At 36.2% G+C, this 144,179-nt stretch overlaps 6 protein-coding genes and 1 long non-coding RNA gene across 14 annotated transcripts; 4 read left to right on the top strand and 3 right to left on the bottom strand.

The window, feature by feature from the left end:
• Positions 1 to 22,372: 22,372 nt before the first annotated feature.
• LOC113355566 lies at positions 22,373 to 24,971 on the top strand. Of its 7 annotated transcripts, none has more exons than XR_003362483.1 (8): positions 22,373 to 22,488; positions 22,650 to 23,080; positions 23,236 to 23,394; positions 23,485 to 23,655; positions 23,904 to 23,981; positions 24,075 to 24,147; positions 24,255 to 24,363; positions 24,459 to 24,970. XR_003362483.1 is itself a non-coding variant. In XM_026598455.1 (8 exons), exons 3-8 carry the CDS (start codon positions 23,264 to 23,266, stop codon positions 24,549 to 24,551), a joined length of 618 nt encoding a protein of 205 aa, XP_026454240.1. In that variant the 5' UTR covers positions 22,373 to 22,488; positions 22,650 to 23,080; positions 23,236 to 23,263; the 3' UTR covers positions 24,552 to 24,968. The 7 variants fall into 7 exon arrangements, 3 of the variants coding, with proteins under 3 accessions (XP_026454240.1, XP_026454242.1, XP_026454241.1); XR_003362480.1 differs by having other exon boundaries at positions 24,075 to 24,155; positions 24,459 to 24,969; XM_026598455.1 differs by having other exon boundaries at positions 23,904 to 23,936; positions 24,075 to 24,155; positions 24,459 to 24,968.
• Positions 24,972 to 27,570: 2,599 nt separating this feature from the next.
• Positions 27,571 to 30,076, top strand: LOC113355564 (pentatricopeptide repeat-containing protein At2g34400-like). Its single transcript, XM_026598453.1, has 3 exons — positions 27,571 to 28,391; positions 28,721 to 29,755; positions 29,846 to 30,076. Exons 1-2 carry the CDS (start codon positions 27,637 to 27,639, stop codon positions 29,664 to 29,666), a joined length of 1,701 nt encoding a protein of 566 aa, XP_026454238.1. The 5' UTR covers positions 27,571 to 27,636; the 3' UTR covers positions 29,667 to 29,755; positions 29,846 to 30,076.
• A 431-nt stretch (positions 30,077 to 30,507) lies between these two features.
• On the top strand, positions 30,508 to 35,911 carry LOC113355563 (U-box domain-containing protein 52-like). Its single transcript, XM_026598452.1, has 11 exons — positions 30,508 to 30,761; positions 30,888 to 31,184; positions 31,789 to 31,883; positions 32,008 to 32,129; positions 32,417 to 32,634; positions 32,748 to 32,802; positions 33,311 to 33,620; positions 33,841 to 33,942; positions 34,022 to 34,450; positions 34,553 to 35,320; positions 35,634 to 35,911. Exons 2-11 carry the CDS (start codon positions 31,010 to 31,012, stop codon positions 35,712 to 35,714), a joined length of 2,355 nt encoding a protein of 784 aa, XP_026454237.1. The 5' UTR covers positions 30,508 to 30,761; positions 30,888 to 31,009; the 3' UTR covers positions 35,715 to 35,911.
• A 199-nt stretch (positions 35,912 to 36,110) lies between these two features.
• Positions 36,111 to 40,716, bottom strand: LOC113355565 (serine/threonine-protein kinase STY13-like). Its single transcript, XM_026598454.1, has 2 exons — positions 39,224 to 40,716; positions 36,111 to 36,949 (listed from the first exon to the last, which is right to left on the bottom strand). The coding sequence occupies exons 1-2, from the start codon at positions 40,138 to 40,140 to the stop codon at positions 36,610 to 36,612; spliced, it is 1,257 nt and encodes a 418-aa protein (XP_026454239.1). The 5' UTR covers positions 40,141 to 40,716; the 3' UTR covers positions 36,111 to 36,609.
• A 47,761-nt stretch (positions 40,717 to 88,477) lies between these two features.
• On the top strand, positions 88,478 to 91,132 carry LOC113361019. Its single transcript, XR_003364912.1, has 5 exons — positions 88,478 to 88,609; positions 89,659 to 89,771; positions 89,967 to 90,029; positions 90,187 to 90,364; positions 90,754 to 91,132. It is a non-coding gene; the product is annotated as an uncharacterized LOC113361019 (long non-coding RNA).
• Positions 91,133 to 92,611: 1,479 nt separating this feature from the next.
• On the bottom strand, positions 92,612 to 95,159 carry LOC113355562 (peptidyl-prolyl cis-trans isomerase CYP95-like). 2 transcript variants are annotated; one of them, XR_003362479.1, is made up of 4 exons: positions 94,708 to 95,159; positions 94,318 to 94,450; positions 93,610 to 93,694; positions 92,612 to 93,206 (listed from the first exon to the last, which is right to left on the bottom strand). XR_003362479.1 is itself a non-coding variant. In XM_026598451.1 (4 exons), exons 2-4 carry the CDS (start codon positions 94,380 to 94,382, stop codon positions 93,037 to 93,039), a joined length of 276 nt encoding a protein of 91 aa, XP_026454236.1. In that variant the 5' UTR covers positions 94,383 to 94,450; positions 94,708 to 95,159; the 3' UTR covers positions 92,612 to 93,036. The 2 variants fall into 2 exon arrangements, 1 of the variants encoding a protein (XP_026454236.1); XM_026598451.1 differs by having other exon boundaries at positions 94,362 to 94,450.
• A 14,751-nt stretch (positions 95,160 to 109,910) lies between these two features.
• Positions 109,911 to 124,418, bottom strand: LOC113355561 (brefeldin A-inhibited guanine nucleotide-exchange protein 5-like). Its single transcript, XM_026598450.1, has 34 exons — positions 124,295 to 124,418; positions 123,934 to 124,094; positions 122,908 to 122,983; positions 122,304 to 122,535; positions 122,073 to 122,194; positions 121,932 to 121,990; positions 121,446 to 121,503; positions 121,275 to 121,359; positions 120,552 to 120,758; positions 120,363 to 120,421; positions 120,191 to 120,260; positions 120,005 to 120,073; positions 118,656 to 118,778; positions 118,513 to 118,566; positions 118,323 to 118,411; positions 118,144 to 118,240; positions 117,941 to 118,033; positions 117,646 to 117,846; positions 117,370 to 117,480; positions 117,086 to 117,270; positions 115,736 to 116,359; positions 115,214 to 115,631; positions 114,243 to 114,482; positions 113,985 to 114,108; positions 113,712 to 113,860; positions 113,112 to 113,468; positions 112,630 to 112,796; positions 112,276 to 112,556; positions 111,943 to 112,124; positions 111,640 to 111,756; positions 111,257 to 111,393; positions 110,865 to 111,153; positions 110,573 to 110,668; positions 109,911 to 110,284 (listed from the first exon to the last, which is right to left on the bottom strand). The coding sequence occupies exons 2-34, from the start codon at positions 124,040 to 124,042 to the stop codon at positions 110,222 to 110,224; spliced, it is 5,343 nt and encodes a 1,780-aa protein (XP_026454235.1). The 5' UTR covers positions 124,043 to 124,094; positions 124,295 to 124,418; the 3' UTR covers positions 109,911 to 110,221.
• Between the last annotated feature and the right edge of the window lie 19,761 nt (positions 124,419 to 144,179).

The following is a 144,179-nucleotide window of genomic DNA, read 5'->3' as shown; positions in this document are numbered from 1 at the left end:
TTCTCATTTAACCTTAGGTTTGTTCTCGAGACCCTGTAGGTTAACGACTTAAAGACTTCATTGGGATTGTGAATCCAGACCGGGCTACTTTTCTTGTAGTTGTGTGATTTGATCTTGTTGTATCTATCGTACGAGTACAATCATAAGATTGGCTTGAGATTGATATCTCCGATAGGCAAGATAGAAAAGAAGTCCCAAGCATCTTCGTCTCATCGTTTGTGATTCCGCAATATCTTGTTTCGCTAGTCGATTAAGATTATTGTGAGGTGATTGATAATTCTAGGCTGTTCTTCGAGAATATAAGTCCCGGGTTATCGATTGGTTCCTGTTCACCTTGATTTTATCAAAAGACGGAACAAAAACTTGTAGGTATTTCTGTGTGAGACATATTTATCTATTTTGTAGACTTTTCTGTGTGATATAGATTTGTTTATTCAAGCCTTCGATTTTTGTTGTCGTAGCAACTCTTGGTTGTGGGTGAAATCAGTTAAGGGGATAAAATGTGTAGCATCCTGCTGGGATCAGAGACGTAAGGAGCACAACTGTACCTTGAATCAGTGTGAGATTGATTAGGATTCAACTACAGTCCAAACCGAAGTTAGTTTGTAGTAGGATAGTGTCTGTAGCGGCTTAATACAAAACTTCTGGTGTCTGTGTTATTTCTTTTCCACATTATATTTTTTTTATATAATTGAAATATCACAGGTTGTGCGTTGTATCGATCAATTGTGACATCCAACTTTTGGTTGTTGATTGAAATTGATTCTTCCTTGAAAATTGGTCTTTGGTACCGTTCAAGTTTATATCTCTTATATTCAATCGGGCTCGTAGATTTATATTTGCTTATTGCAGATTTAATTAAGAGGTATATATATTAACTCCTTGATATATCTTTCTTAAGATTTTCTAACTGTCTAGTTGATTCTCTTGAAAGTACATTGGAGTTAGTCCATACATATTGCTAATCGAAATATTGGATGAGGTTGTTAGACCCCCGCTTTTTCAAATAAAACATCATCATCTGTCTCACCCCTAAGTCGATAAAGATTAACAAGCTGAACCAGAGCTATAAATTTTGCAATTTCTTCTTTTATATAATGAAATCGACAAAACATCCCAGTCGCATCGGGGTTATCGGTATCATTGCAGAATTTTCCACAGATTCGATGGATTTAATTCATACTCATATGTGGAGAATACTTGTGTTTATGGAGTTGAAAATGAATGTATTTATAGGAAGTGGAGTTAGAGATATTGGATGAGAGTAGTCGTTGACGACTCAATTAAGACCGACCCTCTCAATGTGAGTCGAGTCTCGTCTTTGTGTAAGTCGAGTCTTAGTTAAGGCCGGCTGCCTTTTGTTGATGTGTTGGGCTCTAGTTGAGTCGACCATCTTAAGTTGAGACTCGATGGAAAAACCCACAAATTGGAGGATTTGTACCATTTATTTTACTTGTTTCCCAGTCTCATTATGGGTGTATAATGGGAAAATATGTTTATTTTCCTGTCTCATTGGAGTTGCTCTACAACAGGCTAAATGCTTGGACTAACAACAAAAATCTGTCAAAAGTAGGGGTGTGCAACGGACAGAAGGATGTGGATTAGGATTCACCCGCATCCAATCCGTCAAAATCGTGGATTTGGAAAATCCAACCGTGTCCAACCCAATCACCCGATGTTTTAACATCCGTGGATCAACGAGTAATACGGAGTGGATGCGAATTAACCGCGTATTTAGTCCAAAAAAAAAAGTAAAACAAAACCTAATTCTACACAATACTCTACTCTAATCAAGTAATCAATAATCGTCTCACTCTATGATTGATTTGAGTGAGGAACAATAATGGTACGAATAACAGTGAATCAGTGTCTAACTTGTGTCAGGTTACCAACGAATCAGTTATGGTCCGGGATTTAAGTGGAAGAGTTATGCGAATTTTGTGGGCATCCGATCAATCCACTGTTGGTGATATCTAGGAGCGGAACCCACACTAAGTTGCATGTTACCTTGTTCATTCACAGATTCTTAACTGTCTATATACATCTCTCTGGTTTAACTAAGATATCGTACAATGATGACTCTTTTTCTTATGTTTTTCCATTCGAATATTTTATGGCTGAAAAAAATGCTTGAAATGTAGGCAGGCGGCTTCTATTGCGGCAGGGAACCATAGTATTCCCGTCATTATGGCTGGGTATCACTTTGGCAATGCTAGTTTTTTTTGTTTTTTTTTTCGAAGCATGTAATTTGTAAAACTATTAAAGGACCATTACAAGTGGGTACATAATACCTCAAAATTCATCCATTACAATTTGAATGTCAAGCCATGAATCTGCAGCAACATGATAGTGGAGCCGGATAGCAGTCTTCATATCAGAGTTGCATCGTATGAGGGTGTTGGAGTCGAAGGTCAAAAGGCTTTTGGTCAATTCTTTCCACAAGAAAAGCCGTAATTTTGATGGACACAAATGTATCCATAAGAATGTTTATGGAGGTATAAGTTTTCAATGCAGTTGACTGAAAATGCTAGTCAGACCTTTATATCTTGATTCTTTGGAGAACAACTCGGTTGATATCCATATACTTCTTTGTTTTTCGGCTTGTTTCATAACTTGAAATTGAGTCTTTAGTTTTGAAAGAGTCTTGAAATAGAATCCGGTATCTGATTTTCAAAGACTAGAACTAATACAACTATTACAGATTTTACTAATAACTTGAGTAAAGATACAGAAAGAATTACATACTCGACTAGATAAAACTAGGGAGTTGAAGACTAGAAAATTACTGGACTTTCAATACCTCTTTACCTAAACTGTACCTAATACAATATTAGAAAATATATAAATACAAAAATCTATTATAAATATAGAAAAAAAAATACTGAATTAAATCCATTGCCCCATAGAGATGCGTCTTAAGATATAAAGATAACTTGTTAGTCTGTGATTTTTCAAACTTAAAATTTGCAATGAAGTTTCTGAATCTTGATCATGTTCCAGTAACAGTAGAAGGTTTCCTTGATGAAGATGCTCATATAAGTGTTTAAGGTCAAAAGCTGATCTTGGTGTAGATGTATTTGGATGCAGGAAAGCAAACATTGTATTTCAAGCAGCTATAGTCGCAGTTCTGCCTTACTATACTGACTACAGTAAAAGTTTATGAAATAGAAGGTAGCTGCAATTGCTCTTGAGATAGAGATAGGTCAGAGATGTTATAAAAAAAAAGTTGCATAGCTGCGACAAAACCTGGTCCAAAAAAACTAATGAAACTTGAACTCAAAACCAGAAAAGGAAAAATCAAACTTAAAAAAATAAAAGCGCACCGATTTTTCGAAAGACACTCTATGAAAAACATTTACTAGGAAACAAGGCATATTAAGAGAACTAGAAAACCATTACACAAATCCTGGAAACCAGTAATCATACAACCACTCCATATAACAAACAAAAACTAGATACTCCCGAAAAAAAAGTATATTTTTAACAGAGAAACAACAAGAGGGGAATTAGGAAAACACTTTCCTCATGGGGACCACTTCAAAAGAGGTGGCTTTTTTTTTTTTTTTTTGCTGAGAAAACACACAATAATATTAACCAAATAAACCATTACAAATTACAGTTAAGGATTCTTTCCTCAGAATATTATTCAAGAACTGAGGGGGAGAATTCCATATGTTTTTCAAACTAAACTTTCTAGCCCGTAGAGCCAGTCGATCAGCTATTTTTTTCAGACGCTTGACATAAACAACCCTAAAATTCCTATTACATGAAAGGGAAATCCGACATTCTTCTAAGAGATCCATACACCACCAGTCCATATCACCTTTGCCTTCGTTCAAAAAGTCCACAAGTTGAAGGAAATCGCTCACAAGAAGGACTTTAGAAATATCCATCTCCCCTTCCAAAGAGGAAGCCAAAATTAGAGCTGCAGCCTCAGCACCAACAACATTAGGAATCAGTCCAAAGTCCGCTCTGCATCTCTTTATTCTTCCTGTAATGTCACAAAGAACAATACCAATTCCCATGTTACAATTTTTGAAAGATCCATCAACAAACATGATATGATCAATATCCTGGATGGGAGTATTTATTCCCAACATTATTAGAAAGAGGAGTAAAAACCATATAGGTGTTAATAAATCTTCTAATATCCATTAATGTTTTATCAAGATTAATCTGGGCATTCCTAAAAACTACATCACATCTTAACTTCCAAATTGAACATAGAACAATTGCTCCAATGCTTGGCCATTTCACAGCATAAGGAGAAGTTCCCAACTGACTGTCAAACCAATAAACAAAAATATCCTCAATACAGTCAAAATCTGTATTTACCAGATGTTGTAAGGAGAGGGCAAACCAGATATGAGAAGCAATTGGACACATGAAAAATAGGTGCATCACAGTTTCAACTTCATTTCTACATAATGGGCAACAATCATCAATAGCAGTATTATAGAATTTAAGAAATGAATTAACAAGCAACATTTGAGCAAAAATCTTCCACATAAAGAACTTGATCTTTGGCAGACATTCTAAGGACCAAACTTTTTTCCAGAAAGAAGCATCTTTACAAGAAAAAGATTCATTCATATAAGCTTTATAGGCAGACTTAACTGTATACTTACCATTCACAGAATGAGCCCACATTATTTCATCCTTTTTTGTAACATTTATTCTTATTGACTGAATTCTAACAATATCTTCATGCGAAAACAGAGAAGTAAGCAGACTAATGTTCCAGCTATTATCATGAGTATTTATGAGTTCATTAACCAAACTATACTTACCAAAGTCAGGATTAATAGAAGTAGGAGGAGAAGAACTACCTGATAACCAATTAGAATACCAAATTTTTGTAAAACTGCCATCATTTATCTTGTACATAATATTAGCTTTAAGGAAAACCAAACTTTTTATTATACCTTTCTAGATCCATGAAGAATTGTCTGCCGCCTTATCAATTTCTGATAAATTCTGATTTGGGTAATACTTATCCTTAAGAAAAATTGTGACTAGATGATCAGGGTGTTTGCAGATTCTCCATCCCAATTTAGCAATTAGAACCCTATTTGTTGCATAAGAATACCTAAACCACCATTCATTTTGGACTTCCCTACATCTCCCCAAGAACGAAAATAAACCCCTTTTCTTGAGTTTTTCTTGGACCGCCAAAATTATCTTTGAATTGAGTCAATCTTGGAAGTAATTTTTTTCGGAAAAGGAAAGCAAGACATATGGTAAACAAAAAGACTAGATATAACGTGCTTAGTTACTACTGTTCTGCCGGCCACATTAAGATTTGATCTTTTTGTATTACTGAGCCTGGTATAAAACTTATCAATTAAAAAGTGAAAAGTTTTTTTTTTATCCCTTTTGACAAACAGTGGAGTACCAAGGTACTTCTCAGAACTGCTCAGATATTTAATTCCTAGAGTTTTTGAGAGCATTTTGATATGTTTATGATGCATCTTACTACTAGTAAAGAAACCATAATTTTCTAAATTTATTTCCTGACCGGAATCCATTGCTAATCTGTTAATAATTTTCATAAGGTTCCTGACATAAGTAAGAGAAGCTTTAGAAAAAAGCATGCAATCATCGGCAAAAAATAAATGAGAGATAAGAGGATTGTCCTTTCTCAACTTGAACTCATGAATAATTTTCTCATTTTCTCCCCTCAACAGAAGCTGAGAAAGGGATTCCATACATATGATAAAAAATATAGGGGGATAGACAGTCTCCCTGTCTAATTCCCCTAGTAGGATAAAAGACATCTCCTGGCGAACCATTAACTAGAATAGAGTAAGGGACTGTGCTTATGCATTGATAAATTATTTGGCACCAATCGTCTGGAAAACCAAGTTTCCTAAAGATGGGAATAATGAAAGACCATTCAAGCCGGTTGAAAGCCTTCGACAAGTCTAACTTAATGGCCATAAACCCATCTTTGTTATTTTTCCTTTTCCTAGTTTTAAAAGAGTGTAAGATTTCATGACTTATTATGATATTATCATGAATTTTACGGTTTGCAATAAACACAGACTGGTACAGATATATAATGGTATCTAGGAGTGGCTTTAAGCGGTTTGTTAAAATTTTGAAAATAATTTTATAGACTGTATTACATAAACTAACCAGTCTAAAATCATTATGAGTAGAGGGGTTACTGACCTTGGGAATAAGCGCAATAAAGGAGTGATTAATCTGCTTTAGAAGAAATTTGTTACGAAAAAAGCTTGAACATGATTAATAACTTCAACAGAGACATGATCCCAATTATCTCTAAAAAAAAACCAGAAAACCATCAGATCATGGGATTTTCAAGGCACCATACTACTAACAGTGGAATGAATTTCTTTTATAGTAGGAACCGCTACTAATCTTGCATTCAATTCATCTGTAATAATTGGCTTAATGTCTGTAAGAACTTCATCAATGACAGCAGGACACGGAGAAGACGAAGTAAAAATTCTTTTAAAATGAGAAGTCAGGAGGGATACAACCTGTTCCCTTCCCTCCAACCAGTTACCTTGACTATCCCTTAAGGTGTGAATGGTGTTGTATATATTTCTTAGTTTAACAGAATTATGGAAAAAAATGGTGTTTTTGTCATACTGATTGTAGTAGTATATCCTCGATTTTTGCTTATAAAAGGAGTTTTCTATTTCATACCAATAGTCTAGTTTCTTTGAATAGTTCAATATGTAAATGTTCTGCAACTTTTCAATTTCAGAATTCAGCCTATTAATTGTTGTTTTAAGGGGATTTTTATAAAGTGCCACACTTCCAATTTGAAGTTTAAGAAAATCCCACCGTTTTTTTCAGAGTTTATTAAATGCCATACATTTGACCTTTTCCATCCCGTTTTTTTCAAAAGAACAGTTAACATCCATTAGTGCATAGGTGGCAGTTATCCAGCTTAGTAAATGACATTTGTTCCCTCGAAACAAAAGCCGAGAACTCAAAAACCATCACCACCGGTGGCTATATTCCATTGAGATCATAAAACCATCACTGTCATCTACAACCACAGCAGCAAATCCATAACAATCATGTACGCGAAATGGCTGAATGCCTTCTCTATTGATATCATCGTCTTTAAATGAGAATAATGTACAGCCTAAATTAGGCAAAAAAATATACAGCTAATGCCATTGACTATTTAGCTAACTATTCTAAGTAATATATACAAATACATGGTAAGAAGAATAACTTAATTGGAGCCACAAATCTTGCAAAGAATTCCTGAATTAACGTCATAATTACTGCAATTGATAATCCAGTGGGTAATTCGTTCTCTTAGGACTTTCGTCAAACATGTTATGTGTGAAACTTGTAATTGGAAGCTAGCACATTTCCCTGTAGTATGATTTCTCTTTGGACCTGCAACTTCGAATTCCATACACACCCATACTCATAAACCTTCTCAGACACGCAATAATAGCTTAGTCTTGCATTATTCATCATCAAAAACAACGGAAGCGGTAGCACCATTCCATGTTCTCTTGGTGCTTAATTTATCCAAACTTTCAATTTAGCACAAACCCATCGACCCTAATCCATCAAAGACGACTCTTAATATTTGTTCATCTCCTCCATTGATCAATGAGTCGTAAGATGATTAAATCAATTACAGATTTTGTACTAATTCAATCAATTACAGATTCAACTCAGCCAACACAACTCAAACAGTTCTTAACAATTCAAGGCCACCAGAATCATCTCTCCGATCTGCTCCACCATCTTCGTTGGCATCAGATTGCAATTCGAGCAAACCCATCTCCTAATTCGTACCAGAACTCAGAACCCCTTTCAATTTGTTCTTGACCATTTGAGCAGCAACCAATTCAGTTTCTCCGTAAACTGTAGCTTTAAATCTCTGTCCTAACATTCATCTATTGTATACACACTCTGCAACACCCATTCATGTAGCTTCATAACTGCAATTTCTCAGATCCATTTCCCTCAATAAAACAACAATACCTTGAGCTCGATCTCCTGCAGTTCATGAACCTCATCTCCAATTCCTCTTCTTCTCCTCGGTGCGACGGCAACTTCACAGCAAAACCCAATCAAACCCTATTCTTATGTAAATTCCATCAACAACCATCATCATTCTTTCTCTCTAACAACGATTCCAACACAAACCCATGTTCTATTCTTTAAAAGCTCTTCAAACCCTTGTTCTTCATCTCTGAACCCATCTGATTTCGAGAACCCACTCATACTCAAGTTCCACTTCCCCCTGAAATTCTCCATTGTCTTCTCTCAAGAACATCACAAACCCGTTTCTCTACTGTTTCTTCTTATCCATCACCGAGATCAACAAATAACAACAATCACCAATTCTAGTATAATAGGGTTTTCAAGGGTAAATATGTAAATCGCGACAGATTCTTTTGACCGAGTCAGCGAAAAAGACCGAGTGTGTGGGTCTTGACGGAAAAACTAACGGTTATGGCATTTAATAAACTCTGAAAAAAACGGTGGCATTTTCTTGAATCGGGATTTGCAAGTGTGGCAGTTTGTTAAAAATCCCTTGTTTTAATATGACCAAAGGTGTTCAAGTTCCATCTACTGAGATCATGCTTAAGGTTTTTAAGCTTAGCAACAACAATGAAACTAGACGAACCTTTGTTTTCCTTATCCCAAGATTTAGTAAGAACATCCTTAAAATCTGGAGATGACTGCCAACATTTTGAATATTTAAAAGGAATAAAGAGACTCATATCCTGATGAAAGCACTGTAAAACAATAAGGCAGTGATTTGAATAAATTCTACCCAGATTTGTAACCCTGGACTGAGGAAGAAGCGAAACCCATTTATCATTCATGAACCCCCTATCAAGTTTTTCAAAAATCAGTTCAGAAGATTTCTTAAATCTTCTATTACACCAAGTAAATGGGTTTCCATAGAAAAGACTTCATTCATTTTCAGCAGTGAAAAATAAGTTCTAACAAAGTCCGGGGCTAAGGAATTCTCTGGAATCCCACCTTGTTTCTCCGAAACATTTAGAATAAAATTAAAGTCTCCCAAAAAAAACCACGGTCTATTGTATGGCTCATTCATGTGAAGAAGGTAATTCCATTGATTTCTAATACCTAAGGAATGCAGAGACCCATAAATAAAAGAAACAATGTAGTTCTTGATAACAAGCGAAATGTCGCATACAATATGGATCATATTAAAAGTGCTTCATATGACTTCAACGTTTGAATTCTTGAAGTAACCTAGGGCCATACCACCTGACTTACCAACAACAGGAATAATATGCCACGAATCGTAGGGTAAATGGTGGGTATACTTAAAAACAACTTCCGAATCAACCATGGTTTCAATAAGGAAAATTGCCGAGGGTCTATACTATTTGAATAAATTCGAAAGATGTAACCATTTTTTTCAGAATAACAACCATTCAAATTCCAACTAATAAACTTCATGGTAAAGAATCGAAGATAAACTAGCGAGGAAGATCAGAAGAAAACAACGATAGCATAAAAGTAATAAAGGCAGAATAAAGGAAATAAACAATGGAAATTCAGAAGAAATAATATAAGGACTTACTGGGTCATGAGCATCTGAAGGTTCCGCATTCATAGAGTCAGTTTCCATCATCATGAGATCAACTTCTTTTTCGGATTCTTCATCAGTAATTTCAGGTTCCGGAGGAAGCATAGATAAAGGCATCGGTTCGAGAATCAAAGGTTCCATGGGAGCTTCCTTCTGATCAACGATCGAGGAAAAACCAACATCTGAGCTCAAGGGCATAACCAGTTCTGAGCTATAGTTCATCTCCGAAGCAGAACTATAAATGTATCCCGGAGTGGAGAAGACAGTCTGAGCAAAGGCTGAAGTCGATGTTGACCATACCAAGTTAGCATCAGCATTACTATGATTAGCAGCAGACCCAGAACAACCCGTATTGAAGGAGATTTCAACAGGGGGGGAGGGGTTAAAAGGAGGCATTGAGGTCATAGGAGACCAACGAGGGGTGGGCATCATAGTAAAAGATGATGTTCCCGATCTAGTTACATGAGTGATAGTTTCAAATGATTTCTAGTTATTTTACCCTTCCTATCATGCACAAGTCCATCAGAGTCAAACGAAATACTATCATATGATTGAGAAAAGCCGGCAAGGTTCATAAACGAGTGTGAGGGAACAGTAGGGGATGTAACTTTGTTAACTGGCTCTCTTATAATTAGAGGAGAAAAATTAGGCAGAGCAGAAGAAGTAACAGGAGAGAAAAATGATGAACCCGTTTTTTTGAGGGATGAAGCGGGCTGAAGGCTGACTGAGAAAGTCGAAGGCTTTGAATGATCAAGAGATGCAGTATTAGCCTGAGGAGAAGCCTTGCGATTCTATGGATTCGAGCTTTCTCCTACTTCAGAAGTTGACTGAAAGTTGGTGACAGCTACATGAGAGGCTCTCCTAGTCGGAACTGGCAAATCCCTGATAAAAATCCTCATTTGGATATCCCTGCATTGATCTTCATTATAATACAACACAAAACAACGTTTACAAGCCCTGAAAGGCAACTTACGATAAAAAACACGCATAATATAAGTTCTCTTATTGGTATTGAAAACAACTTTCCTAGTCAGAGGTGTTTTAAGCGGAACCATCATTCTAGCTTCATATAAACTCTCCACTGAAGAGTCTGTTGAAACAAAATTCCCTAGTTGATCAAGAACTTCCCTTACTCTACCCTTATTCACCAAGTCAGAATGAATGTTGACCTGCACTGGCATCAGAGTAGTTTCCCAGACCAGATAAAAAATGGACTCCAAAGCACCTAATGGCTGAACTGCAAAAAGTTGGCCAAAGAGCAACGATGGTCTTGCTGCATAGGCAATATCCATATCCTTCTTATTCATGAACATTACTACAAATAGGTTCTGAATTCCATTCCCTCGAATAAAAGGTTTATCTAGCTTAAAATCTGGGGAATTGATAGTCCATATTCTATTGAGGTTATGTTTGACAGAGGTTTTATGATAACTTCTACTATCATCACAAAGAAGTGCAGCAAACCTAAATGGAAATTCCTAAAAATCTTCATATAGATCAAGCACTCTAATCTGAGCAGCAGGTATTGCCATAGCACTTGACTAACTAATGGGTTTTTCAGAGAAGGAAACAATAGTATGAAAGGTTACAAAGAGCAAAAAGAGCTGTGATGGGATAAGTTGAAGAAAAACAATAGTGCAATTTATACCGGGCAAAGGGGAGTCTGAAAGGATTATCCATGCAGTAATGACTGAGACAAATCATTGAATTAGGAGAGATAATCAAGTTCTGTCAAAATTAAGACTCATTAAAATATCACATCAATCATAGAGATTAACCAGACAAAGTGGCTTAAATGATAAACATGCTTATTAGAATGAGTTGACAACACCATCTTTGAGAAGAGACAATTAAATGGCATGAATTGAGCAGACTGCTAAGCTTAATCCATTACTTCAGAGAATCAAAGAGACAGTTGAGAGATAAGAAACAAAATTTCCAAATATAATGAAAGATCTGAGTGAGCCACCCTTAATCAAAATAAATAGTCCCATCAAAGATGATAAGCAGCATGTTTACCATATTGAATTTGACAACACCATCTTTGAGAAGTGACTAATAAATGATAGTAGCAAAGAAGACCATTATTCTCATTCCATTACCTCAGAGAAAACACACTATCAGAAAAGATTTAAGAAACCATGATGCCTGATGTCAAAGAAGTACTGCTTAAACATAATAAAAACAGATGATTCTATAGTAACTCTTAATAATTTCATTCCACTTAAAAGTTTAATAATCCACTTAATTTCAATTTAAAAATTAATACACAACTTTTGATGGCATAGAGAGGGGGGATTAGCTTAACCAAGTAACTCTTCAGAGAGAAAACATCATTTCCTATAAGCCCATATACTCTTTCTTACAGAGATAGATAAAAAGAGTAAAAAGCATCACTTAGAAATATCATTTCCAACATATTCTTTGCTCCAGTGAAAATTCTAAATTATAGGATGCAGTATTTGAAGCCAAAACTAATCCCTACAGAGCGTAGGATCTCACATAACTCAAAATCCCCAAAATTAGAGTCGATGACTTATCTGTAATGTAATATATGATGTGAACCAAACCCTAATATTGGGAAGAAGAAATTTCAATTCATACCACTGAGAAAGAAAACCCATCATTTGCCACCTATGAATCTTATCCAGAAATCAATTTCGACTTGTAAATCTCATGATGATGGTCTGAAACTCTATGACTGCACCTCCATTAGCTCATGACCTAAAAATTGAAACAAGGAAAAGATATAAAGTTAAACGATAGAGTATTAAGAGAGTAACCCTAATAAACAAGAGAAGATACAGATATTAAAACTTAAAAGAGATCATTGAAATAGGTTTTTATAGTCAAAAAACAACGCAGGTTCAGGAAGTTCAAAATTAGGTCATAAATAGGTTTTCTAATTGACAAAAAACAGTAACCAAAGTTTGAAATAGAACTATGTAAAAGGATCAAAATTAACATGTTAACATGTAAAACTGATTTATTTTCAGAGCTGAAGAACGGATTGAAGTAGGGGACAGAGAGAAAGTTGAGTTTGACTAAGTCAGCGTCGCAAGAAGGATCGCATGACTTTTCGCTCCAGTCAGCTAAAGAGGTGGCTCTTTCACCTATAATAACCTAGTGGAATGGCACCTCGAGAACGATAACTGTTTCTTATTTCACTTAGCTTCACATTTTAGTCGTTTTGTAATAGACATGTGTTCCTATTTATATGTCGTGGAAATGTCTGAGAAACCATGATTTTATTGCTCTCTCTTTTAAAAACCCATCATTAAAACAATATATATGTGTAGTCCAAGTTATAAAATCTACGGTTTAAAAGAGTTGTTATACATTAGATTTATGTTATCACATTTTTAAATGGACCAAGTTAACCTTAGCCAGTTACGCATGATTAACAAAATTATTTTCTTTAAAAAAATCGTTCATTTTGGTTGTGGTCAAGTTAATTAAGAGAATAATATTTTCTACCATTATCTTCGGCTTATTTATGCATTTTTTCCGGCGGTTTTGAATATTTTAATCACTCTAATATATTTTCAGAAACATAAATACTCCAAACTCTTTTGATCCATAAGTTTAGGCCTATATAGAGAAGGAAGGCGATGATGCGCGGACGTAGTAATCCCTTCAACAATTACAACTTTAATTCCCCCCTTATCAACCAGCTCACTTCAGCTACATGCATGCCATCAAGAATAAGATGAGAGATTGAATTATATTGACCCAAAAACATTAATCTTCGTTCTCATCTCACCTTTTGTTTCACAACCAAAGATCATATTACTCCAAGAATCTTTATTCGATAGAATCCTATAGAAACTAGTCCAACAATATTCACCATTACAATTTTTTTCTATAAATCCGGAAGAGAATTGGCAATAAATAAGCGGGTATCAAACTTATTTCTTACCATCAATCCATGAGTTTTCCTCTCCTGGTCAGATTTTGTTCACGCTATACCAATAGTAATTTGTGGTTTTTTTTACATCATCCTTGCGGATCTATGTCATTGAATTGATTAAAGATGTTATATTGTTATTCAACCAACTAGATTTCAATGTTGGTTCTTATTTTTGTAAGTTTTTTTTTCTTCTTCTTTTAAGGGTTTTCCTAATGGTATATCGGTGATAATCGTTATCATCCCAACTTGTGAAAATTTGGATTTTCATTAGATGCAATAAATTAAGGTAAAAAGTTGCGATTACCACCATGGCAGCTTCCTGAAAACCGAAAGTTTCACATGCCTACTACCTTTGCTGTAAATTTTACTGGTCCAAAATTGGGAAAATTCCAGTTTCCTAAGGTAAATAATTGCACTTATAACTATCTAAGAGTTTCCCAATGACATGTGTGTGGAGATAAATGTCAAAATTCACCTAGGATACATATCCATTTTCTCTAAAATCAGTCTCCAACCATGATGTCTTAAACCAATGTATAGATGACTTTGGGTAATCAATATCAAGTTTTAGACATTCTTCTTGATATTGTCTACCATCCTAGTCATCTTTTAATTAATTAAATTGACTTTAGTATATTAACCAACCATTTTTAGCTTTAGCAAAATCTTAATTATGAAAAATAAAAATTATACTAATTAAATGAAGAGGTTACATGCAATATCGTTCGAGATGGATCTTTTTTTCTCCATAATATTAAGGAAAAATAGATCGGGGATGTACACACAATGACCATTGGAGAAGCTCTAAGCTTAGTGAAAACTGAAAATTTCACATACCTATTACTTGTGATAGTGAAAACTGAAAGTTTCACATACCTATTACTTGTGATAGTGAAAACTGTGAAAACATCAAATTTCACTGATCCGAAAAATGCCAGTTTTCTAACCTATATTTAACCTCGCGTTTTTAGGGGCCACTCAAAAGGATTTAGGGGCCAACAATAAAACAAAAAAGGTCACCCAAAGGGAAAATGTAGCCATCCCTTATCTCGCGTAAATCGTAATGGCAAAATTACCCTTATATATTCGGAGGATATGATAACATTTTTATCCTGTGATTTCAATCGGAAGCCAAAATATTACCCAGACTTCCGATTGTAGTCGGTGCAGTATTAGAATGATTTCTGTTTCATTTTTTCCATTTCTTTTTCATTTTTGAGTTGTTAGAGTTATAGAGAAGAAGGTGAAGGAAAAAAGGGAAAACCCATTTTATCACTACAAAAATGGATGGATATGAAGAAGAAGGTGAGAATCATGGCGAAGACGATTTGGGGTATATGTTGAATGATCCAAACTTTTGTGGAGAGGAAAACCTAGACGACCCTTTCATGGAAGAAAATGGAGAATCGCCTGATATTGAAGCTAACGATGCATGTAAAACACAGGTATTCTGTTAAGAAACTCAAATACTCGATTTGCATGCGTTTGTGTGCTTTTATAAACAAGAAAAACCGATTATTGCATGCATTGAATGCCATGAACTACCCAGATTCGGTAGATAATTTCTCGAATAAACTTACGAATATAACACATAGAGTACCAAATATGTATATTCGGTAGTTCCAAGATAGTAGTTTACTGCCGAATATGAGAAAAAATCCCAAACTGGTTTTCCAAAAAAATCTACATTCGGTAGTTATGTAGAGTTATTTACCACCGAATGGCCCCAAAAACGAATTCCTCAAAAAATTTCAAAACTCAGTATTCTTATCCTTTACAATCGGTAATAGTTTAACATTATTTGACTGCCGAATATAACAGTGGCCTCAAAATAAAATTTCCGAAAACTTGAAAATCGGATGTTTATCGATTAAAGTTATCTCCCGGTTATTTATATTCGGTTGTTTTACTATGTATTTTAGCTTCCGATTATATCATTTTTTGCACTCAGTAAACTGTGTACATTCATTTGCATAAATCGGGTGTTTTGGGTAACCGATAGGATTCCGAATATAGTATATTCGGCAGTTTGACTTATTTAATAACCTCCGATTATTGTATAATAATTTGTTGCTTTCATATGCAGACCGTTGAAGATTTTTTTGATGATTTCTATTTGAGGCCCGACACTTCCCTATACTATGCAAACGATTTGGTATACTCATTACTACTTTTTTTTTTTCAAAATTTATATGTTAAATGGTTATGCTTATTAGATTTGTTTTGTTTTATGCACGTTTAGACATTTGGAAGTAAGAAGGAGGCAAAGGAATGGCTTATGAACAAGGCAAAAGATAACATGTGCGTGGTAGTTCAAAATAATCATGTTAGTGACACTTGATTTGAAATGATTTGTGAGCGAGGTGGGACGCGAAAGAGTCACGAGGGAAAGAATAGTAAGTACGTACGGAAGACGAATAGTAAATACCGAAGCAATACCAAGAAGATAGGATGCCCATTTAAGATTGTCTTCTATAAGCCCGATGGTATTAAAGGTAAAGAGTATAAAATGTATAAAGTTGATAACGGTTGTCACAACCATGATGATCCGTTGGATTTAATTGAACATGTAATAGTTTCCAAGTTAAAACAACATCAAATGCAGACGGTGAGGTCCATGCGGATCCAAAAAGCGAGTGCGATCTTAAGTAAAATAAAGGCGGACGACCCCGAAAACTTGTCTTCTCTGTCTACAATTAAGTCGGCCCTAGCTACGATCAAAAGGACTGAATGGGATGGTAGAACGGTCATGCAACAATCGGAGTGGTTAGCGGAGTTACACGGCTACACCTTGAGAAGGGAAGAAAAGGATGGTATAGTGGTTCGTATTTTCTTGGCACATCCCGAAATGATCCAATTGGCTCAATGCTTTCATCAAATTTTGTTGATAGATGCTACTTATAAGACAAACAAGTATAACATGTCGTTGTTGAACATTGCTTGCCATACTTCGGACAAAAACACGTTTACGATTGCATGGGGTTTAATGGATCATGAGAACAATGTGAGTTTCATTTGGATGTTGGAGACGTTGAGGTCCATTTATAACGGTGATAATTTTCCAAGGGTTATTGTAACGGATAACGATCAAACCTTAACGCATGCAATAACGGTAGTGTTTCCGGAAGCCCAAAACTTGCAATGTACGTGGCACATTCAATGCAATCTCAAAACCAATTGCCATCATCATTCCAAGCTAAAAGACCAAGGAAGGGTACCAAGAGGTCAAAGGAAGAGGATGAGCACATTAGTAAATTAACCGTGGAAGAACGTAAGGAAGAGGATACGGTTGTACTCGGTGCTCTCCTCTCCACTTGGAATAAGCATCTTGTGCCGCAAACCTGTCGTCTCTGTGCCTAGCAAGAATACGGTTGTACTCGGTGCACAATTTTATAACATGGTGCACCCTTGAAGAAACATGGGATGGTTCATAATTGTGGCGTGGCTTCTTGTACTTACCAACAAAAGGACCCAATGAAACGTTAATCCAAAATATACGATCGTCCTGCTGTTCTTTGGGTAGATCTTTCACAATGTAATAATTTTTTATCCATTCGGTCTCTTCCTCAACTTGTTTTAATCTTTCTCTTTGATGGAATTGTTCTTGACCTCGCTTCTTAGCCTTGATTTACTCTTCCTTCTCCTTCGTTGCCACTAACGATGGTTTAATTTTTTTGGGTTGTTTGTTCCTTTTTTGTATTTCTTCTTCCATTGTTGCAATTGATGTAGTTGTTCGCTTGCATCTTCGAAGTATGTTGTCGATTGATGATGGACTTGCCATTGAAAAGGTTTTTCATTCTGATTTTTTACTCAATAATAACTGAGAGGGGTTACCCTCCTTATATAGATTAGAGTTCCAATGGCTCTAATTTTTGAAAATATGGCCGTTGAGGTTTCTGAAAATATGGCCGTTGAGGTTTCGCATCAATGATGCACTACAGTCGGTTGCTAACGATACACGTATTTCCTCCGAAAAGGACATTCAGTAGCGAACTTAAATTTTTATCTACCGATTAGGTTGGTATTTCTAAACACGACTATATTATACGGAGGCTATTTTTTTTTTGTAAAATCCCGAATGTACGATGGCCCAAAAATCAGAATTTGGGAAAAACTGATACTTTTCAAATTTTGAACTTGCAATAATCGGAAGTCAACTCAGTTAACCAAACTTCCGAATATGGATTGTCTAACCTTCTATATTGGCCCTTGGAACCACCTAGAGCCATGGCATGGTTTGTTTGGAACTTGTAATATTCGGAGGATAAATTTTTTTTTGTAAAGTCCCGAATGTACGATGGCCCAAAAATCAGAATTTGGGAAAAACTGATACTTCTCAAATTTTGAACTTGCAATAATCGAAAGTCAACTCAGTTACCCAAACTTCCGAATATGGGTTGTCTAACCTTCTATATTGGCCCTTGGAACCACCTAGAGCCATGGCATGGTTTGTTTTGAACTTGTAATATTCGGGGGATAATTTTTTTTGTAAAGTCCCGAATGTACGATGGCCCAAAAATCAGAATTTGGGAAAAACTGATACTTTTCAAATTTTGAACTTGCAATAATAGTCAACTCGGTTACCCAAACTTCCGAATATGGGTTGTCTAACCTTCTATATTGGCCCTTGAAACCACTTAGAGCCATGGCATGGTTTGTTTTGAACTTGTAATATTCGGAGGATATTTTTTTTTGTAAATTCCCGAATGTACAACACAAATCATTGTCATTTATATGCTCTTCTTTACTTTACGACCGTGACTACCTCCCAGTCCTGCACGACCACGGGTTTGAGCACCTTCAGTTGGAGCAACTTCAGTTGGAGCACCTTCAGCGCTCGATGAAGCTCGAGTTCTTTTACCCGTCTTTGATACTGCCACCTTGGGCGGATGCCTCTTTGTGACTTTCTCCCCAAACTGGGCAGCATAATCTTCGTTATCCATATTATCAACTAGGTCTCTAGCCTCTTTGATCTTCTCAGCTGGCATGGGATCTCCGCTCTTCAGGCATGCAATTAACATTTTGGAAACACGCTTGAACCTATTCACTTGTTTTTATACGTAATGACATAACATCAAACGGTAATTACCTAAGATTTATAGGAATAATATAAAATGAACAAAAATATAAGAACACGCACCAGTCTATCATAACCAGCTGGTTTGTCTTTGATGATACAATTATAACTTGAACCCGTTGCAGTAGTGTTGGATTTGATTTCACGGATAACCAAAGGATGTGATACGTTGTTATACCAACTCATATAGTCTGGAGAATTTTCATCACCTCGGGTGTTCGTCTACCAGTGTCGATAATGAAGTCATTCCTCTTATCCCAGTTATCAAGAACAGTAGGTGGGCCTGTGTGAACAATCGTGAGATTGTCACCACTAGAAGAGCACAACTCCAACTCCAATTTGTAGTAATCCCCCATTTCCTCCACAGGTTGATGTTGTATATACCCGTGTTGTCGCATCACCCTAGAGGGGTTATACATCACATATCATGTGGGGTGCCACAATGGTCCAAAATAAAGGGACAAGTCCGACCGAACATTTATATGCCCACTGGCTCGATCTTCCTTATATGGATCAAAGCATACGTCTGAGGCCTTCAATTGGTCCAAAATCTCCCTCATGCGAATCAACTGCTGATCTTTTGTCCTAGAACGGTTGTCTTCAAATATATACTTTGTTCCTCTAGGAGTACCTTTGCACCACCCTGGGTTCTCTCCGGCCAACTTCAGGATAGGGAAGTGGTCATAGATCCATGCCTATATACATAAGAAACCAAGTTTTAGTAAATAGATTGTGTATATTCGGTAGTAATTTCCAAACATTATTTCCGATTATATATAATCGGAAATAAAACTAAGTACCTATCCACCGAATAACCAACATTCGGAAATAGATATGGATCATTTCCTAACGAATATGCGTCATTTGGAGTTCAGTAACCTATAGTTTTTCTGGCTTGTATATTCGGTTTTAATATCAAAAGTATATTTACGATTATATATAATCGGAAAACAAAATAAGTACCTAGCCACCGAATAACCAACATTCGGAACAAGAGATGGATCATTTCGTACCGAGTATGCGTCATTTGGAGTTCAGTAACCTATAATACTTTGGCCTATATATTCGGCAGTAACTCCCCAAGACTAAACTCCGATTCTAAACAATCGGAAGTAAAACTAAGTAACATGTTCCTGAATATGCATAGTTTGGAGTTATGAATATGCATCATATGTATTGTCTACCGAAACTATAGAGTGAGTTATAGAGTTAAAGAAAAAACCTGCAATAGAGCCACGTTCCCGGTAACTTGGCAGGTTCCTAGCCTCGAAGCCTTTCTCAACTCTTCCATCAAGAATGCTAGGCATGCCGTGCCCCAAGAATAGTCACCGACTTCATGGAGAGGATCCAAAAGTTGTATAAGGTTGGCTTCGATCCGGTTTCCAGAAGTATTGGGGAATATGACACATCCCAATACACAAAGGAGATATGCGGTGGCAGCGTGGTTCACTTGCTCATCAGTTAACGTTCCATTCTTTTCCTTCTCCAAGGTGCCTCGGAACATATTCATCAAAGCTGTAATGTTGATCCGTCTTGTTCTGTAACTTGCATGCCTCCTAAACTCTGTTGTTGTTGTCTCTTCATCCCAACCTAAGCACTTTTTAGTGAGAGCATAAAGTTGTGCTCAACTTAACTGCTTTGTGTAGTTAAACTTCACAGCTGTGCCTTGGTCGGGAAGGTTAAGAATCTGCACAACATCATCCGGGGTAATCGTCATCTCCCCAAACGGCATATGGAAAGTATCGGTCTCAGGATACATTCTCTCCACGAACGCCGATATGGCCACACGATCATGTTCCAACAATGAATTCTCGGCGGCATTAGCTAACCCCGAGTTGGCAACAATTGACTTGCCTTTCACATTCACCGGATAAAGGCCACGCAAGCATTTTTGTTGGTGCGGCGGTAGGTTTGAGTAGACGGACCGCATCTTGATGATCCTATTAAAGTACATAAAAAAATCCTTAATACAAATATTACGATATAACACATAGACAATACATTAATAAAAAATAGTAATTTTATTACCTCGGTTTCGTATATTTCTCTGGCCCATGAGTCTTTGTATCCAAATAGAAATTTTCCTCCATCCGCCGGTAGCCCAAGGATTGTGCCTGCTGGAATACCCTTCTTCTTCAAGTGCTGAGGGACAAGATGTGATGCTTTCTTAGCAATATCCTTCTTTACACCATCTTTTCCTTTTTTGGCTTTTTGGGTACCACTTGGTTGTCCTTCTTCTTCTACTCTTGGCACTGGATCAACTGGTTTAATTTCATGGTGGGGTGTAACTTGTGGAGAAGTTGGTTCTGCACTTTGTTGAGCGGCTTGTTCAACACTTGGTTGCACCCCTTGTTCACTGCCTTGTTGTTCTACACTTTGTTCAGCACTTGGTTGCACTCCTTGTTGACTGCTTTGTTCTTGTAAGCTTTGTTGAGCACTTGAATTATCTTTGGCACTCATTTCCCTCCTAGCACTAGCTGTCACTTTCTTCCTCCTTTCTCGACTTTGTCTAAACAACAAAGAAAGGAACAATATTTACAAACTATACAATCGGAAGACAAAGTATGGAAATATAACCCGAATGTACACATTCGGACGTAAGAAGACACATATTGTTCCCGAATACAAAACAATCGAAAGCTAACTAAACATATTTACAACCGAATATGCATCAATTGGAGTTCAGAAGCTCTAAATTTTTCATCCTACACAATCGGAAGACAAAGTACACAACTATAACCCGAATGAACAAATTCGGAAGTAAGAAGACACATATTTTTCCCGAATGAAAAACAATCAGAATATATTTAAACATGTTTACAACCGAATATTCATCAACTGGAGTTCAGAAACTCTAAAATTTTATCCTACACAATCGGAGGTATAAAACATTATATTGTCTTCCGAATAAATACTGGCCCCAAAATGGGATTTTTGCTATATCAGAAATTTTGAGATTTTTTCAATATACATATATATATATATATATTCAGTAGTGAATGTACTTCCGAATACTGTGTGTCTACTTAAATATATTCGGGAGCCAAAAAATTCATTAAACTACCAATTATTACCAGTTTGTATCCAGGAAGATATGGCCAACAATATTCGGCCGATAACCATCAAATATTTCTCCCGAATACTGTCGATGTTCTTGAGAAATGAAGAACACGACTACATTCGGAAGTAAATAAGCATGAATATCGCCCGAATCTGGATAAATAACTGAAAACCCTAGAATTTTTTTTTCTCGATTCGTCGAATTAAAGCGAAATAAACCCCAAAAATGATAGATTCTTACCTAATTGGGGCCATTTGAAGTTGACGAAGTGTTTGACTATCGGAATCGCCACCACCGACTACATCGACGGGTACTTCTTCTTCGCGTTCTTCTTCATTTGCAGCAACAATTTCTTTATTTCTTGCTAAAATCCCAATCTTTGGATCGATACCCCGAGCAACGTTTTTGGTTCTAGGTCTGTGGGTTTCATTTCCCTTATCCATTGTTTTATAAACGAATCGACGATGTTTTGATTTTACGATTTGCGGCGATGTTTCGGTAAGTTCCAATGCATCACCTTATTATCCGATGTAGACGTTCCACCCTTTTTAAGTTCCAATTCAGAGCAAAGAACACAACTGTTGCAATCACCCTTTTGTTAGTTGCGTTAAGCAGATAACAACTTCCCTCTTTAAACAGAATTCCAATTTTCCTGACTACCCACATTTAGTAATGAACAATCAGAACACGAAACCCCTTGGCACTATATTTACCTTAATCTTGAAACCATCCATTATCTTCACTATCCACAGTTAACACATAAAAGTGTATCTTCTTCACATCTTTCTTTGTACAGAGAATTTGAGAAATGGAGAGTCCTTCGCCTGACCAGTTAGAGATCTTAGAAGATGCCTATGCATTTTCCGGTAAGATAACATGAATTCATTTTATTAACTAGTTACTCAATTTTTTGCTGGTTCATAAGCTTAATTAGCTTAGCTTTTCTCATCCCTTTTCTAGATTTAGTTAATTTCTTTGGAATTGGATTGCTTGATATGAATTTTTCCTTGAACTGAATATTGTGTAGCAAAAGGCGGAGCCTAGGCTTCGATAAGTTCCCAAAGGCGCCTGAATATTTTGAGGCCTCTTACCATTAGGCGTCTTAGCACGTAGGCCCCGCTACTGGACCATTTTGGATGGATTTCTCATTAGGCCCTGGGATCTGGGCGCCGCCTAGGCCACAACCCTTAACTAAACATGAAAACAAGAAGATCTGGTTTTCTTGTTAAGTGAAAGATACTTCCGGTGTACTGTAAGCCCAAAGACCATAAGTTTGAATCTTGAAAAAAAATTAAGAAAACAGTGGAGGGAGGAAGAAGTGAGATAGGACATTGAAGTTCAACTTTACAGCGAGAGGAAGTAGCCCCGAAACACGAAGTTCATAACAAACAAGTTCAAAAACAGCTAGGAAAACTAATTCGGAAGGAGCAAGAGGAAGAAGATATCGTAAGGAGAAAGGTGTTTCTCTCGGCACTCACACATTTTAATTTTTAATGTTTTTGTTACAGCATTTTAATTTCAATTTTCTTTTGCATCATAAAATCATTTTCTGCATATGTATGTTAATTTCTCTTTTAGGCTTTAGTTGTGCACTTAAACATTTCTGGTTGTAGGGGCGGACGGTTGCAATACACGAGTTCCATGAGAGAGCAAAAAAAGCGTTTGGAAGCAGGGATGCGATTGAAGTTTATACAAATGACACTAAAAGACATTGGGTACATTTGCAAGTCTCATGAGTGGCTTTCGAACAACAACATAGTCCTATACATCCGGTAAGTCTTCTTGACTGTTGCTTTCAAAAATACTTCCTTCTTTTTTACTAAGGGTATGATATTGGAACTCGTCTTTTTGTGTGTTCTCAGATTGTTATATGAAAAAATGGATGGTGATGCACGCAAAAATAAGTTTGGATTTATAAACCCAGCAGCCATTCATTATAAAGTCAATAAGGAGGTGTTCGTGAGAAATGTATTAAATGGACTGCAAGATTCAGTTCATAGTCGAAAATACATATTTATTCCTTGTAATACAGGGTAAGCCGAAGATCAGTTACATTTCTTCAACTCGAACTTTGATTATGTTTTTCAGATTTTAAGCTTTGCATATCAACTATAAAACACACTAGAGTGAGGGCATTCTTTGAAATCAGCTGGTGTTGCTTACATTGCTTTTGCATCTCTTGCATATACCAACTTTTTATCTGCTCACTTTGTAGAGTTCATTGGATACTAATAGTATTTTTCGATGGGGTGTTTTATTATTTAAATTCGTTGGATGAAAGGCGTAGGTACAAACTATATGAGCGAATGAGCATGTAAGTTGATTTTGGGTTGGAACATTATTTGTAATGCATAGAAGGGTTAGTGCTTAAACCCATGTCACCTCCCTTGTAGGATTTGTGAAACTAGTATCCAGTTTTGACTAGCTGAATATCTCATTTTCCTGTCACCAGTGTCTCGCAATCTCTGGGTCGAGAATTGGGTTTCAAGACGTCTGAAAAAAAAGTATTCTGGGTAGATGTGAAGGTAAGAAGGTAACGGATCTTTACCCGTACCTTTATTTTACAATTATTTTGTTAACTGTTAAGAATATGTAACAAATATGTAAAGCTGATGATAAAAAAAAATTCCAGGCAGCACACTCCTAAACAAAAAGGAAGCTGGGAGTGTGGATTCTACATTATGTTGTATATGAAGCACATAATAGAAAGTTATGACACTGTAATGCAGAACCCTCACGAGGTAGTGATTCAACTTTTTCGTTCCAGATATGATGTTTCCATGGTCTATATCATGTTTCTAATAGTGCTTACATGTATCGAAATTCTTGAATGTAGATGTTTAAGTTGGGAATGAAATATGGTACGTCGGAGATTGATGAAGTTAGAAAAGAGTGGATCGATTATGTTGCTCCATTTCTTCGGAAGTAGTGAAGTTACCACATCTTCAATGCGGACAAAGTAGTGATTTATAATGCAGTTTACTTGCTGCATTATCAACATTACTATTCAAATCTAACAAACCATATCCATGTTCTATCTTTGGATTATCTAACATTACTATTCCTAATCTAATTAGGAGCACCGACTGCATTATCAACCACTACTTTATCTGCATTGAAGTCTTCTTAACTTGTATCCTGACATACAAGTTAAGGATCATTATAAAATTACCTTTTTTATCTTGGATATTGTAATTTTTCTTTGATACTTCCATTCTTGTTGGAAATTTCATTTGCTTTCTAATTAAACTAAACTTCATGCCAGCTTAGAAAATGAAATTCAAAAGCGACAAACAGACAAAACGGCCAAACTGTTTAGATGGCGCATAAATGGACCTAGCCTAATTATATTGGGCATCATGCTTATTTAAGAATCCTATTATTGGGGCTTTGAAGTCAATTAGGGGTGGGATTTGGGTTGGGTTAACCCACCCAACTCATTCCCCACCAGAATTTTGGGTGGACATGGACAACGTATTTCAAAATTTTGGGCATAGATTTTATAAATCCGGGTTTAATTTGGGCAAGAATGGGCACAAATATTTCTAACCCAAACAACCCGCCCAACCCGAAGAACTATGATATAGTTATATAAAACTAATTTTATTACTGGTATTATTATCTATTTAGAGTAATTTTAGATATTATCTTCAAATATAATAATGAAAATATAAATTGTATCTATCTCATTAATCATTAAATATGCAAAAAAGTTAGATTATTGTAAATAATCTTCAGTTATTCGGAAATTTAAGTTAAATGGAGCAATTAAATCTTTTTATTACTAGAATTTGTTATTATCATATTAACAAACTCGTATGTCTAGTGAAACTTGGGCCAACCCGAGAAACCTGAGGAACATAACTTGGGCGGACTTGGGCAATATCTTCATGGGTTCCACGGGTTCAATGTGCAATCTGGGCAAAAGAATCCTAGCTCGGGTCTGCCTCGGCCAAGCCTTTTAACCCGCCCGCCCAACCAACCCAAGTCCCATCCCTAAAGTCAATGGTCTTTTGGGGGCTTTTTTGGGTCATTAGTAATAATCCTATAAACCCTTATCATACTATTTCAATATGTCTAAAATACCCCCAATTTGATTATTATTAATTAGGGATGGTCATTTGCCCCACTCAAACTCATCCCCGTGGGTGCCTGCCCCGTTTGGGTAGGGTTTTACCTGCACAAATGTGGATGGGGTCGGGTATGGGTAATACCCGAAACCTAAGCTATAGGGATGGGGTCCCCGCCCCGTAGCTTTCACATTATAAGGATTTTGACTTATATGCAAGAATTTGTATCGATTTTTTATACTTTTATCACTTAGTCGAGCTTTTTTTCATATATTATATTCTTGATCGTTCTTGTATACTCATCACTTTCGCTTCTTTATTGTGATCAAACACATTCACTAAAAGTTAAATAGTGAAAATGATGCAAGTGAAATGGTAAACGTGGATGAAGATAGATTGAGAAAGGAAAGAATGGAAAAATAATGAGTCATTTAAAAGATTCTTTTGTTCACTTTAAGATGAATTTTTGTATTGTTGCCGCTGATATTTGGAAATAAGGATTTTTCAATGGGATTCAAACAAATTAATTTCAAAGATGCTTTGAGAGAAAGGTAAAATTTTCTTGTCTTTTTTAACTTGTATTAGAGTAAAATGATGCTACTATCTCCGTTTCAAAAAATAGGCTGGTTTCATGTACAAATTACACATGAAACCAGTCTATTATTTTGAAACAGGGGAATATTAGACTTTCTAAGGGTATAAAAGGAAGGATTCTAGAAACCAAAAAATGAGATTTTACATACTCCAGTAACCTAACGGCAATCAAGTATGGGTCCGGATCATGGGACTCATATTTTTGACGCATAGATTTGACTCATTTATTTAACCGTTCATTACAAATCATCCAACGGCAATCAAGTTTGATGACGTGGGTTTTGTTTTAGCCTAAATAAAACTATATGGCTCACTATCCAAAATAAGAAAATAATTTTGTAATGATCCTTAACTCGTATATTGAGATACACGTTAAGAGGACCCGTTTGTATTTGATCAGAAGACATAGTTTCATATGGGAAGTATGCCGACTTCAACTTGAATTGTGTTAACTTTGACATAATCCAAACAGAAGCAACTGAATTGGATTCCGGGTACAAACAGAAGTAATTCTTTCATTGGAATTCAATTGTAAGAATCGGATTACCCCATATTAGAATTCTTAAGAGCGGGTTTTATGGAGATACTCAAGGTCTTCCCAAATAAAAAAACCGTCACCAAAATCCCTTTTCCTGCTAGTCTTCCTTAGTGTACGGGAATCCTAGCTAGAAGACTCTAGATACGGCTAATGGTTAGCCATTCTAAAAAAGTGAAAAACGGATAATGATTTTCCGTTTCTTTCTTAAAACCCTTGCAATTTAATGGGGTCAGAGGATATTTTAGAATCGCTTAACTTATATAAATCGGATAACCATCATCCGTTTTGGGGAAAACTAATGAGGTCAATGAAAATATAAGTGGGATTTCAAGATTTGGTGGACCCAACAGATTAGAAAACGGATAATATTCGTCCGTTTTTTCTTAAAATCGGTAACAACCACAAAGGCTAAGCTCTTCACGGGCTGATGTGTAAAGGCCATTTGGAAAAAGACCGTGCTCCACAAGACCCGGTCTAAGATTCCGATTTGAGGTGTAATTGTAATCAATTTTCAATCCTAATATCTGGTAACTGCATGCATTCGAGGCCTTTTCTGAACGTGCTCCCACAAGTGACAGGACTTGGCGCTAAATCATGTCACAGGGCTGTGACGGCTAGCTGCCCGTGCTGAAGCCGAGTCCCCTTATAAAAAGCTGAGTCCTTGAACTCATTAAGCTTCATTCTGCCTTTACGCCGTTGGCCTCCCAAATTTCCCACAAAACGAAAAGCAGAGACCAATGGCATCACATAAACTCCTAAACCTTTTAAAGCAATGTGATTCATTCAAATTACTAAAACAGATTCATTCTCAGATGATTATAAACTCAATCACAGACAAACAAAATTACCTCCTTTCTAAACTCATTGATCTCAAAGTAAATTCTGATTACACTCTGTTTTTCTTTTCACATATTTCTAAACCCAATGATTTCTCATATAACTTGATTATCCGTGCTTTAACTAATACTTGGCATGATTATTCACTAACCCTTCAACTTTACTTTGAAATGAAGGGTTTTGGTATAGAACCCAACAATTTTACTTACCCGTTTTTGTTGATTTCTTGTGCTAATTTACCATCGTTAAGTATAGGTAAACTGGCACATTCTTGTGTTGTGAAACTTGGGTTGGAGTTAGATTCTCATATTACTCATTCTTTGATTACTATGTACTCTAGGTGTGGTGATGTATGTGTTGCAAAGAAAGTGTTTGATGCAATAACTGAGAGAGATTTGGTCTCTTGGAATTCGATGATATCGGGTTATTCAAAGATGGGTTGTTCTCGAGAAGCTGTGGGTTTGTTTAAGGAGATGAGGATGAAGGGGTGTGAACCAAATGAAATGAGTGTAGTGAGTGTTCTTGGAGCTTGTGGTGATCTTGGGGATTTGAGTTTTGGGAAATTGTTGGAAGGTTTGATAGAGGAAAAGGGATTTGAATTGAATACATTTGTTGGTTCTTCGTTGATTAATATGTTCGGAAAGTGTGGGGATTTGGAATCAGCTAGGAGGATTTTCGATCGAATGCCTGTAAAGAAAGATTCAATTCCATGGAATGCCATGATCACTGGGCAAGTTTCTGTTCCCTACTTGCAGCTTTTTATTTCATTCTTTCCTTATATATGTCTTGTCTTATATATTTTGACAATGATCTGCACTTGGTCGCTAAGAGAGATTACTGGTGACTTAAGTTCTATATCCAGTAGAAATTAACTATAACTAGATACTACCTGGGCATGTTACTTATGCGTGGAGTTGGATCAACCACCAGCAATAACAACTAGGAGATCTCAGGCCTGATTGGTTTACTGATCGTGGGTGATTATTGTTACAGGTTCAATGTTCGTTCTATTATCCACGTAGATTTATACTAATTGTATTTTCAACCTACTCCGAACAGGTATGCACAAAATGGGGCAGCAGATGAAGCAATTACTCTATTCCATGACATGATAAGCTCTAGAGCGGAGCCTAACAAGATTACACTTTCTGCGGTATTATCAGCATGTGCCTCTGTCGGAGCCATAGATTTGGGTAAGTGGGTAGAAGAATACTCTTCCAAAAAAGGATATCTGCATGACGTCTACATTGCGACGGCTTTAGTTGATATGTACGCAAAATGCGGAAGCATAAACCAGGCACATCAAATATTTGATAACATGCCTTCAAAAAATGTGGTTTCTTGGAACGCCATGATCTCTGCGCTTGCTGTTCATGGAAGGGCACAAGATGCCATAGCTCTGTTTAAGTCCATGCTCAAGGATGGGACTGTCTGTCCGGACGACATCACCTTCGTTGGAGTTCTATCTGCATGTGTGCATGTAGGATTGGTTGAAGAGGGCTGCCAGTGGTTTGATTTGATGGGACCCACTTTTGGATTAATCCCAAAAGTAGAGCACTATTCTTGCATGGTCGATCTTTTGGCACGCTCAGGAAATTTGGAAGAAGCATGGAATTTTATTGAGAAGATGCCTGAAAAGCCCGACGCAGTCATGTTGGGGGCACTACTTGGTGCATGTAAGACAAGGGGAAATGTGGAGATTGGTGAACGTGTGGTGAGTTTGCTAATTGATTTGGAGCCAGCCAATTCTGGAAACTACATTATATCAGCCAAGATGTATGCAAATTCAAAGAAGTGGGATGATTCGGCAAGGATGAGAGGGTTGATGAGAGAGAAAGGGGTGAGTAAGACACCTGGTGTTAGCTGGATTGATATTGAGAGTCAACTTCATGAATTTCATGCTGGTGAAATCTGCCTCGAGTCGAATGGTATTTACCAAGTTTTCAACTTGTTAAATGAGGAAATGAAGTTAGAAGGATATGTTCTCAACACGAATTTTCTATAGGCAGTGGAAGATGGAAAATTGTTATCATCTCAAACCAAACTCACCTACTTGACACATTGCTTTTAATTTGGACCTCTTGGATCCTTCAGGTCAGTAAAAAATGCATTATATTTTGCAGAACTCTTTTTTTTCTTTTTCTGTTATTTATTTTACTTTAATGTCTTTAACTTGCGATGCAGTGTAAGACTAAATGAGGCTGTGGGACTAAACCTTCACAAAACTCTGTGCCCTAGACAATGTGGATATTACACTCTATCAGATAGAAAGGGAAAACACTACTAACTACATTAGGGACAAGTATGACATTTCTTTTCTGCTTAGGATTATTCGTGTTATTCACTACAAGTTCACTTTAGTCAATGTCTGTTTCGAACTAGGACCTGGATATTATGTCCAAATTGCATCTCTGAGACGGCTCCAAAGCTTTGCAATTTTGAATACTAGAATCTAGAAAATCAACCCCAGATGTAATGAAAAGCTTTAGATTGTTGATTTGTCGTTCTAAATGTTATTCCTCCCAAAATCATATTTCAATACAGGAGCTGTAATCCCGTAACCACTGACCATCATAGTTAAGTAAAAGTCAGGCACATGTACATATTAACTATTAAAGTTTCGATCCAGTGTACATCTTTTACCTGACATGTGAATCACGCTTGCAAAACAAGTTTGGCTTATGTTTTTCTTTATCGTCTCACAGTATTATGACTTTCCCTGATGGCAAGTAGGATTAACCGCCCGTTGGAAAAATAAAGCTATGCGACCCTCAACTGTCTGGTACACATTTGGATACCAGAGCCTAAAATGAATTCACCCATCAGAACTTATGATTGATTGCTGACCAATGATTCCCACCTGTTTTTGAATGATTTGAAACCACCTGTCAACTGTGGTGGTGCAAAATCCAGGAGAGAGAATGTGGAAAATGGAGGTCAGAGTTTTTACAGTTTTGAAAGAAAATAGAAAAGCTAAAAATAGTGAGAGATGTGAAGAGAAAGATGTCTCCTTTCTGTTGGAGAGAGAGAGAGAGAGAGAGAAAGAACAACAAAGGATCAGAAGAGAGTCTTGTAGGTGATCCGTAGGAAGACAAGAAAGGTAATTCATCAATCATCAATGTTTTTCTAATTCTGGTTGGCTTTAGTTTCTAGATATTTTTATGGAAATAGTAACAAATCTTTTTTCTCTTCTTTTTGCCTGTTTGATGAATTGAAATTGAAACAGGTGTTCTAAAGAGGAAAAAAAGGAATTTCTGTGAAGTTCCCTCCCTCTCTACCTTTTTCTTTTCTCTTAATACAAATTATAATTTTATTTGAAGAAAGCGGAAAGAGAAGAGAATTTAGAAGATGTGGATGCCAAAAGTTGAGGAAGAGAAGAAAGATTCAAATGGGATTGTAGCAGTTGCAGTAGACAAAGATAAAAGCAGCCAATATGCGCTAAAATGGGCTCTTGATCATCTCTTAGGCAGAGGTCAAACTGTTACATTAATCCATGTCAAACAGAAAAGTGCTCCTATTCCATGTAATTCTCCATCTCTCTCTCTCACTCACACACGCGCGCACACACACGCACACACACACACACTCATATTTCATTTAGAATGGGTTTTCTGTTAAAAAATTATGGTTTCTCTCAAGGTAAAATGACTTCTTACATTGCAAGACGTAAGGTAACTGTTAAAACGTCGAATGAATCCCAGTAGGTTTATTGTATTCAACACAGATGATCGTCATAATTAAGTGTAGCGAAAGGGCACTACAAATGGTTGATAACATTCAAAATTTCTTTCAATTATACTCTGAATTTAAAATACTAATGTGGGCATACTGACATCTTAGGGTAATGCAACATCATTGCTCAATAACCGAAATTTTGAGAAAGAAAGAAAATAAGTTACATGTTATTTTCATATTGAAGTGTGGATTTCCTGATTCTATTCCGTGTCTCTTGCAAGGAAGCGTTGTGCATTGACGTCATTGATCTCTTTTTTCGCGTGTTGATTGTTGTTATACCCTTTGTAGAGCTTCCTGGATTCTTTTAGTAGTTCGATTTTCTTGTATAATTTTGTTGATTCTATTCATGTAGTTGTTAATGGCTATCCATTTCATCACTTTTCTGTTTGCAGCAGGACCCAATGATGTCATTTCCCCCTTCAAACCATCTGATGCTGTAAATAAGGAAATTTTTCTTCCCTTTCGATGCTTCTGTTCACGAAAAGAGGTAAAACTCGGGTTTAACTCATTCCTCTTTTCTATTTCTATTAGGGATGGAAAATGAAGCTGTATTATCTCCAAAAAAAGACATTCTAACATTTATAATTGCCAACATAACTTTTTTGGTGAAGATAAAATGTCATGATGTTGTACTTGAAGAGCTGGATATAGGAAAAGCTATATCGGAGTATGTTTCCCATTCTGGAATTGACACATTAGTTCTTGGAGCTGCATCGAGGAATTCCTTTCTCAGGTAATCTTCAGAATATTACTGGCAATTTTTTCTCTTCGTATTTTTGATTTCTTATCAAGAGATGTCAAGATACGATGCTATATATAAGACGCCTCTCAACATTTAGTTCTGCTGTCATTCTGTTTCAGTCAACCATATTGCATATAGATACCCACCCTCTTTCTAGATTCTAGCAACCTTATCACAGCACCCAATCATGAGATCAAGTAAATTCATGAAAGTTGCTCTCTTTATCTGCTTATGCTCAATCTGCATGCGTTTGTAATACGTAAAATCTTTTTGGACAGAACGTTTAAGCCTACAGATGTGCCAACGGTGGTCACAAAGTCAGCACCAGATTTCTGCACTGTCTATGTTATCTCTAAAGGAAAGGTTTCATCTGTAAAAACTGCCTCTAGAGCTGCCCCGAGTGTTGTCCGTCCTAAAATCCAAACACAGACCCAGGAAGTCGCAAGAGTTCCTGAACCACCTGAAGCACAGTTTACCCGCAGTACTACACCAAGAGGTCAATACTTATTTTTCTTGAAAAAGAGTTTATCTGTAAAAGATACACTTCACTCCACCTCATGTCATTGATAGTTTGGTAGAGAAATAATCTGAATCTTCTTTTATTTGCAGCTCCTCAAACACCTATGGAGCAACGTAGTTTCCAAGACGAGTTGGATGCAATCAGGTAAAACTCATTACCCTGACAAAACTTAGAGTTTTGTGTGAGTGTTTAATCTTGATGACAAGAATTTTCTTTACTGATATTCCTTAATCTTAATTCAAAATTGGGAAATGCAAGAAAAGAAAAACTACAAGCTCCTCATTCTTGACTACATCACGTCCTAAAGAAAACTTAGAAGTTAAAACTTTATGAATAATAATATCATAGTGACCACTTTGCTACCTCTATCTCGAAATGGTAAATGTATGGGTGGGTTGGTAAGCGAAGAAACCGTGGTTCACGATTCAGAAAGCAATTGGTGGTTGTTGTAGCCCAAACTAAACTCTTGCTGTTTGTGTTGGTGTCCAGCTATGTGTCAGTGTTGTTCTGAATGCGCTAACTACGTTAGACCATTTCGATTTTCTCAAGTGATTTTAAACAAGATTCTAGAAACTGAAATTTGTATGCCAGCCCCAACAGTGAGGCTATGAGGTGATAAATATAAGTAAATTAATCTTGGCGATGGAAACAGGTCACCATTCGGCAGAGCAGGAGGGAGAGGCCATCCTGAAAGACCTTACGGGGAGTATTCAAATCCTGATACTGACATATCATATGTTAGCTCTGGGAGGCCTAGTGTTGACCGCATGTTCCCCTCACTATACGATAATTTCGACCCTGTCCGGACTCCACCCAGATTATCAAACAGCTCAGACATGGATGGTCGGAAAAGCTTTGAGTCACTGCGAATGGGAGGACCTAGGTCGGGAGATCTCCAATATTCAAGTGATTTCTCAATGATCTCACAGGACAGCAAGATGTCATCAAGTTCATCCAACATGGTAGGGTATAAACAATATGAAGAAAAATATTCTTTTCATTGTCTTTTTCTTTTCTTTTTTTTCTTTCTTTTTTTTTTTTTTTTTTTTTTTTTTTTGTGAAACTTTAAATGGATGTTTAGAGGTAAGTAACAATGTAAACCTAAATTTATGCGTAGACAGTGGTATAGAACAAGTATGTGCATGGCAGTTGTTACAAATGGATTTACTGATGAATATGCAGGACGAGGTTGAGGCTGAGATGAGGAGGTTAAAGTTAGAGCTGAAGCAAACTATGGATATGTACAGTTCAGCTTGTAAAGAAGCACTCTCAGCTAAGCAAAAGGTAAGTACAGTACAACTGAGTTTGATAACTATTAATTCTGTATTTCACTCTGAATATATCAAATGAGTTTTTGACACAGGCAATGGAGCTCCACCGATGGAAAATGGAGGAGGAGCACAGGTTGCATGAGGCGCGAATGGCCGAGGAAACTGCATTAGCAATGGCACAGAAAGAAAAAGCTAAGTGCATGGCAGCATTAGAGGCGGCAGAAGCAGCACAGAGGATTGCAGAACTAGAAGCACATAAAAGAATGAGTGCAGAATTGAAGGCTATGAAAGAATCAGAGGACAAGAAAAAGGCTCTAAATGCTCTTGCACATTCAGATTTGCGGTATAGAAAATATACAATCGAGGAAATTGAAGAAGCAACCGAGTGTTTTGCAGAAAATCGGAAGATTGGGGAAGGTGGTTATGGACCAGTATACAAATGTTATCTGGATCACACACCAGTTGCTATTAAGGTTCTTCGTCCGGATGCTGCTCAAGGAAGATCACAGTTTCAGCAAGAGGTAAAATAAAATCACAGTTTACCCACCGTCCCTCTCTTCTAGAAACCTTAAGTTCATTCATGTTCACGTTATTAAAGCCATGATAATTTCGTGATGATGTAGGTTGAAGTACTGAGCTGCATACGACATCCAAACATGGTTCTTCTCCTAGGTGCCTGCCCCGAGTATGGCTGTCTAGTCTACGAGTACATGGCCAATGGAAGCTTAGATGATTGTCTTTTCAGACGAGGAAATGGACCAATTCTCTCTTGGCAACTTAGGTTTCGAATTGCAGCAGAAATTGCAACAGGGTTGCTCTTTCTACATCAAACTAAGCCAGAGCCCTTGGTACACCGTGACTTAAAACCAGGCAACATATTACTAGATCGCAATTATGTTAGCAAAATTAGTGACGTTGGGCTTGCTAGACTTGTCCCTCCATCTGTGGCCAACACTGTGACGCAATACCGCATGACATCTACGGCTGGGACATTCTGTTACATTGATCCCGAGTATCAGCAAACAGGAATGCTCGGCATAAAATCCGATGTATACTCTCTGGGTATCATGCTTTTACAAATAATAACAGCGAAGCCACCTATGGGTTTGACACATCATGTCGAGCGGTCTATTGAAAGGGGACAATTTGCAGAGATGTTGGACCCTGACGTGCCCGACTGGCCAGTTGAAGAGGCGATGGTGTTTGCCAAGCTTGCACTCCAGTGTGCTGAGTTAAGGAGAAAAGACCGTCCAGATCTCGGAAAAGTTGTCTTACCTGAGCTCAATAGATTGAGAGGACTTGCTGAAGATAACATGGACCATATAATGATAGGTGGAACTGGAGGAGGATACTCATCCTCTAGCTACAGCCAAGTTTCCTCTGTTCTCCAGGTAACTCCTTTTTGGTGTTGTTTAGTTTGGAGTACACAACTGAACTTGAATTGTTTCCTGAATCCAAAGTCTCAATCAGCACTACATTGTTTTAGTAACATCCACCCGAACAAATATTTGGTTGGAGTAACTTATGATACGCCAGGCAGAAAATCCTTATTACTACTAGTTATTATCTGCTACCCCCATCTAGGCAACATTTGAGCGCATACTATATGTACTTCAGTATGATTTACGTGGTTGATCTTGGAAAAAAATCCCTGGAAAAATGTTTGGGTAACTGAAAATTTTATCATTTCTGTTGTGATTACAGGAGATGATGAGCGACCCTCTTTACACACAATCTGGATATGACAGTTCAAGGAGCCGGACAAGCGTAGCGTCTATGAGGTGACCGACTAATTGATCAATCAAGTTACATATAAGAGGAGCTATCTTTTCCTTTTGTTTGTTGCTGACATCTACTCTACCGTATTAAGGAAAATCGGAAGAGATCAGTATGTTTATTATATTGTAGTTGAATGCTGGCTTAGTGTGAATAAATTTTGTCAACTCATACAAGGATGCATATAACTGAGAAAAGTTAAATCATATTCCTGTTTGGTTTAGCTAACTGAGTTGATGTAAAATGACAACAATGTATGCTTTATGAAGCACAAGTAAAACGAATTGGTGGTAGTAGCAAATATAACCAAAAGGAAGCAAAAGACAACAATATAGAAGACATATAAAAAGAAAACCATGCTTCTATATTTTTTTTGACTCAAGGCCAAAGCTGCAAGCCAAAGAATGTCACAGACTCACAGCCCTGGCAAGCCAGAACACACATTACATTCATTTGAGAAGGGTCAGAAAGGGTAGGGATACACAAATCCGGGGTCATTATCATCAGCCCCACTTAAACATATTTCAGATCTCCTAAACGAAACAGACACAAAAGAAAAGGAAAAAATAGACAAAGAAAACCTGCTTTCTCAAAGAAAGAACAAAACAGTATACTGAAAGAAACACAACAGACATATATGACACTTCAGGGGGGTTCACTGGATACACGACTTCAAATCTCCTCAATGGATGAAAGTAAAATGGAGACTGAGAAACCAGCAGTCAAGACTCTATAGTACCCCTTTACCCTCTGGAAGTAAGTTCGCAAGAAGAAGAAAAAAAGAAAAAGAAAAAGAAAAAGAAAAAAAGAGAAATGCTAATACATACACCTGCCTGGCTTAAACACATAAAATCACTTTTGCTCTTCTATTTTTCCTCATGAGCTTGTGGTTGGAGAATGTTGCTCAGTCCATTGTCATTGGTTGGGTAATGCAACACCTAAAGCGAGCCTTCCTAACAGTTGTCAGTATTTCAGTCTCTGCATATTCGAGCATCCTCACGACTTCAGTGAAGGGAGGACGGACTTCGGGGTTGGCATCCCAGCAGCGAGTCATGATCTCACTGAGCACCGGCAGGCAGTCGTTTGGAACTATAGGCCTCACATTTTTATTCACCACAGCAAATGCAGCCTGGACGGCTGACATGTTCTGGAATGGTAGCATCCCTGTGATCAGCTCCCACAGAACTATCCCAAAGCTGTATACGTCAACTTTCTGAGTGTACGGCCTATGCTGGATCATCTCTCTGAACATGTTCAAACACATCACACAAAAGAATGAGAATGATGGTTACTAAACAGACTTTATGAAATGTAAGTATGTGTGGTACCTTCTCCGTAAAACACTCTTACTCTGGCTACATCATTTACCTAATCTTCAAAATCGAGTTTTAGATACTCTGATTTTGTACCTAAGACCTACAAGTACACCTACTTGACTTTTTCAAGCCAAATACATAAGCCAATCACACGTTTTTGGCTTGAAAAAGTCAAGTACATGTACTTGCAGGTATAGTCGAGCAAGAGATCAACAAATGTACTTGTAAGTCTTAGGGGCACAAAGCCAGAGCATGTGAAACCCACTTTTCTATTGGTTAATGATTCGGTAACATATATAGTAAAACTATTTGGGAAGGGAGGAGGGAGCAAAACAATGTCAGCTATCACTAACGACAAAGAAGGATTCATTAATGTGGTGTTCATCATAAAATAAAGTGTCTGACAGCAGTACATGGACACTCCTCTTAAGCATATGTAAAACACACTTAACAAGTAACCTAAATGAAAATTTTCGAAGAATATAATGACGGTTACCATTCACTATGCAATCAATGCAGACTAACACTTCAAGAACTGAGACATTTATAGATTATTAGATAATAACACTTCAAGAATTGACACAAGCATAGATTAGAAGATGATAGGTAGATACGCCATCCATTCATTACGCAATCAATGCAGACTAACACTTAAAGGATTGACACGTTGACAGAACATTAGATGTTAAGTAGATACGTGTAACACTTTAAGGCACTGGGCATAAACAAATATTTGGTTTATCTCTATTAGGGCCAATCATAACTGCCCCAGATACGTTGAACACTTTTAAGGCACTGCATAAATCAATGTACATGGGGCAGTCATGATTAGCACTAATAAAGATAAACCAACAGTTACCCGAGATGGTTTGTGACTTGCATGCACTAATAAAGATTCCCACTGGTAAAAAACAACTTCTTCCCAATTGCGGAATGATAAGCGATCAGTCTAAAAGGTAAAAGATGAGCAAATGTAAGTACTACAGAGGTACGCCTTGCAGAAAGGGCAAGATAAAATCTAGGGCATGTACGGGTAGTTAGATACAAAAACCAAACCGAAAGCATCCACGTAGAGAAATCTATGCCGCAGGCCCGCAACAAATTACAATGAAACCTAATCGAGATGGTTTGCCCACTTGCATGCACTACACGTAACTCAGATTCCCACTGGGAAGAAAACAACTTCTTGCCGTTTGTGGATTGATACAATCTAGGGCATCTACTGATCGTTATATACAAAAACCTAGCCGAAAGCATCCACGTAGAGAGATCTGTGCCGCAACCAAATATAATGACACCTAATCGAGATGGTTTACAACTTGCATGCAATACACGTAACTCAGATTTCCACTGGCAAGAAAACAATTTCTATTGAATTAACAATCGGTCTAAAAAGGTAAAAAAAAAGAGAGCAAATGTAAGTACTACAGAGGTATGCCTTGCAGAAAGGGAAAAATACAATCTAGGGAATCTACTGATCGTTAGATACAAAAACCTAACAGAAAGCATCCACGTAGACAGATCTATTCCGCAACCAAATATAATGATATCTAATCAAGATGATTTTCAACTTGCATGCAATACACGTAACTCAGGTTCCCCACTGGCAAGAAAACAATTTCTTGCCAATTGAGGATTGAATTAACAATCGGTCTAAAAAGGTAAAAAATGATTAAATGTAAGTAATACAGAGGTATGCCTTGCAGAAAGGGAAAAATATAATCTACGGCATCTACTGATCGTTAGATACAAAAACCTAGCGGAAAGTATCCACGTAGAGAGATCTATTCTGCAACCAAATATAATGATATCTAATCAAGATGGCTATCAACTTGCATGCAATACACGTAACTCAGATTCCCACTGGCAAGAGAACAATTTCTAGCTAATTGTGAATGAATCGGTCTAAAAAGGTAAAAAATGAGCAATGTAAGTACTAAAGAGGCATGCCTAGCAGAAAGGGCAAGATACAATCTAGGGCATCTACAGAAATGCATTGCACATTCTATGTTTTCCATGTTCCGAATTTGTTGCATATCAAATTAGATACAAAAACCTAGCAGAAAGCATCAACATAGATAGATCTATGGCGCAATCAAATAAAGTAGATATAATATTATCTAATAGAGTAAAAACTAGCAATGAAATCAATAAAATTAAAAGGAGGAGAACTGTAAAAATTAAGAGAGAATAAAAGCTTACGGAGCCATCCAACGATACGTTCCCGTCTCTGGCGTCATCCCCTCAGTTTGAACCTCGATCCTTGCCACACCAAAATCTGCAATTTTGATTGATTTGTCGGCAGAGATTAAGAGATTGTCCGACTTAAGATCTCTATGAATGAATCCAAGTCCATGCACGTAAGCCATCCCTCTTGCGACGTCCAACGCTTGCTTCACAGCTAACTTCAATGGCACAGAACGATTCTGCCGCCTCATGAGGAACTGCCGAACTGAACCTCCCTTTGCATACTCCGTTATGATACACCACACCAAGGGTTTACGACAACCTCCAATAAAGCGAACAATATTGGGATGTCTCAAAGTAGCAAGCATCATAACTTCTTGCTGGAACTGCTGTTCCATTAACTGTGCCCTTTCCGCACTATTCTCTGGCCTTTCCAATATCTTAATTGCAACATCCTCGCCATTGTATGTTCCTTTATACAGTTTCCCAAAAGCCCCTTGTGCGAAAGCAGTACCCATATTAAGCTTCCTCAAATCGATAGTCCATTCATCATAATTCTCAAGACCTTCAGTTGGGTATCTACTATCGAATAAAGCTTGAGCTAATGCATCATCACTCAATGCATGAGAAACCCTACCAGGACGGAGAACACTATGACCCACAGAGTAATTATTATTGACATTCTTAAGACCTGGATGGTTTAAAATATGAGTGTGTGAATCATTTGATCCAACACTACTGTTATCTACAGACATTGAAACAGATCCTCCACCATTACTAGTTTGTAAACTCCCAATACTATCAATAGACATGTTTGAACCTTCCCCAAGCTTCTGATAAAACCCTTGTGTGAAATTATAGAAATTGTTTTCATTGTTTGCATTATTAGCATTAGGTGCTATAATTCCAGTAAATTTAGGTCCCTCCAACATCTTCAAAACCTAATAATCAAAACCCTCAAACAAACAAAAAAAGAACCCGCTGAATAAAAACACAAACCCTAGAAGGAAAACAAACTCTTTTTCTGTCTAGCTGGTGTATTTCATTTCCCTTCTGATCTAACACTGGGTTTTAACTACAATACATTTCTGTGCACAAAGTTCTAAACTTTTTTTTTAAAAAAAAAAAAACCTAAATTGGTATTTTGAGGGGTTTCCAGAATTATACCATGAGCATCATGAAAAGCTTGCACCTTTATATCAGCAGCATCATCAGATTTGTAACAACAACACAGAATAAGCCAAGAAATGAAAGAAAACCCTAAAAGAATAGAACCCTAGGAAAGGGAATAATCCCTTCTTCTTTTTTCTGTTTTGTTTAGGGTTTGTTGTACCAAATGGATACTAGACTCCAAATTTGTGCAGAGAAAAGAGAGAGAGACAGCAGGAGAAGAAGGGGAGGGGGATAACTTCAACAAGAAATAATGAAAAGAAGAAGAAGAAAGGGAAGAGAGAGAAAGGATGGCGTTTTCGAGGAGTGAATTTAGTGTCAGATCAAATGAGAGAGAGATGACTAGTATTTAGTAGTAGGAGGAGTCTTTTCTTTTCTTTTTGGCGTCCAGAAATGATGTTATCCAACGTTTTCTTGCATTTGTGTAATTACAACACTTGTAATCGAGGGCTCAGATCGAATAATATATGCAATTGGAAAGTTTCCTTTCTTTGATCATCATAAAACAAGAATGAAAAGAAAAAGGTGTAGATGATGATAAAAGTAGGGATTAATGTTTAATCCAAGACTAACACCACCTTGTTTGTTTGGTTCTAATTCGTGATTTGAATCTGATTCAACACCTGATTAAGTCTGAGTTGCCGTGTGTGTGTTTTTTGTTTGTTTTTTTTTTTTAATTTTCGACTCAGGAATTTACTCTACTACAACACTTGTAAAGAGAGTTCAGATTGGATAATATATGAAATTAGAATATTCTTTTTTTTTATCATGAAACAAAAATGAAAAGAGAAAGGTGTAGATGATAAAAGTAGGAATTTAATGTTTAATCCTAGACTATCAGCTTGTTTGTTTGGTTCTGAATCTGATTCGTCATCTAACTCAGTTTGAGTTCTTTGTTTTCTCATTTTTCTAACATCTGAATTTGTTCGTACATCTAATTTAAGGTTTTTTGATCATGTGTGATTTTTGTACCTGACTTATTGGACATATTTGACTGGATTCAAAAGTTTTCTACAACTCAACTAATTAAAAACTTCCGAGACATAGTGAGTCGGTTGAATTACATCCAAATCAATAAGTTGAGTTTGGGGAAAAAAACAAACCTACAAGTAATAGACTAAATAGAGTGTTCGAATACCAAAGTGAAGAGTAATCGCCATGTTATTTGACCATTCAAACGAATTGTGTACCTTATTAAAAAAAAGTACTAATAGGAAAGGTAAATGAAATTTGAGGAATAAAAATTAAAAAAATAGTTAAATCAAGAGATATTATACGTCGCAATCACAACAAAAAGTATATCCAAAAGAACTGATCAGTTAAAACTAGCAGGAACATTAATTATTGAGATCAATGATATACTGATTTTCTCATATAGCCTGGTGATGATCAGTGAAGGATGGATGATCGATTCAAACTGATAACAACGTTAATTAACTATAAGTTAATAACTAACTGTCCATTTTCTAAGGATAAATTTTAGGTAATAAGTAGATATCATATAAGTTTTTAAGAAATTCAAAAATTAGAGTTGTTATCATGTTCCAAAGAAACAAAATAAAGTGGCAGAGATTCTTTTTAGGATATCTCGCACTGAGAAGCTAACAAAAGAATGGTCTGATATTCCACCTAATTGTATTTCAGATTATATCCTTCTTGAAATGAAAGGGATCTCAGTTTAATCAATGAACTTTCTTTCGTATAAAAAAAGAAGAAGCAGATATCATATATCCTCTTACCGTTCAAAATTTAAATTAAATTAAAAATTAATTTTCTTTGTTAAGATAACGGTTTATTTTGAATAGCCAATGAAATCATTTTGTTACGTGCACACTCTTTAAAGGAGTGTGCACAAAATCGTACTCAATTTTAGATGTTACGTAAATTTTAGATATTCTTGATATTATTTTTATTTATATGGAACTTCCGAGTTTGGTGCCTCTTTATATAAATTCTTCAAGCAAAAGTTTTTTCTCTTGCGGGTTTTGTTGGGTTTTTTTTTTTTGCTTTTCTTCTGTTTCTTGCTATTTAATTTTTTGATGTAGCATAATTCAATGATTGTTGTCTGATCTATTTTGGTTTTTTTTGTTATGCATGTACTGTATAAGGCTCTAATGGTTGCGGAAACGGAAGCTAGAGTACTATGTTAAGCGAAAAAATTAAAGCTTGACATTGATTCCAATTCCGCGCATATAGTGATGCACCTAATTTAATTATTGTTTTCATCTTGACGGTGAAATCATGCTCTTTGGTTATTCATAGAATTTTCGTTGAATTAAATTGTTTTGCAGTTCTGGGTGACCTCGCATAAGGTAAAGACACCACTCTTAGATGTTTTGTTTTTTCCATTTTTCTTTCTTAGGATTTTATTTAATTTTGATATCATGATTATTCTGTTTCTAAGACTCTTTTAACATTGCAAGCAATCGATCAACCATCACGAGGCAGATCTCAATGAATAAATCTTTCGGATCTTTAATAACCTGTTTTTCTCATAAGTTCATAACAATGATCATTCAACAACCAAGAGATTGTTGCAATTCTGTTATCACCAAAGAATACATGGATGGAAAGTTTTCGGTGGGAAGTTAGATGGAAGTATACATATCGTCATGAACACACTTTTTCATTCAGATGTCACTCAAGGATCGGGGAAAGAATGGTTGGTAAGATTTTTTTTGAAAAGTATCCTTCAATTGATTTTTTTCTTTTTACTTGATTAATCACAAATTTTTGGTGCAAAAGTAAGCCCAATACACGATTATGAGGTAAGGAAATCATCTAACAAGCTCATGCTTTCAGAGTAGGATTTCATCGACATAGTGAAATCCTATTGTGTTATGTTTTCAGAAGTCTGCGTACTTGCTCTTTATTTGTTGTCTTTTCTTTTTAATCGTTTTTGTATTTTCCTGAAGATTGTTCTAGGTCAAACGCTAGAAGTAAGGTACCTTCGATGCACATCTTACGTTTATTATATTCTTGAGTGTGCGATTACAACTGAGGTTGAGGTGTTGGTCTTAATTGAGTTTTGGAGAACATACTATAAAATTGTGTACGTTTTGGTTTCATTGGAATCGCAGGCATAAACAAATGAGTTAGAGAGACTATGACGGAAAGATCTTCGTATTAGCTTCCAGGATAATTGCTTCTCCGATCTATTCCTTTTTCAAGTGCCCTTGAATGGTTTGAGGATTTTCTACAAAAACATGCCCATGATCTCCTCTTTCCTTCAGTTTTGCCAAGACTATAAAAGGTTCCATGTTAAGTGCTGGTTATCTTTTTTTTTGCTAGGAAAAATAGATCGTATTGAATTAAATATAATTACACTAGCAGAATTGAAAAAGTTAGGGAAATTTCCCATCCATTCTCCTTGGGTTCTGGACCTCCTACTAAACTTAGTTGCTTGATCAGCTAAAATAACATTGTTTCTTATAGAAATTTAAACTCAACAAATTCAAAGCTAGAGATAATTGTTTTACAATCATCTAAGATTGATTTATTTTACCAAAATAATTTATTAGTATTGGAATTAAAAGCATATGTTACTGATTTAGCATCACTAATAAAACAGACTTTCTCAAGTCCTTTAGCTTTTGCCGATGTCACTGCCTCCAGTAATGCTAGACTTTCAGCTTCCTCTGCATTTCTCACTAACCCTGCTTTGAGTTTGCATCCAATGAAGGTACCTTGATAAATGGTAAGATGAAGTTATTGAAAGAGGACATGGGTAAGTTTTCTAGGCTTTAAGACAAGTTTTGCACTATACAACCGCAAATATGATTCTTAGCAAACAAAACAAATGGTTTAAACACGTGACTTAGTTACAAGAAAACTCTATAAATCCTAGGAATTTTGATTGAGTTACCAAACACGTATGGTGGGTTTGGATGTAGAATTCTAAAGGTGGAATTTATGGGTCCAGAGGATGTGGTAGAATTATGTTTCCCTTTGTACGTTTGGTTGCCCGAATCCTTGGAAACAAGTTTCCTACGAGAATCAGTTTTCTAGCAAATCCTCTATATGGATTCTGACTCCTCCCCCCTAAGATTTGCTGGGAAACTTATCAAGGGATTTATGGACCCACTTTTTTTTTAACTTTAATTCTCATATCTATGTAATTTTAAGATTTGAGGGTAATATCATCAAAAAATACTAGAACAAACTTTCTCAAGTAAGGATGAAATATCTCATTCATAAGGGCTTGAAATGTGGATGGAGCATTTGTGAGCCCAAAGGGCATCATCTTGAACTCATAATTCCCTTAGTGGGTCCTGAATGCAGTCTTGTAAATATCTGGTCCATAAATTCTGATTTGATGGTATCCGACCCTGAGATCCATCTTTGAAAATATGAAGAATCCCTGCAGCTCATCTAGCAATTCATCAATGATAGGTATAGAAAATTTATCTTTTATAGTAATTTCATTGGGCCTTTTATAATCTACACAAAATCTCCATGAATTGTCCTTCTTTTTGACTAACAATATTGGAGAGGCAAATGGACTGTGGCTGTTTTGTATAATTACAGAGTGCAGCATCTCCTTAACCAATTATTCAACATTTCCCTTCTATATGTAAGGGCATTTATATGGCCTGAGATTGACTGGTTCTAAATTTGGTTTTAATGGAATGGTGTGATCCAATCCTCTAGTAGGAGGCAGCTTTTTTGGCTCCTCAAATATATCTTGAAATTCTTGAATGAGAGTTGTAATGGGTTCAGGGAATAGGGTTGGAATTTCAGAAAGGGATATTGAGGTTAATTGGCCCATGAGCCCATGAGAAGTTTTAGATAAGAAAATTTTAAAAGCATTGCAACTCATCATCTTGAGTGTTACTTCCTCAGTGGTTCCTTGCAGAGTAATCTTCTTTCCTTGATAAACATCACCTAGCTTTCTTAGCCAGTCAGCACCAAGCACCATGTCACATCCTCCTAAAGGTAGCATTCTTAAGTCTTCAGAAAACTTGTGACTCTGAATTGTCCATTGAAGTTGAGAGCATACCCCAGTACTGACAGTCCTCTCTCCATTAGCTATAATAACCAACATAGGAGCTGTATGTTCTATCTGACACCTTAGAGCTTTGGCCAGAACACAATCAATAAAACTGTGTATGGTTCCTGTGTCAATTAAAACTGATATCTTCTGTTTTTTGATGGTACTTGGTATTCTAATTGTGTCCCTATTTACATTGTCAGTGAGAGCATGGAGGTAGATCTCCATGTCAGATTCAATTGGAGACTCCACAGCTTCTTCATAAATTTCTTCCCCTACCTCTTCAGAAGATTCTGGTTGCTATACCTGTACCATGAATAATTTTTGCCTCTTACAGATATGGCCTAGAGTGTACACTACATCACAGTTGTAACACAATCCCTTCTCTCTTCTTTCTCTCATTTGCTGTTGTGTCAATCTCTTGATGAGTGGTATTGGGGGACTGGATTTTGGGGTGGTATTACCAGATCTTGGTGTAAAGGTAGAAGAAACTGTGGTAGTGGTTTGAATTGGCTTAGGGGCAAATTGAGGAGTAGTGGCTTGATATGCCATGTTGTTGGTAAATGAATTAGTAAATGATCTCTGGAACGGCCTTGAGGGTTTAGCTTGTTGAGCACATTTCTGTTCTTGCATCCTAGCCAGTGATAAAGCTTGTAGAAGTGTAAGAGGATGAAACATCAACACAGAATTTTTAATCTTAGCCTTCAATCCACTGATAAAGCTCATCACAAAATATTGTTCAGTTAGATGAGGGTTACTGCTCAGCATAAGAGCCTTAAGAGCTTCAAATTATTCAAAATAATCCTCCACTGTAGTAACTTGACACAGTTTATTAAAGATCTCAATAAAATTATCATCCATTGGATTTTCAAACCTAACACACACACTTCTGCTAACTCTCTCCAGGATAAAAAATGGTTTACCAATTTGAAAATTAAGGAACCATTTATCGGCTTTACCTTCTAAGTAGATGGAAGCAACACTAACCTTCTGGTTCTCTTCGGTGTTGTGAATATGGAAATACCTCTCGCTTTTCAGTACCCATCCTCGCGGATTTTCTACATCGAATCTAGGAAAATCAAGCCTGGGAGTACGCTGTTGTTTATTATACGATGTTTCACCTGGAAAAAAATGACCTCCTGGTGGTGTAAATCCAGGCGTACCCAAAATTCCAGCATCTCCATTATTGTGATGTGAAGAACGAGATGCAAGAATCTGCTCTACTATTTGACTGGATAGTATTTTCAAACTGTCGTTCGTCTGATCTTGTTGGGTGTTCAGTAAAACTGTTGTTCATATGATCTTGGTGGGTCTTCATAGTACTCGATTGATCATCTAATTTTTGACTCACCCTTGTTACTTTAGTGTCTAGATCGATAAATTTCTGTTGATTTTGTCTGTGAAAATCTGATAATTCTTTGATTGTAAAGTTATTGGAACCCATTGTTTGAAGGATAGAACGACTCTGATGCCAAATGTATTGTTCTCAAGTACAATTGCAATCAAACCCAATAGATAAAAGAGATATCAGAGATAGACAAGGAAGAATTAGACGAATACAGAGAAAAATTAGACGAAGTAGGAAGAAGAAGATAGATGAAATCTGGTTCAGGTGAACGCAGTCAATGGAAGAAGGTTCATTCATTAAGCATAGCCTATTCTCTCTCTATGACAGACTAAATACCACCAATCAGGTGCCCTGACATCAACCGTTCTAAAACAGACACGCGGCTGCATCTGCTAGGCCAGCAACTCACTAAGTGGACTGCCACTTAACAATTACAACGACACCCATAATAGTGCTCAGGGCACCCACTACAGAGGGCTATATCAATATAAGCTACGTACATGACAAAAAACAATAAGGTTAGCTAATTCGTGTAAAACCCGACCCGAAAAGGAAAATAAAAATACTGGGTATTACACTCTACCACCCTTAAAAGAAATTTCGTCCCGAAATTTGGAAAATACGTATAATCTCAAAATTCTAAATAATATAAAATAAAATAACAAATAACAAAACAATTCAGTCTAGCACATAACTAGCTATCATGCGATTTCCGACATCAAAAGAAAAATCCTATATAGAAAATTAAGCAGCATCACCAACAATCACGCAAATCAATTCATACAATTTTTTTAAACGTCCCATGTAAGATCTAAATCCTAGAGCTCTGATACCAACTTGTAACACCCCAAGCTCCGGACCAGGGTCAAACCCATATGGAGGTTCGAACTCGAAGCGTTACGGGTCGGAAAGAGACTAAAAAACTTTTTTTTTTTTATTTACTTTTACACAAAACATAGTTAAACCTTTGTATAACATGAATTGAAACAGATAATCCACTAATTATATTCAACAACATTTTCAACAAAACATATTATTTCAAACTACATTTCAAGCAATACAATAAATCAATGCGATCAATAACAAGCTAACTTCTTAGTTCCGCTTCCAACTTCCATAAATATCAATTCCATTGATCCTCCAATGATTTTCCTAATTAAAATTTCTCCTCAAGAACCCTAGCTCTAGTTCATCTTCTTCCTCTCCATAGCTTTTGGTTTTCTCGCTTCTCTAATACTTTTCTCCCTATTTATATTTAACTTATACTAATTATCATTATTATTAGTATAAATCTTATATTTATTATTCAACTTAGTTATTTTATTTATCTTTTCATTTTTCTTCAATTTTTATTTATTATTAATCATGTTATTTCCACCTTAATTTGTAGTATCTAGTCCAAACAACCCACCTACACTAAGGAAAATAATAAGGTTAGCTAATTCGTGTAAAACCCGACCCCAAAAGACAAATAAAAACACCGGGTATTACATCAACTACACTTCCACCAAGTGTAGTTGCAACACCTTAGTCTATGGTGTATCTTATGAAAATTTGATCGAGTACATTATTGCTACTATGTTCACTTTAGCAATGTAATGCGGTCAATTTAGGTCTTAATGTTATTTTGTTTTCTTGAATATGATATTTTCTATAGTTGAATGATGTCTTTTGTTCAATTGGTTGTACCAACTCGTTTACAATGTATATATTTGAATGTTCTATGGGATATAATCCACTTGCTCGACTCTTTCAAAAGATACGTTGCAGACAAAATCACATGTATTCCAAATTTTGTGGAAGAGCTCACAAAAGGTGATATGAGTCAGAAAATTTCCATTTCTCTACTTTATCCATGATACTAACAGACCAGTTAATGTTGAAGTATGACAAGAAGAGAACTATCTTTAATTAGTAATCTATTCAACCTAAAGTAATTGGTTGACATGTGTAGTGAGATTCTCTTGGCATGTTGAGATAAGAGATTTCTCAAATTACGTTAAATGTAACAAAAATTGAAAATGGCAGGAACTCCGAAGTAATGAGGGTTAGACCTCCCGACTCATATAAAGCATGTTAAAAGGGACATATTTATCATGACAAAGATGTATTTTTTTTCCACGGTAGTAAGGACATCAAAGTAAAGGTATCAACTGAATATGGAATGAAGCTAAAATGTAATTCTAGTTCCCATCATAAATGAAAGAGTTGGAAATACACCTGGTCATAAGTGTTATTATATACAATATAATATGTGTATCATAGTAGCAACCAATTTTCACATCAACTTCAATGGAAACAAGAACTTTGCCTGGCCAATTGACTATCTTATTCAGTTGAACTAGATCCAATGTCTGCACTAATGGAATGAAAACACGAGACATAAATTCTCTAAAGCACTTGAGATATGTTGGGTGAAACGTAATATATGTTCAATCTAAAGTACTTGAATTTAACCCCACTTTTGTTACGTAATAAGGCCACACCACTTATTAAAACTGTCAAGACCCAAATGTCTAACTGATAGTTATTTTTCTTCCGCTAATTTAAGGATACACTAGTGTTAGAGCACTGATCGGTCGAACTCGCATGTGTTGCTATCTCAAGCATGTTTGTCAATGTTAGTGATCAAAACTATAAGTCTTGATTTCTAGTCTACTTATAGATGTCTCGGACTAGGACATAGATTGTGTAGTTGAACTTTAGACTTCACGGCGTTCATCATTTGAAGACGAAGAACTACTAAGGCGAGCTTGTGGAACTTCATCAACGAAAGGTATGTGGAGACTAAAACTCATCTATCACTTGGAAAGTCTATCTCTACTTTATCTCCTATTTTGAGACATAAGTCATAGTGCTATATAGTTTTATACTATGCCCATTTGATATTTCGAGCTGAGTTTAACTCGCTTACATATTTCTCGAAATATGTGTTGGTAAGCTTTCGCTTCGACCAAGTTCATCTTATATTCTTGACGAAAGTCAAAATATGATCATGTGAAAATTTCCGAGTAACATCTTACATGGGTTGTGTGATACAATCATTTGGTGTAGACTTGGAATGTTTCGTTATGATTATTTCAATAACTTGAAAATCGCTTTGATGCTAATAGTGTGTGAAAACGGTTATTGTCATCTTCTAAGAAAGTTTCAATGATTGAGATATGAGTTTAGAACACTTAACCATTATTGGATATGTCATGTTGTGTACTCTTGCACATATGTAATCCATGTCCGGGAACCATAGTATGCGTACCCGTACGCGTACCTGTTGGTTTGAGAAATCCGGGAACCTAAGTATGCGTATTGGCATAAGGTTCATGTACGAATATTTCTGCTGGGATTGGAAGTACGCGTACACGTTTGCGTACCAGCGAAACCCAATCTTGGTCCGGGTATTTCAAGAATGCATACTCGTTTGCATACTTGAAGGTTAAAGTTCTAAAATTGGTTGTGTATATGAACTTAAACATTTATATAATAAGGAATGCAATCTTTGCAAACCGTGGCTATAATGTTCATGATTGATTCGAGTGAATGAAACCGATTTTGCCTCAATTGTATTCTTGTATACTTCTATGAGAATATAGCAATTGAACAACTCTTTAACTAGTTTCATTTGAGTCATTTGAACTAGTTATGGTTAAGATGAACAAGGTTGATATGAGAGTGTTCATATGGCTAACTTCGGTTAACTATTGTTGAGCCAACTTGGTGTACATGTTTAGGTACGGTAACTCAAACCTAAACTAAGGTACATTTCATTTGTGTGTGACAAGCTAAGTTTGATCTAACGGTTGAAAGATATTAGCTTGGATGAATCAGGTTTTTCATCTAACGGTGTATATTATATGCTTTGTTACCAAGGTAACTTAGATTGCAAACCCTGATCTGAAAACTATATAAAGGAGAACTCTAACAACTGGGAAAATTAATCCCCACACCTCCTGTATGTTACTAGTTGCATAAGCTAGAGTCGGTTCTCCTTTAACATTAAGTTTCTCAGGAGACCTTGTAGGTTAATGACTTGAAGACTTCATTGGGATTGTGAAGCCAGACCCAACTATTTTTTCTGTAGTTGCGTGTTCTGATCTTGCGTGATTCTATCGTTTGAGTACTATATTCTCTAGGATTTGCTCGATATTTTATTTCTCTGATAGCAAGATAAAAAGTAATCACAAACATCTTCGTCTCATCGTTTGTGATTCCACAATATCTAGTTTTGCTTCCATACGATTTAGATTATTGTGAGGTGATTGATAATACTAGGATGTTCTTCGAGAATATAAGTCTGGTTTATCAATTGGTTCCTGTTCACCTTGACTTATCAAAGGACGGAACAAAACTCATAGGTATTTCTGTGGGAAACAAATTTATCTATTCCAGTAGACTTTTCTGTGTGAGACATATTTGTTTATCAAGTTATCGACTTTGGGTCGTAGCAACTCTTAGTTGTGGGTGTGATCAGCTAAGGGAATCAAGTGCGTAGTATCCTGCTGGGATCAGAGACGTAAGGAGCGTAACTGTACCTTGCATCCGTGTGAGATTGATTAGGGTTCAACTACAGTCCAGTCTGAAGTTCATTGGTAGTAGGCTAGTGTCTGTAGCGGCTTAATACAGTATGGTGTTCAAAGATGGACTAGGTCCCGGGGTTTTTCTGCATTTGCGGTTTTCGTCGTTAACAAAATTCTGGTGTATGTTATTTCATTTCCGCATTATATTTTGTTATATAACTGAAATATCACAGGTTGTGCGTTGAATCAATCAATTGGGAAATCCAACCTTTGGTTGTTGATTGAAATTGATTGATCCTTGAACATTGGTCTATCGTTCAAGTTACTTCTCTTATATTCAATCGGGCTCGCAAATTCCTATTCGCTGATTGCAGATTGAATTGAGAAATAGATATATAAACTCCTTTGATATACTTTTCTAAAGATTGAGTCTGACTGTCTAGTTGATTCTCTTTAAAGTATATTGGAGTAAGTACTCTCAGATTTCCAAACGAATTGTTGGGTGTGGTTGTTGTACCCCCACTTTTTAAACTAGTTTTTGAGCTAATTCCTTATAATGTAACTATGATAATTGGATCATTGAGCGAATCGCTGCTCAAAAATTTGTTGCCAAGATGGAACAAAGACTAAAAGTGGCATAAACTCTATACGTACTAAGGGCTAATCGCACCTTGTGAAGTGCAAATGGTGTTCATGCGTGAACTATTACCTACCTTTTTGGAAACTTACGGTGAGAATGGAGTTGATTGCATCTATAAGTTATTTCCAATGATGTGGAAAGAAGCATATTCTTAGAAAATTAATGTGTCAATCTAGTGAATTGTAAATCACTGGAACTTGAATGAATGAATCCATATTAACCCCAACAACGAACTAATTGGGATTAATTCATAAAGACTTTGACATAACCATAAGGCACATTGGTTGTGAAACGATGTTCCGTTTTGAAAGTACTAACCCGGGCATCACTTCATTTGAGTGTACAAGACAATGATCAAACTAATAGAATGCAAAGTTACGATATCTATCACGATCACTGATTTCTAAAGTTACTAGATTTTCACTGCATTTCCTCATTATGCTTTAGATTAGGAAAGCACATCACTCATCTTACAAAGTTTTTCTGTAGTAAAACATGACTGAGACCACCCTGTTTTACTTAAATGCAAATGTTATATAACTCATTCTTCAAAGAAATAAAGTGTTGTTAGTGAACATCTATCCATGCAGAATACAGACCATTAAAGTGATTTATGGATCTAGTGGATGATTCGACGTATTGAATCAGTTATTGCTCACAACAAACGATGTGTTTAATTTTTTGTAAAACTCCTAGCACATATTACACAATGCAAAGTGCAAAAGCTCACCACCCTTGCTAATGCTAGAGAATTTACATCAAAAGGAGTTGAGCGATATTACATGCTTAATAGGATCAATATAAAGAATCTTATACCCAATGGTCTCGCAAAGGATACCATCAAAGGTTATAGATGGTGTTAAGGAACAGGTTATGTGTACCAACCTACCTTTTATTTCTTTAGGGATATGCAATATTACACGCATCTTGAGTAAATTCGTTTTAGAACCCAATATTAGTCAACCTTCTTTTTTTGCGTACCAGTTGGTAACTGGATTTAATCCTGACATTCGTGTTCTTACGCATTTTTAGTTGCACTATATATGTGCCACTACGACTCCACATCGTACTATGATGGGTCTTCAAAACTGTTAAGTAGTTATGTTGGAAATAAGTTCCCAAAAATTATCCGCATTTCAAACCTTTTGGAAGGAGATCTCTTACCGCTAGATTTGCGGGTTATCACTTTAATGAGACAGTCTTCCCATCGTTAGGGGGAGATAATAAAAAGTATTTTCTAAGAGAACGACAGGAATTTTCGTGGTATGTTCCCACTATTTCTCATATTAAATCTTGTCCTACAGAAATTTAAATGTGAAGTGACAAAGAATAATCGATATTCAGAATGCACACTGATGTTGATGGAAAAGGTTGTACCCAGTGGGATGTATTTGGGATAGTGGTTGTTTAATGATGCTAAAGATTTGTGAATGAATTGCAAGTATATCTAGTGGTGTTGAGCTACAGTGATAGCTAACTGAAATGGTGTATGACTGAGAAGAGTGTGGCAATATAATAGAGAATGGAGTTGTAAATGTAAGTTAGATTTCCGACGGAATTACAAGGAATTGGTACAAGTGAGAGTAATTCTTATTGAGGTGTTTTGGTGTATATTTAGGTTATTGAAGTTTAGTTGTAGTTGTGGCATTGCAGTTAGTAGTTGAATCAAGATTGTCGGTTGGCTCATGTGGTTGGTGTTTAGGGGTTTGGTAGAGGTTTCTCATAGTGGAGATGGATTATTAGGTTTGAGGTTGATCCAAGTTGATGTTGGTGTCTGAAAGAAGATAAAGTGTTTATTGTTGGAGATGGAGTTTGTATTGAGTTAAGTATGACCTGCAGTTGGTTTTGTGGGTTGCATATGCAGTTCAAGTTGCATGTGATGATATAGGTCATGTAAGGTCTGAAAAAGCGGGGGTCTAACAACACCCCCCAATATTTCGCTTAGCAATCTGTATGGACTAACTCCGAAATACTTCCTAGAGAATCAACTAGACAATCAGACTCAATCTAGGTAAAAGTATCTCAAGGAGTTAATATCTCTCTCTTTTTTTTGATTTACTCGAGCTAATAGAAATCAGCGAATCTTTAATCAAACACAAGGAATAACTTGGATGGTACCAAAGACCAATATCCAAGGATCAATCAACAACCAAAGGTCGGATTTCCAATTGATTGATTCAAACGCACAACTTGTATTATTTCAATTATATAAACAAATATAATGTGGAAATAGAAATAACACAGACATCAACAATTTTGTTAACGAGGAAACCGCAAATGCAGAAAAACCGCGGGACCTAGTCCAGATTGAACACACACTGTATTAAGCCGCTACCGACACTAGCCTACTCCAAGATAACTTCGGACTGGACTGTAATTGAACCCCAATCAGTCTCCCACTGATCCAAGGTACAGTTTTACTCCTTATGCCTCTGATCCCAGCAGGATACTGCGCACTTGATTCCCTTAGATGATCTCACCCACAACTAAGAGTTGCTACGACCCAAAATCGCAGGCTTTGACAATAAACAAATTTTTCTCACACAGACAAGTCTATCAAAGGATCAATCTGTCTCCCACAGATAAACCCTAAAAGGTTTTGTTCTGTCTTTTGATAATAACCAAGGTGAACAGGAACCAATTGATAACCCGGTCTTATATTCCCGAAGAACAGCCTAGAGTTATCAATCACCTCACAACAATCTTAATCATATGGTAGCGAAACAAGATGTTGAGGAATCACAAAAAATGCGACGAAGATGTTTGTGATTACTTTTTATATCTTGCCTATCGGAGATATAAATCTCAAGCCAATCAATCTGATTGTACTTGTACGATAGAAGATGCAATATCAGATCACACAACTACGATAAAAGTAGTATCGGTCTGGCTTCACAATCCCAATGAAGTCGTTAACCTGGTTTTAGAAGAAGAAAAACAAATGTTAAAGGAGAATCGACTCTAGCACGCAAACTAGTATCACACGTAAGGTGTGGGGATTAGTTTTGCACAATACTAGATGTCTCCTTTATATAGTCTTTCAAATCAGGTTTTGCAATCAATGTTAGCTTAGTAAGAGAGTATTCAATATTCACCGTTAGATGAAAACCTGATTTAGATTCAAGCTAATATTTCTCAACCGTTTTAGCTTGTTACACACACTTGACAATGCACGCTTCTAGGTCTGTTAACCGTACCCAAACGTATGCACTTGTTGGTTCAACAATAGTTAACCAAAAATTTGCCATATGAGCATTTCATATCAACCATGTTCTTCTTCACCATAACTAGTTCAAAGGAACTAGTTAGAGAGTTGTTCAATTGCAAGGAAATCTTATGTACTACACAAGATACAATTGAAGCAAAGATGATTTGATTCACTTGAGTCGGTTCATGAACTTTTATAGCCACGGTTTGCAAACTGCATTCCTTAGTCTTTTTAAGTTTAAGTTCAGAAATCATCTTCAGATATATAAGCTTCTCAAGTTCGCAGACTAGGTTCGCGGACTTAAGTTATCGGGAAGAGTTTACAAACTACAGCAGAAATTCTCGGGTATGAGAACTTCTCCGGTTCATGGACTGGGTTCGCGGACTTAGCTTCACGCAAGTAGTTTGTCAACTCCAGCAGAAATTTTCGGGGATCCCACCAAATCACTTTAGAGAAACATATAACTGCAAAAATAAAAAGAAAGTGATTCAGTAATGATTAAATGCGAGGATGAATCTTTCAAATGAATACCACAGATTAGTTTCGCATTCAATTATGAACGTATATATATTTAAGGATTGTGGAATGACAAAATGGAACTCAATCTATAGCCGTAAGAATTGTTTCAACCTTAAAAAGGTGTAGAATGTCATCCTAAATAGCTCATAATTAACTCCAAAAGATGAAGTCTCAAGAATGCAAGAAATCAAAGAGTATTATTTGTTTATTTTTTATGCAATCCAAACATGCTTAACTACTCCCCCATACTTAAACTCAACATTGTCCTCAATGTTCAAAACCGAAAATTCTGATTTCTGACACAACAGAAAATGAAACTCGAAAACTGTACCAATGGGTAGGGAACTAAGAAAAATATGCTAAACGAAAGTTGTTCTCCTACGTATTTTGTATATGGTGTCAAAATTTCACAGTATTTCGATAAATGATCTGACTTTTATGGCTTCCTGACTGACTGACATGCAATCTGCAAAAGTTTTGGAAAAATTCCGAAAGTCAAATGTCCAGGCCTATCGCTCCAACTTAACAGACTCCGAATTTAGATTTTCTTTCTGGAAAATAAAGATGAGTATGTCCTATTTAAAAGTTGGGGTCAACCACTCAAATCGGACTCCGTCTGAAGTCTCGAGAGCCGTTTTCGTGACAAGTGCGCAGTCAGAATTTTCTGACGAAAATTCGTCAAAACTTTCATTATAGATATAGGACTTTGTAAAATCTAAGAAGGGAATGAAAGATATGATATACAAAATTAAAAAAATTAAAAACAAAAGGGATAGATATACAAAAACGATGGGTTGTCTCCCAGTTAGCGCTTGGTTTAACGTCGTCAGCCCGACGTTATTGTTATCGACCGTACACCAACAATCTGAAAATTTGGTAATCCTTCCAAAAAACAATCTGCAATTCAAATAACAGCTTCACAAAAAAGGTAGCACAAGATATAAATATTGAAGCTATCAATTTATTGATGTTTCCCCCACACTTAGTCCTTTCTACACTCGGAAGTGGATAGAGAACATAGAATTCGGGAACTTCAAAAGGTTCCTCAGCTTGATGAACTTGTACAATACTCGAATCAAACACATCAAGTGGTGGATACTTAGAAGAAAAATAATCCGCTAAAACTTTAGAAGAACACAACTCCAATCCTAAATGAGGCATTTTCTTAAAAGTTGGGTTAACAACTTTTTGAGAATCTACTTCGATTGGAGGAAAAGGATCAATAGATATTGAATTATGCAAAGGATTAGACAAACCTTGTTCCGGATCCTCATTCTTAATTAACAACGAATTAGTTACCTCAAGTATATCGTGGTCCTCTATTGAACTATTATTATCTAGCTCAATTGGGTCTTCCACGACTTCAATCAATTTGGTTTCATTTTCAATCTCAATCTCTTCAACAATATCATCATCGGAATCGGAATCCTCCCCCCAAAAGTCTAGTTCATTGGTGCAAATCCTAGGGTCTTCCACATGAGTCTCCGATGAAGTAATAATTGGGTTTACTTCTTGCAAATCAACCTGTCTAAAAACATTGTAATATGGATGTTCATTGTAACGTTGATATGCATTTGAGTATGTAACACCGTTCATAACAATGGTTCGGTCATACAAGGCTCCTCCTTTTCAATAGGCGAATGATCATTATTAAGATCCAGAGCTGGTATAAATGCATCATTGTTATAAGAAATTTCCAAAGGTTGCTCATCTTCAAAATATTTGTTGACTCTCGAAGGAATTTCGGAATTGTTTTGGTTTTGAGGCCAAATTTCTTCTTCATTCCTTGTCTCCCTGAATTGAGACATATGTATTTGAAAATTCTCCGTGCTCCTTTGAATTTCTTGGTGTGATTCTTCAGTCTTTTTGATGTGCTCGTTCAGCTGTTGATTTTGTTGTTTCAACTGATCCATAAGTTGGTGCATTAAATCTGCCAGACTAGAAGAATTATCATTAGAAGCACAACTATCTTCCCATCCTTGTGGTTGCTCACTTACATACCCGTCATAAGGTTCTTGATATGTATGAGAATAACCAAAAGGTTCAGTGGGATATTGATCGTAACCAAAAGGTTGGTTTTGATTATACCCATAGGATGGTTGGTAGTTGTCATAAGAATAAGATTGAAAACCATATTGATTACCACTATTATATTTGTAATCTTTTGCTCCGTACATGTTATTTCCGTAAGGAAACATGATGACTCACAAGAGTAAAAGAGAAAATAAAAACAAGCTAAACAAATAACAAATCAATTAGCGACTGCTCCCCGGCGGCGGCGCCAAAATTTGTATGGGCTATTGTAGGCTCAACAAATTAATAAATATATTTCCCACTAATTAACTGGTAATATAGCGGTAGTAAGAGATCGTTCCGACATAGAGCTGTGTAATTGATAGGTTATTTGATCAGCAAGATAAAGTAAATTACAAATGGGGGTTTGGTTGTGAGATAAATAAAAAGACAATAAGAAGAAAAGAGATGATCAAGGAATCCTTCGCCGTTACCAAGCGTTAACAGGATTAGAATACTTATCTATTGTTCGTAAGAACCATTCATCACCAACTGTAGAATAACATCTAGATCAGTGTTATCCCCAAAACTCCTTTAATCACTGGATACAGAAGTTATCGACTACCAGATTCTATCCAACGAACCACCAAGTAGTATATCACTCAAGGTGTAATCCAATTGAACTCCTTAAGCTTTGTGAATTTAGGTTGATCCTAGTAGTTAAACTCTTAGATCAAGATTTACTTGCTGGTGTTGTCTTCACACACGATTGCTCCACAAAATCCCTCTGTAAGGTCTCGCGATTTCTACTTGTGTAGAGAGTTAATCGACGATTACTTATCTCATAACTTCTACTAGTGATAGAACAATGAATAGATCAATCTAGTATGCATCCCAAATCAATCTAAGAATCACTCATAAACCCTAGATATGGTAAAGACAAACGATAATGATAAAAACTCTCAATAGATTTGTATTATTAATAAAGCTTCACGCTTAGAACATTGAATATATCCTTAATCAACAAAGGATTTAGCTACTCATATTACAAAGAAGATGAACAATGGTGGTTTCCCCCTAAGGGGTAAACCCTAGATTTTTGTTGTAGAACTTGTGATGTGAGTCGATGATTGAATTTCTTTTACATAACCTAATACCTTTTTATAAGTTTACATTGCTTGGTCTCCAAGTATTTAGTTCGGTTCAAGAACCCGACCCGAAAACACGACATAACGAAACCAAACGTTCCCTTAGGTCTTCCAAGGTGTGAATACATGTTTTCCACTTGACTTCAAATTCCATCAGATATTTTCGGAATTAGGTCTGCGAAACCAGTCCGCAAACCCAGTTCGCGGACTTTACTGTCTTCGGTATTTGATAAAACTGTTTTGGCCATAACTTCTTCATCCTAACTCGGAATGACCTCATTCTTTTTGCATTCCTTTTATCTTTCAATTATCTTCAAGATGATGATGAGAAATCCTTAATTTGAATGATCTAAGATCGGTCTTAGGCCCTTCTCTTGATTTTTAGCGTTTTTCTCCTTTTCATCGCACTTCTTCCACTTCTCTTGGACTTGGGCGCTTGGAATAATTCTTTTCCTAGATAGTTTCAGCACTTTGTAGCTCCTTTTTGGATGATTCACCTAATTGAGACAAATAAGAGAAAACCAAAGTAATAATACGAATATATGCAAGAATAATAGCTTAAACAAGTATGGAATGGATACTAACATCATATGAATTATGCACTTATCATACAAGAACGAGATCATAGTGAAATTTCCGAGAGAGACATTTCATGACAAAAGGAAAAAAATACATACCAACAAATTTAGATGCAATCATAAAGCCGAAGCTAAATGCATTCATCAAGGAGTTTAAAGATACAAGATAACCCCTCTAAAATTCCACAACCGCACACCCCTCAAGATATGACCATTAAGCACAAGTTCAAAAGAACTCTCCCCCATTTGATGTCATTCACGAAGGAACAACAAGAGCGACCTTAATTTCGAAAGAAAAGAAGGATTTTTAGTGGACACCAAAAACCATGAGACTGATTTTCTGTATCCAAAAACTCAATCAAATTAATCACAAGTAAACCCATGATAAATTTAATCGGAATACGCAATCAAATTAAACACAAAAAGTGATCACTTCAATTGATTATGCTCAACATAAGAGAACTTATGGATACACGAAGATACTCAACTAGATTAATTACAAGAGAACCCATAATTAATCTAATCGGAATACACAACTAAACTAATCACAAAAGTAATCAATTTAATTGTCATTTGTTTTGCTCGACATAAGAGAACTTACGGTGCAATAACTAAATAACCAAACAAGATGATTAATTTAGTTCAATATGCTCGACATAACATATCTCACGGAACAACAACTAAGATAAGAAAAATCAACTTGTTTGTATAGTGCTCAACATAAGATACATTACGGAGCCTCACAATAATACATAAAATATGGATCAGGGATGATCAATACTGCGGAATACACAAGGATTCATTCTATTTTCCGTCGCTATCCGCACAATGACATACAATAGACATAATCCTTGTAAACAAAATATTTTAACCTATCTTCCATAAAAAATGACATAATATGCTTAACTTTTGTAATTGTCAAAAGTTCATTCATTCTTTTATCAATACATGCGTATCGACATATGAAAGACTTAACTTTTGACAAGGTATGGGACAATCATGATTCACGGACGCAAACACACATATCCCAGAAGAAATTGCAATATATAAAACGATAAAGATTGATACTGCAAAAATCATCTTCCAAACAATTTTAGAATTTAAACAAATAAACCTAAAAACATGAAGATGAAAATGTTGGACATAGCTATGTGTAATCACAATAATGTCTATTCCAAACTCTAGTAATCCTTCTCAAAAACAAGAAGAATTTCTCATAAGAAGTTTCCTAGGCATCAGGACAAACTCGTAATGCTCATATAAGATGATTTGTCCTTAGAGGGTAGAATCAATCTTTTTCGCCCGGATTTACACCAAGAATAGCTACCAAAGGCGTATAAAAAGATCTTCTTAACAAAGAAGAACATACAAAGTCATTAACGACCATGCACCATAGTTCATAAAAGATGGTTGTGAACATTTAAGAATCCCATAGTAATGCGTACTACTGCCCATTCTTGAACTTCCTTCTTTGTGATTCACCAACATCATTCTTGTAAAAGCTACAAATGAGCTTAGAAGACAATTACTCCAAAAATCCGAGTGCCCAAGTCCAGTAGAACAAGTGCGACGAAACGGAGCAAAACACTCAAAAACAAGATACGGGACAAAGACCAATCTCAACTCATTCATATTTAGGATTTCTCATCACCATTTTGAAGATAATTCAAAGAGGAAGAGAATGATGTCATTCCGAGTACGGTCTAAGAAGTTGCGGCCAATTTTTTTTTACCGAATATCGACGTCAAGTATGCATTCGGGTTTGCAAATGAATTTTCGTATCCTGGAGCAGTATGCAAATGGGTATGCGTACCAAAACCCCTGAATTTTGATTTTAAATGATGTTATGCATACCTGGTATGTGTACCAAGTAGTCCACACATCCCGAACTATTATTTTCAAACCTAAACATTTAAGAACCTTAAACACAAATCAAGTTAGGTAGAAAAGAACGATAAGAAAGGTACGTGAATCATTATAAGTTTTCTAAGCAAATAAAAGCACAAATCTCAAGTTTATAGACATACCTTTTTAGATGAATCCAATCGAATTCTACAGCTTTACCAAACATAATATGTGCGCCCCAATTTTCGTGCTTCCCTCACCGTATACATAACAGGGCATTCCTTGGTGAGGATGCACTTAAAACACACTCAAGTTGTGTTGAGGTGAACAATGTCTTGCTCTCCACAAGTAACTTTTGTATTATCATGAAAGATATCACTTTTGGAACCTTTCACATCCAAATCCATCTTTCAAAATAACTCTTTAAGTTCTAACATCGTGGATACTGCCTTCTCCATAGTCATGGAGTTTTCTAGGAGATCATTCTTTTTCACGCTCAAAGAGTCATTGAATTTCTTTGGAACCCACTTATGAGTGCGTTTAGAAACAACCAGAACCTTCTTCCCGTTACTCTCTTCAAGATTTCTCGAAAGAAGATTGGATTGACTATTCTTTTGCAAGTTAGTCTTTCTCCAACTGGGAACATCGGATCTTGTCTTCGTCTTTATGAAGTTATCCTTTTGATAACCATTATGATTGTAAAAAGGATTTGTATGACGTTTATAGGAAAAAATAGATTTATCACAACATTGATTCCTTTGCCTAAAGGTTGGACAGTTACAACTTGTAGCATTAAGGGGATTAGCCTTAACATATGATCTTGGTTTCACAACTTCTTGTGATGCCCAAACAAGAACATCATGAAGTTTCTCATTCCTTATACGGAAACAACATATCCTTTCTAGGTGACCTTTATTTCCGCAATAGTGGCAAACATAAGGAATGTTCTTACCTTGATCCGTGTGTGCTGACTTTTGAGGTTGATATACTTTGCTCTTTCGAACCTTAATTTTCGGTGAAGGTATTTCACTTTTGCCATCAGTTGAAATCTTTTGTTGAGAAGAATCACTAGCCTTGAAAATTTTTACCTCTTTTCTAATACTTGGAGCATCTATTCCCTTATAGCCCAATCCTCGTGTATCACGATGATTTTTACTTGCTCCTAGCATAGTGGTTAATTTGCTTGAACTAGTATTGAAATTTTTTAAGTCATCTTCCAACATATTGTTTTTATCTAGAGCAGCAGCTAAATCAACCTCAAGGAGTTTTTCTCGAGCGAGACAAGCACTTTCTCTGTCATCAAAACTAATTTGTTGAGAGTTAAACCTTGCTTCAGATTCTGCAAGTTTCTCTTCCAACAAAAAGTACTTTTGATAAAGATTATCACATTCAAGTGACTTCATACGTAGGTTTTCCTCAGAATCCTTAAGGGTCGATTCGTTAGAACGATTCGAAAAATAAACACCTGTGTAACATCTTCTCAATTTCTTGTTTTCTCGACAGAGAGGAGTCAGAAGTGGTGAGACGTGAGAAGTTGCAATCTTCTTCATATTACACGAATCCAAAAACTTAACATACTCTGAGACTTCCTCATCAACATCTCTATCAATATCTGAATCACCTTCATCAGAAAGTTCATCCAACTGTTCTTCTACGAGAGTTTCCCAATCAAAAGTTTTTACATCAAGAGAATGTTTAGATATTGACTTAGATGTGACAGTTCTCTCAGGTGAATCCAAGCTTTTATAATCATCTGGTAATTTCTGAACTAGTACGTTCTTCGAGATATACTCGTCCATAATCATATCGCTACAAACACAGACTTATAAGGTCTTTAACGTGTTTGCCAGCTCTGATACCAATTGAAAAAACGGGGGTCTAACAACACCACCCAATATTTCGCTTAGCAATCTGTATGGACTAACTCCGAAATACTTTCTATAGAATCAACTAGACAGTCAGACTCAATCTAGGTAAAAGTATCTCAAGGAGTTAATATCTCTCTCTTGTTTTGATTTACTCGAGCTAATAGAAATCAGCGAATCTTTAATCAGATACAAGGAATAACTTGGATGGTACCAAAGACTAATATCCAAGGATCAATCAACAACCAAAGGTCGGATTTTCAATTGATTGATTCAAATGCACAACCTATATTATTCCAATTATATAAACAAATATAATACGGAAATAGAAATAACACAGACACCAGAAATTTTGTTAACGAGGATACAGCAGCAGAAAAATCCCGGGACCTTGTCCAGATTCAACACACACTGTATTAAGCCGCTACAGACACTAGCCTACTCCAAGCTAACTTCGGACTGGACTGTAGTTGAACCCCAATCAGTCTCCCACTGATCCAAGGTACAGTTGTACTCCCTAGGCCTCTGATCCAAGAAGGATACTGCGCACTTGATTCCCTTAACTGATCTCACCCACAACTAAGAGTTGCTACGAACCAAAATCGCAGGCTTTAACAATAAACAAATCTGTCTCACACAGACAAGTCTATCAAAGGATCAATCGGTCTCCCATAGATAAACCCTAAAAGGTTTTGTTCTGTATTTTGATAATAATCAAGGTGAACAGGAACCAATTGATAATCCGGTCTTATATTCCCGAAGAACATCCTAGAGTTATCAATCACCTCACAACAATCTTAATCGTATGGTAGCAAAACAAGATGTTGCGGAATCACAAACAATGAGACGAATATGTTTGTGATTAATTTTATATTTTGCCTATCTTAGTAACAAAGCATTCAATATTCACCGTTAGAAGAAAACCTGATTTAGATTCAAACTAATATCTCAACCGTTAGATCAAAAAATTATCTTGTTACACACACTTGACAATGCACTCTTCTAGGTGTTTTAACCGTACCCAAACGTATGCACTTGTTGGATCAACAATAGTTAACCAAAAGGTTAGCCATATGAGCATTTCATATCAACCATGTTCTTCTTCTCCATAACTAGTTCAAATGACTTCAAATGAACTAGTTAGAGAGTTGTTCAATTGCAAGGAAATCTTATGTACTACACAAGACAAAATTGAAACAAAGATGATATGATTCACTTGAATCGGTTCATGAACTTTTATAGCCACGGTTTGCAAACTGCATTCCTTAGTCTTTTTAAATTGAAGTTCAGAAATCATCTTCAGATATATAACCTTCTCAAGTTCGCATACTAGGTTCGCGGACTTAGGTTACCGCGCAGAGTTTACAAACTCCAGCAGAAATTCTCGGGTATGAGAACTTCGCCGGTTCGCGGACTGAGTTTCACGCAAGTAGTTTATCAAGTCCAGGAGAAATTCTCGGGTTTGAGAACTTCGGCAGTTCGCGGACTTGGCTCACGCCATTCTTCCAATTCTCTTGATCAACAAAGTTCACAAACTTTGGTTCAAGGAATAAGACTTATACGTAAATGTGTTTCCACAACAATGCTTATGTCCACCATTGGTTATGTAATCTAAACTCTCATTTCGATCATTGAAACATTCTTAGAGGATGTTATATAGTTGTTACACCATTTCTCGTCAAAGAAATTTTCAAGATGATTGAAACATATCATGACTTTCGTCACATTTTAAAGATAAACTTGATCGAAGCGAAAAGCTTACCAGCACATATTTCGAGAAATAGATAGGCGAGGTATACTCGGCTCGAAATACCAAATGTGTATAATCCAAGTCTATATATATAGCATACGACTTCTTGTCTCAAAGAGTAGGAGATAGAGTAGATAGACTTTTGAGTGATAGATAAGTTCATGTCTTCACATACCTTTTTGTCGAGAAGTTCAACCGGTTCCTTGAGTAGTTCTTCTACTTGTATGGTGAATCTCCATGAATTCCTTGAGCTAAACTACACTTTTTATCCTAGTCCGAGACTTATCTATAATAGACTAGAAATCAAGATTTATAGTTTTGATCACTAACATTGACAAACATGCTTGAGATAGGAACGCATGCGAGTTCGACCTAGCAATGCTTTAACAAGGTGGTGTGGATTGATCAGGTTTATATGAATTGTATTGGTAATGATGGTTGTTGGAGGTAGTAACTTCAGTAGAGGCTTGCAACTGCCATTGCAGGTAAGCTGAGCTTATTGTTGTGAATAAGTTATGAAGTTTGCTTGAATTGAATGTATGTTTGAAATTATTCAGATGAAGTGGTGTTGTGTTTAATCTGGTAGAATTGAAAGAATGAATAAGACATTGATATTGTAGAGTTAGAATGATTGTAGAGTTTGTTGCACAATAATTGTGCACTTGTGTTCTTTGGCCTGATGATACAGGAGTATCGCGTATCACCTGAGAAATAGCTCTGGCCTGTGTACGGGTTTAGGCATTGTGCCTTTCAGCCTAGTCAGGTATCTAACTCTAGCTGACTTAATCAATTTAACTGAGTCAATCCTGTGCTGACTCAGTGATCCCAATTTGATACAGTTGACCCAGTTGGACCTAACCTTGACCAGGACTTGACCAGTGAACCCTTTGAATTGACCTTTGATTGACGTTAACTGTTAATTGACCTCTTTGACGGTTAGTGACCGTTAGTTGACCAGATGGATTGGACCTTAGTTTAATGGGCCGGTTTAGTGGGCCGTTCCGGATCAGGCCCATGGAATTGGGGTAGGACTAGTTATTCTATGTTGTTGTTTTGGACCCCTTATAGTCTGAACTAGCCTTTGGTTCCTTCTACAAAGTTGTAGATATGCATTAGACTCATCGAATGGGCTTAAAACCATTGGATAGTTCACATAGCCTATAACTAGAGAATTGTATGAGATTATGTTATGAGCCTTTTGGATAATCTTTTAGAGTTCTTGTGTGATTAACAGTTAGTCTTTATTAACAACGATCAGATCAAAGGACGAACTAGTGGATTGAGGATCCGATCGTTGTTAATAAAGACTAACTGTTAATCACACAAGAACTCTAAAAGATTATTCAAAAGACTCATAACATAATCTCATACAATTCTCTAGTTATAGGCTATGTGAACTATCCAATGGTTTTAAGCCCATTTATGGTTCAACATCTTTTTATAATTTATATTCTTTTAGAACTATAAAGCATGTTAGTGATTACTTGAGAGTTATATATATGTTTTCATTGAGCACCCTTATGGGATGATGTGCTCACTCGTTTCCACTTCAGTTTCAGTTACCAGAAGAAATGGTGCACATGAAGATATTCGTTTTCTTAGTTAAAAGCGTTACCGAAACATGCTACATTTATGTATCTTTTGTATATGTGTATTCTTTTTTTTATTGTAAAAAAACATACTAATATATTAATATATCATTTGAGAGTTATTCTCTTATCAATATCAGAGTGTTGGGTTCAAGTTGGTTTTAGTTCACATTATGTAATTATGATTCTTAAAATCGTCAATATGGTGTTGATTCTTCAATTAGGTTGTAATCATATTAACTAAGCAGGTTTAAGAGTTGGGGCATCACAAGTTGGTATCAGAGCTCACCATTAGATCTTACATGGGAAACAATAGATAATAGCCACTGCTAGTTAGATTGTTAAACTAGTTTAGAACTTGGTTGGGTTTGTGAGATAAGTCTTAATCTCTAAAAACAATCAAGAACTAAAAGATTTTTGAGTTGATTTGACTGATTGATTTGTACAACATTTTGGTTTTGCCTGTTCTTTATTTTGTGCATGTATGATATTTTATAAAATATGAAGTAAAATAATTGTAGGTTGAAATCAGTTACAGTTTATTTAGAAATTTTAATAGAGAATTAAAGGTTGGATAGTCTCGATTGAATGACATTTAGAAATCTCCAGTGTTAAATAGAGAGGTTTGTAAATCTGATGTATTCGTGTGATTCTTGTTACGTAGGTCGGCATTGTCAGACGTCATGAACTTAGATAGGGCAACTGCATTCTTTTATTATTATACATATAAGAAGAATTTGTTTCTATTAGTGAACTGATAGATCCCAATTTTTACTTAAAAACATTATTAAAGAGTATCTTTTATCGTAATTAGAACTATTAATATAGTGAAATAGGAATTAGTCTTTTGAACCTAGAGCCACAAATTAAATGAATTGTATTGGTAATGGTGGTTGTTGAGGGTAGTAACTTCAGTAGAGGCTTGCAACTGCCATTGCAGGTAAGCTGAGCTTATTGTTGTGAATAAGTTATGAAGTTTTCTTGAATTGAATGTATGTTTGAAATTATTCAGATGAAGTGGTGTTGTCTTTAATCTTGTAGAATTGAAGGAATGAATAAGAATTTGATGTTGTAGAGTTAGAATGATTGTAGAGTGTGTTGCACAATAATTGTGCACTTGTGTTCTTTGGACTGAGCAATGGCTCTGTCCTGTGTAAGGGTTTAGGCATTGTGCCTTTCAGCCTAGTCAGGTATCTAACTCTAACTGACTTAATCAATTTGACTGAGTCAATCCTGTGCTGACTCAGTGATCCTGATTTGTTACAGTTGACCCTGTTGGACCTAACCTTGACCAGTGAACCCTTTGAATTGACCTTTGATTGATGTTAACTGTTAATTGACCTCTTTGATGGTTAGTGACCGTTAGTTGACTAGATGGACTGGACCTTAGTTTAATGGGATGGTTTAGTGGGCCGTGCCGGATCAGACCCAGGGAATTGGGCTTAGGACTAGTTATTTTTTGTTGTTGTTTTGGACCCCTTATGGTTTGAACTATCCTTTGGTTCCTTGTACAAAGTTGTAGATATGCATTAGACTTATCGAATGGACTATATAATTGACTCAATTGAATTAATAAACCTTAGCTATACTAAAGATAGATAATAAAAAGGTGTAGAACCATAAGTGGGTTTAGAACAATTGGATAGTTCACTTAGCATATAACTAGAGAATTGTATGAGATTATGTTATGATCCTTGTGTGAGTTTTTTGGATAATCTCTTAGAATGCTTGTGTGATTAACAGTTAGTATTTATTAACAACGATTTAATCAAAGGATAAACTAGTGGATTGAGGGTTTCGAGGTAGGCGTGGCTTGTCATCAAATCAGATGGGAACTCTGTAACCTTCTTGTAATCATTGAGCATTCTTTCTATCTGTGAACCTGATGACTCTTTGTTACTTTTGGCATGTTTGAGTGTTTTACTATCTATGTAAATGTTTGTATGTATCTAGATGTGCGTGTAGTATGTGTTGTATGGTTTCCCCGCAAGGAGTATATGTGATCCTCACGACTCTTTGCTAAGTTAAGTATGGCGGCTTCTTCCCCATTTTAATATTATTTAGTATGGCGGCTTCTTCCCCGTTTTAATATTACCTATAGGAAGGCTTCTTCCCCGTTTTGATAGTATATAATTAATATTAATAGTAGGGCGGCTTCTTCCCCATTTTAATATTACCTAGTAGGGCGGCTTCTTCCCCGTTTCGTTATTATATATACTATTTTATTTTGGGGAAATCACTCGCGTGCATATTATACTTGTTTGTCTAACTTTTTGATCTTTATGGTAATATTATGAATCATGGTTTGTATGGGCACTCTGTGTAGATGATGTTATCATTATTTATTAGAGTTTCTCTCGCGTCGTCTTCTCCAATGAGTTTGGCGAGGTTAGAGTGACACCTGATTCATGATGCATAAATAGATGAATGATTAGTTTCTTCTTGTTTCTTCTAACTTATATTCTTTTATAACTGTAAAGCATGTTAGTGATTACTTGAGAGTTATATATATGTTTTCATTGAGCACTCTTATGGGATGATGTGCTCACTCGTTTCCACTTCAGTTTCAGTTACCAGGAGAAATGGTGCACATGAAGATATTCGTTTTCTTAGTTAAAAGCGTTACCGAAACATGCTACATTTATGTATCTTTTGTATATGTGTATTCTTTTTTTTTATTGTAAACAAACATACTAATATATTAATATATCATTTGAGAGTTATTCTCTTATCAATATCAGAGTGTTGGGTTCAAGTTGGTTTTAGTTCACATTATGTAATTATGATTCTTAAAATCGTCAATCTGGTATTGATTCTTAAATTAGGTTGTAATCCTATTATTTAAGCAGGTTTAAGAGTTGGGGCGTCACATCTCAAGTAGATTATGAGAATGTGCACGAGTCAATGGAAAGATCATGCGAGTATATTGATGATTAATTTCATATGCACTTTCTTAAGGAAATAGAGAAAGATGACATCGAACCAAGCTCCTTGTTGTATAATGTCAACGAATAGCATATTAGGCCCATACAATCCAGGTAGAACTTGGTTCTTTGACAAATATACATGTATTTGGTGTGGTAGAGATAATCAACCAAGTGTAAAGCCTGTTGGACATACATGATTAATTTGTCACAATGCATAATGAGAAGAAAGCAGTCTTAAATTATAAAGACTCTCCTTGAGGCGCGAGGTTTCTCACAAAGCCCTGGAATTGTTCTCTTGCAATGAACATTATAGCATTCTGCTACTTAGTTAGCTTGGTAAATATCAAAAGGAATTAAAATGCAGCATATGTATGTGGTTGTTACGTATCTATGAAAGAATCAAGAGATAGCCTTTTGTTGCCCAAACCAAGTGACTCTAAACCACAAAGGCGTTTATAGTTAGATAAAACGCTCACTTATAAATTGAAGTAATCATGCAGATGCGGTATACCCGTCTAAGTGACTATTTGATTTGGAGGGGATATACAAGTAAGGTATTTTTCCTTGCGTATGCATGAGAAAAGTTCCTAATTTGGAATTGTAACTATCTATGTCGATGGTACAGACATGATGGGTACTCTTGATATAATAAGAGACCTTAAAAGCTATTTCAAATCCGAATTTGAGATGAAAAGTCTTGGGAAAGCTCGACCGAATACTGAGCTTGTGGTATATTATTCCACCAGTTTGCATATGTCTACAGTTGCCAGGAAATTTAACAAAGACATGCATCCTGATAGCACTCCCATGATTAGTCGAGGTTCAAATGTAAGTAATTGACCATTTCGTCTAAATGAAGATGACGAAGATGTGTTGGGAGATGAAATTCCCATATATAAGTACAATAGACGCATTTTTTTACTTAGTATATTAATGTACTCGATTAAATTTTACATCCTCATGGAACTTGTTAGCTAGATATAGCTCAGCACCAACGCAACGTCATTGGAATGGTATAGAGAATGTATTCATGTACTTAAAAGTAACCATTGACATAAAACAAATTTCTTTAATGTATTTGTAGGGATAAAACAAACTTATTTCAATGGTTACTTTTAAGTACATGATGGGTTTGTCTACACAATAAAAGCCACTAAAGTCAATAACAAAAGCCAAAATGAAGCAAAAACTATAAACGAATAATGTAGATAGAAAAATGACAATACCTATAAAAAGGATACAGATAAAATCATAACAATCCACATGAAGTATAATACTTACCTTTCAACTCAAACATGAATCTAGACCTTAGTTTCTTTCCTTCTTCGGAGCCTAACAAAATGAATTGATGAGAAAGATTACATCTTTTTCGACAACATACAAAGTCACACTTCCAAAAAAAACTGATGAGAAACATGGTTAAGTAAGCCACCGAAAGAAAAAGAAAATCAATCCAAAATGTAGACAAAATTATATGATTTTAGTTTATAAATAGTATGGCAGTAAGAATTTAGATACAACGCAACTACAGTTCTCAATTTCCTTAATTATAGAGAATATGAACACAGATACCAATTTTATAATCCGCAATTTCCAACTTCACTTTTGTATTACACATAACTCTAAATTCTGAGCTTTTTTCCTTCACACGATGTTATATTACAATGCTTAAGCATCATTAGTAGAAAGCTTGTATTTCACGAATCAATCACTCAAATAATTCTTCCACATGAATCTTAAAGGACAGAGTAATACCTACATTACATAAACCTGCTTATTTTGAGAAACTCTCACCTACAAAATCCCAAAAAAAGTTTAATCAGTATGGAGCAGTAATTAGAAGAAACATAAATAAGTTGTAGATAAGAACCTAGGGTTGAGGATATATGTGCAGGTTTTCCTTTTAAGATGCCATATGTACCTTCATGAAATCTAATTTTATGTATAGTCTTTATAAATATTTGTTTGGTTAACTGAACGGAAAAATATTGATGAATGACGATACTATTTTCCGTTTCTTTGCACTTACTAAATTTTGTAATTTTAATACTGGTTCGGTCATTAAACTTAGCATGCATTGGTGCTGAAGCAATGCATAGATCATTTTGCACATGCAAACAATATTGAGAGAGGGTTCAGTGTTCTTTGTTATGGACCTCTTGATATCCTCAGGTTCTTAGTTCAACTATAGAATTCTTTCAGCGGGGGTCTAACAACCTCACTCAATATTTCTCTTAGCAATCTGTATCGACTAACTCCAATATACTTTCAAGAGAATCAACTAGAAAGTCAGATTCAATCTTAATAAAAAGTATATCATAAAGAGTTATATCTCAATCTCTCAATTCAATCCGCAATCAAACAAATACAATTTGTGAGCCTGATTGAATATAAGAGAATTAACTTGAACTGTACCAAATACCAATGTTCAAGGATAATCAATTTCGATCAACAACCAAAGGTTGTATTTCCCAATTGATCGATTCAACACAAAACCTATGATATTTCAATTATATAAAAAAATATAATGCGGAAAAGAAATAACACAGACACCAGAAGTTTTGCTAACGAGGAAACTGCAAATGCAGAAAAACCCCGGGACCTAGTCCAGATTTGAATACCATATTGTATTAAGCCGCTACATACAATAGCCTATTACAAAGATAACTTCGGTCTGGAATGTAGTTGAACCCCAATCAATCTCACACTGATTCAAGGCACAGTCGCGTTCCTTACGTCTCTGATCCCAGCAGGATACTACGCACTCGATTCCCTTAGCTGATCTCACCCACAACTAAGAGTTGCTACGACCCAAAGTCGAAGAATTGATAAACAAATCTGTCTCCCACAGATATACCTACGAGATTTTTTTCGTCTTTTGATAAATCAAGGTGAACAGGAACCAATTGATAACCCGAACTTATATTCCCGAAGAACAGCCTAGTATTATCAATCACCTCACAATAATATTAACCGATTGACGAAACAAGATATTGTGGAATCACAAACGATGAGACGGAGGTATTTGTGACTACTTTTCTATCTTTCCTATCGGAGAAAGTAATATCAAGCTAATCTTACGATTGCACTCAATCACGATAGAAAACATCAAGATCAGATCAAGTAACTACAGAAAAAATAGATGGGTCTGGCTTCATAATCCCAATGAAGTCTTCAAGTCGTTAACCTACATGGTCTTGTGAGAAACCTAAGGTTAAAGGAGAATCGGCTCTAGCTTATACAAGTAGTATCACACAAGAGATGTGGGGATTAGGTTTCCCAGTTGCTAGAGTTCTCCTTTAGATAGATTCCAATTCAGGGTTTGCAATCTAAGTTACCTTGGTAACAAAGTATTCAATATTCACCGTTATATGAAAAACTGATTAGATTCAAGCTAATATCTTTCAACCGTTAAATCGAACTTAGCTTGTTACACACAAATGAAATGCACCTTCATTTAGGTTTGAGTAACCGTACCTAAACGTGTACACTTCGTTGGTTAAACAATAGTTAACCAACGGTTAGCCATATGAGTACTTTCATATCAATCTTATTAATCTCCACCATATCTAGTTCAAATGACTCAAATGAGCTAGTTAGAGAGTTTTTCAATTGCTTAGATCTCACAGAAGTATACAAGACACAATTGAAGCAAAATCGATTTTGATTCACTCGAATCAATTCATAAACATTATAGCCACGGTTTGAAAGATTGCATTCCTTATTATATAAATGTTTTAATTCATGAACAAATCGATTTTAGAAAGTAACCTACTCAAATATGCAAACGGGTATGCATACCTAAGTAGCCGGATCGAGTTTGGTTACGCCAGTACGCGCATACCAATTCACACTTCCGAACTCCAACAAAATTCACGGACGTGAAACTTCCACCAGTATGCGTACAAGTACGCATACTTGCCCAGACTTCCAACAACCACCAGTACACGTACGGGTACGCATACTTTAGGTTCCCGGTTTTGGACTTTTACACAGATGTGAAAATACACTATGTTTATATCCAAACATGGTTACTAGTTTTAAGCTCTCACTTCAATCATTGAAACTTTCTTAGAGGATGTTAAAATAGTCGTTATCCACAAACTATTTTCATCAAAGCGATTTTCAAGTTATTGAAATAATCAACATGACTTTCATCACGAGTAAACTCGGCTCAAAATAACAAATGTGTATAATTGAAGTCTATATAGAAATACGACCTTTGTCTCAAAATAGGAGATAGAGTAGATAGACTTTTGAGTGATGGAAAATTTCAAGTCTCCATATACCTTTTGTCGATGAAGTTCCACATGTTCCCTCGAGCAGTTCTTCGTCTTCATTTTATGAACGCCATGGAGTTTAGAGCTCAACTACACTAACTATCCTAATCTGAGACTTAACTATAAGTAGACTAGAAATCAAGACTTATAGTTTTGGAAATTAAACTTTACAAACAAGCTTGAGATAGCAACGCTTGCGATTTCGACCAAGCAATGCTCTAACAATCTCCCCCTTTGTCAATTTTAGTTACAAAACTATCAATACACATGGAATACAAAATAAATAAACTTTGTAGCTTCTCATCCAAATGCTTGATCTCCTTGGTTCTTCAACATTACTCGAAATCTTTGTCACTTCCAAGGATTCCAATGATTCTAAAGATGTTCAATTCAACATCATCGTTGTTGAAGATCCGTAACCAAAACAATGAGAAAATAATAGCTCTCAATCATTGTTATACAGTGTCATAGTATTATTATACAACATCAAAGTTCAATTCTATCACAACTTCGACAACAATAATATGGTGATATGTATCACTCCCCCTTAGTTAATACTTCATCTCACATGAAAACCACTTCCCCTTACATAATGATCCGAAAACCATATGTATTTGTAGTGTTAACGACACATTAATTCTCCCCCTTTTGTCAATAAAATTGGCAAATGTACGAATATTAGTGGGATCCTAATGAAAATTCCATAAAGATACTTCATGACCAAAAGAAAAGTACATATCAACTTTTTTAGATGCAATCATATAGCCAAAACTAAATGCATTCATCAAGGAGTTTATAAAGATACAAGATAACCCCTATAATATTCCACATCCGCACTTCCCATAAAGATTCGGCAATTAAGCACAAGTTCAATTAAGAACTCTTCCCCATAAAATGCCATTCCCGATAGAACAACAAAAGCGGCCTTACTTTCACATAAAAGAAGGATTTCTTTGGACATTAATAAATCACATGAAACATGAATTTGTATCCAAAAACTCAATTAAATTAACCACAAGAGAACCCATGATTAATTTAATTGGAAATGCTCACATAAGAAAACTTACGGAGCCAAACAATATTTACATAAAGATAAGGATCAGGGAAGACCAATACTACAGAATACACAAAGATTTATTCTATTTTTCATCACTATTTGCACAATGACATATAATAGATTTAATATTTGTAAACAAAAGTTCATCATTTCTTCCATCAATATTTGCATAATGACATAAAAGGCTTAACTTTTGTTTGTCAAAAGTTCATTCTATCTTTTATCAATATTTTCATACCGACATGTGATAGACTTAACTTTTGAACACGTATGGGACAATCATATTTCACGGATGCAAACGCACATATCCTATAACAAGTTGCAATATATAAAGATTAATACTGCAAAATCATCTTCCAAATAACTTAGAATTTAAATAAATAAGTCTAAAAACACTGAATATGTAAACGTTATACATTTCTATGTATACTCACAATAATGGCTAGTTCAAACCCTAGTAATCCTTCTAAAAAATACAAGAATAAAATTACCATAAGAAGTTTCCTAGACAAAATCAAAAAAACTCTTAGAGAACGTAATTTGAAAAACATTAAACATGGACAGCAACCAGAGATTGAACATGGACGAGCTCATCAGTTGCTTTCTTCAATTCATTTTCAGATATTCAAGATTCCTTGTTGCAATTCCAAGTTGTTCACGTATGACCTCAAAATCTCGAAGAAGATTTCCTACCAGTTGTGATGACATCTGAACGGGTTGTTTGTTTTCATGATCAACAACATGATAGCAGGTTATGAAAACAGGGTTCTCATGAAGCTCGATAGTCTTTCCCTTCTCAACTTGTCTTCCTTGTTGCATCCATCCATTGTGCACACACACACAAAATCAGGGGAACCTTTTGACTTTTAGGAACGTGTATGTATCAAAAGAGTATGATACATATATATATATATATATATATATATATATATATATATATATATATATATATACATATATGAGTGCTTCATAGGAAAACCCTAGGGTTACTCGTATATGTTCCGTACGGGTCAAGAGTATCTGTGCAAACGGTTACAAACTTGGTACAAGACCAAGAGAGTAATGGAGCCAGATTTTAGAAGTAGTTTTGATAAAAATCAAAGACACATTCTAAATACATTGAAGACAGCCTTAGTTCAAAAGAACATAAGATAATTGTTGACGAACATCAACAATTGGTCAATAGAGAGAAAAACAAGAAACCTTCTAGGAAAGCAACAAAGAAAGTGTTCTCAAGAATCAATGATCACAAATATTACATATAGTAATATACTGGAGCAAGACTCAACAGTATTATGATCACCCAAACATAAAAGGGAAAAGAATAATGAAAAGAATAATATAACAACGACTACGTTCTCAAGACAAAAGAAACATCTTGAGAATTGTGAGCATCCCCCCACAGTTGCAAGGAGGATACTACACTGAGCAGTCAAGTCGTATTTTGATGAATACTTTGCTCATCAAGAATATTGACTTCTTCTATCTTTCCTTCATGAAGATTTTCAGAAAAATCAATAGGGTTAGTCGATAGAGATTTTACTAGGGAGAACAGTAGATACCTGAAGTTTCTTACTTCCCTGCCTTCTTAATGCTTCGTTTAAGTCTGTTGATATTTGTCTTGAGCACCGAGACTCGATTATTGATATGAATGAAGTCTGGAGCAGAAATTTTGGATTCAAGACTTTCTTCAGAGGGAAGGAAGGAGTTTGAACATTTCTTCTTCCTCCTATGACTTTTCTCTTTTCAGAGTAACTTAAAGAGTCAGTTGTCCACCTGACGTTCTTTCTTCTACAATTGTAGGCGTTTTTTGTGTCATAACCATAATCAAGAATTGGCTCATCACAGAATTTTTATTGATTGTAGACAAGACTTTTTACTCTAGCTATATGAGAAACAGGTTTAATCACTTATTTAGACATCCATACAAGAATGTTATGAAGTTTTTCATTCCTTAGTCGGAAACGACATCTCCTTTCAAGGAGTCCTTTGTTTCTGCAATAATAACAGTTGAAGGAATTTTTCTTGACTGTTCTCATGTGAGTAGATTCTGAAGGTGGACAAACTTTGTTCCTAGGCACCTCAGCTGCTGAAGAAGGTTTTTTACATAGATACTTGTCATTAGCACGGACAAAATTGATCTTACTAGTACTTGGAGCGTCTATTCCTCTATAGCCCATACCACGTGTATCATGATGTTCTTTACATGCTCCCAGCATAGAAGATAATTTTGTAGAGCTAAAATTGAATCTTTTCAGATTTTCTTCCAGTGAATTTACCTTATCAAGAGCATCAACTAGGTCAGTCTTCAATAGTTTTTCTCTGGCAAGAAGACTGATCTCTCTGTCATTAAAACATTTTTGTTGAGAGTCGTATCTTGCTTCAGATTCTGCAAGTCCTTCTTTAAACACAAAGATATTTCGAAGAAGATTATCACATTCAGACCCTTTTTAACGTACATCTTATTCTCGATCTTTAACGGTGGATTGCAAGATTTTGTAGCCACAATCATAACCTTTAAAGAGCTTTCTCAGTTTTCTGTTATCTTGACAGAGAGGTGCCAGATATTTAGCCAAACAAGTTGTTGACTTCTTTCCTTTTAATACGTGGTCAAAGTGCATGATATATTGTGAGACTTCCTCATCAGCGCTTTGTCCTTCTTATGAATCACTTTCATCTGAAAGATCATCCAACTGTTCATCGAGACATTTTTCCCAGTCGAACGCAGGTTCAGTCAAAGGAAAAGATAAAGGAGGTTTCTAAAAAGAATCACGATTTTGAACCAAATCAGAGTAAGTCTGAACTGGTGTTGCGTTATAAGAGATAGCACTGCCGTCCATAGAGTCAGATCGCTACAAACATAGACTTATGAGGTCTTAAACGTGTTTGCCTGCTCTGATACCAATTGAACAAGCGTGGGTCTAACAACCTCACCCAATATTTCGCTTAGCAATCTGTATGGACTAACTCCAATATACTTTTAAGATAATCAACTAGACATTCATACTCAATCTTAATAAAAAGTATATCAAAGAGTTATATCTCAATATCTCAATTCAATCTACAATCAGACAAATACAATTTGTGAGCATGATTGAATATAAGAGAATTAACTTGAACGTTACCAAAGACCAATGTTCAAGGATCAATCAATTTCAATCAACAACCAAAGGTTGGATTTCCCAATTGATCGATTCAACGCACAAGCTATGGTATTTCAATTATATAACAAAATATAATACGAAAAAAAATAACACAGATACCAGAAGTTTTGTTAACTAGGAAACCGAAAATGCAGAAAAACCCCGGGACCTAGTCCAGATTTGAACACCATACTGTATTAAGCCGCTGCAGACACTAGCCTACTATAAAGCTAACTTCGGTCTGGAATGTGGTTGAACCCCAATCAATCTCACACTGATTCAAGGTACAGTCGCGTTCCTTACGTCTATGATCCCAATAGGATACTACACACTTAATTCTCTTAGCTGTTCTCACCCACAACTAAGAGTTTCAACGACCCAAAGTCGAAGACTTAAATAAATCTGTCTCACACAGAAAAGTCTATTGAATAGATAAATCTGTCTCCCACAGATATACCTACGAGTTTTTGTTCCATCTTTTGGTAAATCAAGGTGAACATGAACCAATTGATAACCCAGACTTATATTCCCGAAGAACATCCTAGTATTATCAATCGCCTCACAATAATATCGATTAACAAAACAGGATATTGTGGAATCACAAACGATAATACGAAGGTGTTTGTGACTACTTTTCTATCTTTCCTATCGGAGAAATGAATCTCAAGCCAATATTAATATTGCACTCAATCACAATAGAAAATAGCAAGATCAGATCACGCAACTACAGAGAAAATAGTTGGGTCTGGCTTCAGAATCCCAATGAAGTCTTCAAGTCGTTAACCTACAGGATCTCGTGAGAAACCTAAGGTTAAAGGAGAATTGACTCTATCTTATACAACTAGTATCACACATGAGGTGTGGGGATTAGGTTTCCCAGTTGCTAGAGTTCTCCTTTATATAGATTTCAAATCAGGGTTTGCAATCTAAGTTACCTTGGTAACAAAGTATTCAATATTCACCGTTAGATGAAGTAGATCAAACTTAGCTTGTTACACACAAATGAAATGCACCTTCATTTGGGTCTGAGTAACTGTACCTAAACATGTACACTTAGTTGGTTCAACAATAGTTAACCAATGGTTAGCCATATGAGCACTTTCATATCAACCTTATTCATCTTCACTATAACTAGTTCAAATGACTCAAATGAGCTAGTTAGAGAATTTTTCAGTCGCTTAGATCTCATAGAAGTATACGAGACACAATTGAAGCAAAATCGATTCTGATTCACTCGAATCAATTCATGAACATTATATCCACGGATTGCAAAGATTGCATTCCTTATTATATAAATGTTTTAGTTCATGAACAAATCGATTTTAGAAAGTAAACTACTCAAGTATGCAAATGGGTGTGCATACCTAAGTAGCCAGAACGAGTTTGGTTACGCCAGTACGGGTGCACATACCAATTCACACTTCCAAACTCTAGCAGAAATTCACGTATGTGAAACTTCCACACTTCCAACAACTACCAGTACACGTATGGGTATGCATACTTCAGGTTACTGGTTTTGGACTTTTACACAAATGTGAAAAACACACTATGTTTATTACCAAACATGGTTACTAGTTCTAAACTCTCATTTCAATCACTGAAACTTTCTTAGAGGTTGTTAAAATAGTCGTTATCCACAAACTATTTTCATCAAAGCGATTTTTAAGTTATCGAAATAATCAACATGACTTTCGTCACGTGTAAAGATGAACTTGGCCAAAGCGAAAGCTTACCAACACAATTTCGAGAAATAGATAAGCGAAATAATCTCGGCTCGAAATAGCAAATGTGTATAATTGAAGTCTATATAGCAATACGACTTTTGTTTCAAAATAGGAGATATAGTAGATAGACTTTTGAGTGATAGATAAGTTCAAGTCTCCACATACCTTTTGTCGATTAAGTTCCACAAATTCCCTCGAGCGGTTCTTCGTTTTCATTTGATGAAAGCCATGGAGTTTAGAGCTCAATTACACTTACTATCCTAATTCGAGACTTAGCTATAAGTAGACTAGTAATCAAGACTTATAGTTTTGGCAACTAAACTTAACAAACAAGCTTGAGATAGCAACGCTTGCAAGTTCGACCGAGCAATGCTCTAACAAATTGAATTTTTCATATCCTGCACTGAGAATTGAAATTTGAAGTCCAGGAAGATGTAATAAGGAAGCACAAGATTGCAGAAGCTTCATTTTATAATTATACTTCAGTTTTCAGAGTAAATCCTTTCTCTGACCTCAAATTTTATTAGTTTGGTTAGGGTACCTTAGCAGGTTTCACCCCAGCTTAACACCCTACATAAAATTAGAAAAACATGATCTCGATTTCTAATTAGTCCTGAATGAAAAATGACTTGTGAAGTAGCGTTGAAAATTTATTTTGTAATATGGTAAAGCAAATTTCTAATAAAAACTTGTGGTTTGGAGTCTTGGTAATACTGGTAAGCAAGTCATAAATAGGCATGATTAGTATGTATGGCGTACTGATTTGGTATGTAGATATGGTAATTCCTTGCATGTCTCTGTAGAGGTTATCATCATCTAAAACAGACTTTATCTATATGGCCAGGCCTGCCTGAGGAATAAGTTTTTCCTTCCACCCATCTAACTTTGCATTTGCTGAACTAAAGGTTCAATAAGGAGGCGTGAAAACACATCCATACAAATGATAAACAAGTCAGAAGGTGTATTAACACATTGATAAATCATGTCAAACCAGCTTGTTGCAAAACCTAACTGAATAAGGACACCGATATTAGAAGACCATTCTGTTAGGATTAAGACCTCCACAAGACACTAATAGCTCATTGGATCAATGTAGAACTAAAGAAAACAGAAACTATATTCAATAAACGAAACAAGAAAGACACAAGATTTAATGTGGTTCGGCAAAATGCCTACATCCACAAACGGCTACGATCAACTCTTATTATAGAACAGATTACAGAGAATAAACCACAACTATGACCAGCAGGATGCTGTTCACAAACCCCAAACAATACTCTATGAATAAAACCTTATCAACCCTAAAATTCTCTAGTTATGAGAACTCTTCCCTAGATTGTGTTGTGTGTATTTACTTAAGACTTGTACACTTATTTATATAGGTTACAAACTTGTCTTCAAAGTATACGAGTTATACTAGGAAACCTAAACATAGTTAAGAAAGAAAACCTTGAGTTTAACTAAAACAGGAAACCTCTAGTTATACAAAAATAAGGAAACACCTAGATGATTCTAGAAAATTCTTGAACCTTTCTAAAACATCGACAACTTAACAATTCTCCACCTTGCCGATGTTTCCACCAAACTGAGATTGATCTTCACAAGTTAACCGTAGCCTCTAATGCCCCTAGGGCCTTAACAACGAGCATTGTTGATCAAGCTGAGATACTTCTCAAACTTGACCTTCGGAACGACTTTCGTTAACATATCTGCTGGATTATCTTCAGTATCAACCTTCAATAGTTGTACTAATCCATTATCAACCACTTCTCGTACCTTATGATAACGAACATCAATATTCTTTGTGCGTGCGAAAAACTTGGTTCTTAGCTAAATGAATAGCACTTTGACTATCACAGTTTACAACAACACTCCATTGTATAATCCCCAATTCTTCAACTAAACCACGAAGCCACAATGCTTCCTTAACAGACTCTATCACAGCAATATACTCTACCTCCCTATTACACAAAGATACAATTAATTGTAACATATACCTCCAACTGATAGGTCCTCCACTCAATGTAAAACAATACCCCGAAGTAGAACGATATTTATCTCTATCACCCGCATAATCAGAATCAACAAATCCACAGACCTTCAAATTCTGCTCCTTCTCAAACACTAAACCAATATTCAAGGTCCCATTAAGATATCTCAAAATTCCTTTCACCACATACTAATGTGCTCTCCCAGGGTTAGCCATATAACGACTAACTAAGGCAACAACTTGTGAAATATCCGGGCGAGTACAAACCATAGCATACATCAAAGAACCTACCACATTAGCATATGGAACCTTTGACATAAACTCTTTCTCCTCAGTTATAGTAGGACATAACTGTTTTGACAACTCAACTATAGGCGGTATTGAAACACTAATAGCTTTGGAGTTATGCATTCCAAAGCGACGAAGAACCTTCTCAAGATAAGATTTCTGAGTAAGACATAACTTCCCCTTAGATCTATCTCGAGTAATCTCCATACCAAAAATCTTCTTAGTCGGACCCAAATCTTTCATCTCAAACTCTAAACTCAACTGTTTCTTCAAAACATTAATTTCTGACTTGCTCTTGGCAGCTATGAGCATGTCATCCACATAGAGTAAAAGATAAACAAAACTTCCATCTGAAAACTTCTTAAAGTATACACACTGATCGTATTCACTACGAGTATACTTTTTCTTCAACATAAACGTATCAAACCTCTTGAACCATTGTCTTGGTGATTTCTTCAAACCATACAAGGATTTCTCAAGTCGACACATAATCTTCCTTACCAGCAACTTCATAACCAATGGGCTGTGACATATAAATTTCTTCCTCCAAATCTCCATGCAAGAAAGCAGTCTTGACATCTAATTGCTCGAGCTCTAAGTCAAACTGTGCCACAAATGCTAAAAGGACTCGGATAGAAGTGTGTTTAACAACCAGAGAGAAAACTTCATTATAATCCACACCTTCCCTTTGTGCATATCCATTATCCACTAACCTTGCTTTGTATCGTACACCACTAATGATACCCTTGGAATCTGGAATTCATCATTTATTGTATAGATCCACTTGCACCCAAACTTCTTTCGACCCTTAGGAAACTTAACAAGTTCCCAAGTGCGATTCTTCTGAAGAGACTTCATCTCCTCATCCATGGATGTTTTCCACTCAATGGCATGAGTATTACTCATTGACTCCTTAAAGGTAAAGGGCTCATCCTCAAAACAGATAATGCGTAAGACGCATACTCATCAAAACCATAACGTACTGGTGCACGTCTCTCACGTTGAGACGTCAAGGACGGAATATTCTCAAATTGTTGCTGTGTAGATTCCTCACTAGAAACCTCAAACTCAACTTCATCTTCTACAAGAGTTTCTTGTTCTTATTCTATAGTAGATGAACTAGGAACTCTTTTCTCCACCTGCATCGAATCATCTTCAACACCGCTACTACTCTCACTTTCAATTTGAGAATCCCAACCTGTGAACTTCTTTGAATCAAGTATCGCTTTCTCATTAAAGGTCACATCACGACTAATTATGACTTATTCAATTCGGGACACCATAGACGGTATTCTTTCACACCTAATGGATAACCTAAGAAAATTGCTTTCTTAGCCCTAACACCCAACTTATCTTCTTTTACACGAAAATAGGCTGGACAACCAAACACCGTTAAATTAGAATAGTTCACTGAATTACCGGTCCATACCTCCATAGGTGACTTACACTTAATAGCTGTTGATGGTGATCTATTCACTAAATAGCACGCCGTTTCACTACTTCAGCACACCAAATCTTGTCTAAACTTGCGTTTGACAACATGCATCGTGCTCTCTCAAGTAACGTTCGATTCATTCTCCCTGCTACTCCATTTTGTTTTGGTGTACCCTTTTCTGTGAAGTGCCTAACGATACCTTGTTCCTCACAAAACTCCTTTAGTGGGTCTTCGATGTATTCACCGCCATTATCGGAACGTATCTTCTTAACCACACGACCAAGTTGTTTCTCTACCATGGTCTAATTCCACTTCTTAAATACCTCGGTGACTTCATTCTTATGCTTCATGGTGTAAATCGAAACTCTCCTCGAAAAGTCATCGATAAAGGTCACAAACCACCTAGCACCTCCCTTAGAAACTGTACGAGAGGGACCCCAAACATCCGAATGGATGTAATCTAATATTCCCTGCGTGTGATGTACAGTGGTACCAAAACTGCTCCTATATTGCTTCCCGAAGATTCAATGCTCGCAGAAATCAAGCTTGCAAGTCTTTTCACCTCAAAGCAAGCCTTTACTACTCAACAAGGACATACCTTTCTCACTCATATGCCCAAGACGCATATGCCATAGACGTGTAGACTCCACCTGTTTCTCATCAATTGATTGAGAAACCGTAGCTCCACCACAAACTATATCTCCTTGTAAGAAATATAGATTACCATGTCTTTCACTAGTCATCTTCAAACTACCATTGTAGAATACCTTCAAGAATCCATATTCAGCAACATACTTGTATCCAAGAGATTCAAGTACTCCTAACGAAATCAAATTCTTTCTCAAATCTGGAACATGTCTAACCTCTGAAAGTGTTGTGGTAACACCATGCGAACGAACTTGTACCGTACCAACTCCAACTGTTTTGCAGGCATTAGAATTTCCCATCATAACAGTACCACCATTCACCTCTCTATAAGTAGTGAAACAATCCTTTGAAAGACACATATGATACGAAGCACCAGAATCAAGCATCCAACCATCATTGAGATAACTCTTTGATGTAACAGTTAACAGTTCCTCATCAAAACCACACATTGGGTCATCTAAAACTTCACTTCCTTCAGCAACCAAAGCAACAATATTCTTCAAATCTGATTTCTCACGTTTCTCATCTCTTGCCTTAAGCTTGAGACAATCAGCCCTAATATGACCAGTTTTCCAATAATAATAACACTCAATATCGTTCTTTTTGGAACGATTTGACTTCGACTTCTTATTACCATTCTTTCCTCCACCAACAAACAAGCCCTCGACTTGTGCTTCATCACTGAACTCTTGTTTCCTTAACGCCTTAGCTTGTAAAGCAGAGACCACATCACCGAAAACCAACTTATCTTCATCGTCGTCTTCATCAGTTTTCCCACTCAGCAAATAGTCAACGAAAGCATCATACGACGAAGGCAAAGAACATAATAATATCATTGATTTATCCGTATCAGAGATACTGACACTGATATTGGAAAAATCAGAACAGATCTTATTAAACTCATTAATATGATCAATAATAGACTTACCTAGAGATATCCTAAAGGCATGGAGTCTACGCTTCAAGTAAAGTTCAGAAGTCGAATCCTTTTGAAAGCAAAGCTTCTCTAACTTCTCCCACAACACCTTTGCAGAGATTTCACTCGAAAAGTTATGAGTGATATCCCTTGACAAACATAAACGAATAGTTGAACACGCCATCAAATCAAGGTCAGACCACTTCTCATCAGTCCAATCCTTTGGCAACGTTGCTGGCTTCTCTTTCATTGCTTTGATTTGTTTCATACTAACAAGAATATCTTTTACATCAGTTTTCCATGATGTAAAATTATTCTTCCCATTGAACTTGATAATATCAAATCCATGCACCTTTGAAAAACCACTTGATGTAGAACTAGACATCTTCACTTCTAACTATGATCCCCTCCACGCTCACCGCACCACTTGTTAGGATTAATACCTCCACAAGACACTAATAGTTCTTTAGATCAATGTAGAACTAAAGAAAACAGAAACTAGATGCACTAAACGAAACAAGAAAGACACAAGATTACGTGGTTCGAAAATATGCCTACGTCCACAAATGGCTACTATTAACTCTTATTATAGAAAAAATTACAGGGAATAAACCACAACTATGACCAGAAGGATGCTTTTCACAAACCCCAAACAATTCTTTATGAACAAAACGTTCTAAACCCTAAAATTCTCTAGTTAATTATGAAAACTCTTCCCTAGATTGTGTTGTGTATATTTCCTTAAGACTTGTACACTTATTTATTTAGGTTACAAACTTGTCTTCCAAGTATATGAGTTATACTAGGAAACCTGAACATAGTTAAGACAGGAAACCTTGAGTTTAACTAAAACTGGAAACCTCTAGCTATACCAAAATAAGAAAACACCTAAATGATTCTAGAAAATTCTGGAACCTTCCTAAAACATCGACAACTTAACAATTATCTCAAAATTTATCTATTTTATTTTTCATAGTGTATCAAATAGTTCGTGAGCCATCACTACTAGTCGAAAATGAGAAATAACAAACGCAAGCTCAAGAAGCAAAATGAAGTTCTTCTTCAGCTAAATGCAACAAGCGAGTGTTCTCTGCATGGGCAACCTTTGCTTCTTGGATTTTCCTAGAAAACTCTGCTTTTGTTTTAACTTCCTCTAAATGAGCTGAGGTAAACTCGTATATATCATTTCTATCTTCTCGAGAGTCTCCCCAAGATGGGAGATTCTGGCTCGCCGCTCAATCTCTGTCCAGATTTTCATCATCGAGTCAACATTTAAACCACTCGTCTTGGAACGAAGGACCTCCTTCTTCCAGCTTTCCAACAATGTTGCTAAAGAAGGGTCAGCTGAAGGATTTTCCAGGGAGGCAGCTATCTCAAGTAGGCTGTTGAAATCTGACGTGGCTTGGTCTCTGACTGGAATTGAAGTGCCGCTCATCAGCCTCTGAAAGTTACCAGCATACGGAGATGACGATAAAGGCACAAGAGTGGTTGTTCTGCGATGCTTCGCTTTCCTGAACCTGAAGCTGAACCAAACCCTGACCCACTAGCTCGATCTTTCATTCCTCTATGAGTTGAAGTGCTACTCATCTGAAAGTCACCAGCATACGGAGATGACGATAAAGGCACAAGAGTCGTCGTTCTGCGAATCTTCCCTTTCCCTGAAGCACTAGGTTGATCTTTCATTTCTCTACGGATGAACCAAGTAAGTACCTGTTGAAAAATCATAGTAGCCTTGAGTATTGTCTAGTAGCTTTGAGTTTTTCTCTTGCATCTACTTAATAAACTAAGCTTTAGACTACGTCCTATGGGTGCTAATCTAGCCACGTCATCTAGGAAAACTTCCTAAGTCCCATGGGAGTGCTAATCTAGCATCTAGATTAGCAGTCCACGTCATCCGGGAGCACTGTCCAGCGCTATTTGGTTCAGTGTTTTAAATCTCAACCGTTATATTAAATTTTGTGACTTTTGTGATCCGTTGATTTTTGTGATTTTTTTGAGCGCTGAACCATTCAACATAAATGTCATTTTTTGAGCGCTGAACCATTCAGCATTTCAATCTCGCTGCTAGTTCAACTGCGATCACATGCTACGAGGAAGAACTAGTTTTAACTTTTAGGCCACATTTTTTTTTTGAATTGCAACACTTAACTGCTAATTTAGAAGCTCAATCTAGCCTATAAAACTAAGTCTTAGCATCAGGAAAAAAAAAAAAAAAAACGTACCTGTGAACCAGAGAGTTGTAGATCCTTCCCTAGCCTTTTCCTTACTTCCAATGGTAGAACCTTACGTCCTATTTACAAAATGCGATTTAGGGATATAAGATTGGTCTGAAAAATAAATGGCAAGCAAAAACCAATATATGTAACTCTAAAGAAATTAACAAACTAAAGTTCGAATCATAAGGTCCAAGTTATCAGGCTAACTGTGTAATCAGACCACCCATCGTCATCAACTTAACCATGTTTCTTCTAAAACCGATAATTGACCGGATCATAAGAACACAAAACTAAAAAAGACATGACATTCCATGTCATTATTGCTTAATGATAAAGCAAACCAAAACGAGAACCTTGTTCAAAATGCTCAAAGGTATCCACTTTATATAGGGCTGAACATGATTTTGGTTTTTCGCTGGAACCGGACCAAACCAGACCAATTAGGAAGAAACCAAACCGAACCATTTACTAATGGATTGGTTACGGTGTAGAAAGTGGAAAACCGATAGTGTTGGTTTTGGTTTGGTTTGACCTATAAAATCGGACCAAAAGCCATTGGAAAACAGATTAATTTTTAAACTTAGTTTCTACCGAGTATTAGATTCTACCCATTGATTTAGAGGATAAATAGAAACCCTAAATCTAATATGTCATTATGATACACTCCCTCTTTCTCTTTCTCCTTCTCTCAGTCGCCTCCTTTCTCCACCCCTAACTACAGCTGTTGTTACTCGACTTTTTTCTTCCCGTCTTCCTTCTTTTTTATTTGTCAATAACTAAATTAAGATATATTATATATATTTTTTTGATCTCTAGAATTAGAGTAAGCTTTAACTGTTCTTGATATTTTTTTTATTTTATTGTTTTTGTCTGTAAATTTGTGCAAAGCAATACTATCGGCAACTACGATTTTTTTATCTGTAAATTTGTGTATTTTTTTTTGGTTTGACATAATTATTGGTTAACCAAAAACCACTGGGACAAACCGAAACCAACTGGAACCATTTGGAAATCGAACCAATGGTTAATGGATTGGTTTGGTTTAGAATTTTAGAAACCAATAGTATTGGTTTAGATTTTGGTTTCGCTAGAAACCGAACCAAAACCGACCATGAACAGCCCTAATTATATACATTGTACTCTCCGTCCCACTATTAAATGACCTAGTTGAAGTTTACACAATTCTTAAGGCAAGGAATGGGGAGGAGTATTGTTAAGTAGGAATTACCAATAGGTACTATTATTATGGGCCTAGTTAATGGCAGGTCCACCGTTAAGATCCTGTTAACCCTCGGTCCATAATAAGAAACAGAAAAGAATTTTGGACCCAAGTTTTTATTCACATGTCCTGCCACACGTGTGCTAGGAAATTGGAGCGTCCAAAATACCGAAAAAGCCCATAATATATATTTATGGTGGAACCAGTCCTAATTCATTTATTTTCATTTTCTCTCTCGGTTTGAATAGCTCTGGCGACTGGCGATGAAGATTCTTGCTAGGTCTTTGATCGACATATCAGTTTTTGCACCTAAGATTTAGTGCCCTGGATTTAATTTTTTTTATCTCCTTCGATTGATGATTCCAACAACCCAAAAAAATGGTGAGATGCTTAATTTAGTCTTATTTTCATTTTTTATTACGGTTTTAAGATATTATTTTCAGATCTGAGTTTTTTATTTGTGGTAATTGCATCAATTGGTATGATCTTGCTTAAATTGGAATGATGTGTTGGATTAGATCTACTAGTTACAGTTTATTAGTAATCAAATTTTGGATGTTTGATTGCTTATCCGTAAATTGATTCGATGTATTTTTGACGATCTGTTTGGTATGATATTTTGGCTATTAAATACGTTATGGGAAAAACTGATATGTTAATTTGAGATCGAAAATTGTTTAAATTACTTAGTAATATAGTCATGGATTGGGGTTATTCAAGGATACAGGCTTGAAATGCTTATCTGGAATGTTATTTATTGATGTATAAAGAATGAATTGAGGCCTTTCAGTAAAAAAAAAAAGAGAAATGAATTGGGTGTATATTTGGTGTACTGTCATAAAAATTGAGTACAGTTTTTATAAACTGAGCACGGATATGCAGGATTATAGTTACTCTTTGTTTGGATACGGTTTAATGTTTGTAGATTTGTGATTAAGGAATTATAAGCAGACCGTAAACTTATCTTAATCTTGAGTGTTTAGGATTTGATTTACTGTGAATGACTTGCATTTTTTAGGTTTTGGTAGTCGAGAAATGGTGCATATTCGAGTGATGGTGCTGATTATTTATTTATCATCGTTGAGTGTGTATATTCCATTTTTTTCTTACTAGATGTAGATGCCCTCCTGGCAATAACTTATATGTGAGGGGCTTGACGGAGAACAACTTGATATAACTACTACGGTTTTTAAACGGAGATGCTTAATGCTGCTTTACCATTTGTAGTTTTGATAATAATATAATGTGATGTAATAGAGAGGGAATTTTTTTGAGCTTTGATGCTAATATTGTTTCTTTTTTGGGAGTACGCTTCTTATGTACTCTCAGTTCCACAAAGTGCGTTTATTATGTACTCATTTTTTACCAGAATAGAATAGTAGTGATTTTGATGGAATATAGTGTTTATCATCTTTGAAATTTATGTGAAGGTTGGAGTTTGAAGGGGATTTTGATGGGTTGTAGGCTATCGGGGGAATCAAGTTTCTGTATGTACATATCTGCATCTTTTTACTTGCAGAAAATGTTGTCACATGGTGCCATGGTGAGTTTGATTCTAAGTGAACCCATATTTTTTGTATATAATTTAGCAGTGCAGTGCTAAACTTGATTTTCTGTAATTTTTTATTAATTGTAATTGTAATGTATTCTTCTGCAAAGTAACCAAGAAAGATTGAGAGGCAGCACCCCCTCTGTAAACAAGAAATTTTGTTAACTAAGTATATATTTCGCTTCGCAGGCTGGCAGAGCAGGTCGATTTGGAACTACGGGTTAACAAGCTATTCTTGATCGATTGTCTCAGGTTTGGTATTTTACACTTCCTTTAGATGATTAAACTGTCTGGACAATGACTGCCACCAAAAAATTAGTACATTTTGACATTTCTTGACTTTTTGTAGATAGTGTAATTCAAATTAAAGTGTACTTCACTTTGATTTTTGTTTTACGTTTATTTGTAGTCAGTGCAGCGGGTATGTACTTGAGGTGCAACAGGTATGTACTCTAATAAATTAGTATAACACCATTGTTTGGCAGTATTTCTTTGCATCTGTTCTGCGGCGGAAGGAAGCTTATCCGGTCATTGTGGATGGATGGGCACAACGTTGTGATGGTATTGAGGACCACATAGATTGGCAGGTACAAGTTTTGCCATGGAATTTATATGTACTATGTAGGGTTTTGACATTTTAGGATTGTATCTATTCTTGGACAATGTATAAACCCTGCACTCCAAATAAAAGTAGTGTATAAACGATGTACTGTGTTATTTTGTCACTGTATAAATGATGTACTGTGTTATTTCTCGGTGTATAAACGTTGCTCTCAATAGAAATCAGTGACCAAACACTATGCGTGTGTGCTTCTGTTTCGATTTTAACCCATATATATAGGAAATTGCAGTTTGTTAGGATGTACTTTTTATTTGATAGCATTTTATCATTCTTATGTAGCTGGCAATCTAAAATGCTTGGCTTGTTGTTGTACTATTATTTAGATATATAACATGTTGTTCTTTTCACCCGCAGAGTTAGGTTTGATGCGCGGTGGTAATGTTCAGTTCATCGATATTGTGTACCTCTGCAATCTCTGTTGTTGAACATAAGCTCAGGGTGATGTTCAACAAACATTCAAGTCCTGAACATAGAGTTGCTATACTTGTGCCTGCGATAATACCCTTTTGGGGATTCATGATCCATTAATGAAGAATACACCTGAATCCTTCAAATTTCATGTATTTGTGAGAGGTCTCCGAGTATATTCTTAATTGTATTAATTCAATTTCTACAACATGTGATTTGTACTATCTTAGTCTATTTTATAAGTGATGGATCATTGGTTCAGGGTTCAATGGGCTCATGTAATTTTGTTTTCACTTTTAAGAAAAGAGGATGTAATTGTAACTGATGTGTCTGTCGGTTAATCGTTGTCTATCTAACTTAATGAAAAACCCAACAGATTTCTGTAATTTTTTTCAGTATCAGTATTGATCCTAATGTCTAAATCAATTAAAATGACCTAGGAATTTATTCCCCGGCGAACATTTGTACTGGCAATTGAAAATGTCAAAACCGACCTAATCTCTTTGGTGCAACCAATATGTACTGAAGGTTAATGATAGCAAAATTTTCAGTATAGCTAGTATGTACTGAAAGTTTAGCCAATACTTTTCAGTATAGCAAATATGTACCGAAAGTTTCTAGTGTCAATTTTTTTTCAGTATGGCTAATACGTACCGAGAATTGATAATGTCAAAACCGACCTAGATAATTTATTAGTACAACATATATATACTCTAGGATTGTATAACTAACTTTATTTTTCTTATATCAGCAATTGCTGGTACACTAGCAACCAAAATCTACACCATGATTAAAACAAAAAAAAAAGAACAGAAGACAGAGAAGGAGAAAAATTATACGAATTAAACATATTTACAGATCTTCAATTCCAACGCCTTCACCGCCGCCAACACCATCGCCACTACCTGTTATCTAAAATCTAAAAGATTGAAAGAAAATGAAAGATGGAGAGACTAATCTGACAGGAGAGATCCAATTGAAATTCAACTACATTCTTTCGTTAATTTAGGGAGCAAAAGACGAGAGATCGAGATATAGTTTTTACGAGAGATCGAGATCCAGTTTTTACACTGCAACCAAACTCCATCGATCTCATTGAAATCTCGGGAGAAGTGCGAGAAAAAAGATGGAGGAAAGCTATTCTTTTGCATATTTTATCTCTCTTCTTTTTGAGCGTGTTCTAAATTTTGTTATCGCCGCGCCACACGTGCTATTACGAAGGGTAGTCATATCTTTTACTTGTTTAAAACAACTATGGACCCTAGATTAAGTTTGTTTCCCGGTTGGACCCTATTATAACATCTTATATGGGCCTAGGACCAAATGACAAATTTTCCTATTTTTAAATATTTTTTTTATAATTATACCCTTATGGGTAATAATTTGTAAAATTTAGAAATGATTTATCTCTCAAACTATAGCATGAATATTCGTAAACTTTGTACCGTTGGAAAGCATTTTAAAACACCTACGTAATGAATATGAACATAGATATCAAATTATATACATTTCTTATATTAACGATAATCAATCAAAAGGATAATTTTAGAAATATTCCCTTGTTTAATGAAATAGGTCAACTAATGGTGGGACAAAATTTTAAACTAAATAGGTCATTTAATAGTGGGACGGAGGGAGCATTATGTATTACTGTTTATATACGTTTTCTTACGAGTTTCAGATTATATCTACATCCTCAATCTTCGTGGAGGTGATTGTGAGGTATCAAAAACTAATCAACCTTAAAACAAACAAACTAAGTAACTAGATGACCGCTGACACGGGGGACGGCCGACCGAAAAAATTGACGCAATAATCTTATACCCAAGCTATATCTACCAACAAAAATTCCATCGATTCCTCTTACCCATAACAAATGAAGGAACAATAAACACAATACTATCTCTGCTGCTACAGTGACAGTTAAATCTAAATTCACTACTGAAAGAAACTTCCATCAGAAACTACTCCAGCAATAATGTCTTCATCTGGTAACAACTAAGGCCTGGTGAAAGTAATGAACCACACTGCATATACAACATTTACCAGACTTGGAATACCACCTTCAATGACTTGCAAGCACTACAAGCAAAACTTGTTACAGGAAACAAAATTTTGCCAATATTGCAACCCTGGACTATCAACATTTACCAGACTTGGACTAATGTCAGATGATGAAGAAAAATCAGAGGCGGAACCGGAATCCGAGTCGCTATCGAATTCAGATGATTACGTTTCAGAATCCGATGAACTATCGGATTCAGAAGAATAAAATCTTTGTCTCTTCTTCCTTCTTCTATCTCTTGAAGTCTTCTTATTCTTTCCCCTCCGCTTCACTTCAAGATCATCAGCATCGATAGAGACCTCATTTGCTTTCAGTTTATTGGCTTTCTTTTTATCTGAGTTAAAAAATGTGTGCATCATTAGACATGGATAATCAATTCAATTACAAAAATAATAACTTGGTAGACCCTACTTCATTCATAAAACAATAGGAGTCATAAAACAGTTGGAAAGGTATGGGTTATGGCCTTATGGGTACTTGCCACTAAGAGTTCAGATCACCTTTCAGAGTTCTCTGTTTGAAAATGATTTTAAGAGAGAAACAAACGCACTAAGTAACAAACCGAGACCCTCCTTAAATCCTAATCAAATACCATCAATTCAACATGTTTAGTTTAAACAATTGCAGCCATTTGTCTAAACCATCAACTTTCATTGATGAAAAAAGGGAAAAGAAAAATTAATGAGAAATCAACAATAATGGACCACAATTCATATCAGTAAGCAAAGAAGGTTTACCGGAATGGTAATCACTTTCCGTTGGTATTAACTCATGAATCAGCACCAGCAGAACACGCAAAGTGCCTTTGTAGAGGAAGTGAACCTGCACATGTAAAAAGCATTCACCAAACAATTACTTATCGTTTTTAAAGGAAACCAATACAATTCAAAATTTTCAATAATAATCACTGAGTGACAAATGAGAGGCTAATAACTGTGCGGGAAGTTAGTTGATGCCCCAGTTTTGGGTCATCCTTTCACAAAAACCTGAAAAACTTTGGGTTTACACATGAAAGTGAAACCCTGCAAAATGAAAATACAACTCCTATAAAAATGGAGACACTAAATTCAAAATGCAACCACCAGAGGTTAATATTTAACCCAAATTTGGGTCAACTGTTCCTCAGTTTAATTAGATATTGGCAAGGACTCTTGATCAAGAGCTATTTAATAATCCAAGCCAAAACAAGGATTATGCAACAGTGTGCATGTAAATGCAAGTATATAACAAATAATGTTCCACCCATCAACTCACTGCCAAATGGATTTCACCGATTGATATCCACAAACTTGAAAGTAGTATAACTGACAAGAGATGCATGTTCTAGGATACCCAGCAAAAGAGTTAATGTCCTAATCTCAAGATAGTGTTACACATGTGATCCGGAATGGTAAAATTTAACAAGAGCCCGCACAAAGTGAACAGACAAGCAGTAACTTATGTACCTTGGAGATGGCAGGATAAGAAGCGCCATAAACTACAATCTTACCCAGATTGGGGTCTGCATCATTTCAATTTGTATCTTCACCACCCTATGCTATTCCAAAACAATTGATGACTCCAACAAAAAGCATTAACCTGAACCGGAGGATTCGTCATGAAAACAAACCATCAATAATAGTTGGAACTTGTAAACATTCAACCTAACCATGGAAATTACATTATTAAAACACATTCAAATTTCCATCTTAATTTCACTCTGTCATGAGCAAGTTAAAACACAGATTCAAGTTTCAACAATAGAGAAACTAATAGGGTTTGTCAGACTCAAATGAGGCTTAATGTAAAAATGTAAAAGTTATACGAAATTATCATATGCGACCCATTAATCTTACCACAAATTGTTCTTCAATCAGAATTTTTTTACCCAAATCTGAAGTTTGCAATCTTCGAGAAAAAAATAAATTGGGATCTCCTGAAAAAATGGTTGATGATTCTCTGTCAAGAAATCGTGGAAGTAATTCAATGAATTCACCCAATATTCAATTAGAAAGCAGAGGACGAACTTGGTGATGGTGGTGGTGGTTCGTTCAAATTCATCCAATTTTGAATTTAGGGTTACAGGTTAGAGAATATTGAATATTCAATCAATCGAATCCAAACTCTGTACTCTAAAGTCGAAATTGAGTTTAATAGAGATTTAGGGTGCGAAATTGATGGAGATGAAACGAAGAAGAAAGGATTCGGGAGAGATTTTGCTGTTCGTTTGGTAAAAAGAATGGAAGATTAGAGATAGGAAGAAGAAGAAAAAGAAAAAGGGAGGAAAAAATGATAATTTGGAGGTGGCCGAGATTCGACCCCGGGACCTCTAAGCTACTCCCGTGTTTTTGTTTTTTTTCATTTGACAAAAATGTCCTCAACATTTCAGGTATTTACATCTGTTTAAAGAAGGAAAAAAATTAAAGAGGGACTGTGTCGTCATTTTATCGTTGAACCAAATCCAATCTTTTTTGTCTAATGGGAAAAAAATGTCACGCTTCACATTGATACAAAGTCACCATATACAGGGTCCTCCCTCGCTTCGCTCGGTTGACCCAATAATAGGTTACACGAATTTTCAGGAATGCAATTAAAGAAATCTCTTACCCGCGGAAATATAAGCCTCTTCCAAAGTTGTCAACTGGTGAATAGACTTGCGTGCCATCACTTAGAAATGCTTAGAAGAAGAGACCTATAAAGCTTAACCAAAGATTGATGAAGAAACAACAATGTGTTGAGATAATGACTTAATTATGTATTCAAGCTAAAATAGAATTGCATGCGCTTGCAGAGTCTTTCACCAAAACATCTCAACTACAAGAGATCCTGGTTAAGCAACAAGGTTACCTACTTGAGAGTTATCTACACCTTGTTAAATTCCAAAGATATCCATGCAAATGATTATCATATGGAAACTCATAGTAATGAGAATGTAAATGATTGCATCTTTTACTTTCTTTAATGAATGTGGAAGGAAGCATATTCTTAGAGATATTTATGAGTCAAATTGGTGAAATGTAAATCACTAGTATTTGAATTTTTGACTCACACAGAGTTTTTCATAACCATAAAGCCACTTTAGTTGTGACATGATGATCGTTTTGAAAGGACTCATACGTCCATCACTTTATTTGAGTGAACGAAAATGGGAAAAAGATTGATAGAGTGCAAAGTGATGGCATATCTCTTAATAAGTGTTTTATAAAGTACTAGATGTCGAACCCCCTTCTAATTATGCTATCACGGAAGAAAACATATCACTCATTTCAGAAAGTCTTCAATAAAATAGGATCGAGACCATCCTAAAATTAAAATGGTAAACAATCCATATTACAAAGAAAACAAGGTGATATTTAGAAAAATATCCATGCAGAATGCGGAACACTAAAGTGACTTATGGCTCTGGTGGATGCTTTGACATTTTGGATTAGTTATAGTTCCCAAGAAATTTTACGTTTGGGAAACTACTAGCACATATTATACATGCAAGGGATCACCACTTCTTGTAAATGTTTTCTAGTGTACGTAGAAAGGACTTGATGGTTATTACATGTTTAACATGATCAATACAGAACATCTTATACCTCATGGTCTCGTAAAGGCTATCTGTTAGACCATTGCTCGGTCGAACTCGCAAGCGTTGGTATCTCAAGCTTGTTTGTCAAGTTTAATTGCCAAAACTATAAATATTGATTTCTAGTCTACTTATAGCTAAGTCTTGGAATAAGATAGTAAGTGTAGTTGAGCTTTAGACTCCATGGCGTTCGTCATGCAAAGACGAAAAACTACTCAAGGAACTGGTGGAAGTTCATCGAAAAAAAATGTATGTGGAGACTTGAACTTATCTATCACTCAAAAGTCTATTTATTCTATCTCCTATCTGGAGAGAAAAGTCGTATTGCTATATAGACTTCGATTATACACATTTGCTATTTCGATCCAAGTTTATCTCGCATATCTATTTATCAAAATATGTGTTGATAAGATTTCGCTTTGGCCAAGTTCATCTTTACTCGTGACGAAAGTCATGTTGATTATTTCAATATCTTGATAATCGCTTTGATGAAAAATAACTTGTGAATAACAACTATATAACATCCTCTAAGAATGTTTCAATGATTGAAATAAGAGTTTAGAACATGTAACCATCTTTGGATATAAGAATATTGTGTTTTCACATTTGTGTATAAGTCCAAAACCGAGAACCCAAAGTATGCGTACCCATAGGCGTACTGGCGGTTACTGGAAATCCGGGACAGTATGCGTACCCGTACGCATACTGGCGGAAAGTTCACGTCCGTGAATTTCTGCTGGAGTTGGGAAGTGTGAATTGGTATGCGCACCCGTACGCGTACTGGCGTAACCAAACTCGGTCCGGCTACTTAAGTATGCGTACCTGTTTGCATACTTGAGTTGGTTACTTTCTAAAATCGGTTGTGTGCATGAACTTAAACATTTATATAACAAGGAATGCAATCTTTGCAAACCGTGGATATAATGTTCATGAATTGATTCAAGTGGATCAAACCGATTTTGCTTCGATTGTGTCTTGTATACTTCTATGAGATCTAAGCTATTGAATAATTCTCCAACTAGTTCCTTTGAGTCATTTGAACTAGTTATGGTGAAGATGAATAAGGTTGATATGAAAGTGCTCATATGGCTAACCATTGGTTAACTATTGTTGAACCAAGTGTACACGTTTAGGTACGGTTACTCAAACCTAAATGAAGTTATATTTCATTTGTGTATAACAAGCTAAGTTCGATCTAACCGTTGAAAGATATTAGATTGCATCTAATCAGTTTTTCATCTAACGGTGAATATTGAATGCTTTGTTACCAACGTAAATTAGATTGCAAACCCTGATTTGGAGATTGTATAAAGGAGAACTCTAGCAACTGGGAAACCTAATCCCCACACCTCATGTGTGATACTAGTTGTATAAGTTAGAGTCGATTCTCCTTTAACCTTAGGTTTATCTCGAGACCCTGTAGGTTAACGACTTGAAGACTCCATTGGGATTGTGAAGCCAGACCCAACTATTTTCTCTGTAGTTGCGCGATCTGATCTTGTTGTTTCTATCGTGATTGAGTACAATCGTAAGATTGGCTTGAGATTTATATCTCCGATAGGCAAGATAGAAAATTAGTCACAAAAACATTTGTCTTATCGTTTGTGATTCCACAATATCTTGTTACGCTAGTCGATTAACATTATTGTGAGATGATTGATATTTCTAGGCTGTTCTTCGGGAATATAAGTCCGGTATATTAATTGGTTCATGTTCACCTTGATTTATCAAAAAACGAAACAAAACTTGTAGGTATTTTTATGGGAGACAGATTTATCTATTCCTGTAGACTTTTCTGTGTGAGACAGATTTGTTTATTAAAGTATTCGACTTTGGGTCGTAGCAACTCTTAGTTGTGGGGTGAGATCAGCTGAGGGAATCAAGTGTGTAGTTTCCTCCTGGGATCAGAGATGTAAGGAGCGCAACTGTACCTTGGATTAGTGCGAGATATATTGTCCAGACCGAAGTTAGTTTGTAGTAGGCTAGTGTCTGTAGCGGCTTAATACAGTGTGTGTTCAATCCGGATTAGGTCCCGAGGTTTTTCTACATTTTCGGTTTCCTCGTTAACAAAACTTCTGGTGTCTGTGTTATTTCTTTTCCGCATTATATTTTGTTATATAATTGAAATATCACAGGTTGTGCATTGAATCGATCAATTGGTAAATCCAACCTTTGGTTGTTGACTAAAATTTGTTGATCCTTGAACATTGGTCTTTGGTACCGTTCAAGTTATATCTCTTATATTCAATCGGGATCGCAAATTATTATTTGTTTGATTTCAAATTGAATTGAGAAAATGAGATATAACTTTTTGATATACTTTTCTTAAGATTGACTCTGACTGTCTAGTTGATTCTCTTAGAAGTATATTGGAGTTAGTCCATACAGATTGTTAAACGAAATATTGGGTGTGGTTGTTAGACCCCCGATTTTTCAATTGGTATCAGAGGAGGCAAACACGTCTAAAGACCTCATAAGTCTGTGTTTGGAGCGATCTGAATCTATGGACGGGAATAACATCAGTTCGGAGTTACTCTGATGTGTTTCAAAATCCGGAAACATCTAAGAAATTGCATATTTATGCCCCCTTAACTGAATCTACCTTCAACTTGGATAAATGTCTTCATGAACAGTTGGATGATCTTTCAGATGAAAATGATTCGGAAGAAAGACAAAGTATTGATGAGGAAGTCTCTCAATATAACCAGCTCTTTGACCATGCTTTGAAAGAAAAGAAGTCAACAGCTTGCTTGGGTAATATATGGCACCTCTCTGTCAAGAAAACAGAAAGCTGAGAAAATTTTTTAAAGGTTATGAATGTGGGTATAAATTGTTACAAGCTACCGTTAAAGATCAAGAAAAAAATGTACATTCAAAAAGGTCTGAATCTGATAATCTTCTTCGAAATCTCTTCGTGTTGAAAGAAAGACTTGCCGAATCTGAAGCAAGATATGACTCTCAACAAACATGTTTTAATGACAGAGAACTCAGTCTTCTCGCCAAAGAAAAATATTTAGAGACTGATCTCGCTGCTGCCCTTGATAAGGTAAAGTCACTGGAATAGAATCTGGAAAGATTCAACTCTATCTCTTCAAAATTATCTTCTATGCTTGGAGCATGTAAAGAACATCGTAATACACGTGGTCTGGGCTATAAAGGGATGGACGCTCCAAGTACTAGTAAGATCAATTTTGTTCATGCTAATGACAATTCTTCATGTGAAAACCTCTTCCAGCAGCTGACGTTCCTAGGAACAAGGATTTTTCACCTTCAAAATCAACTCGCATGAGAACAATCAAGAACAATTCCTTTAACTGCTATTATTGCGGAAATAAAGGACACCTTGAACGGAGATGTCGTTTTCGACTAAGTAATGAAAAACTTCATAACATTCTTGTATGGATGTCTAAAGAAGTGATTAAACATGTCTCTCATCTTGCTGAAGTAAAAGGCATCGTCTACAATCAATAGAAATGTTGTGATGAGTCATTTCTAAATTATGATTTTGAGACAAGAAACGCCTACAATTGTAGAAGGAAGAATGGCAGATGGACAACTGATTTTTTAAATCACTCTGAGAAGAGAAAATGGTATATGAGAAAGAAAAAAAATTCAACTATTCTCTCTGAAGAAGGCCTTGAACCTAAAGTGTCAGCTCCAGACTTCATTCATATCAATAATTGAGTCTTGGATATCAAGACCAACATAAACAGACTCAGAGGGAGCATAAAGAAGGCAAGGAAAGCAGTTGTTTCAAGTATCCCTTGTCCTCCTCTGGTTAAATCTCTTTCGACTAATCTTAGTGATTTTTCTGAAAATCTTCATGAAGGAAAGAAAGAAAATGTCAATATTCTTGATGAGAAAAATGCTCATCAAAAGACAACTTGACTACTCAATGTAACATCCTTCTTGTATTTGTGGAGGGATGCTCATAATTCTCAAGAAGTTTTTTTGTCTTGAGAAAGTAATCGTTGTTATTTTGTTCATTATATTCTCCCTTTCCGTAATGATGATCATAAAACTGTTGAGCCTTGCTCCATTACTTTACATGATGTAATGTTTTGGATCGTCCACTCTTGAGAACAATTCCTCGTTGATTTCCTTGAAGGATTTCTTCCTTTCCAATGTTGTTTATCAACAATTATCTTAGGTTCCTTGAACTAAGAATGTCTTCAATTTGTTTAGAATTGGTCCTTGAGTTTTTCAAGACTTCTTCTAAATTTATCTCAACTACTCTCTTGGTCGTGTACCAAGTTTGTAACCACAAGTGCACGTACACCTGACTCACACGTAACATAGACGAGTTTTCCTAGGGTTTCCTATGAAACATTCATATACATATATATATATATATATATATATATATATATATATATCATGCCCCTCCTTGATACATGCGTCAAGAAAGTTCGCCTAAATTTTTTGTGTGCACAATGGATGTATGCAACAAGGAAGACAAAGTTGAGAAAGGCAAGACTATCGAGCTTCATGAAAACTCTGTTTTCATAACCTGCTATCATGTTGTTGATCATGAAAACAAACAACTAGCTCAGATGTCATCACAACTGGTAGGAAATCTTCTTCGAGATTTTGAGGTCATACGTGAACAACTTGGAATTGCAACAAGGAATTTTGACTTTCTGAAAATGAACTGAAGAAAGCAACTGATGAGCTCGTACATGTTCAATCTCTGGTTGTTGGCCATGTTTAATGTTTTTCAAGTTATGTTCTCTAAGAGTTGTTTTGATTTTGTCTAGGAAACTTCTTATGGGTATTTTGCTCTTGTAATTTTTAGAAGGATTACTAGGGTTTGGAATAGCCATTATTGTGAGTACACATAGCTATGTCCAATATTTTCATCTTCAATGGTTTTAGATTTATTTATTTAAATTCTAAGTTATTTGGAAGATGATTTTGCAGTATTAATCGTTATGGTTTTATATATTGCAACTTGGTATGGGATATGTGTTTTTGTGTCCGTGAACTCTGATTGTCGCATACATGTTCAAAAGTTAAGTCTTTCATATGTAGATATGCAAGTATTGATAAAGATTGAATGAACTTTTGACAAATAAAAGATAAGCCTATTATGTCATTATGAAAATACTGATGGAAGATATGATGAGCTTTTGTTTACAAAGATGAAGTCTATTATATGTCACTGTGCAAATGGTGATGAGAAATAAAATGAATCTTTGCTTATTCCGCAGTATTGATCTTTCCTGATCCATATTTTATGTAAATACTGTGCGGCTCCGTAAATTATCTTATGTGAGCATTTCCGATTAAATTAATCATAGGTTCTCTTGTGGTTAATTTAATTGAAATTTTTGGATACAAATTCATGTTTCTTGTGGTTAATTTAATATCCAAAGAAATCCTACTTTTCTTGTGAAAGTAAGGTCGCTCTTGTTGTTCTTTCGGGAATGACATTTTATGGGGGACAGTTCTTATTTGAACTTGTGCTTAATTGCCAAATCTTTGTGGGGAGTGCGGCTGTGGAATATTATAGGGGGCTATCTTTTATCTTTATAAACTCCTTGATGAATTCATTTAGTTTCGGCTATATGATTGTATCTAAAAAATTGATATGTGTTTTCTTTTGCACATGAAGTGTCTCTATGGAAATCTCATTAGGATACCACTAGTTTTCATATTTTTACCAATTTTATTGACAAAATGGGGGAGAATTAATGTGTAGTTCACACTACAAATACATATGGTTTTCGAGTCATTATGTAAGGGGGAGTGGTTTTCATGTGAGATGAAGTATTGACTAAGGGAGGGTGATACATATCACCATAGTATTGTTGTCGAAGTTGTGATACAATTGAACTTTGATATTGTGTGATAATACTATGACACTGTGTAACAATGATTGAGAGTTATTGTTTTCTCATTGTTATGGCTACGGATCTTCAACAACGATGATGCTGATTTGAATATCTTTGGAATCATTGGAGTGCTTGAAAGTGATGAAGATTTCGAGTAATGTTGAAGAACCAAGGAGATCAAGCATGTGGATGAGAAGCTGCAAAGTTTATTTATTTTGTATTCCATATGTATTGAATAACAACTATATAACATCCTCTATGAATGTTTCAATCATTGAAATAAGAGTTTAGAACATGTAACTATCTTTTGATATAAGCATAGTGTGTTTTCACATTTGTGTATAAGTACAAAACCGGGAACCCAAAGTATGTGTACCCGTACGCGTACTGGCGGTTATTGGAAATCCGGGATAGTATGCGTATCCGTACGCATACTGGCGGAAAGTTCACGTCCGTGAATTTCTGTTGGAGTTTGAACGTTTGAATTTGTATGCGCACCCATACGCGTATTAGCGTAACCAAACATTGTCGGGCTACTTAAGTATGTGTACCCGTTTGCATACTTAAGTTGGTTACTTTCTAAAATCGGTTATGTATATGAACTTAAACATTTATATAATAAGGAATGCAATCTTTGTAAACCGTGTCTATAATGTTCATGAATTGATTCAAGTGGATCAAACCGATTTTGCTTCGATTGTGTCTTGTATACTTCTATGAGATCTAAGCTATTGAACAATTCTCCAACTAGTTCATTTGAGTCATTTGAACTAGTTATGGTGAAGATGAATAAGGTTGATATGAAAGTGCTCATATGGCTAACCATTGGTTAACTATTGTTGAGCCAAGTGTACACGTTTAGGTACGGTTACTCAAACCTAAATGAAGTTACATTTCATTTGTATATAACAAGCTAAGTTCGATCTAACGGTTGAAAGATATTACCTTGAATCTAATCAGGTTTTCATCTAATGGTGAATATTGAACGGTTTGTTACCAAGGTAACTTAGATTGCAAACCCTGATTTGGAGACTATATAAAGGAGAACTCTAGCAACTGGGAAACCTAATCCCCACACCTCATGTGTGATACTAGTTGCGTAAGCTAGAGTCCATTCTCCTTTAACCTTAGGTTTATCTCGAGACCCTGTAGGTTAACGACTTGAAGACTTCATTGGGATTGTGAAGCCAGACCCAACTATTTTATCTGTAGTTGTGTGATCTGATCTTGTTGTTTCTATCGTGATTGAGTACAATCGTAAGATTGGCTTGAGATTTATATCTCTGATAGGCAAGATATAAAAGTAGTTACAAACACCTTAATCTCATCGTTTGTGATTCCACAATATCTTGTTTCGCTAGTCGATTAAGATTATTGTAAGCTGATTGGTATTTCTAAGATGTTCTTCGGGAATATAAATCCGGTATATCAATTGGTTTTCGTTCACCTTGATTTATCAAAAGACGGAACAAAACTTGTAGGTATTTCTGTGGGAGACATATTTATCTATTCCTGTAGACTTTTCTGTGTGAGACAGGTTTGTTTATTAAAGTCTTCGACTTTGGGTCGTAGCAACTCTTAGTGGTGGGTGAGATCAGCTAAGGGAATCAAGTTCATAGTTTCCTGCTGGGATCAGAGACGTGAGGAGCGCAACTGTACCTTGGATCAGTATGAGATTGATTGGGGTTCAACTACAGTCCAGACCGAAGTTAGTTTGTAATAGGCTAGTGTCTGTAGCGGCTTAATACAGTGTGTGTTCAATCTGGACTGAGTCCCGGGGTTTTTCTACATTTGCGATTTCCTCGTTAACAAAACTTATGGTGTCTGTGTTATTTCTTTTCCGCATTATATTTTTTTTATATAATTGAAATATCACGGGTTGTGCATTGAATCGATCAATTGGTAAATCCAACCTTTGATTGATCCTTTAACATTGGTCTTTGGTACCGTTCAAGTTATCTCTCTTATATTCAATCGGGCTCGCAAATAATTATTTGTTTGATTGCAGATTGAGATATAACTCTTTGATATACTTTTCTTAAGATTGAGTGTGACTGTCTAGTTGATTCTCTTTGAAGTGTATTGGAGTTAATCCATACTAGAGCTGCACAAGACCCGCCCAACTTACCTGAACCTGTATGTACCCGCTAAACCCGTGGGCTTTTAATCCGAACCCGCCCGTTGTGGGTGCGGGGTTGGTTATGAAAATAAAAACCCGCTATAGTTGGGTTGGTAGTTGGTATTAGCTAAAACCCGCCCAAACCCGACAGAAAAACCCCATTAAATATACACCATTGATAAAACTAATTCTAACCGTCTGTTATGAAAACCCTAGTGGTACTAGTAGATAAGATAACCCTCTTTCTCTCCACTTTCTAGTCTCTTCCTCTTTGTTCGTTTGCAAACTTTTATTGTTCCTGGTAATTGGTGTAACCGATCCTGGTAACTGGTATGACCGATCACAAACAATACCATAAATATATGGTAACCGGTACTGGTAATTGATGTAACCGGTCCTGGTAACTTGTGTGGCCGATCACAAGTGTTTCCATATTAAGATATAACCGATCTTAGTGATTGGTGGAACCGATTGAACCCATGCATGTGATTTGATATTTGATAAATCACATAATGATTTTGAAATACAAGTAAACCAATTCTAAATTTGTTTGGAAGTGTGGTATAACTGATTCCAAGAATGTAAATCCATGTAAATATGAATAAGGATTTACAGTGAAAAGATGTCAACATACTTTGAACACGTTCAATAACTCTTATCATTTATTGTTCAAAGATATTCCTTAGTACTCAAGGAGATCTTGTGCCGAAATAAATTGAAAATATTTTAATTAAGGTTTTTGGTTTTATATGCTTTAATTACCAGCAATTAAAAGCATATCAATAGAGAATAAAAATTAGTAATATGCATTTACTAATTAAAGATTTTGTATTAAGAGATTTCGGAAATTTTGGACAAGCATTTATTGGAATTAGGAAAAACGAATTTTGGTATTCATTGCATATATTGAGAATATTTTCGGTTTTGGAAATTCCTTGGTGTCCAAACATCCTTGGTCTATAAATACATAAGTTTTCATTTCTTGCAAACTATTCTAAGATCCAGGCAAACTTCATATTTTTGTTGTTTCTGATGGAGCCGTCTATCCGGAGAGAAAAATACCCTAATTAGGCGAAATCTCTTACGACCGCTCGTTTAAATACTTCTATGGGATCAAGAAGCTCTACGAGTACCGTTGGTGGGAAACTAGATAATTGTAGTGTTATTAGTTTTTGATTGATTTTATTGACTAACGGTTGTTGAAACTTTTATTGCACCTAGTTTGTTTGTTCTTGAGAATCTTCTCTTATGATATAAGATTCACACAAAATAGATCGAAGTATCGACGGGATCTTTAGAACTGTTTGTAGATCTAAAGACATCTTGTAATAATCCATTTTTAACTGACTCCGTTCTATGTGTGATTGATCACAAGAGATTCAAGTGGTGTTGTGCAGGTGTTTATTGAAGATTAAAGAAGATTTCTTATTTGGTTCTCTTATCTTTGGGTGTGCACAAAACTTCATCGGCTAGGATCCAACTAGAATCGAGTTTATCGATTGATTAGTTGCGTGAGATCGACATCACTTTGTAGTTTCTTATTGGAATCTATATCGATTGATTGCGAATCTAAACTTGACTACTTTTGTAGTTATTGGATAGATTGATCTAACCAGGCAAAGGAGTTTATTAGATTAAACGGAAGAGCTTTTGCGTATGACTTGAGATATCTTTATCTTGAAAGAATTGAAAGAGTTGTTACCAAACATATTTGTTGTTCCTTGACTGTTTGGAATACGATCCAAAGGAATTTTTCCAGTGCGTGCACTCATCAAAGTCGGAGGCGCAGGGATACTGAGGAAACTAAGTGAACTAGGGTTAGTTGCTTGGTCTCAAGTATAAGAAGTTGGTTTAGATTTTGTATAGTAGCTTAATTCTGAGAGTATTCAATTCTGGACTAGGTCCCGGGGTTTATCTGCATTTGCAGTTTCCTCATTAACGAAATCTTGCTGTGTTTTTTACTTTTCTATTTCTGCAATTATAATTCTTTCATTATAATTTAAAGTAAATTACACAAACGTTAACTACATATATACTTGATAATGATCTTATAGAGTTTGGTTAAGTCTGAACCTATTATCAAGTATCACACTTTGGTAGTCGTATTGTATCGATCTTGTATCCATGGACAATCACACAAAGTGTGAATACCTATTTGTTACATTGTCTCGACTTTGTCCATAGACGATCACTTTCGGTAAGAGGAATTATAGGTGGATAAATAAAAGATTGTGGTGTATTTGGGTACCCTCGTCTTTTCAATATTAATTGTATAAACATGGAAATATAGTTAGGGGTGATGAGGTGCTTAATCCTTGACATCTTTAAGTCACTTGTCACGACTATCCTTGTTGGCTTGACAATATTGACGAGCTTGTAATATCCACCTAATCAAATATGGATTCTCCTTAGGAGAAGTAAAAGCTTTTTTGATTGCGTCTTCAATTTGGAATGGGTTGGGTTTTGGTATTTCTGGTTCGTGACACATCTTCTGGAAAATTAGGTTATTGGTTTTAATATTCTCAGTAGAGAAGAACCCTATCAATTTGATAAACTTTTGAAAGGACCAGCTTCACATTCGCATAGTCAAGTCGCGATGGGGTTGATACTCGGGTCAAATCCCAAAGACTTGGTGGGACAACCAGTTGTAAAAAGATTTGTTGAATAAGACTTACTTATAGGAAAAATCCACTGGTGCAAGGCATCACCTGTCTTCTAGGAAATTATAGTGTCCAGATCCGTTTCTTGGTGATGTTCTAAATGTGAGTAATCTGTAAAGCACACTGGCTTGTTGACGCATACAGAGGAGTCCCTTAGTGACGATTCTGCAGAGATGCGTCAAGTCTTTCCTTGTTGATATGGATTCACGGACGTCTCAGAACCATGTTATAGTCTGGATTTACATGATCATTGCTGGTTAAGTGGTAGCGGACACTCTTATCCACTAAATGGTAGTGGTAGTGGTCTCTTTGGACCCTTATGAATGATAAAGTTTGCTCGCTGGATCCTTGGTTGTTTTATTTGAATGAGGATTTCGTCATCGTGCTGAATGTTGATTATGAATATATTGACGTTGAAAGGGTTAGGAGTGTTGGTACACTCCATCTGGTGCTGAGAGGAACGAGTACTTACTTCTGAGTGGTAGCCACATCTTTTTGTTTTTCATCAAGGGTCTCTTCATCAGATCTAAGAGACTTGGCGATGTTTGGATATGCATGCGCCGCCAATAGCACAGCCTGAAAGATGAGTTTTGTTGTTTTCGGAGAAAGCATTTCGAAAAATGATTTATGTTATTCCCCCGCTGGTATTACCAGAATTGAGATTGATTTCCAAACCTAAATTGAGGTTGGTGAATGAACTAGACGAGAGATTGATCTGCCACTGTGGTCGCCAATTGTTAATACCCAAAAATTACTCTCAACTAAAACAATATACCGCCAAAGTACTTTCTTTAGGTTCGAAAATCAAAATCGTACAAAACTTTCTAAACCAATAAATTGGCTATTTACGTTTTGCTTCGGTTACAAAGAGAGAAGATGAGTTGATCTTAGGGGAGGGAAAGCAAAGAAAGTTGAGGAAATCAGTGGTGATTGAATTGTTGAGTGTGAGGTTGTCGAACTATGGAAGAAGCAGAGCTTGAAAATTATAATCTTGTTTTGTCCTTCTAAATAGACAAAGACGCATATTTATAGTTGTAGGGAACACTCACTGCTTCCTCATAAGTAGTGGAGGTATTGAAGAGATGGAGATAGTAGAGGTAATGGTAAAATTACACCCATTATGCTAGGGAAGCTTCCAGAAACCTGTAAGCCATTACTCCATTATTTTACCTCTCCTTTAACCGCTCTTAACTGTCACCACTACTTGCTACTTCCTTATCATGGGGTGCTGCGACGCCATACGTTGTTGTAAACCACCAGACCAATGCCCATAAACGATTCCCCCATATAACATGTTTTGATTTCTCATAGGAATTAGTAGAGTCATGGACTATCTCCAGTCTTGACTAGGTTACCACGATGTATTTGACTGAGTAGCTAGCCATACCTTGTCGAAGTGACATATTTTAAAGAGATAACTCAGATCCAAGATTATGTATGACTAATAAAAAGTTTATTGTAAAATGGCATTATTTGCAGGTTCATGACAATGTAGTATGGCCATGGCCTGGAAGACGCGATCAAGTTGGCCAAGGTGGCTTGGGATATTTAGTGGCGCGGGACACCATCCAACGTTGTCTTGGGACGTTTGGTGGCGCGAGATACCATCCAATATTCATTGCTAGCCAAGTTGTGGCATGAGACGACCAAGTTAATAGCTAGCCAAGTAGTGTTGTAAGACAACCATGTTGATATCTGGTAAGTCGTGGCACGGGCCACTACCAAGTTTATAGCTGGTTAAATTGTGGCGCGGGGAACAACCAAGTTGATAGCTCGCCAATTCGTGGTGCGAGCCGGCCAGGTTAGTTTGGGACGTTGGCCATGTTGGCCTGGCTATGGGACGCGATCCATGTTGTCCCGGGATGTTGGCCATGTTGGCCTGGGACGCTGCCATGATAGCCTGGCTATGTGACGTGGCTAATGTTGTTCAGGCACGTTGGCCATGTTGATTTGGCAACTTATCTTGGCTATTTGGCCTGGCAACTTGGCCATGGCCAAGCGTAGTTGGCGTTGGCAATTTGTTTGAATCATATAAAACAAATTCAAGGAGTTTAGTCGTGGAAGTTCTGGGAATCAAAGTGATGTTCAATTTAATTTCGTACTAAATAGAATGCTTCTAATAATACTTTTATCCAAAAATGGCATAGAAGCTCATTCTGAACATTTATAATTTGTATCATCAGTATACACTGGTTAATACATGGCCATGCATAAAATAACGAAAATTCAATCGGGTGAAGCTCTGAAATCTTGTACGCATATACATATATAAGAGAACTACAAAATTAATGTAGTCATTAACTGGATATACATTCTTAATTCTCTTGCGGAATGTAATGTCGAAGTACGAGTCCGCGGGTCAGGAATTCACACATACATATTCCTGCAGTTAGGCAGAGGCAATACTACAACTTTCTCTCTTGTCAAAAATCCACCATCAACAGAGTGCTATTGCTCTTGCTTCTATCCAGTGTCGCACAACAGGATGAAGCATTGTAGCAATCGTTTTCCATTTCATTAGGAAACTTAACCAATCAAAGGCTTTGCAGATGTTCTATGTTTCTACCAATTCCCTTATTGTTGATGTTTTTATCAAGGGTTATGTGCTTCTAGATTTGAATCTCTCAGGGACAAACTGAGTGTTCTCTATCATTCACAGCTCAGTTCGAGGGGGGCTGGTAAAATGTAAACTATATTATGTTTCTGTCTCTGTAAAACTCTGATCACATCTGGTCTATAAGACTATTATTATGTAATCTCTTCTATAATTGATCAATAAAATTGGTTTCTTATTTTTCAACATTTCACCGTTTTCTTCCATCTACAGAACAACAATGTTTTTTGGATTGATTAATCAATGTTTTACCAAAACTCAAATTCTTCGTAATTCATAATAGATAAAATTAGTGAATGAAATCTTTGGAAGAAGTTGCTCTGTTTCTTTTTTTTTTTGTTGTAGTTGTTTGATCAATTTCTTAAAAATCGAACTGATCCGATGGATGATTCGATTTACTCGGAACTGGTAATTTGTTATTTGATTGATTATCTCAAGCTTAATCCCAATTTGATGAAATTGTGAGAACACAAAAACAGATCTCAAAATCCTGGGACACTTTCTGTGACGGACAAAAAAAACAATTAATCATATAGAGGGCATCCTTTGTACAGTACAGAGACTGGCTATTACGGCAAGAGCACAGTCAACTGCGAGCTGAACAGATCACCAAGGGCTCCGCGAACATCCATCTGAAAGAAAGTAGAATTAGAAACCAGAATTCTGTGTTCCAAATATTTTAGCCAACTGAAGGAAAAATAACTGGACCATATAAACATCTAGCCAAGAAACTAGTCCAGAAGAGGATATCGTATAGCTTGGCACTATAGACCTAATACTATAGTTGAAATGTAGTTTCTTTTAGCATACAGTGATAAAGCCGCAAGTAATTCTAGAAAATTTTCATTAGAAATCAGTTGAAAGTATAAATGTAACTGATAACTTTCTTAAGAAAACCTCTTGGGTGGATAGAGAAATACCTGATCACAGCACACGAGCTTCGTGAACAAAGGGTAGAACTCTCTCAGATGTTTTCTGAATATCTGACAGTTCATTAGGCACATGCCATTTAGTACCTGTAATACCAGCTTGATAAGTACACAATGACAACTAGTATATGATATGAATACCAGAGACTGATAAAACTGGAGTAAACATATCTTCAGATTGCATTCACAATATATATGAAGAGAAAGATACATAAACATGCCAGGAGAGATGTATACTAGTGCACAAACAAGATAACGCAAATAAGCAATTCAACAATGTTACCTTAACAATAATTGGGGATCGCAACTCCAGAACTCTATGAGTGTCTACATTAGCAGCATCACCTGTGCCAGACTGGAGGTCCGATGCCTCCTTTAGTATTTGTCCACAAAAAGACACCAACTTTTCTTCTGCTATGTCATCTAGCTTCTCTTCTCCATCAACAGCAGAGGAACCATTTGCTTCCACTGCCTTATCAGTGTTAGAATCAGACTTTGTAGTTATTTTTTGTAACATATCCAGATATATGCAAGTTCCCGCTAATTCCTGGCGAAGAAGATTCAGAGGCGGCCTGTGCAATAAAGAGTTTGTTTGAACATGAGGCTCTAATAACTAGACGGCAAGAATTTTTTTTTAATAATCATAATATATATACTGGTACAGTTTATGCATACCTTTCAGAAGGAATATGGTGCATACGCATTCTAAGATTTGTGTATGAATTGTATGAAGCAGCAAACTCTAACACAGATAGCAAAATGTCCATCATAATAACCTTCTGTGGCCCTTTCAGCTTGTTCCAATATTTCTTCTGCATTTTTCATTGTGTTAGTAATACTCCCCTTCCATGAGCAGCAGTTGGAGACAAAATGTGCTTATACTCGAGTGTTACGTTTGGTATCAGTGTACAGCGGGTCAGAGGGTACTACTCATTTAAATTATAAAATCATCAAGTGCAAGTTATTAGTGCAAGTGGTCAAGCTGGAGACATGAAATTTAGGTGACCTAGAAATGGCTGGATTAAATTCTGAAATATTTCAGTGAAGACGATTGATACCTGAATACTATCAATTGCACCTAGCAGTAGTAATTGAGTGATGCATTTGGCCCTAACTGTTCTCAGCAGGGGACTTTCTTCCTCAATATTAGAGTCAGATTCAATGACATTTGGCATCTGCAATAACATTTAAGAAAGTAAAAAGAACTGGAACTCCAATCAATAGCAGAATTATCACGATAGGGGAAAAGGATACTAAAGATCAGAAAGAAATAACTGGACACCACTGTAAGATCAAATTTATCAGCGAAAGTTCAGTCTTAACAAGTCAAAAACAATTTCAGATCTAGTAACGTGGAATACCTTAACAGGAGAAGATAGCGCCGCCGTGGCATCTGAAGGACGACTTTTCGATTTTGATGTTAGATTTCTGAGCAAGAGGTTGTCCATCATGTTTCCCATAATCCTTTGACCTAATGTTTGACTCCTCTGCAAACTGCCACCTTCAGCAGGCTTTTGAGCTTGCCCAGACGGTGATGGCAACCCTACAAAAATAAATCTTCTGCTTAAGATTTTCCATTTTTACAACACATTTTCTAATTAGCTAACTTGAGCAAATACACAGTTGTGGCCATCACACCCAAGAGTCAGCAACCAGAGCAACCCTACATAATAATTCATGGCTTGAGTGCAAACCTTCAGATTCCTCCAAGTTTGACCGCGATTCCAGCTCTTGGAGATTTCCCTGCAAGTTCGATGGACTGGTAATCCTCCCAGGACTATCATTCCCGATACCTGGGGATCCCTGGCCGATGTATCTTCCTGGACTATCCATATGTCCATTGTCAGTATGTCTTCCAGAAGCATTATCATCTATGGTGATCTCTAGACCTCTGGCTAGAACCATGTTGCTCTTTGTGTTATCGAACCCTATAGAGTTGAGGAGCTCCACTGGCTGAGTTGCGTATGAAGCATCTCTGGAACAGAAAAACAAAAGATAAGTTTGTGCTGAATGCACAATAACATAATCATTCAAGACACGGCATTCACCTTATGCTTTTCAGCAGAGTATCCCAGTCACTGTCGCTGAATTGATGTCCCCCCACTTCTATTAAATGAACCAAAGCACCAAGTGAGAGTGAAACCACAGATTGATCTGTTTTTTTAGCACAATCCAGTAGCAATCCGAGCAGTGGTGGCAGCATAAAACAGACCTCCTGCACATGAAAAACAAATTAAGGTGAATGGCAGCATGGAATATAGGCCTTTTAGGTGAACTTATTTCAGAACTATTAAATTCACAATATACATTTGCTTTTGTTTTGGGATTAGAAAAAGAATATTTTTAAAGAACACATAAAAAGAAGAAGATAATCAGCTATAACAAAGATCAAGTTAGTTCTATAAAAGTTATTCTTTCTTTTGTAGGTAGAGAAGAGATAAGTTATAGGAGTTCTTTTTATCTAAACTGCATTTGTGCACACATGTGTGTGAATTGAGATGTCAATACACTGTATCTGGGTTGCGCCTACCTTGTAGAATGTGTTAAAAAGATTGCAGAGCAACTGAAGCGAGTGAACACTAGTTTCACGAATCCAGTCATCGCCAGAGGAATCTATGCCCTCCTTTCCAGCATGCCGTACATGATCAAAGATGGGAAAAAGAACGCGGTGAAAGATGCTCTCCCAAAATGCCGAGGAGAATTTTCGACCTCTCTCATTCAACAAATCGAATAGGACTTCAAGTGCACAGTTTCTGACCTCCAGTCTGGGATCTGATGTCAGATCAGACAAACCCGCAAGCATTGGAAACCAGTAGTGCTCAGTCACATCAAATGCTGTATCTGCATTAGCATCGATGGGTTTCAAAGCACCTCCTGGTATGAGACCCTGAAACAAGATACTAACCATGAGGACCCGGAGAGAAGTACTTTGATATTTCTTGCAGCATTTACCTATCAATTTACCAACTTACAACCTTGCAATTCGAAGATATAGAGCATTCATTCAGTTTGTTACAATGGATAGTTAGCAGCAATCTCCATTTGCAACATAATTAATATATTGTACAATGCAGGAGAGATAGCATCACTTATTATGACTGGGCGTCCACAGGAGTTTAAAAACACAAACCTCTGCAAGACGATCTTCACATATACGAAGGAGAGCAATGGCCTTCAAACTTATACGATGAGAGCTTTTATTATTGGCAAACCCGATAAGGCAGTTTACACAATCCATAAAGCAGTCTCCAACTACCTGATCAAAATGTTCCAGGATAACTGGATAAGGGTTTGTTGTTAGAAGACAAAACTTTGCAGAGAAAAAAATGGTGAAAAGAATTGTGGCTTTCATAATTAATAAAAGGAAGCAACAAGAAACAGAAAAGAAGATTGTAGTCTGAACCTTGTTCTACATTTTCAAATGCACTTTCAACAATGGATTCAACTTCATCGTCAGCAGCAGCTGTGAAAATCATAAACACACTTCGCCACCCCGATTTTATGTTTCCAACCTTTGACTTTATCATCTGAACTCAAAACAGTAAAAAATAGTAAGTGACTTTCACGGTTAACTGAATGTAGTGAAGAAACTTGTAATATCTACTTATCCTGACCAATCTTTAGAAGAAAAATGATGTGACAGGAAAATAAGTAGACGTACTTGAACAATGCAATCAACAATCAGCCCCCTTATAGATTCGCTTCGACTGCTCCGTATAAGAATAACAAATGGTTTTAAGATGTCATTTTGAAACGTGAAATTTGTTAGCTCAGCACGCTCCAGATACTTCATACCAAGCTGCCTTAATGAGTCGATTGCATACATAGCAATCTTTTCATCATGATGGCTCCCAGCTGAAATAAAATGATTTGCCAGAACAGACCATATTCTTGCCCACACCTGAGGAATAAAAATATATGACAGAGAGGAATAAAAATATATAAGAGAAAGTGATGGGAGAAAGTGACGGGACTAAGATAATTGTTTAGTTCAATACGTAATAAGCATGGTGAACAACCCATCTCTTGACTAGCTAATGACTGCCAGATAAGCACATACCCAGCAACCGCACCAAAAGTGTCAAATACAATGGTTACAACAAATGCTTCACATTACTAGTATCTAATACCAAGGATCAAAGTTTGTCTCAGCATATAAAGGATGATTCCTAAAGATATCATAATGTTCCAACGGCGACGAAACAATACCCTGTCAATTGATATATCAAGACAAGAAACTCCCACCAATAGGACATACAACTGTGTCTTTTTGCTCTCTTCATGGATCAACTAACAGGTTCCAGCAAACATTCAAGGGGGTTTGGAGGTTTTTATTTACATAAGAAATATGATTAATTGTTTCTTAGATGGCCTAGAAGATTAGTGACCCGTTTACATAATATTGTTTTAAGAGTAATGTTGCCTCCTAATCGTCCTGCAGGCTGCTTTCTGTGGCTTGGTAGTGAACATTTCCCAACTTAAATCCAGTTTTAAGGCCTCTACTGCTTTCTTAGATTGCTTATCATATCATTTGTGATTGATTAAAACTAAGTTAAGTTGAAGCCTTTCAGAGAAACATGAGAATTGACATGCCCATTCGCCAGCTATAAATTAGGTTAGTAAAGGACATACCAAGCGGATCCGGGCCATATTATAGTAGCTGATCTCAACAACTTTCTGCAGGCTGAAAACACGAGCAGGAGTCTGCTTTAGTTCCTCAGCAGATATACCACACAGAGCTGTGAAGAACTCCACAACTGAATCGCTAGGCAGTTTCACACTGTTCACAAATACTTGCTCAGATGGTTTCCCAGCCAACTCTTTCAGAGATTGAAGAACAGCATCCTTGGAAATTTGATTTGATCCCATCATGACGCTTGCGGATATAGATGGGGTTGAGGTGATATATTCCAACCGAGAAACACATTCCAGCACAGCGTTCCATGTGTCTTCTAGAGAGTCTCTTTCCAAGTCGCATATAGTTAGGAGAGTCTTCAAGGCCTCCACATTTTTACTACGCATTTCTTTTGGGGCATGCAAGAAAGTTAATCTGGAAGTAAATGAAATAGCATTATTGATGGCCATATGATATAATTAATCACATAGAAATAAATAAAAATCAGCTGTATTTCTTATTAACAATGGGATTCATACCGCACTAAAGATGTCAAAAAAGCATATCTCATGGTATCCATTCCGAGTGCACGAGTAATGTGAATGCCTGCCCTAAAACCCTCCATACATAGTGTAACCCTAGGCTTATTATCTCCTTCCTCCATAGTAACAGAGAATGTAGCAAGCAACGGCCACCCTACAGCTTCAACCATAGGCCTAACAAGTTCAATCTGTTGTGCTGTATGAAACACTCCCCTTTTTGCCCCTTGCTTTCTGAAAAAAGCTTGTGTGTGCTTGACAATATCTTCACTCTCTGACCTTACATCGTTATCTGTTTTCCGTCTGGGTAAAGCCAAATTAAGAATATTAACAAGACGACCTCTCTCTTCAGTTTCTGGTCTTTTGCTGCTCTTCCCAGTAGCGGGCAAGTCATGCTTCATTTTTATTTCCTCGCTAATAATTGAATCATAAATTTCCTCCAGGAGTTCCTTCGGGGCACACTCTTCTGTATCACTAACTGTGTTCATGCGTACAAAGTCGGACTTGGACATTTTGGGCCACACCATAGGATTGTGAGCATCAGTGTTCAACATGATCACTGCATATGCAAGAATATATGCAGTATCTGCATTCTTAAAGAGTCCAGGATGATCAGCACAATAACTGCAACAAAACCAACAGACTCAACGCTTAACAGCCAGATAGAAACATGCACGACTAAGTTGGTTAATATTCTCAGTTACATATAGTGTCATTTAACCACTGAAGAAAGAAATATCACATCACTATGTAGTATTAAAATCTATTAATTTGACCGCTAGACTTATAGAAGAGGGAAAAGGAACAACCATCCAGTAATTTCCTGTACAACAACATTTCTCAGGTAATAACTAATAAGACATCAATTAGCAATCAGCAAAGTTTCTGACTGAGACCAACCAGAATTCAATATATCAATATTGACAGTGTATCCAAGGCTATGTTTGGTGCCAAGGAAAGAAAATCATTCCATGGAAAGAGCTTTCCATGAAAACAAATTCCTGGGGGAAAGATCTTTCCATGAAATTATGTTCAAAACACACTTTTGGCCACGGTTTTTTCAAAATGGACCCACAATTCTATAAAAATTAAAATGGTAATTAAACAATAAAAAATAACTGTTTCCATGGGTAAGTGCCTAATCTAATTCCATCGAATTAGCTGCTATCAAACACAGCATATAGGAAAGAAGATGATTTTGGAAAGTTCCAGTATTTGATATGAGGCTTGAAAGTTTGCATGTTGTAGTATCTTTTTACCCAATTGTTGCAAAACAAAAATGGATGCATGGCATGCATATGTAGATATAAGATAGAGAGGGCGGGAGAGAGGGGGAGAGGGAGATTATACCGCTCGGCAAATTTTTCCATAATGCGATCTATTTTCTGTGCCTCCCCTGGAAGACGAAATCCTCGCAGGAATTCACGAATTGCAGAGTCAAACTTCATCCCTGAAAACTTCATTGCATCCACATAAGCATGCATCACAGAGAGGGGAAACTCCTCGTGTTGGCCCAGATAATCACCAACCATAGCCTACAAGTTAAACAATTTTACGTTGATCTTTGCAAGAAAGAAAAAAAATCACTCCACTTCAAATTCTTCTTTTATTCAATTTATGGCAAAAATATCCACCTTATCCAAACTGTTTGTATTCCTTAGGAACTGCGCAACTGAAGCAGGTGTCCTCTCCACCAGATTATTGGTAATTAAATACTCAATTCCCTTTCCTGGGTGTCTATTAAACTGTACAAAGAAAAGATGGAAAAACAATATTCAGAAAGTAATATATCTTTCGAACAAGAACAAATGCAGCTTGAAGAAAAGGTGAGATCATGATTCTAACGATTATAAACTTTTTTGCATCATAACTTAGCATCTAAAGCTGCATCATGGGTTCTGAATAGTCACCTCAGATATTGCAGCTTCCATGGTGGACTTATGAGCTTTAGCCTTCTCAAAGCTACTGGGTACATCCTCCCTACTTCTTAACTCAGACCGATCCCCTGCCATAACTTCGTCTTCCATAGATTCAGAGCCTGTACTTTGCCTTTTGCTTTCTTTGCGCGCTTTCTCCCAATCAACCAGTGATTTTAAAACGCTAACAAGGCACTAGATAGATAACTTCACATTAAAAGAACTGTATACACAACTAGATACTCAACTAAAGTCAGTTATTTGTACCGTATCACAAAAAAACAGTTACCTGAAGAGACGAGCCTTTAATTGATGTTGTTTGAGATGCATTATTCGGATCTGAATTAAAGGTCCCTTGTGCTATCTTTGATAGAGCACTAACCTTTGAAATAAATCAATAGCAAAGTTAGGTGACTCAATGGCAACTGAACAGCCTGAAAATTAAAATCATTATTGCAAACAAAAAATTATAGTAAAATAGTAAATATATACCATGCGCTCAAACAAGTTTGGTGCCTCAAGATCACAATCATAGTTAACAAAGATGTCAACAAGCATCTGTGGGTCCTTGCATACTTTCTCAAGCATCCTGTAAATGTAACTACGTCAGAAACGGTAAGGATGACATGTGGGAAAACCCTATTCAACTTAACCAGGGAAGCATATTTTACCGGAGAACACTAGTTCTTTGGTTAAGAGGACTATCGGAGCTGTCCAACGATCTTAAGACTATCAAAGGGAAGAAGACACCTATTTCCCCCTGCAGAGATAGCCGAAAATGTAGTAAGGGACTACAAAAGCAGAAAAATTATAAGAAAATTTTTGGGGGACAAAGTAAGAAAGAAATAACAAAATACATACTTTAAGACTTTCCCTAAAACGCAGCAAGAGTACCACGAAGATTCCAGTTGCATACTGCCAATTAAAGAGCACAAAAACATTAAGGAAAACTTTGTTACTTCACGTCAAGAAAGAACATGAAAGGATAAGATGAATACAGATACCTGAAATATAATTGGGGAAGGAGAAACCGATGCCCGCAACAAAGCATAAGAAAGATACGCTTTTACCGAGTCAATAAAGTGAAAATTTTTGGTAAAAGTATGACTAACACCTTCCAATAGACCCTGCAAACATGTAACTACGTCAGAGAAACTACTATGGGATATCAACCGAAAAGTAAAGGAATTAGCAACAGTGAAGGACTGAATCAATGACCGCATGAGCCGGAAGGTCAATAATATGTAAGAGTTGATCCAGGTCTGTTTGTGACACATCTCCTTGCCCATTTGGCAAGATTTCTGCCAAAATATTTAGGAGAAGGAAAAAAAAGAGGACCATTATTTAAATACCCCTCATTATTTAAACAAGAAAGCCACAGCATTTTGAAAACTAAAGCAGTAAAGCTTTCTCGACTCGTTCGAGAAAATGTACTGATCACAAGAATATGAGTTCATTATTGTTGCCACGTTATCATGAAAAGCTAATGTCTTTTGCTATTTAACTAAAATAGCAGAATTAATGCTAGAAAAATGACAATAAGCCTTGAAATGTTTAACAAACACGGGTCTTGCACAGTGTTTTTACCACACAGGCATAAGCCAATGCTGATTCAATGAGAACTATTTATACAAGTAACAAATTGTTCTAATTGTAGGTATCGACTCTATACTCTATAGCCTGAAACGTAAAAGTATAGCATCCACCATCATCATTTTTAATTCTGCTGTATTGAATGTAAACATTGCAACTATGGTAAAACTTCCTTAAACAAATAAGCTCTACAACCATTCTGAAACTTGTAACCATATAAAAAATTATCTGGATGTAACATTATAAGGGATAAAATTTGTAGAGCTTGGGTATCGGATTAAATTTAGGGTGGAGAATATCACATATTCACAACATGATTTGAGACGCTCTAAAAAAATTTAAAAAAAAAAAAAAACACTTGAATGTATGCTTTAAGCATGTAAATCTCATTGGGGCGCCACAAAAATACAGCCACTTTTGCATGAGGAATATCAGCTCAAATGTTGGTCACACTCATAACAACACATAGCTCTTATACTTATAAATACGCCAAAAGTTGGTTGAAGATCAACCAACAAAATTTGACAGTCATCTTCCTAAGTATGATGAGAAAAGTGAAGGACTGGTTGTGCACTTGTGCCTTTTACTTATTATCAATCTTAAGACTTTCATTCTATATCCAATTAAACTTTCTAATAAACCGTGACATGCCGAATGCAAAAATTCTAAAACAATCAAATATCCCATCCCCAGTACTGGCTTGAACAGGAATTTTTACTATATATGCACGAAAGAAAATTTAAAGCTGTAGAGTAAAAACCTGCAGCAGCTCAAGAGACAGAAGTCTAGTCTTGGTAGTAACTTCGTCCGTCTCTTCCTTCATACCCATCTACAAAATAACATCAATTTAGTGCATGCTGATATGCTGGTAGATATTGACACCAATAAATTACTGTAAGAATTGAAGTTCAAACTTAAGCTTGCACAAGATAATGGAAGAACCAACCTTGCAAAGAGTACGGAACAGTAGTAAAGCATCCCGCTGCCCTATGCTCATGCTATCGAGGTCGATTCCTCTGAAGAAAGAAAAATAGGTTTGAATTAACTATGTTTCTAAGGTAACAAAAGGAACAACATGCATAGCCTAATAATCACATATCTAGAACTTGTCTCCATACCTTGTTATCTTTTTCCCATCTTCAATGTGCACGGCATTGTCAAGAACAGCTTCTAAACCCTGAGCATGATACCCGATATCGTAAGCCCCAATTAGTGGTACAGTGGTAAAGCATAGAAGGTAACAATAAATAACAGATAGCAAATGGAAGCATTTGTGCACACGTAATTTTGATTTGTAAAGGGGATACCTTAATATCAGCACCACCGGCCAAATTCTGAAGTTCTTCAACAGACGCAATCGGAGTATCTTTGGTCTGATTCACCGAAAGCACGTCTCCAAGAATAACTCCTTTCTCACTATTGTCGTCTAAGTCCACTCGTGAACTGGTTTCTGCATCAGGCCTGTCAGTGTCCGGAAGAGATTCCTCAGTATTCTCGGAAACATCGCTAATGTGCTGAAAGACAGTGGAGACAACTGCATGAGATCCTAGTTGCACCCAACCATGGTTGAACCTCAAACTATAGATAGTTCAATCACAAAGAGAGGCTCATTTAAAGCATGTCTGGAAAGGAGTTTGTTGACCTAAGCCACCATGCATGTTTCAATGGTCATCCAGGCCCTTCGCCTAACTCAACAATCCAGGATATATAAACAATCTATTGAAAGGGTATCTTTAATGTTTTTGGTCAAGCACCAGCAAACAAGTTAGCAAGGAAATCTTCAACTTTTCCTTTTTTTCATTAACAAAGATGCAACATGGCCATACTTCTATTTCCTCTTATCTATTTTCGGTATTGGTGTCTTTACAGTATTGTTTGGAGCTCATAAAAACATAAAAAGGGCCAAATTTACATTTGTTTGAGGCTTATACTCACTCATAGAGGTAAACCATCCCATTAACATTATAACCTTCACAGAGCATAGATGATTTCTAGGACATGCAAAAAGGATCTAAAGAATAAAGAAGTACCTGATCAGACTCCATTCGCCTAAATATGATGCTGACCATTTGCGTCAGCATAGCTTTTGACGTAGCTTGATTTATGGGGCTCTTGCTACAAATCCAAGCCATTTGCAAGTGAGAAATTTCAGACTCAGTGGCCAAAGGAAAATTAATTATTCTTTGACTAGGAAAACATACCTGTTAAGAGCGATGTTGTAGCATACTCTGATCACCGCCAGAAGTGGTTCCCCATGAACTGCATGACTTTCTTATTAATTTTCAGCTCTGAATGGCAATTACTCCAAATGTTGCACTACTCATAATACGACCAATAAAATATGTCTATCATTTTATTTTGGTGCTATGAGTGTATTATATAATAAGACTGCCGGCAAAGACTCGGGAGACGATTGGCAGGTTCATAATGTGAAGATATGAGTTGCATATTGAGGCTTCATATATTGCCATAGGCCAGAATATAAAATGCATTTTAAAGATATAAGCGTAAATACTCCAATCCCAATAGATCAAGCAGGTCCACAAGTCTGGAGATTAGGGATATTACACATCAGATGATGCAGGACTAAAATGGTTCCTTATGTTTCTATATAATGGTGTCAAAATTTAGTTCTGACTCTGACTCTGATTGCCTTATGTTAATACTGGATATCCGACAGAATATACCTCTGAACTTGGTTGATGCTACAGCAGTAAGAAGAACCTTCAACACCTGCAGAATTGTACTGCAAAAACATTTCAACAGAATATTACTACAATTACAGAAAGGAGAATCTTCAAATCATCAGAACAGAGAAGAGGGCACACCTGTCGGATGGTGAATTATCAACACAGCCGCAAACCATGTTAAGAATGTCCGTAAAAAGAGGAGAATTTTTACCGCCATCCAAACCAGGATCACCTTCTAAATGATCATACGCAATCAGTTTCTGTGTTTGCAGCATTTACATAAATTGAGTCAGAAAGTATCACACAGAAATTTATGAAAGATAAGCTTCAACAAGTCAAATCATATTTATATGAGATGAAAGAACCTACATGGAGACAATCCAGAGCAGGTTCTACAAGTTTCAAATTCTTGGTCTCAAATGCCAGTCGTAACGGCTGCAGAACAAGCTCTGCTTCATCCACATCTAAATTATGCCCAGCACTGGCTAATGCAGCTGTAATGGTTGACCCCGTGCTTGTCTTTTCGGAAGTCTGTGAAATCGACTGCGAGCTATCAACAGTTTGTCCATCTTTCGGCACTTCAGGGGAAGCTGTATTGATACTAATTTACAAAAGGGTAATAGAGGGAGTTTCAATATCTCAATCATAAGTGGTATGAAATATACAAAAATAACAAGAAGCAGGAACTATTCAAAAAAAAATCTCGAAGGATCATATAGTGAAAGGCTAGATTGATGGAACAGTTAGAAATTCACGGTGGTCAGATGAGATGTGAAAGAGGGAAGTACAGCGTGATAGTATAACTTATGATAATATGACAACCAAAATTTTCCTATCTAAAGAAGCAACTGGGAAGTGATAGTGCAGCAAGTGATGAACCCAAAAAAGAGTCTGAGGAAATTCGCTGAAACCAGACAAATCTACTACTTGGAAATGGCTGGCATTACTATGAAACTTATCCATTGTTACAGACCTTGCATCTCCGGCGGCAGATCCTGCTTGACTGTTCAGAATTGAAGTGGGCTGCTGAACGACTCCCTTCGCACTATCTACAGAAGAAAGACAGAAAAAGAACAGAAACCCATTCAAAATCAACCTCACTTACTTGCTAATAAGACACACGCGAAGGAACAGCACTAATAGGATGGTAAACCTCGTGAAACAGAAGAATTAAGACCCCAAGACCCAAGGATTAAGAATAATATGTAAAAATGTTCAAGTAGAAACGACCGTATACAGGCCAACGATTTTAGTAACTTCAAAACCCTTTTGAGATTCTGCACCTTCAGTTCAAGTTGCAGATCCCACAAAAACAAGCTTATGAACCCAATACCAAACCTGCAACTTGACCTGTTATGCCCTCATAAGATCTCTTATGGCTACACAAATGTATTTGTGTGTTCTAATGTTCGTATACTCAGGATACACTTCATAGAGTTATCAGACCTAGGTAAGACAACTAACTCCAAACCGACACTCATGAGGTATTGAAGCAAATTGGTAAGTTCGACTCCGGCTAGATACAATAACAATGCACCAACACTCTTATATTCTCCAACTTCAAGCTAAGAGAAATACCTTGTCAAAGTATTCAACCAAAAAGTATGCTTCAATCCAAACAACCCTTAATTAGGCAACAGGGTGGGCTACGTGAATCACATATTTGATATAACACTTTGAACTAATATAGGTACATGAAGTCTTACTCAGGCAGAGATCCTTTTGGGTGTATCTAGTGAGAGAAACAATTAGAAAGAGCCGAACTGCAAATCTCAGAAAAACGGTAAAATATGACAATAACTACAATAATTGGTTTCTTTTGCTCCATCTAAACATAACATATTTGTAATTCTCACTTTATAGTTCATTCCACTCCACCAAACACTCCATCTATAGTGTGAAACAGATTCGTTGTAACCTAGCTTTTTTCGATTCTAAATGTGATTTTGCTTTTGCATAAACAAAATTTATGTCTAATGAGAGAAAGTAGATAATTTACCTAAATAAGTCTGAATAGATTTCTGAAGGTCTCCATACTTCTTAGGCGAACATTCTTTGAGCATAGACTCAAAAGCTCGAGTAACAAAACCTCCGGCGGCACCCGCCATTGTTCAACTTCTGCCACCACCACCTCTATACAAAAATCTTGTCTACCTTTACCTAAAACAATGTCAAATTCTGTATCATCAGTAACGAGAACATAATGTGGCAATTCGATCTCTAAGTAAAATTAGTGAACAAGTGAAAGAAACAGTGTGGATCTTTAAAAAATGTAAGAAGAAGAAGAAATTATTATTATTCTGGATCTTAAAATTTATAAATCGAACTGAAGAAATGAGCAAGGAAAGATCTACTACTACCAGATCAATGGTTCGGATCCAAATCGAACATAAACCCTAAATTGTAGGATTTCTTCTTCTTCTCCTCCCAGTGTTCGTAGAGAGACGGAGGAAGTGATTCGAGGGAAGGAAATGTATGATCAGTTTATTTTGACCACATCAACACATACATCTAAATCTAAATTCGAGAGGGATCTTGACCACCTTTGACTAATATGTTGACTTTTTATGTTGAGTGTGTTAGACAATAGATTAGCCCAGTTGGCCAGGAATCGATTCCAAAGTTATAGGTTAGGGTGCGATCAAAGCTATTGCCTCACGTGAATAGCAGAGCAAAAGAAAGAAAACAAAACACCCTAGTCGTACCGTTGGGGCGTAGCCAGATCACCAACCGAGCAACTGCAACACAGCTCCTGTACAAGTAGTTCGTGGCTGAGAATTCCGATCTTATAGTTTATAAACCATAGCAATAATCGTTTCTATAAAGTGGGATAAAACATACCCTTGAGGTCAGTGGTTCGATTCCACACACGGGTCATATTTTAATAATAGAAAAAACAACCCCCACTTTTAAGGTAACAGTCTCTCCCTTGCGATATAGGCCGTTAATATGCCTTTGTACGTATGGACAATTCATTCACCTTTTGAAAGTTGACCTAGCATTCCTATTTCGTGCAAAGAAAAGAATTTAAACGAGTTGAAGTTGAACAACCAAAATTGTATGCAGGTGAACATGAGTAATAAATGCTAAGAAGGTATGAAATGTGCATAATATTCATACTACCAACTACATTGAAATAAAACAAATATATCTAGCCATCTAGGTATAAAAAATAATACTAATAAGCCACTGTTGCGCAGAAGATGATTAGCTATGGCCCTAAGTAGAAAAGACCGTACAACATCTTTATAAAGAAAATTTGTTAGTTCGCAGTTCTCTTGAGTGTCATGAGGATTCATCTACTTGTATTCTCCAAGTTTCACCCGACAGTCTGCAACTTTATTTCTTTCTCTTAAGATAACAAAGCCTAAATATTCTAGTTCTGAAAAGCTGTTGATTATTTTTCTAATGACAGGAAGAAGTGACCCTTCATTTTTTGTCAATTGTAGCCATTAATCAAACGGGGAATAATTCATGTTGAACCTCGCTCCATTGAATCTAGTCTGGGATATGATCTAGCATCTCATTTGTCTCTTGACACAGTTACGTGACTGAAATGTCAAAATGTATTTTCAATGCATCTTTAATAAGTTTATGACTTGATGCTATCATATCACAATAAAAGTCACATATTCTCTAGTGTAATCTTATCGATAAGTAGTCATTAGTCGTCATAATAAAAAACATCAAAAATATAAAAACTTAAAATAAAAATATAAAAAAGACAATCGATACGAGGACTTTTCAAGAGCAAAGTAGTTAATATCGGTTGTACCGGCCGATATTATAGGTTTTTATCGTTCATCGAAAAGAACCTTCACGATATCTAAAATATCGGCCATACAAAGATTGAATGTAGGGATGTCAACAGACAAAAATCCGTCGGATTTTGACCATACCGATAAGGTTAAGTTTTAACGAAAATCTGATATCCGATAACATCCGATAGAATCCAAAAATCCCAATCGGATTTCGTTAGGCTAAGTTATCGAATATCGGATTTTTTTCCCGATAAAATTCGGTTCATACCATTCCTTCCAAATCAACATAATATCCACCTTCACAAAATCCAGAATTCATCTTCAACTCTAGACATATACATCCATATCCATAACTTATACACCCTGAAAAGCGGGCGTCTAATAACACCACCCAATATTTCGCTTAGAAATCTGTATGGACTAACTCCAATATATTTTGCTAGAGAATCAACTAGACAGTCAGACTCAATCTAGCTTAAAGTATATCAAGGAGTTAATATCTCTCTCTTGTTTTGATTTACTCGAGCTAATAGAAATCAGCGAGTCATTAATCAAATACGAGGAATAACTTGGATGGTACCAAAGACCAATATCTAAGGATCAATCAATGTAAATCAACAACCAAAGGTTGGATATTCTAATTGATGATCTATAACGCACAACCTGTATTATTTCAATTATAAAGACAAACAATATAATGCGGAAATATAAATAACACAGACACCAGAATTTTGTTAACGAGGAAACCGCAAATGCAGAAAAACCCCAGGACCTAGTCCAGATTGAACACACACTGTATTAAGCCGCTACAGACACTAGCCTACTCCAAGCTAACTTCGGACTGGACTGTAGTTGAACCTCAATCGATCTCCTACCGATCTAAGGTACAGTTGTAATCCCTACGCCTCTGATCCCAGCAGGATACTGCGAACCTGATTCCCTTAGTTGATCTCACCCACAACTAAGAGTTGCTACGACCCAAAGTCGAAGACTTGACAATAAACAAATCTGTCTCACACAGACAAGTCTATCAAAGGATCAATCTGTCTCCCACATATAAACCCTAAAAGGTTTTGTTCCGTCTTTTGATAATAATCAAGGTGAACAGGAACCAATTGATAATCCAGTCTAATATTCCCGAAGAACAATCTAGAGTTATCAATCACCTCACAACAATCTTAATCGTATGGTAGCGAAACAAGATGTTGCGGAATCACAAACAATGAGACGGAGATGTTTGTGACTACTTTTTATATCTTGCCTATCGGAGTTATCAATCTCAAGCCAATCAATCTGAGTGTAGTCGTACGATAGAAGATGCAATATCAGATCACACAACTATGATAAAAGTAGTATCGGTCAGGCTTCACAATCTCAATGAAGTATTTAAGTCGTTTACCTGGTTTTATATGAAGAAAACCAAAGGTTAAAGGAGAATCGACTCTAGTATGCAAACTAGTATCACACGTAAGGTGTGGGGATTAGTTTTGCACAATACTAGATGTCTCCTTTATATAGTCTTTCAAATCAGGGTTTTGCCTTGGTCACAAAGCAAACAATATCCACCGTTAGATGAAAACCTGATTTAGATTCAAGCTAATATTTCTCAACCGTTAGATCGAAAACTTAGCTTGTTACACACACTTGACAATGCACACTTCTAGGTTTGTTAATCGTACCCAAACGTATGCACTTGTTGGTTCAATAATAGTTAACCAAAAGGTTAGCCATATGAGCATTTCATACCAACCATTTTCTTCTTCACCATAACTAGTTCAAATGACCTCAAATGAACTAGTTAGAGAGTTGTTCAATTGTAAGGAAATCTTATGTACTACACAAGACACAATTGAAGCAAAAATGATTTGATTCACTTGAATTGGTTCATGAACTTTTATAGCCACGGTTTGCAAACTGCATTCCTTGGTCTTTTTAAGTTTAAGTTAAGAAATCATCTTCAGATATATAACTTTCTTAAGTTCACAGACTAGGTTCGCGGACTTAAACAACCTGACAGAGTTTACAAACTCCAGCAGAAAATCTCGGCAAAAGACCTTCCGCCGGTTCGCGGACTGGGTTCGCGGACGCAGCTAGTTCATCAACTCCAGCAGAATTTCTCGGGATGAGAAGTTCGGTAGTTCGCGGACTTGGCTCACGCCATTCTTCCGGTTTCTCTTGATCCACAAAGTTCGCAAACTTTGGTTCAAGGAATAATACTTGTACATAAATGTGTTTCCACAACAATGTTTATGTCCATCATTGGTTATGTAATCGAAACTCTCATTTCAATCATTGAAATATTCTTAGAGGATGTTATATAGTTGCCACACCATTTCTCGTCAAAGAAATTTTCAAAGTGATTGAAACATATCATGACTTTCTTCACTAGGTAAAGATAAACTTGATCGAAGCGAAAAGCTTACCAACACATATTTCGAGATATAGATAGGCGAGGTATACTCGGATCGAAATACCAAATGTGTATAATCCAAGTTTATATATATAGCATACGAATTCTTGTCTCAAAGAGTAGGAGATCGAGAAGATATACTTTTGAGTGACAGATAAGTTCAAGTCTTCACATACCTTTTTGTCGAGAAGTTCCACCGGTTCCTTGAGTAGTTCTTCTGCTTGTACGATGAATCGCCATGAAGTCCTTGAGCTCAACTACACTTTCTATCCTAGTCCGAGACTTATCTATAATAGACTAGAAATCAAGACTTATAGTTTTGGTCACTAACATTGACAAACATGCTTGAGATAGAAACGCATGCAAGTTCGACCGAGCAATGCTCTAACAATCTCCCCCTTTGTCAATTTTAGTGACAAAACTATCAATACATATGGAATACAATAAAGATAAAGAAACCTTAGTAGCTCCTATTCCACATGTCTAATCTTGAACATTCCTCGAAATCTTCATCACTTCCAAGTACTCCAATGATCCCAAAGGTTGTAAGTTTAGCATCACCGTTGTTGAAGATCCGTAGCTATAACAATGAGAAAGCATCGGTCTCGATCATTGTTATCCATGTCATAGTATTATTACACAGTGTCAAAGTCCAATTGTATTACAACTTCAACAATAATACTATGATGATATGTATTACTCCCCCTTAGTCAATACTCCATCTCACATGGAAACCACTCCCCCTTACATAATGATCCGAAAACCATATGTATTTGTAGTGTGAACTACATATTAATGCTCCCCCTTTTTGTCAATAAAATTGGCAAAGGTATAAGAACGGGATCATAATGAAATTTCCGTACGAGACATTTCATGACTAAAAGAAAAAATACATATCAACTAATTTAGATGCAATCATAAAGCCGAAGCTAAATGCATTCATCGAGGAGTTTAAAGATACAAGATAACCCATCTAAAATTCCACAGCCGCACATCCCTCAAGATATGACCATTAAGCACAAGTTTAAAAGAACTCTCCCCCATTTGATGTCATTCCCGAAAGAACAACAAGAGCGACCTTAATTTCGAAAGAAAAGAAGGATTTTTATTGGACACCAAAAACCATGAGAATGATTTTCTATATCCAAAAACTCAATCAAATTAATCACAAGTAAACCCATGATTAATTTAATCGGAATACGCAACCAAATTAAACACAAAAAGTTATCAATTCAATTGATTGTGCTCAACATAAGAGAACTTACGGAGCTACGACTAAGTTAACCATGAGATAATGATTAGCTTAACCGTTCATATACTCAACACAAAAAAAACTTATGGAGTCACGAAAATACTCAACTAGGTTAATTACAAGAGAACCCATAATTAATCTAATTGGAATACACAACCAAACTAATTACAAAAGTAGTCAATTTAATTGTCATTTTTTTGCTCGACATAAGAATACTTACGGAGGAATAACTAAATAACCAAATAAGATGATTAATTTAGTTCAATATGCTCGACATAACATATCTCACGAAACAACAACTAAGCTAAGAAAATCAACTTGGTTGTATAATGCTCAACATAAGATACATTACGGAGCCTCACAGTAATACATAAAATACGGATCAGGGATGATCAATACTGCGGAATACACAAGGATTCATTCTATCTTGAATCACTATTTGCATAACGACAATAATAAACATAATCCTTGAAAACAAAAGATTTTAACCTATCTTCCATCAAATAATTGACAATATAGGCTTAAATTTTGTATTTGTCAAAAGTTCATTCATTCTTTTACCAGTACGTGAATACCGACTGCGAACGACTTTACTTTTGACAAAGTATGGGACAAACATAGTTCACGGACGTAAACACCAATATCCCATAACCCATTGCAATATAAAAAATCATAAAGATTAAATACAGCAAAACATCATCCTCCAAAAAGTTTTTAGAATTTAAACCAATAAACCTAAAAAAGAACAAGAATATGAAAACATAATAGTTATGTGTAGTCACAATCATTGCTATTCAAAGCACTATTTATTCTTCCAACTAAACCAAAAAGAAGACATACTAGGCAACAATATCTTTGATAAATTCCTTATCATTCCTGAACTCCTTGTCGTCAACATCCATTGGAATATAAGGTTCATGGAGGAAGGAGTCAGTACCAACAAACCGTCTTGGCTGATGATGTCGAACCAGGGCCTTTTGAATTTCCAAAGATCTTAAAACACAAGCCTTTATTTTACTAACCCCCTTTCTTAATTCCTTCAACTCATCAAGAACATCAGAAAACTTCTGAGAGTTAGAAGGGACAGCCCTTGGCTTTCTTGTATTCCTCCTCTTTCTTTTCAAGGAAGGAGTTACTGGAGATTTCTCTTTTTCCTTGATTGATGGATTAACAATCATATTGACATCTTTTTCATCCAAAGGCATGATGCTTAGAGAACAATTATAAACAACTGGTTTTTGTGAGTGGAATTCACAATCTCATCAAGCAGTCTTAAGATATAAAGGATATCAGAGAGGAAAAAGGAATGTAGGGTTCGCAACCTTTAAACAGGTTCGTGGACGCCCAAATTTAAACCCTATAAGAGTATAATTGTTGATAATAACCCTTTATTTTATTTTGATAGATAAACAACTAAGAAAAGAAGAAAAAAACTTTTCCTAAAGCCTGATTGGTACACAACCTTGTCACTTTTGATCAGGCACATGAGACAAGATTTACCAAACAACACAATCAATTTGTGTTGCGGTGAACAACAATCTGTCCACCATTTTGCTTTAGAGAGGAATCCTCAGACTTTTGTCTATCAAAGCGATTTGACTATACCTTCTTCTCTGATGGTCTTATTTTGTCTTTGGAAACCAACTTCTTAGAAGAAGATAAAATCCTACATACCTCAGCAGTCTTCTGAGCAAGTTTAAGCTTCCTTTCCAATCGATTTTCTCTTCGTTGAAGTTTGTTGGCGTGCCTCACTTGATGTTTGTACTTGTAACATATTGATATTTCATGACCCTCTGAGAACAAAACGAGCACGCCAAACTTGGATAGTATTCAGGCATCTGTGGTGTGAAAGCAGGCAGACACATAGTAGATCCTGAAACATTACAAACAGAGTTTCCAAATGATGGGTCAATTGATTCTTCTAGCTTGATTGGATTCTCTTCTTCACCGAAACCATCAAGGTTGATATATGTATTGCTACAATTATCAAAATCAATGTTTTCACATAGAAGACCAACACTTGATTTCATATCTTCATCAGAATCATAGATCTCAGACATCTCATCAAGTGTTACAGCAAGACCTTTGTTCCCAATGTATTTTCTACGATTTGGGCACTCGTTTGCAAAATGACCAAAACCTTTACACTTAAAGCATTGTGGCATGTCCTCGTCATCAGCCTCGTCAGCATCCCTGTTTTTAGGAGGGAAGCGATTGTGAGGTTTATCTGACGACCTAGGTTTGTCTCTTGAAAACCGTTTACTTCTCTTCAATAGAAGATCCCTAAACTGTCTTGTGATCAAGGAGACTGATTTGTCAAGATCTTCATCCGAAAAATCACCCTCAGACTGATCATCCTCAGAGACATAAACACTTTTACTTTTATCAAGTAACTTAGTGTTCTTTTATGCTTTAAAGGCAACATCCTTTCCGATTTTGGATGTATGCTCATGATCAAAGATCTTTAGCTTTCCAACCAATGTATTTCTGGAAAGATTATCAAGGTTATTTCCCTCAACGATGGCATGCTTCTTAGACTCGTATCTAGATGGCAGTGATATGAGAATTTTCATCAGAATGTCCTTTTCAGGAATAGTCTTACCCAATGCAAAAGATGCATTAACAATTTCAGACACTTTGTGATTAAAATCATCAAATGTATCTTCATCTGCCATACGAAGGTTCTCCCAGTCGGAATTAAGATTTTGAAGCCTAGATTCCTTTTCACTGGAGTTACCTTCAAATACGGTTTCTAAGATATCCCAAGCATCTTTAGACCTAGTGAAATTTGACACATGGTGATGAATATTTTGGGTAATGACATGTATGATGGCATTCAAACCGTCGGAATTTTGCTTTGCAGCAAGTATCTCAGAAGAATTATATTCACCAATATTCTTGGGAACGTTTACATCTCCAACTGCCACAACGGGAGCATCATAGCCATTAACAACATATATCCATGATTGAAAATCATGTGCTTGAAGAAAAGCTCGCATAGAAATATTCCACCATAAGTAATTAGAGTCATCGAAGACTGGTGGTATGTTAATAGAGATAACACCTCTGTCCATAGTGTTAGATCGCTACAAACACATAATTATAAAGTCTTAAACGTGCTTGCCTGCTCTGATTCCAATTGAAAAAGCGGGGGTCTAACACCACCACCAAATATTTTTCTTAGCAATATGTACGTACTAACTCCAATATACTTTGCTAGAGAATCAACTAGACAGTCAGACTCAATCTAGCTTAAAGTATATCAAGGAGTTAATATCTCTCTCTTGTTTTGATTTACTCGAGCTAATAGAAATCAGCGAGTTATTAATCGAACACGAGGAATAACTTGGATGGTACCAAAGACCAATATCCAAGGATCAATCAATGACAATCAACAACCAAAGGTTGGATTACTCTAATTGATGATCTAACGCACAACCTGTATTATTTTGATTATAAAGATAAAACAATATAATGCGGAAATTGAAATAACACAGACACCAGAAATTTTGTTAACGAGAAAACCGCAAATGCAGAAAAACCCCGGGACCTAGTCCAGATTGAACACACACTGTATTAAGCCGCTACAAACACTATCCTACTCCAAGCTAACTTCGGACTGGACTGTAGTTGAACCCCAATCAGTCTCCCACTGATCCAAGGTACATTTGTACTCCCTACGCCTCTGATCCCAGCAGGATACTGCGCACTTGATTCCCTTAGCTGATCTCATCCACAACTAAGAGTTTCTACGACCCAAAATCGCAGGCTTTGACAATAAACAAATCTGTCTCACACAGACAAGTCTATCAAAGGATCAATCTGTCTCCCACAGATAAACCCTAAAGGTTTTGTTCCATCTTTTGATAATAATCTAGGTGAACAGGAACCAATTGATAATCCGGTCTTATATTCCCGAAGAATATCCTAGAGATATCAATCACCTCACAACAATCTTAATCATATGGTAACGAAACAAGATGTTGCGGAATCAAAAATAATGAGACGAAGATGTTTTTGATTACTTTTTATATCTTTCCTATCGGAGATATCAATCTCAAGCCAATCAATCTGATTATACTCGTACGATATAAGATGCAAGATCAGATCACAAAACTATGATAAAAGTAGTATCGGTCTGGCTTCACAATCCCAATGAAGTCTATAAGTCGCTAACCTGATTTTAGAAGAAGAAAACCAAAGGTTAAAGGAGAATTGACTCTAGCACGCAAACTAATATCACATGTAAGGTGTGGGGATTAGTTTTGCACAATACTAGATGTCTCCTTTATATAGTCTTTCAAATCAGGGTTTGCAATCAATGTTAGCTTAGTAAAAAAGCATTCGATATTCACCATTAGACGAAAACCTGGTTTAGATTCAAGCTAATATTTCTCAACAATTAGATCGAAAACTTAGCTTGTTACACACACTTGACAATGCACGTAACTAGGTTTGTAACCCGTACCCAAACGTATGCACTTGTTGGTTCAACAATAGTTAACCAAAGGTTAGCCATATGAGCATTTCATATCGACCACGTTCTTCTTCACCATAACTAGTTAAAATGACTTCAAGTGAACTAGTTAAAGAGTTTTTCAATTACAAGGAAATCTCATGTACTACACAAGACACAATTGAAGCAAAGATGATTTGATTCACTTGAATCGGTTCATGAACTTTTATAGCCACGGTTTGCAAACTGCATTCCTTAGTCTTTTTAAGTATTATTTCAGAAATCATCTTCAGATATATAACCTTCTCAAGTCCGCAGACTAGGTTCGCGGACTTAAGTTACCGGGCAGAGTTTACAAACTCCAGCAGAAATTCTCGGGTTTGAGAACTTCGTCGGTTCACGGACTGGGTTCGCGGACTGAGTTCCCGGATTTAGATTCTTGCAAGTAGTTTGTCAACTCCAGCAGAAATTCTCGGGTTTGAGAATTTCGGCAGTTTGCGGACTGAGTTCGCGGACTTGGCTCACGCTATTCTTCCGGTTCTCTTGATCAACAAAGTTCACAAACTTTGGTTCAAGGAATATGACTTATACATAAATGTGTTTCCACAAAAATGCTTATGTCCACCATTGGTTAGTAATCTAAACTCTCATTTCAATCATTGAAACATTCTTAGAGGACGTTATACAGTTGTTACACATTTCTCGTCAAAGCAATTTTCAAGATGATTGAAACATATCATGACTTTCGTCACATGGTAAAGATAAACTTGATCGAAGCGAAAAGCTTACCAACACATATTTCGAGATATAGATAGCGAGGTATACTCGGCTCGAAATACCAAATGTATATAATCCAAGTCTATATATATAGCATACGACTTCTTGTCTCAAAGAGTAGGAGATAGAGTAGATAGACTTTTGAGTGACAAATAAGTTCAAGTCTTCACATACCTTTTTGTCGAGAAGTTCCACCGGTTCCTTGAGTAGTTCTTTTACTTGTATGATGAATCTCCATGAAGTCCTTGAGCTCAACTACACTTTTTATCCTAGTCCGAGACTTAGCTATAATAGACTAGAAATCAAGACTTATAGTTTTGACACTAATATTGACAAACATGCTTGAGATAGCAACGCATGCGAGTTCGACCGAGCAATGCTCTAACAATTCCAGACAGTCCTTTAGTCATGTACTTTTCGAAACTGAATAACGATAATGACTTAGAAAATAGTATATCATATCTCCCCTGATTACTTTCGTTGGAGAAGAGGTTATTGTTCCTTTATAATCAACAACTTTTGGATTGCACTTTCATTAGCATTCCTTTTTATGTCTTTGTAGGGATAAAACAAATTTATGTCAATGGTTACTTTTAAGTACATGATTACATTCACTATACTATTCCAATGACGTTGCATTGAGCTATATGTAGCCAACAAGTTCCCTGAGGATGCAAAATTTTATCGAGTGCATTATTATACTAAGTACAACAATGCGCCTATTGTACTTAGATATAGGAATTTCATCTCCCAACAAATCTTCGTCATCTTCCTTTAGACGAAATGGTCACTTACTTACATTTGAGACTCGACTAATCATGGGAGTGCTATCAGGATGCATGTCTTTGTTAAATTTCCTGACAACTTTAGACAAATGCAAACTGGTGGAATAATATACCACAAGCTCAGTATTCGGTCGAGTTTTCCCTAGATTTTTCATCTCAAATTCCGATTTCAAATAGCTTTTAAGGTTTCTTATTACATCAAGAGTACCCATCATGTATGTACCATCGACATAGATAGCTACAACTCCAAATCACGAGCTTTCTTGTGAATACTCAAGGAAAAATAACTTACTTGTCTATCCCCTCCAAATAAAATAGCCACTTAGACGGGTATACAACATCCGCTTGATTGCTTCTATCTATAAGTGAGCGTTCTATCTAAATGTAAACGCACTCTGTGGTTTAGAGTCACTTGATTTGGGTAACAAAATGCTATCAAGTACTTTTGTAAATGCCTCACATCTATTGATTCTTTCAGATATACGTAACAACCACATACATATGCTGCATTTCAAATCCTTTTGAAATTACCAAGCTAACTGAGTAGCGGAACACTATGAAGTTCATTACAAGAGAACAATTCCAGGGCTTTGTGAGAAACCTTGCGCCACAAGGCGAGTCTTTATACTTTAAGACTGCTTTCTTCTCACTATGCTTTGTGACAAATTAATCATGTATGTCCAACAGGATTTACACTTGGTTGGTTAGGACTACCATACCAAATAACTGTATATTTGTCAAAGAACCAAGTTCTACCTGGATTGTATAGGCCAAATATGCTCTTCGTTGAAATTAAGCAACAATGATCTTGGTTCGAACTCATCTTGCTCTATTTCCTTAAGCAAGTGTATATGAAATTAATCATCAATATGCTCGCATGATCTTTCCATTGACTTGTGCGCATTCTCATAATCCACTTGGGATGTCATTGTTCTCTGGAATCATTAAACTTCAGAGCGTTCTCCAGTTTGATTCATGTACATATTCAGAGACAATCTTATGAGATGATTTTTGATGATATAAATAAGTTGTGCCTTCATCACCTACTTCATTTCTAGGTGAGGATTGATCGAACCAAGTGGTCTCTCCAACTTAATTTATGGAGCCACGGCCTCAAACACACTTCCACTAAGTGTAGCTTCAATACCTTAGTCTATGGTGTATATCCCTTATTGAGGATTTGTAACCTTGCAGGTAGGTTTGCAGATGGTATGTGTGATCTCATCACTTTAGCGACATCAATGTACATTTTGAAAATCGATTATTCTTTCACTTCACGTTTACATTTGTGGAGTACAAGAATCAATATGAGACACAATGGGAACACACCACGATAATTCCTGTAGTTCCCTTAGAAAATACTTTTTCTTATCTCCCCCTAACGACGGGAAGACTGTCTCATTAAAATGACAACCAAAGGTTTTAAAATGCGGATAATCGTTGGAAATTCTTGTCAAACATAGCCACTTAATCATTTTGATGATCCATGTTAGAGCATTGCTCGGTCGAACTCGCATGCTTTGCTATCTCAAGCATGTTTTTCAAGTTTAGTTGTCAAAACTATATGTCTTGATTTCTAGACTACTTATAGATAAGTCTCGAACTAGGACAGTTAAGTGTAGTTGAGCTCCAGACTCCAAGACGATCATCTTACGAAGAACGAAGAACTACTCAAGGAACCAGTGGAACTTAATCCGACTAAAAGGTGTGTGGAGACTTGAACTTATCTATCACTCAAAAGTCTACCTCTCTATATCCTACTCTTGAGACAAAGTCGTATAAGTATGATAGTTTTCATACATACATATTTGCTATTTCGAGCCGTGCTTACTCGCTTATCTTTTTCTAGAAATATGTGTTGGTAAGCTTCCGCTTTAACCACTTTTCATCTTAACCCGTGACAAAAGTCATGATGACGTTTCAATCTTGAAAATAACTTTGATGACGATAGTTGTGAATAACGACTGTTATAACATTATATAAGAATGTTTCAATGATTGAAATGTAGAGTTGAGATTACGTAACCATCTATGGATATAAGCATATATAGTGTGTTCGCACATTAGTGTATAGATCCATGTGCCGGAAACCAAGTGTGTGCATATGTGTGCATACGGTATTGGTAAAGGAGACAGGTTGGGTACGCGTACCATCGGAAGTTTTCGAACCGAAAATTTCTACTAAGTTTGTAGTTTGCAAACTAGTAAACCAATCACCTTAGGTACGCATAACCGTACGCGTACCCACGAAAGTTTTCGAACCGAAAATTTTTGCTGAGTTTGTAAACTCAAATCCGGTAGCTAAGGTACACGTACCCGTACGCGTACCCAAGCTGGTAATATTTCTCAAATCGGAAGTTCATGAACTTAAACAATAAATCAATAAGGAATGCAATCTTTGCAAACCGTGGGTATATTGTTCATGAATTGATTCAAGTGAATCAAACCGATTTTGTTTCAATTGTGTCTATGCATAAAGACCTAAGCAATTGAACAACTCTTCAACTAGCTCTTTTGAAGTCATTTGAACCATTTGTGAAGAAGATGGATACGGTTAATATGAAAGTGCTCATATGTTTAACCATTGGTTAACTATTTGTGAACCAACCAAGTGTACACGTTTAGGTACGGTTACTCAAACCTAAATGAAATACATTTAATTTGTGTGTGACAAGCTAAGTTTCGATCTAACGGCTGAAAGATATTAGCTTGTATAAATCAGGTTTTTCATCTAACGGTAAATATTGAATGCTTTGTTACCAAGGTAACTTAGATTGCAAAACCTGATTTGAAAACTATATAAAGGAGACATCTAGCAACTGGAAAAACTAATCCCCATACCTCCTGTGTGATACTAGTTGGTTTTTCTAGAGTCAGTTCTCCATTAACCTTAGGTTTCTTCTTGAGACCCTGTAGTTTAATGACTGAAAGACTTCATTGAGATTGTGAAGCCAGACGAAACTACTTCTCTTGTAGTTGTGCAATCTGATCTTGCCATTTTCTATCGTACGAGTTCAATTGAATAATTGACTTGAGATTATATCTACGATAGGGCAAGATAAAAAGAAATCACAAACATCTTCATCTCGTCGTTTGTGATTCCGCAATATCTAGTTTCGCTACCATACGATTTAGATTATTGTGAGGTGATTGATAATTCTAGGGTATTCTTCGGGAATATAAGTCTGGGTTATCGATTGGTTCTTGTTCACCTTGATTTTATCATAAGACGGAACAAAACTCTAGGTTTATCTGTGGGAGACAAATTTATCTATTATCGTATACTTTTCTATGTGATACAGATTTGTTTATTAAAGTCTTGACTTTGGGTCGTAGCAACTCTTGGTTGTGGGTGAGATCAGCTAAGAGAATCAAGTGCATAGCATCCTGCTGGGATCAGAGACGTAAGGAGCGCAATTGTACCTTGAATCAGTGTGATATTGATTAGGGTTCAACTACAGTCCAGACTGAAGTTAGTTTGTAGTCGACTAGTGTCTGTAGCGGCTTAATACAGTGTGGTGTTAAATCTGGACTGGGTCCCAGGGTTTTTCTGCATTTGCGGTTTCCTCGTTAACAAAATTTTTGGTGTCTGTGTTATTTCCATTCCGCATTATATTTTGTTATATAATTGAAATATCACAGGTTGTGCGTTAAGATCAATCAATTAGAATATCCGACCTTTGGTTGTTGATTTAAATTGATTGACACTTGGATATTGGTCTTTGGTACCAACCAAGCTATCTCTCCTGTATTTGATAAATACTCGCAGATTTCTATTTGCTCGAGTATAGATCAAATCGAGAGATGAGATATTAACTCCTTGATATATTTTTTATTAAGATTGAGTCTGACTGTCTAGTTGATTCTCTTAAAAGTATATTAGAGTTAGTCCATACAGATTGCTAATCAAAATATTGGGTGAGGTTGTTAGACCCCCGCATTTTCAACCCATCATAATACGATGTGGATTCGTAAGGGCACATATATAGTGCAACCGAAAATGCGTAAGAACACAAAATATCAGTCTTACATCCAGTTACCAACTGGTACGCAAAGAATGGTTGACCAATTGTGGGTCTAAAACGAATAAGTGAAGATGTGTGTAATATTGCATATTCCCCAAGCAGTTAAAGGTAGGTTTGTACGCATAACCATGCCGTAGACACCATTTGTAACCTTTTAATGATATCCTTTGCGAGACCATAAGGTATAGGATGCTCTGCATTGATCCTATTAAATACGCAATAACCATCAAGTCCTTTTGATGTACACTAGCTAGCATTTACAAGGGTTGGTGAGCCCTTACATGTATAATATGTGCTAGTAGTTTTCCAAACGCAAAATTTCTTGGTAATTATAACTAGTCCAAAATTTTAAAACATTCACCAGATCCATAAGTCACTTTAATGGTCCGCATTCTGCATGAATATTTTTCTAAACCTTGTTTTCTTTGTAATATGGATTGTTTACCATTTGCATATTAGGATGGTCTCGATCCTGTTTTACCTAAAAGTGAGTGATGCGCTTTCGGGGTGGGAGTGGGGGGGGGGGGGGGTGATGTTGTGCATCTTGTACTTTAGAAAACACCTATTGAGAGATATGCCGTCATTTCGCATTATGTCAATCTTTCTTCCGTTTTTGTTCACTCAAATAAATTGATGTTCGTATGAGTCCTTTCAAAACGATCATCATGTCACAATCAAAGCGGCTTTATGGTTATGTCCAAATCCTGTATGAGTCAATTCCCAACATTTAATCGTCGGGGTCAATATGGATTCAATAATCCAAATACTATAGTTATTTACATTTCACTAGATTGACTCACTAGTTTCTCTAATACATGTATGGGAACCTCGCGATGCGTACACCTCTCGCATGTCTCATCACTGTGAGTTTCTACATGATATCCCACTTTCATGGGTTTTTGTGGAATTCAACAAGGTGTAATTATCTCTTGGTACATGTAGAGATTTTGTGACGTCTTTGTTCTATCTTGAAAACAAATTTTGGGTAGTACTTCGCTCGATTATCCAATCCTCGTAGTCACATTATAAGGAAATAGTTCAACAACTAGTTTAAATTCCTTCAAAAAGGTGGAGTAAAACAACTATGAGTTAGACACTTGGGTCTTGAGAGTTTTAATAAGTGGTGTAGCCTTATTACGTAATAAAAGTGGGATTCAACTCAAGTAATTTAGAGTGAATATATATTACGTTTCACCCAATATATCTCAAGGGATTTAGAGAATTTATGTCTCGTGTTTTCATTCCATAAGTGCAGACATTGGATCTAGTTCAACTCAATAAGATGGTCAATTGGCCCAGCAAAATTCTTGTTGCCATTAAAGTTGATGTGAAAATTGGTTGCTACTATGATACACACATTACATTGTGACCAGGTGCATTTCCAACTCTTTCGATTATGATGGGAGCTAGATTTACATTTTGCTTCATCTCATATTCAGTTGATACCTGTACTTTGGTGTCATTACTACTGGGGAAAATACATCTTTGTCTCATGATATATATGTCTTTTCACATGCTTTATATGAGTCGGTACGTCTAACCCTCATTACTTCGTGGTTCTTTCCATTTTTCAGTTTCTCTACATTTAGCTTAATTTGAAAATATTCATTATCTCAACAGGCCAAGAGAATCTCACTACACATGTACTGGTTCGTTAATATCATGGATGAAGTAGAGAAATGTAAATTTTCTGACTCATTTCAACTTTTGTGAGTTCTTCCACAAAAATTGGAATACATGTGATTTTATTTCCAACGTATCTTTTGAAAATACTGACTCTTTAATAGTCAAGCAGATGAATTATATCCCACAAAACATTCAAATTTAGGAAAAAATAATGTTGCTCAAGTATTTCTAAATTTCAAATGAATACATTGGAATCGAGTTGGTACAACCAATTGAACAAAAAACACTATTCAACTAAAGCAAATATCATATTCAAGAGAACAAAATAGTATTAAGACCAAAATTCTTAATGATCGAGACCAACAATCATAATTTAAATTGACTATTTATATGATATGGACTTATCTTAAGGGGAAAAAAAGTAGGCATGTTCTAAAAACCAGATAAATAAGCCCAACAAACACTCAATGTAAAGATCCGCATTAGTTAAATACCTCAAGTTCTGGTTCCCGTTGTACATAGCCAAAACCGGAACAGCTTAGTCGTGCACCATCCATCCAGAACCGAAACGGGTCGAAACTATACCAGGTCAAATCGGATCGGAACAGTACCGGGTCAAATCGGTGCCGGGTCAAATTAGAGATTTTGGAGAGAGATTTTCTTTCTCCTCCGTCTTCTTTTTCTCTTTCGTTTTCAAACTGCTAATCCTTCTCCTTCGATCTCCTTCGGTCCCCACATAATTTCATCGCCCAGACTAATAGCCCACAATATAGACACACAAATCCATTATTATATTATATTATAAAATATTAACTACTCAATTGAAATTGATGAGATTTTCATACAAGTAGTGCAAGATAAATTACTGCATACATCAAGTCAAATCCCTACCACAGATTCAATATCCCGAATACGCATGGTTATACAGTCACAATTTTAGATCAATTTTCTACCACGGATTTAATATACTCAAAATTGATGACAGATTCCAAAAATGAAATGAAAAATAGGGAAAAGTAGGAAAAATAAATAAAAATATATATATGACAAAACAGATCCAACTTATCTGATTTGATTCCAGTGATTTCAACGTTAGCTTGATGTTAATTGCAAAACTGCGTTGATGTAAATCGTCCATGTAGGAAAAAAATCTATCAATCCAAGCTAGCTCTTCGGTATATCATCGTGCATGATAACGTTTTGTAGTGTAAATGTAGGGAAGGAAAAGAGGTAGAGAGTTTCTATTGATTAGCATCAATCATGTTACACGGACTCCAATAACATATATATACATGGAAAAGAAAACCCTAGTTGGCCCGCACATTTATGGGACATAGGCTCTACAAAAAGTATTGAATTAAATTTAGGGTTTCAATTTTCACCAACTTAGGCGAGGCGCCCCCCATATGTCATGACATAAAAATCATATTTGCTATGGTGTAATCCCCTATTAAGAGACGAGTATAGTAAATATACTCTACATCTATTATAGTACACCGACATACTCATGTGTGATTTGCACACTTAAACAACATGACTCTCACATACACTCTATTAAGCGGTTCAGATATTTCAAGTTATGCGCAAGAAAAAATCGTAAAAGAAGAAGAAGTTAGAACAAATCTTATGATCTTTTTGGAGACTATAAGTAAAGCTTCATATGCTTTAAATAAAGCGATAAAAATAGCGTTGGATGCATTATCAGAACTACATGGGAAAATATTGGATATAATGCTCAATTCTGATAGTTATTCAGATTTTTAGAAACGAAGATTACATGGATCTCTTAATAGGTGTATAGATCATATGAATGTTTTGAGAACAACAAAGAAAACTATTGAAACTGAAATGTGATACATGGATAAAATCAAGAGATGAGAAGGAAGCATTGTATTTCTCATACTAAAACAACAGGTGATGAATATAGACGTCAATCATCACATGGATCGTTTAAAGGTGGTTCACGAATTGGATGTAGAGATATATGAAATTGATATAATGACAGAGTCAATTTGGAATGACATAGCAAGAAAAGCTCCAATATCCGCCATAACTGGTTTAAACAAGTTACATTACATCTCAATGTGTAATTGAATATCTAGAATTATTTATTGGCTTATATTTACAACAGGGAGTGTTGGAGAGAATGCTAGAGTTGATCAGGAATATACAGATGTTCATAAACAAAGGTTAAGAGAAAAGATAAGTAGATTCAGAATTTACAAGGATATTCTGACAATAGCCCTTTGTTTTAATGAAATGAAATTAGGTTTATGGAATGAATTAAAAGAGACAGAGGGTCATATATTCTCGAAAGACAGGTATCAAGCATGTGAAACATCACAACAATCATCTTAAACTATGTAAAGTATGACAGACTGAGATGTTTCAAAATCGTCAATTCATCGAGTCCAGTGTTAATGTCGAAGAAGTAGAAGCAGCTATAAATCAAGGCATAATAAATAGTTCAGATGATGCTGTTACGATTGTTCTTTTCTTGATAGAGAAGGATTTTTCAATGATTATATCATTAGTGCCTTATTATGTAGTTGATGTTTTGGATTAGTAAAAAAAAAACATTATTGTTTGTTAATCTATAAAGAAAACACATTAATGTATTCATATCACTGGTAGATATTTTCATTTATGTAATATCAGAATGTATGAGTTAGTTTTGGGTTAAGTTTTATAACAAATTTCTAAATTGAATTTTTAATTAAATGATTTAGATTTTTAATGCCTCGTTATGTAGTTGATCTCTTGGATTAGTAAATATCTTAATTTTCGGGCGTTACATTAACATGTCCGGTGTGGCTACGATGGGAACGCGGCGCATACTCAAAGTATGAGGCCCCTCCTATTTAGCTACCACGTGGTTTACAATAGTGAAAACCTTCAAACTAATTTTGGTATATCCTCTTTTATTTTTAAATTCCCCAGATCCAACTACTGATTTTCCCTGACATACCTTAGAAAAAAAGATCTTCAAAATATTGCATTCGATGGATTATTTCATATTTATCTAAACTCGTTATTTACCCTAGTTGTCCGTGGGATGAGACTGTTAAAATGGAATTCATATTCTTTGATTTATTAACCGATTGAATATGAAACTGAATTGCAGGTGACTACAAGAAAAAATCAGCTAACTACT

This window comes from Papaver somniferum, chromosome 3, assembly GCF_003573695.1.
Source record: "Papaver somniferum cultivar HN1 chromosome 3, ASM357369v1, whole genome shotgun sequence".
NCBI classification, from domain to species: Eukaryota; Viridiplantae; Streptophyta; class Magnoliopsida; order Ranunculales; family Papaveraceae; genus Papaver; species Papaver somniferum.
Note: the sequence above shows the minus strand (reverse complement) of the source record. Positions and strands in the feature narration are given on the sequence as shown.

Bases quoted from the DNA above. Each gene is read 5' to 3' on its own strand.
- LOC113355565 (XM_026598454.1), bottom strand. From the start codon at position 40,140: ATGTTGGAGGGACCTAAATTTACTGGAATTATAGCACCTAATGCTAAT. The intron at 36,950-39,223 runs GTAAGCTTTTAT...GAACATGTTCAG, and splicing joins ACGTATCGTTGGATGGCTCC to AGAGATGATCCAGCATAGGC.
- LOC113355564 (XM_026598453.1), top strand. From the start codon at position 27,637: ATGATTATAAACTCAATCACAGACAAACAAAATTACCTCCTTTCTAAA. The intron at 28,392-28,720 runs GCAAGTTTCTGT...TACTCCGAACAG, and splicing joins TGGAATGCCATGATCACTGG to GTATGCACAAAATGGGGCAG.
- LOC113355566 (XM_026598455.1), top strand. From the start codon at position 23,264: ATGAGAGAGCAAAAAAAGCGTTTGGAAGCAGGGATGCGATTGAAGTTT. The intron at 23,656-23,903 runs GTAAGCCGAAGA...GTTGGATGAAAG, and splicing joins TTTATTCCTTGTAATACAGG to GCGTAGGTACAAACTATATG. The intron at 23,937-24,074 runs GTAAGTTGATTT...TCCTGTCACCAG, and splicing joins CTATATGAGCGAATGAGCAT to TGTCTCGCAATCTCTGGGTC.
- LOC113355563 (XM_026598452.1), top strand. From the start codon at position 31,010: ATGTGGATGCCAAAAGTTGAGGAAGAGAAGAAAGATTCAAATGGGATT. The intron at 34,451-34,552 runs GTAAAATAAAAT...GTGATGATGTAG, and splicing joins GATCACAGTTTCAGCAAGAG to GTTGAAGTACTGAGCTGCAT. The intron at 35,321-35,633 runs GTAACTCCTTTT...TTGTGATTACAG, and splicing joins AAGTTTCCTCTGTTCTCCAG to GAGATGATGAGCGACCCTCT.
- LOC113355561 (XM_026598450.1), bottom strand. From the start codon at position 124,042: ATGGCGGGTGCCGCCGGAGGTTTTGTTACTCGAGCTTTTGAGTCTATG. The intron at 112,557-112,629 runs GTGAATGCCGTG...TTTCTGTTCCAG, and splicing joins ACTCTGCTGAAAAGCATAAG to AGATGCTTCATACGCAACTC. The intron at 111,394-111,639 runs GTATCAATCGTC...TGAAAAATGCAG, and splicing joins GTGCAATTGATAGTATTCAG to AAGAAATATTGGAACAAGCT.
- LOC113355562 (XM_026598451.1), bottom strand. From the start codon at position 94,382: ATGATGCAGACCCCAATCTGG. The intron at 93,695-94,361 runs GTAAGATTGTAG...TTACATGTGCAG, and splicing joins TGATGCAGACCCCAATCTGG to GTTCACTTCCTCTACAAAGG. The intron at 93,207-93,609 runs GTAAACCTTCTT...TTTTTAACTCAG, and splicing joins GGAAAGTGATTACCATTCCG to ATAAAAAGAAAGCCAATAAA.